General features: G+C 46.0%; 3 protein-coding genes and 1 non-coding gene across 6 annotated transcripts in view; 2 read left to right on the forward strand and 2 right to left on the reverse strand.

Moving 5' to 3' along the window:
- Positions 1-24,232: 24,232 nt before the first annotated feature.
- LOC119448041 (uncharacterized) lies at positions 24,233-35,616 on the reverse strand. Of its 2 annotated transcripts, none has more exons than XM_049665223.1 (5): positions 35,454-35,616; positions 33,631-33,864; positions 30,762-30,906; positions 26,987-27,087; positions 24,233-24,451 (listed from the first exon to the last, which is right to left on the reverse strand). In XM_049665223.1, exons 1-5 carry the CDS (start codon positions 35,488-35,490, stop codon positions 24,357-24,359), a joined length of 612 nt encoding a protein of 203 aa, XP_049521180.1. In that variant the 5' UTR covers positions 35,491-35,616; the 3' UTR covers positions 24,233-24,356. The 2 variants fall into 2 exon arrangements, with proteins under 2 accessions (XP_049521180.1, XP_037567467.2); XM_037711539.2 differs by having other exon boundaries at positions 33,631-33,882.
- A 2,727-nt stretch (positions 35,617-38,343) lies between these two features.
- On the forward strand, positions 38,344-71,214 carry LOC119449464 (cytochrome P450 2A1-like). Of its 2 annotated transcripts, none has more exons than XM_037712640.2 (10): positions 38,344-38,468; positions 42,119-42,216; positions 45,751-45,974; positions 54,489-54,613; positions 54,745-54,851; positions 55,622-55,923; positions 57,982-58,094; positions 58,899-59,157; positions 68,305-68,495; positions 70,627-71,214. In XM_037712640.2, the coding sequence occupies exons 2-10, from the start codon at positions 42,181-42,183 to the stop codon at positions 70,803-70,805; spliced, it is 1,536 nt and encodes a 511-aa protein (XP_037568568.1). In that variant the 5' UTR covers positions 38,344-38,468; positions 42,119-42,180; the 3' UTR covers positions 70,806-71,214. The 2 variants fall into 2 exon arrangements, with proteins under 2 accessions (XP_037568568.1, XP_049521179.1); XM_049665222.1 differs by having other exon boundaries at positions 38,353-38,468; positions 42,124-42,216.
- Positions 71,215-81,762: 10,548 nt separating this feature from the next.
- Trnal-uag (transfer RNA leucine (anticodon UAG)) lies at positions 81,763-81,844 on the reverse strand. The gene has a single exon. It is a non-coding gene; the product is annotated as a tRNA-Leu (tRNA).
- Positions 81,845-101,914: 20,070 nt separating this feature from the next.
- Positions 101,915-144,179, forward strand: part of LOC119449465 (uncharacterized) — a 77,980-nt gene continuing 35,715 nt past the window's right edge. Inside the window, exons 1-9 of the mRNA XM_037712641.2 lie at positions 101,915-102,015; positions 116,607-116,833; positions 123,250-123,374; positions 124,705-124,811; positions 126,277-126,578; positions 128,983-129,092; positions 129,897-130,155; positions 130,938-131,128; positions 133,889-134,057. Coding sequence (XP_037568569.2) covers positions 116,643-116,833; positions 123,250-123,374; positions 124,705-124,811; positions 126,277-126,578; positions 128,983-129,092; positions 129,897-130,155; positions 130,938-131,128; positions 133,889-134,057 — 1,454 coding nt within the window. The 5' untranslated portion in view covers positions 101,915-102,015; positions 116,607-116,642. The remainder of the gene's footprint in view (positions 102,016-116,606; positions 116,834-123,249; positions 123,375-124,704; positions 124,812-126,276; positions 126,579-128,982; positions 129,093-129,896; positions 130,156-130,937; positions 131,129-133,888; positions 134,058-144,179) is intronic.

Below are 144,179 nucleotides of genomic sequence, written 5' to 3' on the forward strand. Positions count from 1 at the left end.
GCCGCTCGTTTCATTTCTCGACATTATGACTACTCCTCAAGCGTAACACAAGTTAAACTTTCTCTTTCCCTGCAGCTGCTAAGTAGCCGCCGTGACAAAACCCTTTTGTCGCTTCGCGGATACGAGCACCCATTTAACCGCCATTTTTTACGTCTGGAAACATCCTCGTACACGTCACGTAGATTACACAATCACACATGTTTCACGCGCATCTACGGCAATAATGACGAATTTAACTCATCAGCGCTTCCACGAGCCATGCGTCTGTGGAATAGTCTCCCCGAAAACATGGTCGTAGAAACTAACCAAGAAACGTTTCGGCAGTCACTGAATGCGCGTGTCATCAGTCAACCCATGCTGTCATATTTTATTTTTTATGTTTATTCTGTTCGCAGTCATTTATGCGTTAGAATACTTCGCATTTATCCAGCTTCTAATATGTTTGTGTTTACTGAATTGTTGTTTTCTACATTTCTTTTGCGTTTCTTTGGTTGCCTGGCGGTAATATGTGCATATATATAGTGATCATGTTGTATTTTCATTGGTGTTGCTTCTGGTTTGTTCCCACGGTTTCAATTTTCGCTTATTTACGTGCATTCTTTGTTATGTTGTTAGTTTTATTTGTATAGCTTATATAAAGCCCCCTTCTCAATTCCACATAAAGGGGCCCTGTAATGTATCTTTAAATAAAAAACAAGATAACTGCGAAGAAGCCTAATTGGTCAACGTACCCCCAGCTGCAAAAGATTTAGGAGCAGGACCACCTAGACGAAGTTTTCTTGCTGCCCATGCATCCTCCTTCGAATAAAAAAAAAAAAGCAGTGGATAATTCATCGTACGACCACCATATCTCTCCTCTAAATTCCACGCTGGCAGTTGAATCAGCAAGAAAACATTTTTTTCTCGGATTCTGTGCTCACAAAACATTGGCGATTAGATGGCGCTATATACTTCTATAGTTGATAGTTCAGTTCCAATATCATCATCATCATCATCACCATCATCATCATCATCACCACCACCACCATCATCATCATCCTATATATATTTATGTCCACTGCAGGACAAGGGCTCTCCCTGCGATCTCCAATTACCCCTGTCTTGCGCTAGCTGATTTCAACTTGCGCTTGCCAATTTCCTTACTTGGTCACCCCACCTAGTTTTCTGCCGTCCTCCACTGCGTTTCCCTTCTCTTGGTATCCATTCTGTAACCCTAATGGTCCACCGGTTATCCATCCTACACATTACATGGCCTGCTCAGCTCCGTTTCTTCTTCTTAATGTCAACTAGAATATCGGCTATCCCCGTTTGTTCTCTGATCCACACCGCTCTCTTCCTGTCTCTTAACATTAGGCCTAAAATTTCTCGTTCCATCGCTCTTTGTGCGGTCCTTAACTTGTTCTCGAGCTTCTTTGTTAACCTTCAAGTTTCTGCATCTTATGTTAGCACCAGTAGAACGCAATGATTGTACACTTTTTTTTTTCAACGACAGTGGTAAGCTCCCAGTCAGGATTTGGCAATGCCTGCCGCCGTATGCACTCCAACCCAATTTTATTTTTCTGTAAATTTCCTTGTTATGATCAGGGCCCCCTGTGACCTAGATAAACGTACTCCTTTACATACTCTAGAGGCTGACTGGCGATATGAATTCTTGTTCCCTCGCCAGGCTATTGAACGTTCCAATCCAGTTCTTTGAATATATTTAACAGTTCAAATTTGAATATGTAACAGTTCGAATATATTGTACTTTGAATAGAACATATTAGCTGCTATGGAAGCGCCTGTCGTGTGTAGTTCTGTCTTCGTCGTTTGTGGTTTCGTTATTGCGCTTCCATTCTGTCATTATGAACTATGATCCGTTTTTCAAAGATATGAAAGTGGAGTGTAGATGAGCTGATGTCAGCCAAGCAGGAGTGAACTTGTGTGAATGATCGCGTCTCTTGGACGCATACCCCGTCGCACATGTGCGCCATTTTATCAGACATTTCAACAATGGCGCCAAAAGACACAGGACCTATACAAGTCGCAAAGAGGGCGCGTCCTGCGTACGCATTGTGCCGGTCCCGTACTCCACGCGGTGGCTCAATGTGCTTGGCGTTGAGACAACGCTGAGACAACGTCGGCAATTCTATGGCGGCGAAATACAAAAACACCCCTGCAGTTACATGCACGTTATGCGTTAAATAGCCACTGCATGTGGTAAACATTCAACGGGAGTCCTCGACTACGGTGTCTTTATACTTCCGCTTTGAGTGGATAAGATCAATCAATCAATCAATCAATCAATCAATCAATCAATCAATCAATCAATCAATCAATCAGGTCCTGCGTCTGTTGGCAATAGCTGCAGTCTTAAAGGGACCGACAATCGCCCGGAATGTGTCTTGTGTCTTGAGATTATTGTGCCGATAGAAAAATAGTGATTCACAATGATAGGAAAACGATATTTTACCCCTCAATTAAATTTTTAAATCGGCACTGAAGCTCCCGCAAAAATGACGGGGGCGAAACATTCTGCGGCGGAATGTGTCATCATGCCTTGGAAACCATGCCCATTTCTAAATAAATATACAGGCCTCAGTTGGTTTTAGATACTATATAAATACAGAAAAATGTTTATTTCCTATTTTGCAAATTATCTCTATTTATCTGTGTATTTGTAGTCTCTAAACAGTTTTATGGAAAGGTTTCACTGCCAGCGCGTAAGCACGCGGAGTCTTTAATTGACGGAGCGCCGCCGTCTCACAAACTTCTCGCAAATAGAAAACCAGCCACTGTACTGCACCGACTGTGCTGACGACTGCTGGCACGCCAGCCGACAGCGAGTTTTCGGGAGGACCACACTAGTGGTTCCCGCCGCCCGCCTCAGTCGACTTGGTCCTTTTATCTACTGGTCGGACACGTAGATAGTGATGGTTGCCTCTGAGATGTCTTTGAGTAACAGGAACAGATCTCGAAGGTTATGACGTCAACGCCGCCATGTTTTATTATGTCGCTAGCAGGAAATTTTGAAAAATAGAAAAGCGTACGTGACATCTCCACGGTAGCAAAACGTTGTTGCAGCTGTTTTTAGGCCGCAATCTCAGCGTTCATACCACATCTATTCCGTCGCCTAATCTGCATGTGTTTCGAAGTGCTCAGTTTCTGTCGCCATCGGTAGCAGTTATCACTGTTGCCGGCGTCTGAACATGGTAAGCACAAGAGACCGCTGAACGAAAAAAGTACGTTGTACAAATTTCCGGACACTTACCGTACGAACTGTTGCGGGTATACATGCTTCGAATAGTAGGCTTCCCATCACGCAAAAAAAAAAAAAAAAAAAAGGAGGGGGGAATGATTCAGAAATTGGTTGTCGGTCCTTTTATGATACCAACCAACCAGACGGACCTCTTCTCTTGTCATCTGGATATTCCCTTTAATTGAGCGTGAGAGCATGACTATGTTGCTTATACTCTAGTGCCCGATTACTGTGAAAGATAGTTGAATCGTTTATTCGCATGCAGTCCCAATTCCATCTCTAACCCCGTATCATCATATATTTTCCTGCATGAAACTCATATATTTTCATGTAAACACCATATGGTAATAATGAATAATGGTACGGGTAATGTAGATCTCTTTTTAATAGAGGACGCATAATTTACAGATGGAGAAACTGCACGAGCGCCTTTCACACAATGAAGGAGGTCCGCTTTAGGTACCGGTGGAAAAACATTTCCTGTTTATTTTTTTTACTGATGGATCAATTCGTAGCCGTCTCCACCCCAAGCAATGCTGTGCTCATCTCTACTGAATTCCTTATAACAGACTATTGTCTACAAATTGATCATACATGCCAGCATGCTCGAGATAGCGTAAACATTTGCTGGATAACTGTCTAGCAAAATCGGCGCCATATAGCGAAGGTGTGACGATTAGAAAAACGCACTTTGTTTAGTCCTGTGTACCAACTGCTATGCTAAGCACGTTCGTACACTCCATGCATGAACAACTGCCCCCCCCCCCCCCCCCCCCGCCAAAAAATACATAATAAATAAGGGGAAAAAAAAAGAAAGGAAGAGAAATGAGAGCTTTGCTTCTCGAACGAGTGCGCACGTTTCGACGAACTGTGTCGTTTAGTGTTATAGATTGAATTTAAGACCTCTGTCGCTCAAAACCCCGCAGCAAGATCACACAGCACGCTTAGGCAGATGTTCGTGGATTGCGTCGAAGCGACAAGGCGTCCTCGAGTTCAAGGCGCGTATACGATATGCTCCGGTGCTGTGCATATTCAATTTCACAATCACCGTTGCGTGATAAATGTGCAGCCTATAGGTTTACTCATGCTGTTCGGGTGTCTTAGGAGCACCACGGAAATTGATTTGACAGCGAATAAAACGAACGCGAGGGATGCAACATGGAAATTCGTAGGAACGCGCGCATCGAAGAAGAAAGCAAATGCCATACGAAGCGGATGCTGCAAGAATATTGTTTGAAATATGCGTGGGCTCTGATAGCTCTGGTAACGACCTGCGGTGCTTCGGAGTTCGTACAAAGCTCAACAACAGGCAAGGCAGAGATTTGCTTCAAAGGTTCGGAAATGTAGTTACGGCCTTCTCGCGGCCGTGCATTAAAAAAAAAAAAAGAGAGAGAGAGAGAGATAAAGAAATGCATAGCGTTGCGAAATTTTACGGTTGGTTGCGCAGCGTAATCACAATTGCGAAACTACAGAATATATAATGAGTTGAAAATCCCACTTATTGATGTTGCTGCGTATACATCTAAAGACTGGGGGTCAAATTCGCAAAGCTTTTCGTTCGTAACTGCTGTCTGCCAATGGCAAGCCACCTTTGATAATAATATGTTTGGCATCACGATTGGTTCGCGTCTGCTCATACGAAAGTTCAGTCGTAAGAACTGCTTTGTGAATACGGACCCAAATAACTATATGGCGAATATTTAGAGCATTGTTGAACTGAGTACGTCTAAATCCAGGGCTGCTATCTTGTAGCGATGCCTTATGCCTTATTCTATACGTCTTATCATCCACCGCTCACGGCCGGCTGATGCCATTGATAACGCGAGTGGACCGTCGGTCTGACCAGTGAACAAGCGCGAAAACCGCGAAAAGGCATTAGCATCGAAAAGGCATCGCTACAAAATACCGGCCCAGATCCCGAACAATTTCAGCATAAACGAAAACAAATAAGAAAAGTACATATAAAGAAAGAAAGAAAGAAGACGAAGAAGAAGCAAAAAAAAAAAAAAAAAAAAACAGCAATGATACTGGAGTGCACTGGGTTATCCTGCCTTCTTATATAGAACAGGAATTATAGACCGAAGAGTACACGTGGACTCAGCTTTTCAGTGCATGTCCAGTATATTTGGCGGTGTAATCTAATTTGAGGGTCTGCCTTTCGGTGTTGGCGCGAAATAATGGATTGTTGACCGAGAACGCTGTCTGTCGAAGTGCGGTGTTTCTCTTTCACAATAAACCCCGGGCTGGTTCCGTGACGTCGAAGTTGACGTCAATGCTGAGAATATGTGCTGAAAGGCGTGGTGCGAAAGCTCTGCCAGTGAGGGCATGCGGCTACTACGGCGGCTGCATTCTGGGAATAAACGGTCAAAAACGAGAACCGAGCCACTATTGTAGCAGTCGTGCTGCTGACCGTGTTATTGTTTGCGCCTGAAATCATGCGCGGACGACACCCGGCTGTCTCCGCGACACGCAGTCAGCCGCGCACTTGTGCCAACAACATGTCTTTCAGCATCCGCGCGCAGCTGCTGTTGCCAGTGTGCGCATTGTAACTCTTCGTGAAACAAGCAATTCCAACTACGCAGCGCCCTGCCAATCCGCTAGCTTTAAGTTACAGTGCGTCACTAACAGCAGCGCGGAAAAGTGCGAACGAGTGGCTGGGCACTGGAGGTTGCTCATAGTGAGCGCCAGAATGTTCCCGTCCCTCAGAGTCTCAGAGCTGTTTATCTGTTTAAAGCGAAGTTTGCTTTGCCTAAGCCCGTATGAGTGTATACGCGCAACTGTGGTACAAGGGGTACATTGCACACATGTGTCGTTCTTCTCTCTGCGTACCTGGCTATATGGTATGGGGCTGCTAAGCACGAGGTCGCGGGTCCGATTCCCGGCCTCGGCGGCAGCGTTTCCATAGAGGCGAATTGCAAGAACGCTCGTGTACTTAGATTTGGGTGCCTTTTAAAGAACCTCGGGTGGTCATCAAAATTAATCCGGAGTCCCCCGCTACAGCGTGCCTCACAATAACATCGTAGTTTAGCATGTAAAACTAGAGATTTTAATTTTTTTTTTACTCTGCATACACCTCTCCACACCATAGCCGGGTGCGCTTTTAAGACTAAGGCCAGAGTAAGGCACAGAAATAAACAAACGAGAGTGCTTCTAAGTTCTTCGTTTATTTCTGTCCCTAGTCTTAAAACCCACCCCGCCACAGTGTGCAATTCCAACTTGCCCAAGAAGCCGCACTCTCTCCACACCATTCTTCCTTCGGCAAGTATCAAACATCGCCTTGGTCCTCGTGACATGAATGCCTCGACGTCTCGCAGTGTGTAACCACCTGCACTGGTGTGCACAGCTTGTGAATGACGTAGTGCGCAAAACGTAAGCAAACAGCAGAGTTGCCATCTGTGTTGCACATTAATATTGAACAAAACTACACATTGCATAAAGTGAAAATAGAGACAGTTCTACACATCGCATTTAGTTGACCATTTAATAACAACCGCTTCACGATAGCTTCACTCCGGAAAACCTTCCCGTTGGGTCTGCATAATTTCATATTTTTATTTATTTTTTTTTGTATCCAAAGACATGCTGCAGAATGAGGCAATGAATAATAATTACTTCGTTCCGAGAGGTGGCTGACATCGAACATCATGCCGCGCAGCCGCAGTGACCAAGCAAAAGTCCATAAAGGCGACCTATCAGGCGATTTGCAATAATTACTTATGGCAGCGACTCAGCGTCGTTTTGCTGCCGAGGACGAAGTCAATGATTCGATTTCCGGCCGCGGTGGTCGCTTTGCGATGGTGGCTTTTGCGATGGTCGCTTTTCGGTGGTCCTCGAATTCGGAAGCACTCGTGTTCTGTGTAATGAGTGCACGTCCCTCTAACAGAGTGTTTCACGTAACTTGAACCATAGGCGTATCTACCGGGCGGGCAGGGGGGGGGGGGGGGGGAGCGCACTTACCCCACATACACACACTTCTGAGGGCTGGGGGGGGGGGGGGGGCAAGGGCCTTTCTGGCCACCCGGTAGATATGCCTATGGTTCAAGTTACGTGAAACACCTTGTATAGAGGGTGCTCATCTTTAAGTTCTATGTAGCTTTTAAAGATCGCCTGTGGGAGACAGCCCAATTCTTGTCCTTGAGTTGGATCATTCGTCGAGGCGGACATTACTAGCACGAGAAATCAAAAGATGTATTGAACCAATTAACAAAAAGTACTAATTACCTTGTTAACCCCTTAACCGCTTTATTATTTTGACAATTTCTGTGCCCAAACTACTTAATTTTTTTAAATTTGATATTGAATATTTTTCTTCTAAGAAGCAAGTTATCGGTATTGAAAAAAAAATCAAGCACATACTAACTCAAATTAGCATATTAAAGTTTATTATTGCTCATGATAAAGGAGGCCAGCTGCCTGCTGCTAATCAACAATAAAAAACAGAGCAAGACCGCTTTTCGGAAAGTTTTATCAAGTCTTCAGGCAATGTTATATTGAATGCCTTACCAGGGACGCCCACAAACGGAAGCCGAGGAGCCTTCATGGGAACGTCCTTCACATCATCGATGCGCCGCCAATGATGCGCACTCGCAATAGTGTCTTCTGAGCAGTCTTCTTCATCCGATGAACTGCTAATTTTGAAGTCATCGCTGTTGATTACTTCCAGAAATGAAGCAAACTTTGGTTTCTGAATCGCTATCGTCCGAAGAGCTGGACGACGGCGAAATGCTTCTTTTCGGCGACGACGGACCAGAAACACATGTGTTGCCTCCACCGGATGCCAATTTTTAAACATGAGTTACCCCCAAAGAAATGTAAAATTGTGGTTGAAAAAACATAAATTACTTGCCCAATGCTGCCACAAGCGAAGCGACACACCAACTGGCCCACAAACGAGCGTGTCTCGTTCAAAACGCTGAAAAGGAGATAATTATCTCGAGCGGACGAGCTACACTCGTCCAAAACGGTTTTAAGACAGCTCGGCAAAGACGAGCTGTGCTCGTCCGATACGATTAAGGGGTTAATTAACTACTTTACGGCACATATTGCAATTTACGAATTCTAGCCGATGAGCTTGCAAGACGTATCCACTTGAAATGGCCTTCCAGGATGACACCAGTTTCGACATATTTCCCAAAGTGTGAAACTATATATATAGGTGTTCCGGTTACCTTCGTGCTTCAATGCAGAAAATAGCGTTTTTTAAAAAGTAATTGGAACAGCGCATTATTACGGTAAGTTTGATGGCGCATGTCTTCAAACTGGCTGGATTCTGGACAGTCATTCCAGGTGGATACATACGCCTTGCAAACTCACCGGCTACAATTAATAAATTGCAATATGTGCCGTAAAGTAATAATTAAAAATATAATTAGTGGATTTCTGTTAATTGGTTAAATACATGTTTCGATTTCACGTGCAAGTAATGTACGCCTCTGAATAATCCAGCTCAAGGACTAGAATTAGGTTATCTGCAACAGGCTATTTTGAAAAATTCTATAAAACTTAAATATGATCAACCTGAATATATACAAAAAAAAATTAAAAATGTCGTGTGAACTGCAGTAGAACGAGAAGTTTTGCGAGTTGGCACGTACTTATTTTCTCGTACACTTCAGTGCACGCAATCCTTTCTTTTGTGCAAGCTGATTTATTGTGCAAGCTGAAATCTATAAGAACATGACCATCTCATATGATCACGTGAGAACACGTATGAAGCACGTGTGCTTATGAGATTATTATACATATATTGTCATATCAGATATTTCGATAGCGATCATCATAATCATCGCCATCATCATCATAATCATGCTTTTTTGCGTTCACTGCTGGACAAAAGCCACTGCCAGAGATCTCCAATCACACCTGCTTTGCACCAGCTGGTACCGTCCTACGCCTGCAAATTTCCCAATTTCATCATAGCTCCTAGTTCTCCGCCGTCCTCGACTGCGCCACCATTCCCATGGAGGTCATTTTGTATTTATGATTGGGATATATACGCTAAATGAACTTACGGTGGCTAAAATTCATTAAAAGCCTTCCACTACAGCATCTCTCGTAGCTCCTAATTGGATGATGTCAGCTGTGTAGCTTCTACTTAAGTTTGACGTTCTTGTTGAATGTAGTATAATTGGCTTTGTATGAACTAAATCGGCCTCAGAAAAGCGCCTGAAGCTTCCTTGGATGTTCCCAGAGAGTTAGAAAAAACACGAGATCTTCGCTGCTGTGACATGACTATCCCGGCGGTTGCACGCCTGTCAACAAGATCTATCCGACGCGGCCTACGCATTAAATACACTCATAACACGACCATGTCCTGACGGTCATCAGGGCCTTGTGTTTTATGTTTCATTTGTCAAGGACCTGACGCTGAATTCACAAAGCTTCTCTTTAGTAGGTTCTCTTTGTCATTGGCCGGTCGCTCTCGCCAATAATATGTCCAGCGTCAGGATTGACTGGAATTTCCTCTTGCGAACGGGCCCTGACATGTCTGAAGAATGTTAAAGGGTAACAGTGGTAGCTAATACACCGCAGGTGCACTCAATATTTTCATTCACGAATTTGGAAGTTAATTAAGACCAGCATTCTAATGATCAGGAGGAACGTTAAGTGCATAGAAAGAAACATGACGGTGAAGTGTTTAAGACTCAGGTGGCAGAGTGGCTCTATAGGTTACATTTGACGCGCTTACGAAAATCAGTACAGCATTCGAGGGAGCCCTCGAAACATTTTAAGCGATGCTTTGCTGGAAGACACGCGTTAGAAAAAAAAATCAATCTTAAAAGGGGAAAGTGTCATAGAAGCGGCATCGCAATATACGGTAGCTATGAACTCAGAGGCTTAAGAGCGTGAAGTATCGCTAATTAAGGGGCCTTATTTACAGGACGCGATCGCGAAAGACCATTGGGCACGGTCCAGCGGAAGGCATCGACCGAAAACAGAGTTCAAGAGGTGAACGAGAGAGTGGGCTGACAAATACGTGATAAATAATTCGTAAAGAAGAAGTGTATAGGAGCGCATTGTCCTTGTATGACCTCACGAACACGTGGGCAAACCCCTTGAAAGGTTTGAAACGTGAAAGCCTCGAGTGTCGAGTCTCGGGAGAAGTGTCGGAGTCTTGCTGCAACGTTTAGGAGAAAAGAGGAAGTGTGGAAGGGGGGAAGGGGGGAAGGGGGAAGAAGCTGCAGCTAGGGCGGGCCTGCTCGAAACGGAGCATCATCGCTTTCCGAGTGTCAGCGTAAAGAAGATTTGTCTTTCCATGGGCGTTTCGAAACGGTATACGGTGGCTGAAAGCACGTCTCCGCCAGCGATGCCGGTGCGGCTTTTCTCTCATCTGATGTTGAGATCGACTTTTCACGTGCGTGCTTGAGATGGCGTGTAAACCGGCTTGTGCTCGCAGAACAGATAGAAATAGCGCTGCGGGAGGCGATGGGATAGGAAGAGAAGAAGAACGTCGACAAACATCGAAGAAATAGGAAGGTGAAACATAACGGGCTGCAGGGAGCTTGTTCGAGATTTTGTTGAGAGGCAATCAATTCTCTCGCTTCTGGAACTGCGCCGCCAAACAGGATTTGCTTAGGGTAAACGGAACAACGCACATTTCGCGTCGGGCATAACAAGGGTAGTGCTCTGAGATGTTCACGTGGGTTGGCGACACGTGTAGTAAGTGCATGTCCATGTTATAGGTACGCACGGGTGATGCTCTCGCGCAAATATTTTGGGGTCATTTTCGAGTTCTGTCATTTTGTGCGCACTTTTATTCGAGAATGGGATTACCTCTTTCAACATTGAGGATTAGCTTACAGTAGCGGCGTTAAAGGCCTTTTAAGAGTAGAATGACACGGCGATGTTTACCAGCGAGAAAAGCTTGTTGTGGGAGAGCCTTCAATATAACACGTACTTTGAAATGCGCTCACTACTCTCATTGTCCTCTGTTCGGTCTTCATTTGCTACCTTCTGCAGGGTGCCCGCAGTTCAAAAAAAGAAAAAAAGAAGGCGCTTGTTGACGCTTGCTGAAGGTCGATATTAGCATCGCGATTCACAGACTGACCCTCAAAGTTAGACATCAAGCAAGCAGAAAGAAACGATTTTGCTTAATATTGCCAAGTTGACAAACAGGTGAGCCTTAGGTTTGTCTGATCGCTCAGTTGCTCTGCTACTTCGTCTTCTATGCGCAGCTTCATATCTTTATTTATAAGGTGCAATGGTCATTGTCAGCTTGAGGGGTCAGAGAGAGAGAGAGAGGAATAACATTTATTAGAACCGAAATATTATTAGCAGGAACTAAAGCCCAAGTCCGGGCCTCGTGGTAGGCTCATGCCTCCTGGCCCAGCACGTTCTTGACGTGCTGCACCAGAAGCGGCCACCATAGTTTTTCAAACCTGCGTGGGGGAGTGGTCCACTCCTCCCAGCTGCCAGGACGCTGGTTGTGTGGTAATTTGGAAAGTATTGCCTTTTTGAAGATGGCGTTTGCAGGGCACTCCCACAAGGTGTGTTCCTTTGATGGATAGGCCCCGCACTGTTTACAAGTGGGGGAGCCTGGGTCCCTGTTAATGTAATGCGTATAGTGTGGTGTGAGTAATGTGTGTGTTTGTGCTTTTCGTATGATTGAGGTGTCCTCTCTCGAATGCGTGTAGGATAGTGTGTTGAGAATTGTTGATGCTTCCCTGCGAGACTTCAAAATATGTATATTTTCTTTCCGCTGCATCTTCTGCTCTTCTCTGGGGTTATAAGTGAGATGAGGTCTTACGTTTGGTTTCGTGTCATCGCATAGCTCACAAGTGGCACGAAAATAGACCAGATTGCCGGGATTTCATAAGCGCGCGGAATGTTGCAAGATGGCGTGTCGCGCTAGGCTGTTCGATATTCATCATTGAATAATTTAGGAAGCGTAACGGTTGATGAACGCAATCAAGAAAAGAGAATGAAAGCGTTGTTATTTCGTTAGTTGAGTCTTCCATATTTTATTTGCGTCGGCTGGAGCAATTTATAAATTTCTCAACAATGCTTTTAATTGCTTGAAGCTTACTGTAAGACGTCAACAGACTCGCACTCGAGGAGCGCATACATGCTGGTGGTGAATTAAGGTTAAACACTTGCAACCCCTGATTACAGTATCAAAAAGGGCTCAACTAAAACTAAAAATATTAGCTAACCTCTGTCAAAGAGGTTAGCTAAATTTTATGTCAAAGAGGTTAGCTAAATATTATGCTAACCTCTTTTAAAGAGTCTATAACGGACATCACACTATGCAGCATTGCGGGACATAGCTAAAAGAACATGACTTCTCTGAGCACGACCTATGGTAAGATACAACTAATCGTGATAAACTCGTCGAAGCTTAATGTTTTTAATTATGGGGTTTTAAGAGCCAAAACCACGATCTGATTATGCGGCACGCCGTAGTGGGGGACTCCGGAATAATTTGGACCACCTGTGGTTCTCTAACGTGGACCTAAATCTAAGTACACGGGTGTTTTCACATTCCACCCTCATTGAAATGCGGCCGATGTGGCCGGGATTCGATCCCGTGACCTCGTGCTTATTAGCCCAACACCATAGCCACTAAGCCACGGCGGGTCTCGACGACGCTGAACTGATCCATAATTTCGCCTGACAGCCTATTCCACAATTTCACATCTGACGGGAAAAAGGAAGAGGTTTGTAAGTATTGCATGTCGAAAGGAATGACTAAATAAATAAATAAGCAGAGGGCAAACGCACAAAGCTTTTCTTTCGTAAGGGATCTTTGCCATTTGATGGCCGCCTTCGCTCATAAGTCAAGAGTCAGGATTGGCTGGAATTCACTTTTATGAGCAATTATAGCGTAAGATCCTTTCTGCGAATACGCACCCATGAAGATGTGCACTTACGTTGATGTCCTGGCTCCGTGCATCACAATTTCTTCAGAAAATCTGTTAAAAGAAGGAGGGCATCCTGACATCACAGACTGATGCAGTTGTTGCAAGCACAAGTGCGGTCCAATATGCGACACTTGGTCACATGCGACGTTACAAGCTTTGCTTCGGGGAGAGGCTGTAGGTGGCAACGCCATTCTATTCACCCAGCAAATGACGTCTATTCACGCCTTGATCGTTTCTGTAATTAAATGAGTCCCTGTATGTACATGATAGCACTAGGACGACATGGCACTCATCTACTGGACAAAGAAAGAAGCTGATGCACGTTTAACATTGGTTAATTTATTTACTCATTGACGCGAATGGCGCAGGATGAAGGTTTTGGTATACAATAGATGGTAATAACGAATTCATCAAATACTAAATCTCTCACTTAAAGAACTGAAAAAACTGCCAGACAGAATAAAGATTTATAAATTAAATACAACAGATCCCATCTTTGAAAGGCACTGCGTTAGGAGCCGTCCACGAGTGAAGGTGCATATCTCCACATCGTGCTTCTATTCATTAGGCTTTAGGCACTGCCTGTTTTTAAGCCTGCTGCTGTTTATGTAAATTCTATAGCATATTATATGACCCTCGATATGTTTCAAGAAATCCGGCCGACAACCATCTATTCCGGGTATAGTTTGAACCGGTAAGATGAACGGAGGCGGGAATTTACAAGAGCTGCAAGAAATAACGGGCCATCACTTCAACGTGACTGTGCGTTTTGTGCTGTCAGTGGATGCGTTATGTTTGCCTAAGATGTTGACACAAATGCGCTTTAAAAACTCGAATCGCTCTTGATGTCACGCAGCTCAGGTGACGCACATAGGAACACTGACTCGTGGTGTACTCGCGGTTGCTATAGCTCCAGACAAACATGAAAATACAAAAAAAAAAAACAAGATACAGAATACCGATGTAAGAAAGAAAAGCGGCACTTGAAAGAAGAGGACAGAGCCATGCTAATAAGAAATTCGATAGGTTTGACAGATGTCTTACGCCAACTTACTCGTACGGGTCTGGTGCATTGGAGGACTCATCAGGGCATTTCGGCGACCTGTGCCGGCGTGAAAACACGTGTGCGTATTTTACTGGAATGTGCCTCCAAATCTTTTTCAACCTTGTGATTTCTCCTTCGTGTTACTGCTGCGACACACTTTATTTCTACAAAGTTTCATATAGACGCGCCCAATTATATTACTGAATCTATGCTCTGTTGTACACCCCTAAAGCTGCGATGTACAACTTATAATATGTACAACTGCTTGTAATTTCACAAAACGAGTCTAATTATTCTACAACACTTCTTTGCTCACGCATCAACAGGCTCCTCTCAGCCATCCGCCGCCTCAGACTCAATTTAGCTTACCCCATGCCATCCGGAGCAACATCACCGTACCTACTCTACCTCGCAACATGCACCCAGTGCACCGCGCACAGCGAAGGGAGGCCCGGGCTCGGGCCATACACAAGTGATACGGGACTTTGCCCTCTACAGCCTACACGGATGCGGGGTCTTACCCCAGACGCGCAGCCACAACAGCCACCGTAATCGTCAACAAAGAACATCGGAGCATCATTTCGCTCACCCCATACAATCCCCTCCAAGCCGAGGAAGCGGCCATAGCCCTCGCGCTCTCCCAAACACAGGTTGAAGTCATAGTGACCGACTCCAAACAGGCGGGCCGCAACTTCACTAGCGGCAGAATTGATGCCACTACGCTCAAGATAATAAATCAAAAGCCGCCAACCAGATCAGTCATGATCATCTGGGCGCCAGCTGATCACGGCATTCCTGGCAACGAGGTCGCCAACCACGTGGCTCGAGATTTGACCCACCGAGCCGACGCCGAGGAATCTGAACCCGAGCGTATGCACCCTCTAGTCTCATACCAAGACATCACACAACACTACAAGATAACCCGCAGAACATATGCACCCCCACACAAGTCACTACCTAGAGAGCAGGAGCGATTCCTCCGAGCTCTACAGGTTAATACTTTCCCCCACCCAACCAGAAACCACCTCATAGCCCCTACACAATTCTCTCCGCAATGCCGCTTCTGCGCAGAGCCTGGGTCCCTCAGGCACATAGTAGGGGGCTGCAGAGAGGCACCACTCGATCCTCCGAACCCTTATACAACACCAACGAGCTTTGGGAGAGAGCCTTGGCCAGCTCTGACCTCGAAGATCGCAACGGCTGATTGCGAGGGCCCAGGACGCGGCCCGAGCTCAAGGCATTCTGGAATGACGACGCCTCTCCAAAGCTGCATTTAAATATTAAAGATGTTTGTTCTCTCTCAACAGGTACGTGCCAAGCGCTTCCTATCGACCCTTTTCACGGTGATTCCGTAGGCGCCGCCATGTTTGATCACGTGGTGTCGCGTCCATTGCTTGCCTTAGCTGCCTCTGTTTTCTGCGCGTTTACAATGGATATGCATGACGCCCCGGTGCGGCTGAGGAAACCTCTGTTTCGGTGGATATCGTAGACGGTGACTGGGTGGACGACACGAAGCTTTGTCCACAGCTTCAAAATAAATATAAGCGTTTTCGGAGCTCATTACGGATAGTCCAAACGGCGTGCGAGCAGCGTATACGGTGCTTGTACTAAAAACGGTGCTACAAATGTATTCCTAGCTGTCCATACTTTCCGCTTATGAATCAAATCAGGATCAGTGGGTTTTGGTTTTCGTTCTTTGTTTGGCACACTTTGGAGCAGGGGCTTGTCATGCTTCTGACTAAGTAAGGTTCCTCGGTGAAGTCACTATCTGATTGTTTAGGTTCTGTATAATCGCCCATGGGTGCGCTCGATTACGATAGATTTGGTCTTGCTGCGCACAAGGCTTGGAACGTAGATGTTCTGTACTTTGTAATAGCTTGTAGGGCAAAGACGTATTATCGTTAGTCACTCGCTTACTTTGTGAACCATCACAAAACGTTCGGCTGGAAACGTTCGTGTGCTGTCGGTGCAGCCGCCGTCATCCATGCTTCGGCGCATTGATTCAAGTGTGGGCTTACTTATCACCCGCTTGTCACTTACTTGTGATACGTAGGTAATATAGTAGGGGTTTGCGTGTGAGTTGGAGTGGATGTGTGTAGATAACGTGCGGGAAACTTACTATGCCAGCAAGCGGCGTTACACTTGTCCCTGTGTAATGAGCGATACTTACTCTTGCCGACGTTTCTGAGCTGGAGTCCGTTCTTCGGAGGTTAGCGATACTACGCTCTTTTTATCCTCTAGAAAAGCCCTGTACCGCGAAGGGCGGCCGGCAACACAGGCTTTCCGTATGTAGCAACGGTCCGTGGACTTGGTCACACAGATTCATTCCATTCCTTGATATGCCAGTCCCTATTTTTTCAGCCAATGACTGCACACGCCTTCCATCTAACGCTCAACATTTTGCAGCATGAATGGAGCACAGTGCGTTAGCGATCGCCCAGTTGCATTTCCGACAGCTGATCGCACAGCAGCAGGGCAGAAGTGGTAATTGTTTCGTATTCGTGCGCTTTTGATGAGGCAACGTGCGGACGGACGGACGGACGGACGGACGGACGGACGGACGGACGGACGGACGGACGGACGGACGGACGGACGGACGGACGGATGGATGGATGGATGGATGGATGGATGGATGGATGGATGCTATGAGCGTCCCCTTTGAAACGGGGTGGGGGGTTGCGCCACCAAGCTCTTGTTATTATTTTGCCTAATGTCCTACCTTTATTTTTGAGAAACACACAAATAGAAAGAATCCCAGGCATCAACCTTTTTGAACCATTACTGCGAACTCTGTTTCTGTATGTCTCCGTTGTTTGTGGTCTCCCTACTTTTCTGCCACCAAACCTCCAACCGCCTCTTACTATTCTCTACAGCTGACATGTTTACTTTGCCCGTGCTATCCCTGAACCCAAGGACTTCAAGGAGGTCAGAGGAGCCTAAACTTGCAGCCATGGGTAGATTTCTTCACATTTCAATAAAACATGTTCCACCGTTTCTTTAGCTTTACCACAGAAATCACATGCGGCTTCGTCCTTGGTGTACTTCGCTTTATAACTGCGCGTTCTAAGGCATCCTGATTTCGCTTCGAAAAGTAAGGAGCTTCCCTTTGAGTTATCATAAATTGTTTCTTTCCTGATTTCCCTTTTCCCTTTGAGGTAGTTAGTCATAGCAGGTTTCTTTTCCATTGCCGCCACCCATAACCTTGTCTCAGCCTCTCTCACTTTGCGTTTGACGTTCTTTGTTGCCATGTTGCTGGCCATACCGGTCGCATATTTGCTGGTAAGCTTCCTAGTTCTTTTCCTCCACTGTGCGGCGCTCCACCGAAAGCGCCATCTCCAAAACTGCTCCGCGAAAAGGGCCATCAAATGTCATTGAGCTAATTACGATGGTTCTTTCGATAATGTTGCGTCGACATTTGAAGCGGATGTTAGAGAGAGAGAGAGATTCTACACTGCATCTAGTGTCTGTAACAGTCTAGGGGCGCTATAACGTAAAATGATTCCAAACTGTTTTGATTCCAATTTCTGCAATCAGCATCCATGATTGGTCAAAACATTTTCGGGCCACTCCCAACTTCGCCTGTCTGTCACGTGACGTCACAAAAACCGCGATAGCTCCCCATCTGATATAACGTGTACACACTGATTATGCGTGATTAAACCGCGCAAAAGAAAAATAATTATTCCTGATTCGACGCCTTTTCACCATTAGCTCTCTGCTATTGGTCAAATGTTTTCCGGCTACGCCCACTTCGCCTGTCTGTCACGCGACCTCACAAAACCGCGAAAACTCACCACATCAAAGTGCCGTGTACGCAAAAAAAAAAAAAGCATTAATATGCCGAACAAAACTGAAGATTTTTCTTAATAGCCACAGACTGCCCCGTTTCGAAAGGAATAGAAGATGGCTGCCCGCCGATCGCTCGGGCCCTCGCTACTCGCACCTGCCGGTGAGCATATATTTATTTGCGTATGATAAACCTTTTTGCGTGGCAGTAAAACGTTATCGAGCCATTTCGGCATGCATACGACATCGCTCTGTCAACTATTCCTTGCTGAGGATCCGTTTTAGCGGCATTCTTATCCTTCCATTGCACGCCGCCGCGATTTTCGACCAGCCACCGCAAGCTAATTAAGTAAGGCGAAGCGGACCAATCGGAGAAGCTGGCACCACCCTCTTCATGCGGTTATCTATTTGCACTGTGCTGGCTCGGCCCCATCAAAACCCTCTCCACTAGAGCGTGCTCCTCGCCTCTTGTCAGCCAATTAGATAAGAAAAACCACTGAGTGTAGACAATGTTATTGGTTTTGAAAGTGAACATATTTGACCTGCTATAAACGAGGAGAGTGTTTGATTGGGTTGTTCAGACAACGCTGCGGGTCACCTCCCGATGATTGCGTCGGTGGTTACGTAACTTTGACGTCAGGAGTTTGGAATCAAAACAGTCTGGAATCATTTTACGTTATGGCGCCCTAGGTTTGAAATATACGACCGCTTATGTGGACACATGAGCGTTCGGTGCTCGAGTGGTTGGTACTCGTGCACATTCTTATTCGGACACAAAGTAGTGCGAAGAACAACGTTACTACACTGCAATGTTAGAGTGGACCAAAATCTCAGCATGATATGAAGTAAAGATAGTTGAACAGGAAATCTCGTAAGACACGCTATATACCTATAAACACTATATCTGAAACTCTCTCTCTCTCTCTCTCTCTCTCTATATATATATATATATATATATATATATATATATATATATATATATATATATATATATCCGCCAAACTCCACATACTCACTGGAAGATGTTGTACTGCGTCCTTTTGTGGCATACTTTGATGCGCGTGTTTTCTGGCAGATCCTGCTTGATATAACTCTGCTCGCTGTCGTATGGGTGAAAGAAAAAAAAAACATTTTCGGTTAGAAGTAAGCGCTTATCTGAAAGCAGAAGAAATAAACACTTACGGGGCAAGTGTCACCATTACAACCGATACAAAAAACCGGCAACACGAAGGGAAGGGGGGGGGGGGGGGGGGGCGTTTTAAAACATGCTTTATGTAAAAAAAAAAAAACGCAAGCAAAACAAAAATAAAGTGGCGCTACGCCGAGTACTATCCATGCATGAATAAACTTTATTGCAAGGCTTTGTACGCTTTTTGTTACACATATAATATATTCGTGCTGCTGCAATTAACTTATTTATACGGCGCGTCATAGCCCACGAACAACGCATCACTACGTGGAAGTCTAGATGACAGCAGCAACAACGATGCTTTAAGGAATTAAGAAAAGTTTAAGGAATTGTGAATGAATTCGTTTGTGACTATTCGGTTGCCTGCTATCCGTGAATGCCCGACAGAGGGCTTGCGATGCAGTTTTTAGGGAGCATTTTTTTATTTGCGATTTGCTGATTTATGTAGAACCGGGAAATCGGCAAATGGCGTGCGGGTGTGGAGGCCGAACCAGCAGCCGGCACCGTGAAGGAAAAACCGGCCAAGTGGCCAGCTTACTCGTCCACAGGTACAAAGGCGCGCTCAGCAAAAGACGCTAGCGTTGGACGGTTACACATTCGAGCTTCTGGCGACCGTGAACGGTGGGATTCAAACGAGGCCGTGATTCTGGAGTGTGGACGTCGTTACTCACTTGGGTCCCTGCAGACTGAGGGATTCGGAGCCGGAGCAGCTGGAGCGGCTTCCTGCCATGGAGCGGCGCCTCCCGGCTGCTCGGCGGCTCCGCCGGAGCACATTCTGTTCCTTCGGGTCTTGTGCAGACTTGGCGGTCGAGGTCATCTTCTTGTTCTTGTTACCCTAAGATGGTGCTTACCCACTACAAAGGATTTTCACCAAACTATAAGTATAAGACTATTAACGCACGAGTGAGCATAGTTACTAGTGAGGCATTAAAGAAAATTGCAGGCAGAAGAATCTTAGGAGGACTAAATCAAATTTAATAAACCGTCTTCTCGAGAACTAGATCTTTTTCTTCATCCTTATTACATCAGTGCGTGACTACAATGACTGTGTCTGTTATCTTTTTAATTGTTTATGTTGCGTTTTTCTTCATATTGGTACTTGTGCAGTTTCCATGGCGAACCTTGGCCAATCACCCCTCGTGGTTACGAGCCATATAAACAACCACAACAATAACAACAATAACACCTGTACCTTTTGCAACAGTGACTTCTGTATGAATGTTAATATGACTATCGAGGTTACACAGTAACACAGCCATGTTTTCTCCTTCATAAACGGAGCTTACCCACCGCGAGCGATTGTCCAAGAAGGTGGTGGTAAGATTCAATGGTTGGGGATATGCAAAAGACGGAAAAGTAAGAATTGTATAAATTATATTAAAAGAGAATGATTCAATTCCTACAGTGACAGCTTGCTTTCGTTCCCAAGCAATGATGCTTATACGTTACAGGAGACTGGCCAAGAAGCAGGCTGTAAGTAGCAAGGATAATTGAAAAGCAAAGAAAAGAAAAAGATCGGCGGATTGCCGTGTTCAGACAACCTGGTTTAAACTTTTCCATTCTCGATATTCTTTGCTTAGGAGCCTCTTCTCTTGAAAACTACCACAGGGATGTTTGCTCAGCCGTGGAGGAATTCATAGTTATTTCAGGGAGATTCTCTTAAATTGTTCATACGTTACTTTTTTCTTTTGCTCCTGATAATTTTACCAATTTTATTATTAACAGCAACTGCCTAATACTATCCAAATCATGGCCAATCCCCCGCAGTGGGTATGTGCCATCGTAGAAGGAAATCCAATCCAATCCACGCATATGTGGGCAATCGGTGTTGCCGACGTCATCTTCACTTCTATGTAGCTCAGTGCTCCTCGCTCAATGCATGCTATGGTCCCATTCTGGTTGGTTGGTTGTTTGGTTTTCCTCTATGAGTGGATTATACCCACTATACGAGATTGGCGAAGAATTGGGCAAGTTAGAAAAATAATTAGAGTCTGAAAAGAAACACAACTGAGAAATGTTGAAAAAAATGAAGAATGAAGTCTTATACAGATTTAAGAATTTATCAAGGAAATCGTCCCGATTCAATTATAAACCTCACAACAGCTGCACCAAAATCCCTATGTTAATGTCCTAGAGAGGAGGCTCCCACCGATTGAATATAGTTTTTTTTTGTTCTCTTTACTTTTCTCACCACTCGGCTGGTTTTCATGCTCACATCTTCCCTTCTGTGTAGCCGACTTCTTTACTTCTTCCTTTTTGTTCTGCTTGCATATCCGGCACGCACCTTTTCCGGGGCCAAGGCGAAGGAGGAGGAGGAGGCGAATATTTCAATGAAGAGAATGGAGGAGAGGTCGGCGTGGAGAGCGCGGCTCTAGCCTGTTACTCCTCTCTGGGGTAAGGGGAAGTGAGAGATACAGGGAAAGAAAGGCCGACGCAGGTGACTATGATATAGAAAAATGAGTTACTATATACACGTTTTCCAATACGTGGATGTGCACTTTAGACGCACCACATGTAGGAGTGCAAACATTTCACACAGTCATCACGTCACACAGGTTCTGAAGACGAGCGTCTAAGCCAGTCTCCCATAGAAAGTTCAGGAGTGGCCTGCAATCTCGTCTCTACGCCCCCTTGATCATCTTGTAAATAAACCCATCTCACCCGCAACAATATTAAGGTGCGTTGTGAACGATCAACGCGTATCTAGGTGCCCAAAATCTTCTCCGAAATAGGGCGGGTGCCCGAACAGTGAACACTTAACTGAAGTGTGCTCCGCTCGACCGCATATTGAGGGCACACCCAAAGTATATGGTCTATTGGCCAAGGATGTTCACAAAGCCATTGCGACATGCCCGGTTGCACGTACGCAGTGGTTTAAGCTGTATATTCGGGAATATATCCAATGGCACACACACCGTGACCCGATTTATTGTACAACCGGAAAGACAGCAGCAGCCAGCACTCGGAAAGTGGAGGGAAGATGAAAAAAAAAAGCATCGCTTTAATATGTGCAGATTCAACGCAATATTGGACTATAAATGACGCGAAGCGTGTTTGAGTTTGCGAGGTAGCAGTAATAGAGGATGACACGAGCACAACCTCGTTGGGCGTAGCTGTCTGCCTGTGACGAGCACGAAGGCAATGTGCAATGTGCAATTATTGACGAGGAAAGAATGTTCATGAGAAGTGTATGGAACATAAATGTACGACACATGTCTAAACACATTTAAGGCTACGTACTCTGTGTCTCGGTGGCACATTCATTCTTGGGAATTGGTCAACAAGAAGCGCACACCCAGTAGAGCAAACCTAATGCCGAAGTTGTCCGTTCTGGCACCCATACCCAGAGATGCCAGTTTTTTACCAGGCCTGGCATCAGCCAGCAGCAAGCTGTCTAGTTCGGGCGCATACCCAGTTTCCCAAGTTGTCTACTCGACAAGACAGCAGCTAGCACAAACCCAGTGGTCCAAATTGTCTATACCCGCCGTGGTGGCTCAGTTAGCTAAGGCGTTGCGCTGCTGAGCACGAGGTCGCGGGCTTGAATGCCGGCCGCGGCGGCCGCGTTTCGATGGAGGCGAAATGCAAAAACGCCCGTGTGATTGCGTTGTAGTGCACGATAAAGAACCCTAGGTGGTCAAAATTATCCGGAGCCCTCCACTACGGCGTGCCTCATAATCAGAACTGGTTTTGGCACGTTAAACCCCAGAAAGAAGAAAGTTGTCTATATATTTCCACAAATGTATCCTTCAGGGAAATGACGACGAACGCCAAACAACTGGGAAGAGTCAAAGGAAGCTTCGTTAAAAACAAAAACATTTGGAAGCTACAAAGTGAAAGGTCTCCAGATTCGGTCCCAGGCTCTGGGACAGAAGTGGTTATGCCATGCGATTCACGAAGGCCCCGCCGTTATCTTTACGCCAGTCAGGTCTTATAGAAATGCTTGAACCTTTGCTAGTCATCTCAGCTTGATTTGTTTATTGCTATTTTTTAAAAGCAAAGCTTTCTTTGCTAGCAAATTGTTACCTGTAACGATTCTTGAACCCGTTGATTGATACCTCTTGTCACTGCTTAATCTGACCACTCTTCTATAATGCAATAGTTGATGTGTCTTTAGCCAGAAAATTACTAGCATCCACAAAAAAAAAAAAAAAAAACCGTTTCTCCTAAGCGAGACAGAGTCATGGTCTGTAGGAGCGAATTTCCCCATCATTAGCAGCCATTATTTCCTTTTCCACGTCAAAGGGGCGGCAAGAATAATTGCAGCTATGTGTCGGTGTTGAGGGAGGGGGAAAGGGTTAAAAAAAAGGTGGCAGTTTCGCCTGAAAGCCGTAGCATCGACTGCGATAGCAAATTAGTAGATAGCTACGCGAAGTAAGGATAGTAGTTTTATGGGTCGAATAAACTCTTAGACATTCGCTTACCGACTAAATTAACAAGCATGGTCCCACGTGCGCACAGGAACGTATCACTCGATCTCTCAGCGAGCAGCAGCTGCGAGTAGCAGCAGCAGCGGCAGCAGCAGCGGCGACGGCAGTGGCGAGTAAATGACCTTCGTGATGCCTCTCGCTTCAACGTTAACCAGGCGGCGAGAACACAGCCCACACGAAGCTGTGAGCCCTCGGCGCACCTAAGACTATCGCCGGCGTCCCCATCGCAGATCGCTTTCAAGATAGCGCCCGCGCGGCCGCGTCATACGCAGCCGCCGCCATTTGTGCGTAGAGAGTGTGTGTGTTGTGTGTTTTCAACCCACGCGGACGATGGAAAAAAAAAAAGAAAACAAACTTTTCTGAAGAAGAGCGCGTCGTGCTCTTGGAGCTCGTTTCGCGCCATCGCAGCGTGGTCGAGAACAAGAAAACGGACGCTGTATCCATCAGTCGAAAACTGGAGTCGTGGGAAAAAATAGAGGACGAGTTCAACTCATCCTCCGTAATATCGTGCACACGTCCGGCGAAATCGACAAAGTCGGCGAGGCTGCGGGATACCAGTCGGTCATCTTGCTTGCTTGGCGAGAGTAGCGAAAGTCGCACTTAAGGTTGCCAATGGCTGTACTTTCCGGCACTCCAGTGTCGAATAAAGTTTACCTTAAGTACAAGATTTGTCTATGAAACGCGTTAAGCATCGACCGACTACTTAAGTCATAAGTTAAGGGTTAGTTCCGTTTCTGAATACGGGCCGATAGCCTAAATAAAAGAAGGCTACAGAGAGAGAAAAAAAAAAGACGAAGTGCCTTTATGGACGTCAGTGATGATGAGTTGCGTTGTAAATTGCTGCTAGCCCGTTACTTAATAGCCGCGCAGCTCCTTGACTTGGTGATGTGGCGTTTAACTCGGACTCTGAAAAAAAGAAAGAAATACATGACGATATTCAGAAAAAAGGAATCGCGGTCCCACGACAAGAAGAGCAGAACCGCGCCATAATTGAACATGTCAAGACTTAAGGCATTAAGCTCTTATAAAAGTGCATGTCTCGGCGTAGTGCACCGAGAGACATATCTGGGTGAAGAAGTACTAGGGACGACATACTGCCACGTTTTCAGTCTCTCTGCGCTGGCAGTGGTTACTGCAAGGGTCACTAGAATCTGCGGCAGTTTGTACACATTTACATAGAACTTGCAGTCGCAATGAGAGAGGGCATCTATATATTCCGGTGCTAAAACCTAAAAACACTCTTTCGATGTCGTTGGCATCCTTGTTTAGGTACCTCGCACAAACAGTAAGCTGTTCGATTCCAGCAATATCCGTCGTTTCAACAGAAAGTATGGAGAAGCAGTCTGCAGCATTTACTTTTGCATCTAGGCTTTCTTTGATAATTTCACCACAAATTTCTATAATTTTGTTCTGTACATCTGGGCTTAAATATGAGGCATTACTGGGGCAACATTGAAAATGGTTCTTCAGATATGTATCTCCACCATCAGCTAGCCTGCGAAGAAGTGCTCTGAAAATACCAGTATTTTCAGCGGAGGCTTTGCTTAAATGCATAGGACCACTGTCCTTATGGCCATGGAGAGTCAGACCTTGTCGCCCGCAAAAAAGAACTGCCTCAATAATAGGCCGTTAACTTTCTTCTGTTTTCTCTTATTTTACTTTGCCTGCACTGGTCCAGCTGATCGATCACATTGTGCGCGCTTCGTGAAAATGCTTGGAAAAAATTATCAGTTGACAGTCACGGATATATTTAGTATTTTCGCATGTGTGGAAGATTGCGAACACGTGGTTCCATTTCTGGAACGGCTTGGACACGAGGGCTTCAGTGCGCGCATATGTTGGCCCAAGAACATTAAACCCATAAAGTTCCAAAATCGAAAATCTAAAGCACACCTTTGGAAATGTCAGCGCACCTTTCGCGTCAAAAGTTTATGAGCGCTTTATACCCATAAAGTTTCGGAATTGAAATCAATGCGCTTTGTAGATTCCGCTGCGAGATGCCGCAACGCGCCCGCTCACTATCGAAAAGCCCTTGAAAGTTTGTGCTCGGATGGGTCTCCTTAGGTTATGTGACTCCAGGTGTAAGGGCGTTGCCGCGAAAGCCAGCCCGAGTTCGCAATGTTCGTGCCGAAATGTCTTTTCGAGCGTGAAAAAGACATTGTAGACAAAATCCGGAATGATTCCCGGCGCCAGTGGTAGTTTTGGCTGACGGTGCATGCCAGCACGAAAAAATTTCGGGGGGGGGGGGGGGGAGGCATGAAGCCCCATCAGCCCCCCCCCCCCCCCCTTTGCTACACCCCTGGCCTATGGTTCAAGTTACGTGAAACACCTTGTATAGCGGGTGCTCATTTTTAAGTTCTATGTAGCTTTTAAAGATCGCCTGTGGCAGACCGCCCAATTCTTGTCCTTGAGCAATGAATGATGTAAGAGGCTTTTATTTTGTCGCATCCGGCCTGGGATACGAAGTGTGAATGATAAGATAGCTTTGACGTTATGTCTGCACCGTAATTTTGAATACTTCTTGAACACCTCTAAGTAGATTAATTAATTAATTATTTGATCAATCAATGAATTACCCAAAATTAAAGGTATGACGCCGGCACACGATAAGCGTCCTGATAAAAACTGCCAGCGTTTCTTGGCCCGTTTAAGCTCTTGTTTCAAAGCTAGTTAATGCCAAGTGAATGCCTTAGGCGGAGACGTTCAATATAGAAAGCAGAGCTACTTGGAAATGTGAAACATTTACAGCCCTTAGGGGTAAAAAAACGAAGCATTTCGGTATGTTGCGCGTGACATTTCGCAGTGTATTTATCATGGCTGTAAAATCAGTTGAGGACTCTTTCCTGCGCGGTCGTTTCTTTCTGTGTTCTTCTATGGTCCTTCTTTCTCTCTAAGTGCTGGGAATCTCGGAAAAACTAACTGAAGTTTTGCTTTATTCAGAAATCGTTAATTCGCTTAATTCTGTTGTCCAACACAAACGCACAAAATATCAAGAGCATCATGAGTTCTTAACAAGTACGACTTATGTAAGTTATAATTGAAAAATTAAATGTTTATTGAGTAGTATTGACTACGTATAGCTTTCATGTAACCACCTCACGTGTGCACTAACGGCAGGTATCTGATGCCTATCATACGCTTTCGGGCGTTTTTCACACGACAGCTGGTTAAGAGCATGAAGTAGTGTATGCAGAAAACGTGTCTAATTATTCAGTGTCTTGATTTCGACAACCACAATATCATTGCCAGGTTAGTTTAGTGACATCCGAGGATCTCATTTTAAATTTAAGGATGTTGTTTTATCAGGCAGACTTTAGATGGCAATCTAGCTAGCGTTTGATCATCGCAGCGGTAAGCCGGTAGCCTTGCACTTTTAAAAATAAAAATTGCAATGACTTTCTAGTTATTAAAATGGTGATGTGATTTCATGATAAAACTCACCAATGAAGTAGTAGGCGCTTGCTCCAGCGACCAGCAACAGCCAGATTATCGTAACGACCACAATTGCGGCTACCTTGCCAGCTGTCTTGCCTCTCTTTATCCTACGAGATAGAGGGGAGCGATAAAGCGTTTCATAAAATGTGATTAGCATAGCATGAAATGCTAACATTTCTTTTGTAAGAGAATAAAGTTTGAAAAAGGTATGGCATGCTGACACGAAATCAAGTAGAGGGAACCGGGCAACACAAATGCCGTTTTCTCACTGCATGTGTCCGTGCTTGCACGCCTGCCTTTTTCTAACCTGAATCCAGACCAACTAGCTCAGCTTTCTCTCCATCTTTCAAAGAGAATAACCCAAACCATCGCTGAGGCGTTAGCCCTGAGTGTTTTCTTGCACAGAGTACGAGCGTTGTCTTAAGTCACAGTATCTTTTGAGTTCCCTGCCCATTTTTGCTGGAACGTAAGTTGGAGAAGACCCTCTCGTAGCTTCTTACGGCTTGAGGCTTGTTCTCTCGCGTTCTGTCTTTCCGAACTTGATTTTTTTGGACTCACTATTTTCCATATGTAGTTCACTCCGTCCGTTAAGCAAGCCAAACGAAGGAAATAAAATTTTGGTTTCTAGTACGCTCCACATCAAAGAACGAGCAACACGACTGATGAAGTGGGCTTCCAAGGAACCTGTGTCCCGAGGGCCTAATTTATCTTTCCAGTTAACGTTTGAGATTGAGCTGCAACGTGAGCTGCGTTTCCTAAGTTTTGGCTTGGTAGAAGGCAGCTTTGTATCTCCAACACGTACGGCACAGGTAATCAAACCAGGCCTGCCCAGAACTGAGCCCTATAGTGAATTCTTTTCTTCAGTCATGTGCGGTTGCTAACAAGAACAGGTGAGCTACTACTCACTTAAGAGTGTTTTGTTTTTTATTGGTACTCTTTTTTTGTTGTTGCCAAAACTGGCAGGAGGAGTGAACCACGTTGACGCCACTCCCATCTCCGCGAGACGCTGAGCGTGTGTTCATTGGGACAGCAAGCCAAAAAGTGGTAACTAGTACTAGGTAGTTTTGGTTACGGCATTTTCTTTCCAAGGAGAAGTTTCGCCTTGCGGGAATCGCTGGAAATGTTCGTGGCAGCAAGAAACCTGCCACAAATAAATTCCGAGTTTGATATTTGAGTGCTGGTGTAATATTTCTCTTGTCGCAGTCTAGGCTATGTATGGCATAAGCGTCTAACGTCCCTGTTTTATTATTTATGCAAAGAACTTATACATAGGAAGCGGTTGTTTGAGGATGGTCCACGTATCGATGCTTCCAAGCCCAATGCGAAAGGATGAGGCGAAACAAGAAACTGCGATTACTTAGCCTTCCAGTTTGTCGTTTTACTTTTGTGGCGCATTTGAAAGCATGAAGGGTCACTTACGCTAAGTATTGCCTGCAACTTGACAGCACATTGATCACAGCGTACCTTCATGATAGCTTTTTTTTCAATGTTGTACTGCGGAGTAGCAGAAAAGATGTTAATTACCCCAGTAGAGATCAAAGATTAGGTAAGGAAATATATCAAGCCTAAAACGTCATATCGCTGCTAACTTCTGACATATTTCCTAAATTACCAGTGCCATGCTTATTTCGCGTTTACAAAGCGATTTAGTGTATTATCACAAACCATGTCAAATGAGAACGGGATAGCTATCTTTGACATTTATTTGCGTCCCGATATTTGAATTACTAGGCATTGATACCGTTGTTAATGCGAATACCTATGCCGAAGCCGAAAATATGTTTTATTCGGTTAATGTACCTTTCTACAAAAGATAGCTAAAGTGCTATTCTTTCGCAACAGATCAATTTCATTTATTGTCATTTCATTTATTTACTCTCAGGGTCAGTGTACGCATTAGAGAGAGAAGTGGCAATAATAATAATAAAAGGCTAATGAGGCAGCACATGGTCAGAGAGAGCCGATTTGAACACGTCATGACCGTCATGGTGACGATGAAGGCGGGAAGGCGATTCCAGTCTTTGCTTGCTTTCGGAATGAAGGCTTCGAAGTATGCGTTGCTCTTGCACTGAGGTACCCCAACTTTCATACGATGATCCACGCGGGATGACAAGCGGATTATCTTATGTTAGCCTCTAAAATCTGTGAGTATACGAAACGAATTATCTTATATGTTAGCCTCTAAAATCCGTGAGTACACTTCTGCATTGTAATATTATGTTGCACAAGGCGTCCGACCAAATTTCTTCCTTTTTTACTGCGAGACCAGGACCAGCTTCCACAAAACTTTTCCTACTTAAGTGCAGGCCGCGATTAGCCATCACCGCGACGATTGTCTTCTTATCACAAACTCACTGAAATGAACAGCAGGTGCCGGTTTATTAGGAAACATCCTAGCGTATACGAGAAGTTTGTTGAATACTGGCTCTGGTCATGGCCACTTATTCAATGTTTGCTTTAAACATTACTTTCAAGAGGCTGGAAAACAGTAGACACATTCTTTCTGTTTTGAGCAGGACATTTATATGAATTATGTTTTTTCGCTGAATGAAGGCATGAGCGGAGCCAGAGGCCGCCACGGTAGCATGGTATCCGTTCTGGCTGCGCTCAACTAGGGTCTTTCTGTACCACGAGGGTGGAGCCTCGGAGGGAGGATAAAACTGGGGAGACGCCTTGACGTCACTATGACGTCACTCTCTTGTGGCGCAGTTCTTGCCCCTATCTACCTGCCCGTTGTCACCTCGAAGCCCAGCGAACCTGCTCCCCCCTTTGTGCCGCCAAGACCATACCAGCCTCAGAGACTAACCAGCTCCATTAAGAACCGGTGCCCCATAAACGAAAATATTACAGCCTAAAAGGACGTGTGACTTCCGCCACGCTTTCCGCCGTGCATATGGAAGTCAGTGGCGTAGCCGGTATTTTCATTTTTTAACCTCCCCCCTCACAAAAAATAAAGAACAATGGGCGGGGGGGGGGGGGGGGTAAGCGGGTGTTGTCGCACGCCGTTTTATTCCAAATATCCTGGTACACACATCCCACGTTGGCTCAATCGTCATACTCATAGCTCGCATAGACACTTGCGCCATAGTTCCCTCTAGGCATTTTTGCAGGAAACTTAAGGCCTGCAGCGGTTATTCGCTTTCGAAAATGGATTTGTCGATTTGCAATGGTGCAACGCAATTTCAAACGTTCTTCTTGGCGCTAAACAATAACAGCGGCGGAAGGTGGCGAGAGCGCTAGGGTAGAGAACAACAAGGAAAGGAGGAATGGCGCTGCAGTTGAACCCGGTTGTAACGAAGAGGCTGGTGCCCGAAATATAGTTTGGTGTATCAGGTAATTCAATATACCGAAAACTTGCCTACAGCGAACTGAAACACATTTTTGCGACGCAAGGAAATAATTCATTTCTTGAGAACGAAACTGCGCCTAGTAGGCCGTAATTTTTTGCCTGCGCCTTGAGCTCTCCCTTAGCGTCGCTAAGAATGGCGTTCTCGTTGCGCGAGTTTGTTTAGAGCTGCTCCAATACACTTCCCCAAAGTGTACCGGCGCAGCCCACCAACAGCAGAAAGTGCTTCCTGAAGCGTCAGTCGAGGCGGTTCCTCACCTGGCAGTGGCTTCCCCGAGTTCCAGATACTCCAAGTTCAATGCGTTATGAGGATGTCATATTACATTAGTACCAGTCAGAAAACTTTCGCGTGTTCGGTGCAGATAATAATTCACATAATCCGGGCTCGTTATATTCGGGTTTGACTTCCAGTGCACACAGGGCCGTTATGCTCACCAGGAGAGCGGCGTTTCTTCGTCGCTTCGTCCTCCTTGTGGCGGCGGAGACTCCTGCATCGAGTCCAGTTCCACTTGCACCATGTCGGCGGGACCCTCGCCCGAGGCCCCGTACACGCGCCGAGGCTGCATGAGGACTACCTCGCCTGCGTGCAAGCATCGTGGCCGCAGCAGATTACAGCGCGAAAGGCGTGAGAGCAACATCCGTACGAACCAAGCAGAGGTCGTATTCAATTTGTACCGCGCGAAAACGATGTATCTAGACGAAGTGTCGTGTTAACAACAGGTCGTGCCAGCAAGCTGTCGTACAACAAACAGGCCGCATTCGTAGAACACTATAAAAAGTGCCGGCAGTCGCGTAATTCACTAGTGGCCATATATGGTGACAATTCTTTTCATTTTTCATTCTTTTTGTCCGCGTGGGGTTCTTTAACGTGTACCCAATGCACGCTACACGAACGTTTTAGCGTTCCCACCTCATCGTAATGCTCCCATTGGGACGCATTTCGGTGGGATCGAACCAGCGACCTCGTGCTCATGAGCGCGACGCCACAGCTACGGAGCTACTAAATGTGGCATGCCTCATAACCAGATCTCGGGTTTGGCGCGTAAAAGCACAAAATTTTATTTTTCAGATTTATATATCTTTGTCCATTGTAGTTTGCTTGCACGAAGTCACGCTGCCAGTATCACCAATTGGCACTACCAATTCGCCCGACGGATGATGGGAGATGAATGGAATCAGCGTGTTAAAAAACACGGCTTCAGTTATCGTGCGATGAAGATGGAACTACGCTGTATAGTACAAACAATAAGTGTGTTTACAAAACATCTCATACGAACAAGGCGCTCTATTCTTAAACAGGCCAAACAACAGACCAACACATACAATGTAGTGTACAAATGAGAGGACGTATCGAAGAAACCTTAGTTGTATTGCATGAACAAGAGGGTGCATTCGCCAATTGTCAAAAGAGCACGAGGCCGTATTTACAAAACATCATCCTAGTAACAGGCTGGATTCTCGAAAGTATTATACAACAAGTGCAGCAAGTTTGGCGAGTTGGTGAAGTTGCATAATGAGAGGTCGTGCAGCGCCCATCACGTCAATTTTTTTCTTAGTCCCATGTCTTTCTTGCGTGGTTCATTATGTAGTAATATACGAACAGCAGGTCATGCCTATCAAAATATTGTGCAAGAAACGCCATATAGAAAATACCGTCGATGTACATTGTATCATACGAACGACCACTGATATTTACGGATAAAGCACGAAGAAAGCGTTGTGCTGAAATACCTTTTCGTTTGCAAGAAATTTTTGTTACACTTGGTGAGCCTTTACTACCACTTTGTAATATCGGTTCATCTAAGTGGGTTCTTCAGAGAGGTACCCACCTCCCTCAAGTGAAGTGAAGAAGTGAACATCCGCCACTTCCTTCGGCTACCTAACACCGCCGCCACATCGTCATGCGAAGACCCACCGATGCCTGTACAGGCTACATCGTCGGAAAATGTAACGCGCATTGTTCGCCGCGAACTCGAAGCAATAGCTCCTATACGGCCGTTCTTCCAGACGTTCAGTCAGCCAACCTGCCCACCGTGTCGCTCATACAAGCAGTCATCCGCCAGGAGTTTGCGAACATGTGAATATCATCGGCCGTCTGTTCCATCCGTGCACCCGAGCGTACCACTGCAAATGTCACCCAGAACCAGGCCTACCCTTCGCTCTACAGGAACGCGGAGGACTGGAGGACGGCAGAAGAACCAACCTATATGTTTCATCTGCTCTCGCATTGGACACATTGCTCGTCACTATACCGCAAGAAGTAAGTGATGAAGAACCCACTTCATGATGATGATATGATGATGATGATGATGAAGTGGGTATCTACGAAGTGTCCTTGCTTGCGAATAGTAAAGAATCTGGGCCAAGATCCAGCAGAGAAAAAAAAAGGTAGAAAAGAAGGCCGATAACATAGTATCTATATTGCGGTTCATTATTTCAACACGTCTGCATGCTGAGAAGACATCGAGGAAACTGTCTGTAGCAACGAAGCGACTCGGCGCACTTCATGAACTGCATTAACGGTATGAAACTTGAGGCCACGTGACAGTAAAAAAAATTTAAAAACTAACAATACGCTTAATTTACAACTAGAGCTAACGTACTGAAGTCTATATAATTAGTGATCAAATGGTAAATACAAGGTACACTAGGAACATGAATCCTCTCTGGTTTTGTCTACTGAAGTCAGCAGACTTGCATGAGACTAACTAGTTGGCTTAGAGTTGATGGGCACAATACAAGTCCTTTCGGTCACTGTTATGTGTGTTAGAAGTGACGAAGGTGCTTCAAATTTGCCCCTTGGTTTCCGCAGTGTTCGTTTTTGGTGGAGGCACCCTTTAAATAAAAAGGTCGCACGGTGAGTACGTTAAAGAGAGTATTTTAGACAATCTCAGTTGTGGACACCAATTGTATTCGAACACAGTCACAGGACTGCACCGTGGCAGCGCACCACAAAACGGGGCAGCTTTTCAGACCTTTCTTTTTTTCTGCCAGCATCTGTGATGACTCACGTGGAAGCTCGTGTACTTAAATTTAGGTCAACACAGCTGGTTCAGCGAGTTGTTAGATCTAGGTGCATGTCAAAGAACCCCCAGGGGGTCGAAGTGAATCTGCAGCCTCCCACTACGGGCGTCCCTCATAGCCCGTGTGTGTCGCTGTGGGGTTAAATGCCATAGTTTGATTTGACCTCAGTGGTAGTGACCTGTAGGTAAAATCAACTGCACACGATGATGAACTCTTTGGGCAAATGTCATTAGTTGTATCTCTGCGTGTGCAACAGCAAAAAAGTTACGAGCGCCCTCACCGATGATGACGTCTCCGCTGCCCGTCCGCCGGAGGCGCGTAGGGCCATCGTCGTGCGCGTCCTGCTTGGGCGAAGCTGCGGGAGACGTTGCCCGTGCCGGGCGGACCTGTCCTGAGGAGGGCAGTATGGAGCCGCCCCGGTGCAGCGGTGAGTGCAGCTGACTGGACAGCGTGCTGCTCTTGCGCACCAACCGAACCATGGGGTACGGCATGCTGCTGACCGGCAGGCTCTGACCTGGGCGCGTCGGAGTATCTGGGTGAAGAGACGAGCGCCGGTATGTCTTGACGTCATGAGCATGACGTCACTCATTCGGGTTCACGCATTTCTGGGGCTGAAGTATCGGGTAGCCATTGCTTCCTTTAGAAACAGTAAGTACATCACGGAAAAAAAAAGAAACCCCGACGAAAACGCATTAACGTACATTTATTCTTGTATTTCTAAGCGTTCAGTTTGCTGTTATTTTCCTCATGGATGCGGGGTTATCATACAGATCCTATCCATTTCTTGCTGCTGCACATGTGATAGAAACAAAGTGGCACTATGAATTAGGCTTAAAGTTTATTCAAGATTAAACGCTCTGTCAGCATAAATCTAAACGGGAACATGTTGCAAAGCACTAGATCGCGTTGTTGAATGCGCTTTCAGGTTCGTCTTTGTTTGTAACGTGGCTTAATACAAGCCCAAATTCGTGCATGTACAACCACACCGCGTTAGGAATCGGCTACAGCAAGATTAGAAGTTGAGCTTCCATGTAATTACGCATAACAAACGTAGTGGTCGGTGCGTTTCCACTCGCCGCGGTTGCTTAGCAGCAATGCTGTTGCGCTGCTAAGCACGAGGTCTCGATATCAAATCTGGGCCGTGGAGGCCGCATTCCGATGGGGGAGAAATGCGAAAACACCCGTGTCCCGTGCACTGGGGGCACGGGACACGGGCACGCCAAGTCAAAACCAAGTCGTGGTTTTGACCCGTAAAACCCCAGAATTCAATTCAATTTTTTTATTTCCATTTCGCGTTTCAACTTACACTGACGGTACGCAAGTATACTGTAAGTGGGTGAGCCAACATAAAAAAGCTAAAAATAGCTTAACTGGCCTTTGACGCAGCATCTTACAAATACGAAGACAGAGGAACGCAATAGCCTTTCTGATGACGAACACATCAGAAAGCTATGCAGGGCGTTTCCCTTAACTTGAGCCAAACTTTAAAAATATCCAAATGCCACGTAGCTGGACCGAAGCAAGGTAATGATGTTTGCCGTCGCTTCAAGATACTCGGATTATTTTTTGCATTATGCAAAATTAGAATATCAGTCTTAATAAATTAATCAACTTCTCAATACTATACTTCCATTAAGTGTGAATGAGCAAATTGTAGAGCAACATGAAAAGCTCCCAATACAGCTTTTCGTTGCTCAATACGTGCTACATAAAAGCGTTCTTCCGAGCGTGAAAGAATCCCGCAAGTGCACTCCAAATTGCCGCGCGACTGGCCGCTCGAAGCACTTTGCGTGCATTCGCGGACTTCTTTCACGCTCGGAAGAACACTTCTATGTAGCACGTACCGAGCAACAAAAACCTGTATTGGGAGTTTTTCATGTTGCTCTACAGTTTTCTCATTGATACTTTTAATCTAATTTTAATATTTGAGAAGTTGATTAATTAATTAAGACTATTAATCTAATTAGGCGGAATGCGAGAAATAATCCGAGCATCTCCAAGTGACGGCAAACATCATTACCTTGCTTCGGTCCAGCTACGTGGCATTTGCATATTTTTAACGTTTGGCTCGGCTATCAGCACAGCTCCGAGGCTCTCGCTTACCGGGGGGCTCTTCAACAAAACCGTCTTCCTCGGCCATATCCAACAGCCGCACGGTCACTGCGCTGTGAACGCTTGTTGAGAGACAGGGAGGTCTTCCCGCGCACTACCCCTACGCGCCCAGACTAAGCCAACATCCGAAGCTTGGGTTGCGTCCTGCGCCACAGGCGAATAACAGGTTCGTCGTCTTCCTCTACTGCTTGCAGCTTAGTTTGTTTAGGCTTGGTGCGTATGGATAGGGCTCAACCCACTACGGGGGATCGGCCATGAATCGGGCGGCAGTTGGTAAAAAGGTAAGATTACTTTAATACAATTTTGTGGTGCAAAGGTTATAAACAGGGATAAGGTGCCTCAGAAAGGCTGACCAGCCTTTCTGAGGCGCCTTATTCCTGTTTATAAACTTTACACCACGTGTGCTACTCCATCTGTCAGCCCCCTTTTTTTGATTTTAAACACAATTTATTAAACGAATACTAATCGTTAATATCAATTTTCAGGCAAAATTTTTTTAAAAATTTGAAGTTAATATTTTTGTTTTTATGTTGAGGAAAATAAGATGATAAAGTTAACATGGCAGTCTCTTTGGTTCACTTAGAAAATTAAATATGGCGTTGCATACGTTCCTATTGCAGTGTCCTAGTACCGACGTCCCAAGAGACAGTTTCACAGGAAGCGTAATGACGAATCGAAGTTGGCGAAGGGGACCTTCTAGAAGTCGTCTTCTGTGCACTTCGAACATACGACACTCTATAAAGAAATGTTCCATAGTTTCAGGTTCATCACAATAAAAACATTGAGGGGAATGTTCCGAACCAGATCTGGGGGAATAAAAATTAAGCATTGGTATACGGCAACGCATTCTCATAAATGAAACTTCAAATTTTCTTGTTGAAGGGAATCTAGGGTGCTGAAAATCGGTGTTATTTAATACACATGATTTGGTAAGCTCTTATTGGAAAGAAATATTTTAAAATCTTGCAGCAAGAAGTGACCTATGTCGGAGGTCAGTACCGGGCCTTTAAGAGATGCCGCCGCTGGTGCGTCGCTGACTCGTTTAAAGTGAGTCCCATGTGCCCTGGTACCCATACCAAATGGATGAGGCGTAATTGTTGGGGAAATAGATGAATAAAATTTTTGGAGAATGGTGGTTGAATTTGGCACCAATAGAGCGGAATAAACGTACAAAGAATCGGTTATGATTACGGCTGAAGAAATAGATGTGGGAAGCTTTAGTAGAGCTAGAATCATCGCCAATAACTCTGCCTGAAATATTGGTGTAAAGTCGGTCAGTCGAAGAGAGAAAGACCAATCTAATGATGGCAAACAAATGCCCACTCCTGTATTATCTTCACTGACATGTGCACTTGTGGCTATTACTGTATTTATTTGCAGGTTCTCAAGGTGGCCATCTAACAAACCTTTTAGGTATCTAATAATATATAATCAAATGCAACGCTCGAACTCGTTTTTTCGTCAGGATGGTGACAAGTGCGTTTAAGCCACCTAGTCGCGGTTATAACCTTTTGTGTCAAGGTTCAATAATTCGAGAAATTCTTATCTGTAAACTCAACGCTCCTTCACCATTTGTTTCACTGAAAATGGCGAAGGAAAGGTTTGCTGGGTTTTGTTTTATCTTGTATTTGCAGCAAATACGAAATCACTGGTTATAGACGCTCTCCAAGCCGACAGCCACTCCCTCTCTTCATTAATCTCTCCTCTTCCCCCAGACATGGCTTATGCACTACCGCTTCTGAGAAATCATTTGGGCAGAATTGTCTGGGCTATTTGAAGTTGACTAGCACTGTAGTCGCACGCAAGCACGCATGCAAGCACGCATGCGTATTTTCTTTCTTGCGTGTACTTTTTTTTAATCATGCAGGTGACTGCAGAAACTGTACTAAGCTAAAGCAGCTTTGCTGTTGTGATAGCTCCAGTGGTGCTGGCTGATTGTATCAACCAACAGAAGCGCGAAAAAAAAAAAAGGCCGTTCTAAACTACAGATCGTCTGCAGACGTCAGGTAAACTGCTTTACTTTGTTTTAGGCTTCCGTAAGAAGTCCACAATGTGCGACCTACACGTTTACTTCATTTTTTCCAATTGTGGTGCATGCAGCGGTTTCCAAACTAGTTGTTTGCAGAAAGTATATAGGCACTGATCAGCTTAAAGTGCAAGGCCTGTTTTTTTAGGAGGTTGTACTTAGACATTTCTGCGCTTCATCAGAGCGACAAACAGGATGTTCACAGTTTTCTTGAGCTACGTGTCCGACGAAAAACCAACACACGAAAAGGGACACATTGCCGCTTTGTGCCTTTTCATTTGTCCATTTTTCGTCGACCATATAGCCGAAGAAAACTACGACCTTCACGGCTGCTAGAAACTGTCGAAATCGATTTTTGCGAGGGTAGGTCAGCATCGCGAAGGGAACCTCCTGATTTCTGACAGAATTAGTTTTACTTCGCGCAGTTGGAGATTGCGCTGAAAGTTCAGAGAGCGCTAATGTCGCGAGGTTAACAAATAACCCATCGTCATACGGTGAGATGTGCATGCTGCGGCATGAGAAATTAGCAGCGCTGCCCTGAGGAAAGGGCCAAACCGATGGCGCGACATGCGTGTTCTTGAACGGTTCTTTATTTCTGTGTTCTTGTTCTGTAACAAACATAGATCAGTTTGTTATCCCAAGATTCACTGAAAGCTGAAAAATAAGAAACATATAGTTGAACTCACGAAGCGGTTGCTTATGAAATGGGCCACGAGTGTAGTCGCCGGATACATTGCAGCTGTTGACATTGAGAAAAGACTGTTAAAAAAAAGCCGGTTATGGTAGCGTGGCGCAGCTGCTTCACCGATGCTGAGGCCAAAACAGAACTAGATGAGTTGCTTACGTGCCCCGGTTCACGTGCCTTTTATGTGTGTCATGGAACCGGTAGTGCCGAACGCAGTAACAAGGCAACTGAAGTGCTTCGTTGCCGACCGACAGCGGCGCAGGGCATCATCTCAAGCGAGACCGCGCACGGGCAGGTGAGATATAGGATGTGCCTACCGCACATAGCGCATTTGAAGAGCACGCACCACACCGGTAAATCAGGCGTCGATGTTCATTTAACATCGCGAAACAATTCCGTAGCGTTATAAGAGATGCCAGTGTGCACTGTCCGCACTGTACCAGAGTCATTTTGGACCACCGAGAGGTATCGTGTACCGGCCGCGTACAAGTTCACTATCGCATTTATTTGGCAAAAGAAGCCATCCGGAAAGAAAATTTGAACCGTGGTTTCTCCGGGGCCGCGGCGTGTGAGCCGTCGTGCCTGTCTTCGGAGTTGTCGTTAGCGTAACGCCCACGTCGGCTGTGATCTTTGTCATGCTATCGTCATCGTTGTGCCTACGTCGGTTGTGATCTTCGTCGTCGTGATCACTGCTGTCGCCATGGTCGCCCCCACGTCGGCTGTGATCTTTGTCATGCTATTATTGTGGCCATCGTTGTCATAGTGCCAGTGTCATCTCTTATCTTGTCGTGCCATCGTCGTCCTTATCATTGATATCGTCATATCGTCGTCATCGTGCCATTATCGACTGTGTTCCTTGCACTCCTATCATCGTCATTATCGTTGCTATCGTCATTGTTGTGCCTACGTCGGCTGTGATCTTCATCGTGCAATCGTCGTCGTTATCATTGCCGTCACTGTGGTCGTCCCTACGTCGGCTGTGATCTTTGTCGTGCTATTATTGGGGCCATCGTTGTCATACAGTAAAGTTTTTCATCCACAATAAAGTTTTTAATCCATCTATCCATCACCATTGTGATAGTGCCCACCACATCATCTCTTATCTTTTTGGTGCCATCCTCGTCGTTATCATTGATATCGCCGTCGTCATGCCATCATCGACTGTGATCTTTGTACTGCTATCATCGCCATTATCGTTGTTATCATCATCGTTGTGCCTACGTCTGCTAGGATCTTCTTCGTGTAATTGTCGTCGTTATCATTGCTGTCACCGTCGTCGTCCTTACGTCGGCTGTGATCTTTTCGTGCTATTTTGTGGCCATTGTTGTCATAGTGCCTATGTCATCTCTTATTTTGGTCGTGTCATCGTCGTTGTTATCATTGACATCGTCATCGTTGTGCCTACGTCTGCTGGAATCTTCTTCATGTAATCGTCGTCGTTATCATTGCTGTCGCCGTCGTCATCTCAACGTCGGCTGTGAGTTTTGTCGTGCTATCGTCGTTCCTAGTTGGCTCTCATCTTTGTCGTGCTATCGTTGTCATTAACATTGCCATAATCGTCATCATGCTGTCGTATCGTTGTTATCGTCATCGCTAGTCATCGTCTTTCCTTTGTTCTTGGAACAAATTTCACTGTTTTGGGGAAGTAAGAGTTTTTCTGTGAATGGGCCTCTATAGTATTTTTATTACAATGCGATACAAATGTGACCGCCCCACCCGCAATTGAACAATCAGTCTTTCGACAAGAAACAAAACGCCACGTCACTGAGCTACGGTTGAGCCCTGGCACTTCAGATAGTTGACACATACCATTTTCATTAGCATTACTATTGTGAGTGAGTGAGTGAGTGAGTGAGTGAGTGAGTGAGTGAGTGAGTGAGTGAGTGAGTGAGTGAGTGAGTGAGTGAGTGAGTGAGTGAGTGAGTGAGTGAGTGAAGTTTATTCGGTCCACAATAGACGCGAGTAAACTCGACGTCACCTGGCTAGGTCCACTCGGGGACCATCAGGTCAAACCTGACGGCCTTCTCGCGGGCCCTCTGGACTGCCAGGATTTGAGAGGTCTGATCCTGGGCCTTAATAAGCGTCATCATTTCCTCTTGGGTGAAAGGGGCACTGGCAGAGGTGCAGCGCCACAGGACATGCTCGAAGTCCGCATAACAACCACACAGGGGGCCGTCCGGGCTTGGGAACCGTTCGGGGTACATTGTGTGCAGTGCCACAGGGCTGGGGTAAGTGCTGGTTTGTAGAAGTCTGAGAGTGACATGCCTGGGCCCTGCACAGCGAGGAGTGCGGCAGAGGCAGGAGTCTTCTTGATAGGCAATTGTGTTTGCAGATCTCGTTGTACTATTGTGAAAAAAAATTATTCAGAAGAATAAGTATTTCTGCTGGTCAACCATCGCAGCGGTGGATATTTGCCACTAAAGAAATTACATAATTTTTTGCTAAGGGAACTTTAATCAGTTATCTAAATTTGCCTATCGCGATTGCGATATTGAAGATAGTCAACGTGCAAGCCATAATCCAGGGTTCCTAATATTATCGCTGTTATTTTCGACATAACTGTCCTCAACCTTGCGGCAAAATGCCGCTGTTGTTCTACATAACTTTTCCCAGGGAGTCTTAGGCAATCTGGGAAAAATCTGCGCGTAAGAAGAAATTACAACTTTATATATATATATATATATATATATATATATATAGAGGGTGTTTCAGTGAACACTTTCAAAAATGCTTATAGGATGCCTGTTGGAGACAGCACAATTAGTTCATGGGCTGGTCTACTCAAAGAGGCGGACATTACTTGCACAAGAAATTGAAATGCACAATGAAATAATTAACATAAATTCACTAATGAAGTTTTTAACTAATTACCTGATGGCCCATCTTGCAAGTTACAAATTGTAGCCGTGGAGTTCGTAAGGCTGATCCACTTGGAACGAATTCTCGGGATGACACCAGTTTCGATATATTAATTTCCAAACTTTGCGGAGAAATGCATTGACGTTCCAGTTAGGTTCATAACAAGACGTCGTTTTATGCATTGAAGCACAAAAGTAACTGGAACGCCAATGCATTTCTCCGCAAAGTTCGGGAATTAATATCTCGAAACTGGTGTCATCCTGGGAATTAATTCCAAGTGGATCCGCCTTGCGAACTCCATGACTACAATTTTTAAATTGCAATATGGGCCATCAGGAAATTAGTTAAAAACTTAATTAGTCAATTTTCGTTGATTAGTCGATTATGCATTTCAATTTTTTGTGCAAGTAATGTCCACCTAATTCGAGTAGACCAGCTCATTAACTAGAATTGGGCTATCTGCCACAGGCAACCTTAAATAAATTTTGAAAGTGTTCGCTGAAACACCCTGTATATATCACTGTTTTGAGAAGTTGGTGAGAAAGCGACATAGCAAGGATTGTTCGCACATTCCTAGTTCCGCCAACCTCTATACTCAAGGTACAGCTGTGAAGGTACGTTTATGTGTAAGATGAAATGGTAGTAGTAGGAGCAGTAGTAGCAATAATAATAATAATAATAATAATAATAATAATAATAATAATAATAATAATAATAATAATAATAATAATAATAATAATAATAATAATAATAATAATAATAATAATAATAAAAGATCCGTGCACACAGTGCATTTGCTTTGAGCAGGTAGACTCATATGGATGGCATATTTTTTTTACAGCTGCGGCGATTAGTCCAGCATTTTTTTTGTAATTTCCATGTTCTACTACGTTCCGACATCTGGATCGCATTGCAGGACGTCGTATTTTTTACTACCGGTGGAAGCTTGCAGGTCGCTGTGCAAACAGTGTCGCGTGTTTTGACAGCAAAATAAAAAAATAAAAGACATCGTTTATAGTTTTAGAAGGATAGCTTATCTAGATAAGCACGTGTGCAAATTCGAACTCGCTCACTTCGTCGTTTCAGCACAGAATAAACCGGAACGTTGCTGTTGTGAGCTCGAGCCAATTCAGCGAAACGAAGCTGACATGTCGTTATCTTCGATGCAAGGGTTCTTTTGCAACGTGAGTACTTTCAACAAAGCAATACATGCTTGGAATGTTTTCTACTGCTGCGGTTTGATGGAGAGGGATATATTGTAATGAAATGGAGGCGAATGTCAACAATTCGGGCTTAGAGATTAGCACCCCATAGCAAATTCAGATTCAGCTACGCGTTGCCACTTATCTGTTTCTATCTTACCTGCCCACGACAGTCAGCCTGAAGGAACGCTCGATAATTTTGAAGTTTGCAACCTAAAGCAAATCTGCTGCACTTCAGTGCGACGTAAAAGGTTTCCCCGCTCTCGATGCTCAGCCAAATCTTCTTCTTTCTGGGGGTTTAAGTGGCAAAACCAGTACTGATTGTGAGGCACGCCGTAGTGGAGGGTTCCGGATTAATTTTGACCACCTGGGATTCTTTAACGTGCACTACAACGCAAGCACACGGGCGTTTTTGCATCTCGCCTCCATCGAAATGCGGCCGCCATGGCCGGGATTCGATCCCGCGACCTCGTGTTCAGCAGCGCGACGCCTTAGCTGACTGAGCCACCCCGGCGGGTATCAGCCAAATCATGCGCTTGTTCAGTAAACCGCGGCAGGTACGATCAGCACAACTTCAAAAGCGAACAAGTTGAAAACGACTGGAGTAGGCCCCTTGCGTTTGCAGGTTCTCCCTATCTTGTAATAGTGGCCTAGTTCAGGCTCCAAAACGCGCATTCTGGACTGTATCGGCTACAAGGTGCTTGCGCGTCGCACTCCGATGTAATCGTGCGATAGAGGTGTTCTGATCAGCGTTTTCTGTTCGCGTTTAAGTTTATGATGAAGGCACAGTCACCGGCTTTATGAAAGTGTTTACTTTAGTTCTGTGTATGGACTGGCATGAAGGGTCCCAAGACTGCTAATTTTTGCTGTGAGATGAAGGAAATTAACTGGTTGAGCTAGCACTTCATGTAGTCTATACTTTCGTGGGAAAGCAATAGGTCTTTTTTCCAGGAAAGAGCTATTAGTACGAAGACTTTACATGCAGCCTTTACATCACCCCTGAATTGTTGGTGACTCTACAGGCTCCAACATTTTTGTCTAGAGCACGGAAGAGGCATGCAGACTGCAGCACGCGTACAGATACATATACCGGGTGTTTCAGCGAACACTTTCAAAAAATTTAAAGGTTGCCTAGCTGTGGAAGATAGCACAATTCTAGGTCATGAGATGGTCGAAGTGGCGGACATTACTTGCACAGAAAATTGAAATCCATAATCGACTAATTAAGAAAAATTCACTAATTAAGTTTTTGAATAATTACCTTATGACCCATATTGCAATTTACCAATTGTAACCTTGGAGTTCCCAAGGCGGATCGACTTGGAACGAATTCTCAGGATGACACCAGTTTCGAGATATTAATTCTCGAACTTTGCCAAGAAATGTATTGGCGTTCCAGTTACGTTCTTAACAAAACGTCGTTCTTTGCATTGAAGCACAAAAGTAACTGGAACGCCAATGCATTTCTTCGCATGAACTAGAATTGTACTATCTGCCACAGGCAACCTGTAAAAAAATTTTGAAAGTGTTCACTGAAACACACGGTACATGAAAGAAAAGCACAGAGAAGCGTTGCTCGACACACTGGATTTGTGAGGGTAAGGGGCGACGCACAAGGAAATTATAATTCTAGAAGGATACTGCAAATTTTAAAGAAATTCCCAAGTAGATATCATCTTCGAGGTCAAATCTTGTCTGGTGTCTCTCGTATGTTCCAAATTTACAAAGGTAGAAATATACAATAAAACACCTGCATTGGAAACTGCAATACAGCAACTTGGAAAAGCAAATACAGAAGGATTACTTAAAAACAGCATGAGAAAAAAAAGTAAGCAAGGCATGATGTCAGCTAGAAGATTACATGCCATTTCACAGGGCTGGTAACAATCCGGAACATTTTTGTGCTTATGTTAGTGGTCTTGTGATCAGCGAAAGAAATTGGTTCAGTGCTTCTGAAAATTGATCTCCATTGACTACGTCAGCTTGATCTCTGCAACTGATTCCACTCGTGAATTGCGAAGTGGAGGAACGAAAGACAGAGTAGGTAAGTGCGGGAGAAAGTTCGGCCAACATTGAAAAAGGGGTCCAAGCGCGGAAAAGCTGCAGCTGCTGCTTTTACCATTGTTGCACTGTGATGGGTCGGGTTGCGATATATCTTTTAAAAGAATCTTATTCCAGAAGCTTTCCGCCTCCTTTCTAGTAATGCAAGGTCAACTCTGTTTTTAAACGTAGATATACTTGAATAGGAAGAGTAATCTGATACGATGAACCCAACGGAATTGTATTGTAGTTTTTCTAATCTCTTGATGAAGCATGCGGGATAAGGGCTCCAAATAAATGATAAATATTTCAAGTTTTTATCGGACGATTGAGTTGTAGGCTCGAAGTTTTGCATCCTTGTCAGCTTGGCGAAGTGTGCGTCGGAGAAAATTTGGAGTTTTATTTGCTTTCCCCTAAAGACAATCATTATGTGTGTTCCACGACAGATTAGTAGTCAAATAAAGAAATTAATATTTAAACGACTCGACTGGTTAATTTTAACATTATTTATTGCATAAGTGTGCGACAAGAAGTTATTTCGGGTAGTAAATCGCATTAGCTTTGTTTTCTTCATATTAATACTCATCTGTCAATCAAAACACCACAGGTTTATTTTCAGCAAGTCCTTTTATAGCTCTCTGCAATCATTATGGGTAGTAACAGCTCGATAAATAACAAAGTCATCGGTAAACAGAGAAATTTTTGAATTTATACTGACGTGAATATCGTTTATGTAGATTAGAAACAACTTTGGCCCCAAAATTGAGTGCAGGGGCACGCCAGACATGACGTGCTCGAAGTTAGACACGTCGTTGTCAACAAATACCGCTTGACACGTTTGGCAAAATTACTCTGAAACCTAATCGATGACTGCATTTTCTATTTTATGGCAACATGATTGTTTAATACTGGAAGTTCCGGCTACTATTTTTTCTTTTTCTTTACTTGTCCCTTGAAATGTGTGCTGAAAAGGCTCTGCTATGACTTTATCTTACATGTTCTTTATTAGAAAATTAAATTCTGGGGTATTATGTGCCAGAACCAGTATGCGATTATGAGGCACGCCGTAGTGGTAGGCTTCGGATTAATTTTGACAACCTGGTGCTCCCAACGTACACCCAAGGCACGGTACAAGGTAATTTTTACACTTCGCCTCCACCGATTCCCGATGGAGGCTGATGCACACCGCGGCTTAGCAGCGCAACGCCAAAGCTACTAAGCAACCCCGGCGGATGTATGTCCTTGATTCGAAATGTGCCCCGTGTCTTTCATGCGTAGTGTTGCTTAATCAAAGCTTACACTACAGCAAATATCTGATGACTAAATAAAGGGTAGTGAATGAAGGTTATCGTCTCCTGACAAAATATTGAAGCTATCACGATTCACGACACTTCAGCAAAACCCCTGTGGTGTCCGATGTATTAACACGCATTTTTCTTATATGCGCATTAACGGATTTGTTTTGTTTCCCTTCAGGTTCTCAGATGGCAAGTCAGCTGGTCAGCGATTACAGCGTGGTTGACCATAGCCAGTGGACTATTGGCACTTAAATACCTTGTGAGCAGGAAAAGAGACAAAAAAAGCAAGCGTTTTCCGCCCGGTCCGAGTGGTGTGCCGTTGCTCGGCTATCTCCCATTCGTGAGGAAACCGTATCACATTGCCTTTCAAGAGCTCAGTGACTGTTACGGGCCAATTTTCAGGTAGGCGTTCTTGAATGGCTGAGTAAACGTTTGCGAACCGATGACCAGTGTTACGCTTCATGTCGCTGTCTTTCATGAAGGGGCATAAAAGGACCTGTCGAGTAACTAATTTCAGCAATCAGAATATTTGGGAAATGAATATAACGTGTGGTTTACAAGTCGCAAGACTGATATTTACCAAACTTTCACCTTATAGTATCGCATCAGTTTGATTCGAAAAGGAAAATATGCCCTTCATTTATTTATTTATTTTAGCGACATACATAATGACATAACATTATTGATACTCAAGCTCTAGAAAACCCTAATTATGTAGAGCACAGGGACTAGTAGGGAGTGTTTCTCTTAGTTGAAATAGATCCCCCATATTTGCAAGAGAACACTTGCAATCTTTATTTATGCCGAAGCAAAAAAAAAAAAAAAAAGACATTTTCGCGAGCGCTGCGAATAGAAGTTGTAAATACAGAGTGAGCAACTATGTAACGTAGAAAATAATTAACACAATTAATAAACTCGCGTGTAATGTAAAAACTACCAAGGATTCGCCTGCCACCACTATCGCCGTTTTTAAGTAAAAATAAAGACATCATATATAAAAATAGATTCCACTTCCGTCATTAATACTGTTTTCATTATTCCTGAATACACTACCTGGGGTTTTCTTCAGAGAGGCCGACGAAAGAAAATTACTTTTAGCTTGCCTTGCATTAATTTTATGCCATACAGTGAGAATAGATGTTTTAAAATAGATGTTTCAAAATAAATAGTTGTTTTAGAGATTATATGACGTAGCTTGGTTTGGCGTGATGCATTCGCTTCGGGGTAGGCAAATTCTCATAAGTGCGTATCATTTCGTACACATCTGCGCTTTCTTTTCTGCAAAGGCTACGTGACTCAGTTTCCCAACATATACAGAATGCGCAGCTGCTGATACAACTGAGTCAAACTGAAAACTTAAAACTGAAAACTTCGTGACTGCGGCGAAGCTCAGGTACTTCGTGGCCTACTAATCCTTCAGCAGTCTGCAGTAAGGAATCGCATTGCGTAAGCGTTATGATGTAGTGCCGACTGCAACACTTCATTGCAGGCTGTTCATTGACACGAGTACTTTGTTTTACATTGACCATTTTTCACACGATAACTCCTGTTACAAAGTTATAGCTCGGCGCGAAACACTCCTGCATGTATCGGAACTTTCTTCAATGTTCCATCTTAACAAAACACAGCGCAAAAAACATGTAGACTAGCGAAGAAACGACAAACAAACACAGCGCAAAAAAGACGTAGACTAGCGAAGAAACGACAAACACGGGCGCTGTATGTTTGTCGTTTCTTCGCTAGTCTACGTATTTCTCGCACTGTTTTTTGTTAAGATGGAACCACACTAACTCGCCCAGCTCTCAGTTCTGATGAAGTACATTCCTGAACGCTGTCGCAGCTTCTCAAGCGAAAGAAGCTTGGGCGGAATACACTAAGTGAACTTACGAACGAAATTTGGCGTAAGAAAAATCTTACGAAATAAGCGCATTCACAAAGCTAAAATTGTTCGTAAGATCAGCAAGCTTGCGATGTCCGCCGCTGCAAGGTCGAGCGCTGTAGTCGAAAAGAAATAAAAAAATTATCGGCAACTTCACACTAAGTGATGCGAAGACTGGGCAAACAGCGAAGCTGGTGGCCCTTCCCTAGCTTTTACTTTGCTTTCCTTTGCTTAACTTGGTTTGACTTGGCTGGTTCTAAGCTTTACCTTCGCTTAACTTGGTTTGGCTTGGCTGGTTCTAAGCTTTACCTTCGCTTAACTTGGTTTGGCTTGGCTGGTTCTTAGCGAAACTTAGCCGACCCCGAGTATCAGGAGTATTGGGACGATACTGGGGGTCGGCGCGCAGTCTTCTAAAGGCCACTTTATAGTCCGACGTGTGTTCTTATGAAGTTGGTAAATTTATGGAAACGTTGGCGCTGATCACTGTGGTAATGTTGGCTGATTAGCCTTGACTTCTCTGAAGTGCCACTTTGGTTATGACAGACAGTACTGACGTCCGCAGTCTATGATTTATTACCGGTCTCCAGTATTGAAGTGTACATGCCATTGTGCCTTTCGCCTCCGTCGGAATACAGCCACCTAAACCTGCAAAACAAACTCTTGTCCTGGTGCGAGGCATCATTGTTTTTATTATCTGAGGAGAAGCCAAGAAGAAGCGATGAATGCTGATACGACGTCAAAGTGTGATAGGCTGCAAAACTTGCACGTGTGGATGTTACGTAGGGAAGTTTTCTGTGATAATTTTGGGAGTGTCGGGAGCCACGGCTTCTTTCTGCATTTCTATTTCAGGGCTAATTTAATAGCTCTGTGTGCCCTCGACAGGGACCCTACGCAAAGGGAGCGCGCGTTTGGTCGCCAGTTGGCGCTTGACGACATCGTCGACCAGCACCTTAGACGGTACCGGCTGCCGTGGGAGCTGATAATGAGCCTATGCGCGGCACTGGAACCGCACTGGCTACCGTGTGCAGCGCGATCACATCATATACCGATGAACATACGCGAGCTAGTGGCCTTGCCTTGAGGACATATAAACTATTTATTATGCAACTTGCTTTTTTTAACTTTCCGTAATTAAGGTCGATATAAAGGCATTTAGTCGGTTTGTTATTACAAACATGGGGGTGGAGGAGGTGATGTTGCTGCAGGTGGGGTTAGCCTTGCAGGCCTAGCCGGCAATGGCTCCGCCTGAGCGTCTCTTTTTGTGCCAAATATGTCCTCATGGGCCTATAAGTACTGCCTCTCGCAGATATGTGAAAAGAATGCGTGACACTTTTACTGCCATTCTTTTGACAGCTGAGCGGTGAACGGGCGAGCGCGATTGCGCTTGTCGGCGATGTAGCAGAAGTAGCAGATAGGGGTGCGTAATGATTTGCCGTAAGAATATAGCCTCAGCTGCTGGATGCTGATGTGCGGTCGTGTCATCAGTTGACCGCTTCTTTCATCTCCTGTCGTTTTAAATCCGAGTTCTGCTTCCTACTCGCTCCCAGACGACGGCGTAAGTTAAATGCGCTGCCACTTCGGTTGCACCCTTATCTTAGCGTAAGAACGTTTTCACTGAGAAATTGCGTACGAACAGCGCAGCTTAGTGAATTCCGCCCCCTGTCTAATGAGATTGCGTGCTTGAAGCGAATAGTGGTGTACATTTTCTAACGATTGTGAGCACTAGCGATTGCGCTGGAATGTAACCCCAGGTGGTCAAAGTTAATCCGGAGCCCTCCACTACGGCGTGCTTCATAATCAGAACTGGTTTTGGCACGTAAAACTCAAAAAAAAAAAAAAACGATGCCTCATGCATACATAACCGACGCTCCTGAGCCGGAGATCAAATTTCGATGACCGACGACTGTGCTCGACGCTACCAATGTCCTTTGAATGTTGTTTGTCTTGCTGCCAAGCTGACCCAGTATACGTAGAACTCAATTTTGCACTAGAGAACTCGAATAAGTAAGAGAGGTTCTCTTGCTTACTCTCTCTTTCTGTTCAAAACATGGATGCAAGTGGCATTCCTAGATCTAACGCAGGCAACAGCGTCTTGGTGGCTGTCTCACGACATCAGACTATTCACACGAGGGAACGCTAAGGCCGTAAAAACTTAGTTATTTTATACAAAGCACTTCTCCCCCTAACCTATGTGACCTGGTGCTTATCAGCTCTTGACAGGTGGCCATGGCCGGGCGGATGTATAAAACGACGCTAACAAAACAAACGAGCAATGAACCTTTTGCTCGCCGGTCACCGCCGAATTCGTTTTTTCACATTTGTTATACCAAGGTCCTTTTTTTTTTTTACTTGTTTGATAACAGTCTCAGTTTCCTGCGTACAGGAAAGTGAAGGGCAAGAGAAAACATAGATGATATTAAAAATTACTACGTCCTTGACTCCGTGCATCTGCCCGCAAAAGTTCTTGTAATGTGCCGAACAGCGAAATAGCACATTCACTTTATGACCTAAGCATATTCGCGTTGTAGAGACGGTGAACCATGGAACTGCCGAAAAGCTTATTGCACTAGGTACTACTGCAAATCATACAGCACGTGGCTGGGAGTCGAGAGCGGTGGCTGCGACGTGAGAGATGGAAAGGCATGAAAGAGCCCGCACAGAGAAAAAGATAAAAAGAAGAAATAGCAGGAGCGAAAGGAGGGGGTAGGAGGGGAGGACAAGTCACAATTGTAGAGGCTACAAACCTTAGATCGCACGCTTCGTCGACAGGCTCTGAACAACAAGGGAAACAAACTCGCATTATAACATCCACAGACAAAGTCGAACATATATGCGGTGATATGCGATGCTATGCTATGCCCCCAACACCTGTTTTTTTAGCTTTCTTTCATTAATTCTTTCTTTCTTTTACAATGTCACTATAGTGCATCATTAATTGGCGGCATTACTTGTTGTTCTGAAATGCAATTGATTCACAGCAAGCCAGCAATGCTTTCGTTGTTTGCTAAGGCAGACGGCGACAATGAATATTGCCACGGACAGCGTCAACCATTTTTAGAGAACCCCCAACGGATTTTACTTCATTTACTCTTTCTGATACGAAACTTTTTTTTTGCGTCACAAATTTATATCTCGTGCATCCGAGTGCAAAAAACCAGTTAGGACTTATTTATAAAAATTACTAGGGGTCCCTTATGCTACAACTAAGACGGCTTGAAGGCGAACGCCCGAGCGCCGCTAACTCAATGACACAACGATCACTTTTTTGCTGAGTCATCGTCACTCTGAACCCATATTATTCAGTCATTTTTGCAATTCTAGCTTTATTCAGTAAACTCGAACCGTTATCAGTACTTTTTTTGCTCAGACATCATCACTATGAAACCACAATTTACAGACATTTTTGCAAGTCATGTTTTTTTGCAAGTCACCCTTCCTATGACCAACCAAACTCGAACCGTGACTCAGCACTTTCTTTTTCTGAGTCACTCTCACTTGGACCCTCAAATCTCGCACATATTTTTTGCAAGTCACTCTCCCCTCCATAACCCCTTGATTCACTCTTAATTCACACTTGAGTTACTCTTGATTTACACTTGGTTTGCTCCATTACTCCCAATTCCCAATTTGCATCACTCTTGATTCACCATATCACCACTTGATTCACCTTCATTCACTCTTAATTCACTTTCATTTACGCTTCAATATCTTCATTATCATCATCATCATCATCAGCAGCAGCAGCAGCAGCAGCAGCAGCAGCAGCAGCAGCAGCAACAGCAGCAGCCTATATTTATGTCAACTGCAGGACGAAGGCCTCTCCCCAACTTGCGCCTGCAAATTTCCTAACTTCATCACCCCACCTAGTTTTCTGCCGACCTCGACTGCGCTTCCCTTCTCTTGGTATACATTCTGTAACTCTAATGGTCCACCGGTTATCCATTCTACGCAATACATGCCCTGCCCAGCTCCATTTTTTATGCTTAATATCAACCACCCGTATATCGGCTATCCCCGTTTGTTATCTGATCCACACCGCTCTCTTCCTGTCTCTTAACCCTTTCAGCCCTGAATTTTTTTTAACGTGCAGAAAATTTTTTCTTCGTTTTGTATTGATTTACTACGGCCTAAGAAGCACAAAAATATTAATTTTATTCGGAGTACCCCATCAGCATAAGATATGGCGTCATGTCCTATATATAGGACACCAGGGCTTAGTGGTTGTAAAGAGCAATATGAAGTATTTCGAAGTTGCATATTATTCTCGGCTGTATCACACATTTAAATGTATAAAAACTTGCATGATGGTCATTTGACAGTGGTTCTATTGCATCACAGGCATCAAAATTATTCTTCGTGCTGGTTATACACGGTTCATCATTGCACTTCAATGGCCTCTATCTTTGATAGTCGCTTTGTCGGATGTGTTTTCGTCATAGATAGTCAATTCTTCTACTGTACGGAAATTACTGCTCCCCAAGCCTGCAAAAGCAAACTATATCCCACTTTTCATCGTCATCGTCTGCTAGCTTCAACACGCAGACGTCCTTCATCATTGCACTTGAAAGGCCTCCATCTACTTGATAGTCGCCTTATCAGATGTATTTTCGTCATAGATGGCCAAATCTTCGCGTATTGTGCAGAAATTACTGCTCCCCAAGCCTGCAAAAGCAAACTGTGTGTAGCGCCCACCGACGCCGCAACGCGGCGACGCTAAGGTCGGCGCTCTCGGCCGGCGCCTTGGTGCCGGCTGCAAAAGACGACGAAAATAAAGTTGGGCGGCGCGTGCTCGATGCGTAAGCATGACACGCGCTAGTCTGTTGTAAAAGCATGCTGCGCTGGTCCTCTTGTTCGGGCGCTCCGCTGCGACCCCTCAGTGCCGGACATGTGTATCCTGGTTTTCATCGTCATCTACCTCCAACACGCCCACTTCCTTCATTATTGCACTTGAATGGCCTCCATTTACTTGATAGTCACTTTGTCAGATGTATTTTCGCCATATATGGCAAATTCTTCGTCTACTGTGCAGCAATTACTGCTCTCCTAGCCTGCAAAGGCAAACTGTATATCCTGATTTTCATCGTCATCGTCTTCTACCTCCAACACGCACACTTCCTATAGTGCAGCAAACATATTTGTGTCCTTGATACACATACTTATTACTATAGGAGTCCCCTTTCCACTGAATGCAGAAGTTCAGGCTGACTTACCGCCTTGGGAATAATAACACAAGAAATCGGAAGCTGTTACAAGCAACAGCGTCCTCACTGTACATTCAGCTTATTCCGGGCCCTTGACAACCATTGAGCCCTGGTGTCCTATATTTAGGACACGCAGATCATGGCGTGCTGCGGGCTATGCACAAATAATAGGCAAAAGTTCCCGATATAAATACACTCCTAACCATATCAGAAACAACACACAAAATTATGATTGCTACCGAGCCAATAGGTGTTGAGTAAAATATTATCAAAAGACGCGGAAACTGCTGCAGTCGTGTTTCTTGCCTTCCGCCATTTTGATTTCACCTCTAGGGCTTTCTGAGAAAGACAAGGATGAAGAAACTGTCGCCTATGCTGGCGGAGGTGTATGGAGAATAGCTTAAATACTTTTTTGAGTTTGCTAACCATTTGCGTAACGATTAAGAACAATTTCTTTTCGTGTCCTTTATATAGGACGCCAGGGCCTAAAGGGTTAACGTTAGGCCTAACATTTTTCGTTCCATCGCTCTTTGTGCGGTCCTTAACTTGTTCTAGAGCTTTTTTGTTAACCACCAAGTTTCTGCCCCATATGTTAGCACCGGTAGAATGCAATAATTGTACACTTTTCATTTCAACGACAGTGGTAAGCTCCCAGTCAGGATTTGACAATGTCTGCCGTATGCATTCCAACCAAATTTATTTCTTCTGTATATTTCCTTCTCATGGTCAGGGTACCTTGTGAGTTATTTACCTAGATAAACGTACTCCTTTACAGACTCTAGAGGCTGACTGGCGATTCTGAATTCTTGTTCCCTTTCCAGGCTATCGAACATTATCTTTGTCTCCTGCATATTTATCTTCAACCTCACTCTTACACTCTATCTCATCATTACCTTTCGTTTGACTCCTATCACCTGACAAAACCTCTTTATTCACCATCAATTCACGCATAATTAATCATCAATTCACTCTTAATTCACCCCATTCACCTCTCTGTATACCCATTTTTTATTATCGTTGCCATCATCACCCATTACTGTCATTAATTCTCAATTTTTCGCCACTTTTCGAGGTTTCCGACCCATTTTTACGCCTTGTCATGCTAAATATCATAATTATTTTAATGACTATCGTGACCATTTATGGATATTCATATTGCTCATGTGGGTACTTATCGATTGATATATAATGTTGTGGGATTTGTAATGATATTATTTAGTTATCGATGTTTTGTACATATTCCTTACCAATTTTTTGTCCGAATTTTGGTTCCACTTTTTCAAGGTCACCTCAAAATGAGTAATATAAGGCTTTCACCTTAATATATTGGTGCCTTCTGTTACGAACTCAGCATATTGCAGACAACTCGTGACGTCTCAAGTTTTTAATTTCATAGTTGTAAGGGTGTGAATTATCACAAATTATTTGATGCCTGTTTGCCGCCCCCTCAGTCGTGTTGTCGGCCTTAAAGTGATGGACTCCAGAGGTGCGGCAAAGCGGCCTAGTAGCAGTGTGCTGCGAAGTATGGACACGGAAAAGCCAATGGTCTATGACAGGAAGTTTACGTAAATTATGTAATCTGAATTGATCGTGAGCTGTCACGTTAGTTGTCACTTCGGCTTTTTTTCGTCAAAGTAAACCTCGTGACGAAACGTAATTCCTACAGGAATTATTAGAACAGAAAGGATTAAAGAGACCCGCATTGCCCTTTTAAGAGCACTAACAGAAGTTGCGCATAAAAACCTTACTTGGATTACCAAATGAAATCCTAAGCATACAATTTCCACGTTGAAAGTTATTAATTTTACTGCCACAATAACATTATGACGCTTACAGGCTCCGCCTTGGCTGCAAGGATGTGGTTGTGTTGAATGACGTCGCCTCTGCCCGGGAAGGACTCAACAATCCCGACGTTTTCTACAGGCCCGAAGACTTTGTATTTCGTTTTCTGGACACAAAAGGTTCGGTCCTCTACGACATTTTCGCTCGCTTTTCTCTTAACGTTTTAGTGGCTTTCATCGTGAGCAGCAGACACTGCTAGTAAGTGCTTCGCCAATTAGGAGTATTCCTGATTGTGTCCTTTTGCCGCCAGGAGTCGGAGCTTTGAACGGAGAAGCATGGCAAGCGAACAGAAGGTACTGCTTCCAGGTGCTCAGAAACTTGGGCTTTGCCAAGAAATCCATGGAGAAGCACATTCAAGTAAGAGCGAATGCACGGGAATTAAATGTGTTCACGTACGAGCCGAGAAGCCTGCAAGTACAGGATGAAGTAAAGAGCAGCGAAGTGCGTTCCTGCGCAGTCTTATAGTGAAAACTACAAAGTTTTGCTTCGAAAGGTGATGCAATTCTAGAATGAAACCTTGACTCCTAATCAACACACAGCTGCGCTGCCTGTCAAGTTTATGGTCATGGTAAAAGTTGTTTTGGCAGCATCACTAAAATGTTGCTCGGATACTGGCCTTTATAAACCACGGCAAACGAACTGCGACAATGACAAGCGAGACGGGGACGGCTTCTAACTTTCAGCAAAATATTAATTTGAAACCAACACATGTAATGTTGTCCTCAGAAATAAAATTTATTCGATGGAGCGTGCAATAAATAAATAAATAAATAAATAAATAAATAATAAATAAATAAATAAATAATAAATAAATAAATAAATAAATAAATAAATAAATAAATAAATAAATAAATAAATAAATAAATAAATCCCACCGCGATTGACGAGTGGCTATGGCGTCACACTGCTGAGCTCGAGATCGCTGTTTCAATCCCAGCTCAATCCTGTTTCAATCCCAACAATGTTCGATTGTTGGTCACAAGCAAAATTATACCTACTACTGTGCAAGGTATATGCCGGCAATCGGGTGGCTATATTAAGAAAATAAAATTGTAGGAAGCATTACTTAAAAGAGTTGACGCCGACGCGGTGGATCTCGTCTCTTCTCTCGCTCTTTCTCGAACTAGGAGGAGATTCAGGGCTTCACCAACCTATTGGAGTTCAGCAAGGGAGAGCCCGTGAAGGTGGCGCAGCAGCTCACTGCCAGCGTGGCCAATAACATGACGGCCCTGGTGTTCGGCGAACGCTACGATCCCCACGAGCCACGGGGTCGCTTGGTCGCGGAACTGCTGACCATGTTCCTGCTGAACGCCAACTTCTTCACGTTCTACGATTTCCTGCCCGTAGTGCGTTTCTTCGCTGCGTACATACCGAACACAAGGATCCGCATCATCAACTACGTTTTCAAAGAGTTCAAGAAAATTGCCAGGTTAGTATATACGCCGGCGCTGAAACCTGCGTGCAGCAACTATACCCGCTAGTCGGCACTAGGACTTTGAAAGGGCAGTGATCTTCCTAATTTGGACTGTCAGAAGCCTTCATGGGTATTTATACTATGCACGCATTAAAAACGTGGTCGTGCCGTTGCCTCTTTTCTGAGAGCTTAACAGTGTATGCACACTTACTTTGTATGTTGCGGGCGCTGTCGCCATTATTTGCAAAAAAAAAAAAAAAAAAGCTTCGCGCGTTTTGTCATTGAGTTCAAGTTACTTGAAAACTGAGTTTGTGCAGTGCGAATCGTAAACCGGAACCTCTAGGGACCGGAGAAATACATATACTCCGATTAAGAGACATTCCGTTTACAGCGAAATATATGCAGAGGGGCAGCACTCATACAGCCTCTTAACGCTTCTAGATATTTTAATCTCTAGCACGAATCTAGCATCTCATTTGTCCCGTAGTTTGGGCGCATTCGACGGCTGCTGCATTTACTAGGTGTCGCTAGTTACGGTCTTGAGGACGCGCCGTCGACGTATAAAAAAGAAAAAAAAAAGATATTACTGCTCCAGTCGGTGGCTAAATAACACGCAGTCGTGCAGGGGGAGTCCAAATTGTCGAACGGCCTGCTGTGAGGCATCCGAAGTTATGGTTGTCCTTATTTTGGTCACCTATCGGGTGACGGGCCGCGCCGCGTAGCTGTCCAGCTCTGGACATGGTATGGATTAAAAATCTATCAGCTTATTGCCTGCTTGAGTACTTCTCACCAATTTTCAAAGGTGAGTTTCTGCATTAAAGGCAGGTCTCGCGCGATATATAGTTCAGATCTTTCCTCAGTATTTAAAATTTCTTCAAAGCTGGCTTCTGTGATTTCGTTTGAAGTGAGTCACGAAAATTTTGTTTCCGATTAACGACATCCTTTTTTTTTTCGTCACCCAAGTACAGAACTAACCGATTTAGAGGCTTTCTCTCCGTTTAAGCGGCAATTCCGTTTAAGCGATTTCCGTTTACCGAGGTTCTATTTGAAGGAACACAAACGACATACCGAGGCACTGGCTTCCCACTTTTTGCATTGGAATCTTCAAACCAACTTTTTTAGACATGTGATCAAACATGAAACGCACATCAGAGATGGCCATTATGAAACGGCAACAGCAATTTTTTATGACTAAAATTTACGCTAGAGGCGCTCTCGCCGAGATCGCCAGTTTTCCTAGGCCATGAGAAGTCCTAGCGTAAATATTAGTGCTAAAGAATTGCCGTTTCTCAATGGTCATCTCTGTCGTGTAGTTCTTGCTTGATCACATGCTGCGTCTAAAAAGTTGGTTTGATGATTTGAAAATAAAAAGAAGTTGGAAGCCAGCTGCTGTGTTTGTCGTTTGTGCTGGCATATGTACTGTTTATTCGAGCTGTAAGAAACTCAGTTTTCAAGAAGAAACTACAAACTAGCCCGTGTACGAATTCTTTCGGAGTTGAATTTAGTTTTTCGTAAGTAACAAGAACTGTATGTGTACGTTGCACGTGGTGCCACTTAACGAATGTTTTGTTCACTTCGAAACTATCTGTGTCACCGGAGACACTAGTAATTAAGCACCCACCATATAAAAAATAATTCCACCTGCCTATCATCTGCCGGTCCCATCGTGGGCAGAGCCAATGACTTACGTAATCTGGGGGAGCCGAGCCATAGATCTCAGTTCCTCAGAATTCAAATAAAGTTCTTGTCATGTCGTGTCATGCCTCCCCCCCCCCCCCCCCCCCCCCCCCCCCTTCTTTTAAGTTAGCGCTGGGTTTTGATGGTGGAATCGCTTTTAGTGGGGAATACCGATTTCTTTCTGTGAAATATCATTTATGAGGATAACATCAAGCTAAACTTAAGCTGAGCTTGATTCACGTATATAAGTTAAACTTAACTCATGACGTTAAACCTAACTAGAAGCGCGCAAACTTCCTAAATCCACATGAATAAGTGTATTACGCAAATAAGAGCGGCTCTTCATTCTAGAACTTCTGTACACATCTTATCCTGTATTTGTGTATTGTGTTACAGAACCGAAGTGAAGAACCGGGAAACAATCATGGATCAATATAAGGACAGAGACTTTATAGATGGCTATTTGAGAAAGATCCAAGAAAACAAAGGCATTAATTCTCACTACACCAGTAAGTACTTGAAACCATCCTAGAGGTAGTGGAGATGGCTTTAAACACTTTGTTGTGCTCCTCGGGATAAAGAAAAGAAAAAAAAAAACGAGAAGAAAGAAACACGAAGGCGTAAGTGTACTTGAATGTCTATAACTCGTATTCTGAATTTCTATCTACTATAATTAATCAAACATGCATTTCTGGCAATCAAATGCCTGCATTCGCTGCCGGCTTTCTTAAAAGTACTTTTTTCTTCTTTCTTTTTCAGGGAAAGCAAGCTATGGCCAACATATGGCGCATCGCATGAAAACATTAACCTAAGTTTCCTCACTCGACAAGCTTTTAAATTTGGTTACCTTTAAGTAATTTCAGCGCAAGTTGATTTCAAAACTGAAATGAGTTTCGAGAAATTCTCGTATATGAACGAAATTGCACAGTCTGCAGATGGCTACCCATAAACTTATCATATACTTATTTGCTTTCCTTTAGGGATTGTTACTTTCATTCATGTAAGATATAGATACTTTATAGACAAACGTTGCTGTACCAAAGCTTGTATACAAAGTTTCAGACTGGTTCGCTCTCAAATAATGTGCATACAATGGTCGAAATAAAGTGAAGTGCCTATAAGATCATGGGCCATAAAGAGACTGTAGAACTTCAAATAAAAGCGTCTATAGACTTTGTACAGACTGGTTAAATTATATTTAAGAGAATTCACCTTTGAACGGCAAGTGTCCTTCTTTATATTGCGACATTACACGACAATACAAACTTGTGCTGTGCCATCGAGCAGTGTTCTTCGCAAAATGTTTATCGCAGTGCCAACTCTGGAAGCGAACACGATCAACTTCTACAGCGCTTCGACCAACACCGTGAGGACTGCCATCTTGTGGAACCTGTACATCGCGGCCAGTGACCCAGATTATCACCAGGCGCGCATACAAAGGGAGATAGATGCCGCCGTGGGCAAACTGCGGGCGCCTCAGTGGGATGACCGGCTGCACATGCCATTCACCATGGCGTCAATACTGGAGACGCTGCGTTGGAGGACACTATCACCCATCGGCATAAGCAGGGAGTAAGTGATGAACCTAACCGTAGAAACACACACACACACACACACACACACACACACACACACACACACACACACCACACACACACACACACACACACACACACACACACACACACACACACACACACACACACACACACACACACACACACAACACACACACACGCACACGCACACGCACACACGCACACAGCACACACACACACACCCACACACACACACACACACCACACACACACACACACACACACACACACACACACACACACACACACACACACACACACACACACACACACACACACACACACACACACACACACACACACACACACACACACACACACACACACACACACACACACACACACACACACCACACACACACACACACACACACACACACACAACACACACACACACACACACACACACACACACACACACACACACACACACACAACACAAATGTATATGTAGAATTATTTATATACAGGGGGGCATTTTTTATTTTACGGAATTTTTAAAAATCGCCTGGGGCAGAGAGCATACTTGTCCTTGAGCTGTATTATTCGAAGAGGCGCGACATGCTAGCATGAGCAATCGCAACACATATTCCCCTAATTACCGACAATTCAAAAATTAACTTCCCGATTAAATAATGCTACGGCGCATATTGCAATGTACTCTCAAGGCGTATCCACTTGAAGTGAATTTCCATAATTACACCAGTTTAAGGTTTATTTCCCAAAATGTGGGACGAAATACATGGGCGTTCCAGTTACTTTTGTGCTTCAATGCATAAAAGAGAATTTTGTTAACAGTGCATTTTTACGGCGAGTTTTATTGGGCACATCTCAAAACTGGTGTCATTCTGTAAGTTCGTTCCAAGTGGATAAGCCTTGTAAACTTAGCGGCTACGATGTTTAAGTTGCAATATTTGTCGTAAAGTAACTAATTAAGAAGTTAATTAGTGATTTTTGTTAATTAGTTGAATATACCCGCCGGGGTGGCTCAGTCAGCTAAGGCGTTGCGCTGCTGAGCACGAGGTCGCGGGATCGAATCCCGGCCCCGGCGGCCGCATTTCGATGGAGGCGAAATGCAAAAACGCCCGTGTGCTTGCGTTGTAGTGCACGTTAAAGAACCCCAGGTGGTCAAAATTAATCCGGAGCCCTCCACTACGGCGTGCCTCATAATCAGAACTGGTTTTGGCACGTAAAACCCCATAAAGAAGAATTAGTTGAATATGTGCTTCGATTTCACGTGCAAGTAATTTCCAACTCTCGGAATATTACAGCTCAAGGACTAGAATTATGTTATCTGCAACACGTGATGTTTAAATATTCCGTAAAACGTAAGAAAAGTAGCAGTTTCGCCCGCAAGGCAAACCATCAATTGCGATAGCAAATTTACTAGTAGAGTATACGGAGTAAGAATAGTAATTTTATGGGCTGCATAAACTTGGACACATTCGCTTACTAACTGAATTAACAAGCATGGTGTCAGCGCGCTCAAGCAAACATGAATAGATCACACTCGATGACCGCCGACAAGCACTGTCAAAACGCTGGCGTGTGCAAGCGCGGCGGAGCAGTGACCGAAGGTTCGTGTGGTGTGTCGCTTCAACGGAAACTGAGCGGCGAGAGCACAGCGCATACAAAGGTCAGAACCGTGTGGAGATCGCTTTCAAGATAGGGTGCGCGCGACCGCCCTTAGCCGCGCAAAGTACGCAGTTCCTGGCAGAGTAGAAGCCGCGCACACTCCCTCCCGCGCTGCCTTCCCGCTTTCCTCCGTGCGCGTGGGAGATTAAATCGCCAGTTCCCCTTGCGCCCGGTCGCAAGATACGCATTCACTGCCGCAGCTAAACGTCGCCTCCCCTCCGTCCCTCCCATCTCCCCACGGCCTTTCGCGCGACCGGAGACGTCGTGTTTGCTCTCCGCCGTGCGTTCTCTCTCCGTGAAAGCGCGCGTATCTCGCGCGCTTTTCACTAGCATATGCAGTATACGGCACGCGGCGACGAGTTCATCGCCGTTGGACTTTATACGGAACCTCACGGCGACGGCGATGGCAGGAATGCGCTTGGAGTGTCCATATAGTTGCTATCACAATAAAATGTTCAACCCGTACATAGATACGTATATGTGTTAGCGTAGAGGAGGAGGAAAGAGAAAAGCAGAAGGTAGGGAGGTTAACCAGAATAACGACTGGTTGGCTACCCTACACCGGGGGAATGGGGAAGGGGAACACAAGGTGATCAGGAAAGCCTAGGCGCACGTAGGAAAGAGAAAAATATAATTATGGTTTAATATATTCTGAGAAGAACAATGCCAAACAGGGCCAAATCAGAGCCAAATCACAATAAGTTTTCAGAATAAACTTCTTGCGAAATTCACAAAACAGGCACTCACACATTCAATAGGGTTTATAGCTGGGCTAGTTGGCATCAGTACACTGGTACAAACTGTGCGACAAGACGGTATACAAGGTAAGCAAGGGAAAATACAAAAATATGGGGTGAGAACAGTGTTTTCCGCTCCAACCAAGATTTTAAACGTTTTCGCACTCACAAGGAAAATGAAATAGCGCGCGCATACGTCTCATCGAAGCGAGTGCAGTGCCCAGCATAGAAAGCAGTACGTACCATGCGGAGTGGGAATCGTGCATCAGTTGCTCATAACACGTGGAAAATCATGCATTAGGGTGAGTGATAGATGTAGTAACCTCAGATTAAAAATGTCACAGTTTCGCCCTAAGGGCGAAGCAATGAATGCGATAGCAACACAGCAATGCCATACGAAGTAAGGTGAGCGGCTTTGGTAGCAATATGAATTGTAGTAAACATGAGCTGATTAAGTAAGCAGGTGTGCTGCGCCGTAAGTAGACCGACATGAAGAGAGACTCGATGACCTCGAGAAGGCGCCTGTGAAACGGTGGTGTTCATGAGAAGCGCTTCCCGTGGGCAGAGCGTGCGAAGGGACACACCTGTAGCGCTGCACTGCCGATCCGGGCAGCATTGCATGTGTAGCGTGCGTTGGAAAATGTGGCCCGACTATTACTAACTGAATGAACAAGCGTGGTGTGAGCGCGCACAAACAAACATGAATAGATCACACTGAATGACTGCAGACAACGACTGTCAAAACGCTGGCAGCAAGCAGCGGGCGAAGGTACGTGCGGTCTATCGCTTCAACGGAAGCTGAGCGGCGAATGCACGGCGCATAAAGGTCAGAGCCGCGTGGAGATAAGCGACGGTGCGAGCGAGCGACGAGCGCGGTTGCTGGCAGAGTAGAAGTGCGCCCCCCCCCCAATCCCCTCCCCCCCCCCCCCCCCCCCAGCTCCCTCCGGCGCTGGCTTCCCGCCTCCTTGCTTGCGCGTGGGAGACTGAGTGCGTTCGCTCTGCGTGATAGCCCGCGTCCCCGCACGCTTCCGCTCGGGCATACGGCGCGCGGCGAAGATATTATCTATAGGGAACCTGACGGCGACGGCGACGACGACGCCGACGGCAGAAATCCGGTTGAAGTGTCCATATAATTGCTATCGCAATAAAAGAGCACGAGCGGTCTCTTTCGGCGACGTCGAGATTACACTTGCCAGCGTGTTGCCGGCGCTGTGGGTGTGCGCCGGATTTCATGAACGCAGTAATTCTGTCAAGGCAGCGCACATTCATAGGACGTAACATCTTCGAGGCATTCCATACCAGGATGAGGATGCGCATTAGCCACCCTGCATTTGATCTTTACGCCTTGCACGTGTAATGCGATAATGTTACCCATGCTGTTGGTCACCTACACTTGTATCTTTGTAGCCCGGATAACGCGTGCCTCATAATCAGAACTGGTTTTGGCACGTAAAACCCCAGAAAGAAGAAGAAGAAGCAGCCCGGATAACATGACACTAGTGGTACACTACAGCGTTGTTTTTTTCTTTTTTTTGCTTCGAACAGTTTCATAAAAGAAAGACCAAAAAGATTACTCAAATCACGTCACTACATGTCAGCTATCTGCCCAAACGGACATAATTGGCAAGAACAACCAAATAACGAATTACAATAATTAACTTGTTTCTTACGAACTTTACGGGCGCATGTTTACATTGAAAAGTTGAGGGGAATAGTCAAAGAAGTCTAGCTCCGTGTTTCAACATTTCAAAACGGTCATGTAAGCCAAAATAATTGGCCTCGAGAGAGAGAGCGAGAAAAGACAGAGAGAAAGAGGAAAGGCAGATAGGTTAAACAGATGCGAGTTTCTGGTTTGCTTTCCGGCACTGGGGTGTGGAAATCAAATTATTCGTTGAAGTTATCGGATTACTCACGCAGCAATGCGAAGTGCGGCTCGCGGTGCAACCTTCCTGTGACGTAGCAAGGCGGCGTAAAATGAAGGTATGACTATACGGTGCGGTAAAGTGGTCTGCCAGCCCCTGATCCTGAAGTCTAAATAGATCCAATCGTGAGTTGCGCGCAGCGGCAATCAGAATAAGAACGCGGAAAGAGCGAAGTGCGATGGCAGCTTCATTTTACGCCGCCCTGCTACATCGCAAAAGGGTTGCACCGCGAGCCGCGCTTCGCAGTGGCACGTGCCGTAAACATGTAATTTTCACGATTAAAATGAGGCCATTTTTTTTTCGGTATACATGAGCGCTTTTCAATCTTGAAACACGGAACTAGAATTTTGAGTCTATTGTCTTCAACTTTCTAATATAAACATGCTCCACAACGTTTGTAACTGAAATGTAAATTAATGTAATTAGTATAATTAGTGAATGGATATTCGATTCGCTCCTGGCACCATTCGATTCGTATTGAATTCGGTCTCAAAAATCACTATTCACCCAGCCATAAAAGCATGCGTGATGAAAGCTGAAATCCTGCTTTGAGCTTCAGATTTTGAGGTTACAAATAAAGCATGGTTCAAGAGCCACCTGATTTTCCTAGCACAAGTATGCACTTGGTCCACATTATGCGAGCGACATTTCTAGTTGTCGGCGCTCGTGAAAGGTGAATTGAATTATGCGCTACTATCTTGATCATGTGGTGAATGTGGCATAGACTACATGACCTTTGTACAGATCAAATACTACGTCGCCACTCCTTGATCTACCGGAAAGCTATACATGTGCTGCATTGATTTTTCCGAGAGCCGTCATAAACAGAGGCGTAACGCACATATTCACGTTAGCGAGCCCAGCCGCTTTGATATCTACGTTTTTTTTTTTTTTACAGTTGATCTGTCCAATTCACCTGCGAGGCTCTAAATCTTACCAGAAAATTTATTGCAATAAGTTTTGGTAAGATGCATTCTAACAGGTTTTCTAAAGAATGAAAAAAAAAAAATATGCATTATGTGAGCAAAATGTGAAGCCTGCTTCACTCGGCGCCATTGACCCCAGCGTGTGGCGTCCATGAGTGCAGACCATCGTTGTGTTCTCATTGTCACAGAGCTCGGATGCCATACCGTGAATTTCGGGCGCCTTTTTTGTAGCTTTTTAACAATAATGCGTGCTCTAGAAAGCCATTTCTGCAGCAACTCTGTTATCTTCGAAATAGCTGAAATTTCGCCAATTCTTCTGTTACGTTACTAAAAAAAGTTGCCGGTCATTCAATGCAAATATTTGTGGCCAAACCGACCAAAGAGTGGATAGATATAGCGAAAAAAATTGACAACATTGGTTATGACAACTAAAATGACAACATTGGTGATGTTTTTTTTTTTCGAATTTTCCAGTAAACTCAATTGTAAGTCAAAGCTCATCTGTTCGCCTTCTTATCTTGTGTCCCGTCTTGTCGCGCACCTTGTATCAATACACTTCCTGTGTCAAACGAAACTAGATGGCTGCGTGTCCCCGCTTTTGTGACCCATTAAAATTGATGCGCTATTGGCGCGTTCAATGAGGATTAACAGGCCCCTTGTAATCCCTTAGCTTGTCGCATTAAAACTGATGTGCTACTGTCACGTTTGTATTAATGCCGCTAGATGTAAAACTAGCACAGATATTTACATGTTAGAGCGACTCGCCCGCCAAGCCGCCTTGGTTGCCCGCCTCGGTGGAGTATCAGTGACAGGGATACAAATTTGGCAGTTATTATTCACAACAAACACACCTGACTGGCACTGGGAATATTGATAGAAGAGTCTAGCATTAATTGTTTCAACCTTGTTTTTGGTAGCATCTCACTTTAGCAACGTGCAAGGACTAGCAGAGTGCTGCGCCGGCTCGGACAGCTGTCAAACAGCTCACTACGGCCACATCACTGTCGGTGTATATTGTGACAGTCGTCCTATGGAACCTTACAGTGTTCCATAACACAAATACTTCAATTTTCCCCTTTGAAAAGTTGGTTTTAGGCAAGGTATTGTTGATAATTTTCTAAGTGCATGCCAATTTTTAAACTGTGCTTGTGGAGTGATTTATCTGCATTCTTCTTCTGCCTCTGTAGTACATTGGAACTATTCCGTCAAGCGTCTTGGTTCTCTTGAAGAAGCTGTACGTGGTGCGTGTCCGCATTGTTTCGCGATAATTCGACACCAATGAACATATTGGGCGTCTCCACCCGGCGGTCAATTTCAGGTGTCATTTTTTGCTGTCAGAAACTGAAGATAGTCAATAACATACATAACTTCAAGTATTTGAGCCTTGCGACAGCTCTTGAACGAAATATTTCCGTGACGGAAAGTTCAGGATAAGAGCCACAACAATCAATGCCAAAGGAAGCAAAATTATGCGATAACGCGTTTCAGTACCCGGGCTCGGCAATGACACTAGTCCTTGCTTTCTGGTTCTTTCATACAAGACATATTACTTATCAGTAATTTCTGATGATTGGTCAAAGATGCTGTTGAAGGTCTCTTGCACTTGCCTGTCATGCTAGAGAAAGGGCTGTGCTTCGGTTGCATTAAACTCCCAGGTTCCAGCAGTGTGACGTAATAACTGAGCTCTTCGTCAATCAATCAATCTCATTAGGCAACATGTTTTCGCTAAATAATTGGCGACAGCATCATTCTTTCAAAATCCTCCGCTTGCGCCATATTCGATATATACAGTGGGTAAATTTTGTGTGGCTCGACTCCACTTCTGAGTAAAAACTATCGCCATGCACGAGTACAACTTAATCAATCTTTCAAACGTTATCTTAACCATTCAGTGCTTGCTGTATAGCATTTTCTCAGGTGATCTCCTTAGATAAAAGGCCCAAGTTCGTTTTTCGTGCCCTCTCGTTTCACAATGAGAAACTGCATTAACTAGTTCAGGCAGCTTTGGCTTGGCAATTACACGTTGAGCACCACACCGCCATCAGCTCTTACATAAGGACACAAGCAGCATCTCTGCACTAGAGTAACGCCTCCCAAGGCAGAAAAGTGTGATTTGTCAGTTACTTATTTTTTCAGAAGCAGCTCTTTCCTGTTGTCGTTCGACACCCTAGTGCTAAGAGTTCTTTATTATTTATAAATATGACTCATTTTGAGTCATCCACCGCGGTGGCTCAGGGGCTGTGGCGCTGATCACGAGCAGCAGGTGCGATGTCCTGCCGTGGCCAGCGCATTCCGATGGGTCAGAACGCTTGAATACCCGCGCACTCAGATTAAGGTGCACGCTAAAGAATCCTACGTGGTAAACATTTAAACCGGAGTCTTCGACTGCGGTGCTTCTGATAGCCACAGCCTTGCTTCAGGATTGTTTAACCACGTGGACAAGTGAATTGCGGTTATAGTGCGAGTGACGTATAAAACTGCCCACCTGTGCATATTCCGGTCTGAGCAGCCTCATTTAGAGCACTGCACGGGCCGATTTTTTCAGCCCGGGCTCGGCCCGGGCCCGTTTTTACGTTGGGCGGCCCGCCCGAGCCCGATCAAAACATTTATGGCGAGACCCGGGCCCGGCCCGGGCCCGAAAATAATCTACGTTACCCGCCCGGCCCGGCCCGCCACCCCTTTACCTTAGGCCCGAGCCGGGCCCGAGCCCGACTCGAAACCGGCCCGAACCCGGCCCGAGACCGAAAAATAATGTTTTTCAGAGTTGAGACGCCCGAGAATAACTCGCTGCACGACACATGCACACCACCAGAAAGCCCGAGCCCGGCCCGGGCCCGCGTCAAAAAACCCGAGCCCGGCCCGGGCCCGGATCAAAAAGCACACGCCGTGCCCGAGCCCGGCCCGAGCCCGTGAAAAAACTGTTCTACCCGGCCCGGCCCGGCCCACGGGCCGGGCCGGGCCCGGGCTTTCGGGTAAGCCCGAGCCCGTGCAGTGCTCTAGTCTCATTAGACCCAAATTCATTTTTTTTTCAAATTCCTATGCATATGTTGCGTGATCTTTTGTTTTGATATTTCGGTGGAATTTACTCTTTAAAACAAACTTTGATTTGCTCCTACAGCGACACACCCTCTAGAACAGTAGTTAAGACTTTTTATAGGCCACGGCCTCAAAATTATGTAAACAGGTACGTGTCCTGTGCATTATTGGAATTAGTTACAATTACTTGTAAAGCATATTGCGACTACCGATTGCTATACCCGGTACTATGGAGTATCGTATTCCGACGTTAGCATGCTTTTTATAGCGCTATTTACGAGTTATTGATATTTTTGCTTTAGCTGTCTCTATTTCATTGTCTTAGCGGGATAAATTTTTAGTCATCCATGAAAAACGCTTTTTGAGGGAAGATTGCCTTAAAGGCGTGTAAAAAGAATCTCATAAAAATGAATTTAATTCCGCATCGTGCAGGAATTCCAATAAGGCTCTGTAATGACCATCATCTTTAATACACGTGCTGAAATTAGCATGGCGGTCACTGCGGAGGCCATACAGTCTGAGCAAGGGTTACCGAATATGTCGTGTGCCTGGGCAAGCCCACAGCAAATTTTTGGATTATACCTTGACGTAGTTAGCCCTCTATCTACTGCCTTTGAGCGCAAGCCAAGTCGCTGACCCCTTTTAATAAATGCACTATCTCTTTTCCTACATACAACGAATCAGTTCTGTGATTGTGGGTTCTTGTTGAACATAAACCAATTCGCTTTCATTCGCAAGCCATGTTGACAATTTTTTCAGCTCGCATCTCTTGAAGGAGTGCGCATTGATTCGTTTTCTTACTTTAGATATTGTTACGTGTAGTATCAATATTACATACTGTTTCTTTTAATTTTTTTTGCTACAGGGCTGCAAGAAATACAGTAATTTGTGGTTACGATGTGGCAGCTGGTACTGTGGTGGTAGCAAACTTCTGGGGCCTTCACAATGACCCAGTCAACTGGCCCTGTCCATCCAAGTATGACCCGGCTCGATTTCTCAATACCGACGGCACAGAAGTAAAAGAGAAACCAGCAGCATTTCTACCGTTTAGCACGGGTAAGTTTGGAACACCTTGCTAAAAGAACTCTTGGCCAGTACTAAAAATATTGAAGCGCTTGTATTAGCATAGACTTAGTATCGTCCAAGTATATCCGAATACCGGAAAATGTAAACGAGTACATCAGGGCAGTTGGTGACACCTTGTGACGATGAGTTGCACCATAAAGCTTAGGACAGGTCGTTGTCGCTTATTGGCAAAGAAAACTGCTCCGTACAACTCCGTGCTCGAAAACTAACGTTACACCTCCCGCGAATCTATCCTGGTATTCAACACTTGTATTCAACAATACCAGTGTCGGGGTCATGGCTATCATTTCCATAGTCTAAGTACCTCAAGCGCAAGTTACCTCCCCTTTATGACTACGAAATGTCCTCTCCCCATCGACACTTATAAACGTCTGTGGTACTCGGCAGTGTTTCCCTTTCAATTGTATCTACAGGGGCGTGCATATTTCGCTTAAAATGTTAGAAAATATGTTTTGCGCTTACTGCTACACTGTTCTTGCTTATTAAATTTCGCAGATATATAGCATTTTGGAGTCTACGTCATTCAATGTAACACTTGGCACAGTTAACTGCGTCGTTTGTATGTAAAACAGAATGTAAAAGTCCAGAAAGACCGAAGTCGCCTCAAACCAAAGGATGCCATTGTATTCCTTACCTAAATTAATGTAATTAATGCTTTCAGCATGGTGGAAGCGCGTTCGCGATTTGCTGATTCTTCAAAGGCGAATTGGTAAAACGATGACTGGTAAGATAAGATAAGTCGTCACGCGGCTGAAATATGGCACTGCGTCCATCCACGATTGTATGCATGTTCTCAACCGGCCGCCTAGCAGCAGCGTATTACGGTGCACCATGGAGGAACGAGAAGCTTTCTTTCTCCATTTATTCCATCCATGCGCTGCACTCACGACGGGTCGTGGTTGCGCTTCGGCTATAGTGTACTAGAATACGGTTGAGTGGGACAGGCGGCTGCTGCGGCGCATGCTTCGCAGTGAGGCGCCCGACATGGAAAAATACTGTGGCGGCGCTGCGATAGAAGTGGATTGGGCCGTATCAAGCTCGCGCCGTTGGAAAGTGTTGGCGATACTGCTCGGCAGGGTCATTCGTACTACTTCGCGCGCTGGTATTTGCGGTCAGACCGCTTAAATGGTGTTCATAATTGCAAATGACATGTTCTTTAAGCCTTAAGAATAAATTCCTTTCATTCTCTTCTTTATTTTTTTTTTAATGCCGCTCGGTGATCTTTTTCGGTCTCGGGCCGGGCTCGGGCCAAAGGTAAAGGGGTGGCGGGCCGGGCCGGGTGGGTAACGTAGATTATTTCCGGGCCGGGCCCGCGTAAAAACGGGCCCGGGCGGGGCCCGCGCCCGTTTTTACGTTGGGCTGCCCGCCCGAGCCCGACCAAAAGTTTTATGACGAGACCCGCACTCCTTCACAAGACGACCGTATACATTTCAAGTCAAGTAAATTCAAGTCCATTTATTTTAGCATTTCTTTTGTACAAAATCAATGTGGCCAGCAAAATACGTATGGACAAGTGTTTTTTGCTACCGGCAGCTTAACGTCTAAATAAGTAGACGAACAAATATCTAACAATTTATATTGTTAGATATTTGTTCTTTCATGTTTACTCGCTAACAATGTATAATTTCTTTGTACTCCTTTTTCCTTTTTGCTAATTTCCTGTACCCTCCCCTCACGCAATACTCCTTCGGGAGCCTGTGAGGTAACTGAATAAATAAATAAATAAATAAATAAATAAATAAATAAATAAATAAATAAATAAATAAATAAATAAATAAATAAATAAATAAAATCAATGCTACAAGGGGATTCAACCTCCAAGACCCAGGACAGTTCTGGCAAACGTCTGCCCCAACTTCACAGTCATAGGCCCTATGGGCACTATAGACTGTTTAGCGTCGATATTCATCTAGACGAGTTTGTGAATGATGTAAAAGCTGTGAGCGTAAGTGCGACAACCAGGATATTGTCCAGGCAGATAGATGTAGGAGCTAACCGCTAAATATGGAGCTCGAGTATTACGTGACCAATTACCTACTTCAATCAGTCTTTTCGTTAACGTAACCAGCTGACTTGTTTTTTTTATCACTTGCTCCTACAGGAAAACGAGGGTGCCCTGGCGAGACTCTTGCTTTGATGGAAATCTTTCTCTACATGACCACTGTGCTTCAGAAATTTAGGGTACTTCCCGAAGAAGGCAAAAGTATTTCGCTGGACGAATTTGACGCTCTCTTAACCGTACTCGATGATACTCAAGGACTGCGGTTCATATTACGATGAAAACCATGACGTAACGTTCTGCGTGCCACCAAAGCTATAGCCCTGACAAATCTCGACATTTTGACTAACCAAGATGAGCGTGAACGAGTAGTACGATCGGATGCGTTTTTTAAATGTGTAAATTAATAAGTACTACACATCGTCAGCAGATATGAAGACATGTGTCTGTGTACGTGGTACGCTGCAGCAAGAACCTACGACTTCTGCATTTTGCTTTTGTTGAAACGTGCTTCAAACGATTTCAGGAATAAAAGAAATGTATTCTACATAAGCTCGTAGAGAATTAGCCACTTTTCCGGCAAGCCTCGTGGGACTGTGAACAAGCTCGCATATAGATGTGCCTGCCTGGATAGATGACGTTCTAGAATGTGTTCGGTAATTCAGCCAAATAAGTGGGTTGGTGCCATCCTTAACTGAACATGAACGTGGTTTAGGTAAACAACACGGCAACATGGCCGCGATCGCGGTTGCCACTGTTCAAACTGAATTTGGCATTGCTGGTGCAGAATTCACCTCTTTACTACCTAATCGGTGTCTAAAATGGCTTTCGCTTAGTCTCAGGCCGCTTCATAGACAGAGTTATGGATAACATCGCGGAGTTTTCAAATGCTTCGAGGCCCAACAAGAGAAATGATAATTTATAGGCATCCTTTCGAAACGATGCGGTGACAAATAGTTACCTAAGCCTGCTTGAGCTAATCAAGTAATGCATAGATATTGTTACGTGTAGCTGATGTATAAGCTTATTTACAATATTGTCACGTTCTAAGAGAACAGGCGACATGAAGCGTTAGGTTCGAGTCTTTGACCGCCAGCTGATCAAACGCAAAAACTCAAGCACCGGCGCGTGGATCGGAGGATCTTCGTCTGCTTCTTCGCTGGCGCCCGTCAAAGCAGGTGCCGGCGCATGGCGCGTGGACTAGCGCGCGTCTTCGCCTTTACAATTATGTAGCACATGTTGCAGGGTGTGGCATTATTCTCCCTCCTCGGAAGAGCACCGAGTCGATGCTAAAAGAAGCGCACACACTACAGGGCGAACGTAAGTACACGCGTGGAAGATAAATGCACACACAAACGCTTGCTGACGCGCAGTCATAGAACGCAGGGCAATGTCACTGAGGCCATGATTCTCTAAGACAAAAATAAATAAAACAAAAGTAATGGCATGGTCCACAAACTATGGTGGTTATGGAGTGCGGTATGATTTCAGCCGCACAACGTGCACAATCTCAGGTAGTGTCTTTCGACGTCGTGTTGGTTGGCTGCCGTCAGGAAGAACCTCGTAGTTGACGTCACTAACTCGCCGCAGCACTTTGTAAGGTCCGAAGTACCGGCTGAGAAGTTTCTCGGATAGGCCTTTGCAGCGGACTAGGAGTCCAGACCAGAACCCGATCTCCTGGTTGGTACTCAACTTGTCGATGGCGGAGGTTGTAGTGGCGTGTGTCGATGCACTGCTGTTTATTGATGTTCGTGCAAGCCAGTTGGCGTGTTTCCTCGGCGCGCTGCACGAAGAGCTCGGCGTCTTGGTCAAGATCATCAAGGCTGTCACATGGAAGCATCGCTTCGAGCATGGTCTGGACTTCACGACCGTAAACAAGGTAGAACGGCGTGAAGCGTGTGGTCTCTTGCGTCGCGGTGTTATACGCAAACGTTACGTACGGAAGTACTTCATCCCACGTTTTGTGCTGTACGTCTACGTACATAGAGAGCATGTCAGTCATCGTTTTGTTGAGCCTTTCGGTCAGGCCATTTGACAGCAGGTGATAGGCAGTCGTCTTTCGATGCGTCGTGTAACTTAATAGGAAAACGTCTTCAATGAGCCCTGCCATAAATGCCGTTCATCGGTCGGTAATGAGGCACGATGGGGCGCCATGACGCAGTACAATGTTGTTTACAAAAAAATGCGCAACCTCGGAAGCAGTGCCTCGAGGCAGAGCCTTTGCTTCAGCATAGCGCGTTAAATATTCTGTGGCGATGATTATCCACTTGTTTCTCGAAGATGACCGAGGAAACGGGCCCAAGAGGTCCATGCTGACTTGGTCAAAAGGTCGTCGAGGTGGATCAATGGGTTTCAGTAATCCTGCAGGCTTCACAGCTGGCGACTTCCGGCGCTTGCACTCACGACAGGCTTGGACATACCGTTTAACGCAAGTGGCGAGTTTCGGCCAATAGTACGATTTGCGCACTCTAGCAAGGGTTGTGTAGCTTAGGTGGCCAGACGGAGGTTCGTCGTGGCAGGCGAACAGAATTTCGTCACGAAGCTCTGCTGGCATGACCAAAAGGTAGGTTTTGTTGCTGGCAGCAGAGTTGTTCTTATACAGTACGCCTGTAGTAAACAAAAGGACGACAGTCCGCGAGCTATTTGTTGGGGCAGAGTGGCGTTGCGGCCTTCCAGATGTTCGATAATAGGTCGTAATTCCTCATCTGCGTGCTGCAGTTGGGACAAATGCTTATGTCATGCTTACATGTCATGCTTAATGTCATGCCCTCAGCCCCAAGGAAAGCGCTATCGTCCTCAATGTCTTTATCAGGAGATTCGACAGGCGCGCGCGACAACGTGTCGACGTCTTCGTGTGTGCGCCCGGTCTTGTATGCGATGGTCACATCGTATTCCTGCAGGCGTAGGCTCCACCGTGCCAGTTGTCTAGAAGGATCCCTGAAGTTTGCCAGCCAGCACAACGAGTGGTGATCTGTCACGACCTTGAATGGGCGGCCGAAACTTTGCAAGAGCCCATACGACTTCAAGGCACTCTTTCTCCGTAGTATTGTAGTTGGACTCCGGGCGCGATAGAGGGCGAGTTGCGAAAGCGATAACTCTTTCAACGCCCTCCTGCCGTTGTACGGGTACCGCACCCAGGCCAATGTTGCTGGCCTCTGTACGAATTTCAGTCTCGGCCTGTTCGTCAAAGTGTCCAAGAACGGGCGGTGAAGCCAAGCGATGTCGGAGCTCGGTGAAAGCGGCTTCTTGTTCAGCGCTCCAAATGAACGGCATATCGTTTCTTGTGAGACGTGTAAGCGGTTCCGCTATCTTTGAAAAATTACTGATAAAGCGCCGATAGTACGCACACAGACCCAGGAAGCGTCGGACACTTTTCTTATCGGTAAGAGTTAGAAAAGCGGCCACAGCAGCAGTTTTGTCGGGATCGGGACGGACGCCTTCCGCGCTGACGACATGACCGAGAAACTTCAGCTCTTGGTAGCCAGAGTGGCATTTCTGAGGCTTTAGTGTAAAGTAAGCCGATCGGATTGCCTCGAGTACCTGACATAGTCGGATAAGATGCTCAGAAAAACTGGCTGAAAAAACGACCACATTATCTAGATAGACGAGGCAGCTTTGCCACTTCAGGTCGGCCAGCACAGTGTCCATCATCCGTTGGAATGTTGCTGGAGCAGAGCAAAGACTGAACGGAAGCACCCGGAACTCGTAAAGACCGTCCGGAGTGACAAAGGCAGTTTTTTCACGGTCCCGCTCGTCGACCTCAATCTGCCAATAGCCGCTCTTTAAATCATGAGATGAGAAGTACTTAGCTCGCTGTAGTCGGTCCAGAGAATCATCGATGCGCGGCAAGGGGTACACGTCTTTTTTTTTTTTTTTTGTAACGTTGAGCTTTCGGTAGTCAACCCAAAAGCGAAGCGTGCCATCCTTCTTGACGAGTACGACCGGTGAAGACCAAGGACTGCTTGAAGGCTGGATAACGCCCTCGTCAATCATTTCCTTTACTTGTGCTTTCATTGCCTCGCGTTCTTTCAGCGAGACACGATACGGCTGCTGGTGGATAGGACGCGCATCGTCGTAGGTGATTATTCTGTGTTGCGCGATTGGCGTTTGACTAACTTTTGACGAAGACGCAAAGCACGCCTTGAATTTTGATAATAGTTGCCGCAGTGCCTTCTTTTTTCTCCTGCAGCAGCTCGTTATTCATGTCAATGCCTGCGAGCGAGGCTTCATCGGCGTCGGTTTCTTCAGAAGCGAAGCACTCAATCACGTCCTCCAAGGCTTCAGCGTAGGCGATGGCAGTGCCGCGAAAAAGGTGTCGATGCTCATTGGTAAAATTTGTGAGCAATATTTCAGCCCGGCCATCTCGAAGGTCAATGATGCCTCGTGCCGCGCAAATTCCGAGGTTCAGCAAAAGGGACATGTTGCCTTCTGCTAGGACTTGACCGTTGCGCGCCCCTTCAGATATCACCTGAACCATAACGCTGGAACGAGGCGGTATAGTTAAGCTGTCGTCGGAAACGCGAAGTCTGGCTCTATGGCGGCAGGCATCATCTTGTGTCCGTAGCGTTCCTCGCAGAGAAAGTGATGTAACGCTTCCTGAGGTCGATGATGGCACCATATTCCCGGAGAAAATTTATTCCAAGAATTAAATCACGGGAACATTCACGCAGGACAATGCAGCTAGCGAGAAACGTGGCAATTTCGGATTCGTATCCTAGCGCTGCTCACAGCCAAGCGGTGCGATAACGTGTCCGACAGCTGTACGAACTTGTGTCCCAGTCCAAGGCATAATAACTTTCTTGAGAAGGCTCGCCAATTTTCCGCTAATAATTGAGTAATTGGCGCCGGTGTCGACTAGCGCACTGACATTTCTCCCGTCGACGAGCACAGGTATGTTCATCGCGAACTTGTCTGCAGGCTGAGGTACAGGCGTCGTTAAATCTCCGTCAGGTCGCGGTCGCGTCGCTTGGAGGTCCAAATCTCTGGGTACAGGCGTCGTCGAATCTCCGTCGGGTCGAGGTCGCGTCGCTGGGAGGTCTTCAGCACGTCGCGCATCAGCGGCCTCGCCTCGGAAGGTCGCTGACGTACAGTTTTCCAGGCGAGAGCTCGGAGACCGTCCCTGCGTCATCCTCGACGTACCTTCGCGACTTGGATCGGATCGCCGCGGTGATGGCGATCGCGACTGGTGTCTTGGTGACTGAGGCGCGCGCTGCTGGGCGATGAACGCTTCGATTTCAGGCGGCCTCTGTCCGAACCGGGGTCGAGGTGAATTGGCAGTGTAACCCTGCAGTCCAAGTTGGCGGTAGTGGCACTCTCGGTATACGTGACCCGCCTCACCACAATGATAACAGAGCGGTCGCCGGTCGGGCGTGCGCCAAATGTCCGATTTACGTGTGATAGGGCGGTTGTCGGGAACGTAAGGTACCGACTGTGCCGAGTGGAGCGCAACGGGACCTAGCGGAGCTGATGCAGGGATGGAGCGGCTCAATGTGTCTCCATACGTCACACGCTGGAAATCGCTCACCGTGGGTGGGGATGTTGCCGATGTAGGGAGACTGCGCCTCAACACGTCAGCGTATGTCGTGCGCCGAAATCCACTCACCTGGGGTGTTCTTTCGGGGCGAGGTTGAGGTACCCCGAGTGCCTGCTGCACTTCGTCACGCACGATGTCGGCGATGCAGTTCACCGTAGGCTGCTGCGCCCGGTGCAGCTCTTGCAACTCGTCGCGGACTACCGATCGTGTTAGCTGGCGGAGCACTTCAAAGTCAGTCGCGAAAGATCCCAGACCAACGGTTGTCGAAGCAGCATTTACTCGCCGGTCATACTGGTTCGACCGCTGCTGCAGCGCCTTTTCCATATCAACGGCTTCTGTGAGGAACTCGGTAACCGTCCTTGGCGGGTTACGAACAAGCCCACCGAAGAGCTGTTCTTTGACACCCCGCATCAAATGACAGAGCTTCTTGTCTTCCGGCATGCTAGGGTCAGGCGACGCGTTGAAAAGCGCGAGGGCGTAAGCACCACCACTTCCGCGCAAATTAGAAGGAAAAATAACCCAAAGAGTAGTACCTTGGATCTGCTGCTATTTAAGGTTCGAGCCGGTTGCTAAGCTCAAAAACATACCGGAGCAAATATTCGGAACTAGATGAGGCATGTGTATGCTGCAGCAACAATCCAGAGACCACTCAGCACATCCTTATGGACTGCGAAGGGATTCACCCAGTGACACCCGTAGGTGACGTATACCTTCCAGGAGCGCTGGGATTTTAAATGGACGGGAGCATCAACCGGTCAGCAGTCGAGATAAGCAAGGGACCTTTAGAGTATTGGTGGAAAGCAGGGAAGATATCGATACGACCGGATCTGTTACAGGCATAGGCAGCGGTACAAGGCATATAGAGAAGTTTTGAAGGAAAAAAAAAGATTGAGGAGATGTATACAAAAATGATCGAATAAAAAATTGGCTGAGGCTTAACTCTTGTAAACCTAGTTATCACGAGCGCAAGGTCTGTTTGGCTTGGCTTTGCAAACACTATGCACACAGTGTTTCATTAATGTACGCTTCCGCGCTTGGTAAGATTCGCTACAACGTACTGATCTGGCCTCCCTTTGATCTGGTGTTTCAGCAGCCAACTTTGCCTTTGCTTGAGATTTCGCAGCCTGGCGTCTAGCTATATCTATATTGGATAATTGCATTCAGCCTGTCGCTTGCGCTGAAGCGCACGCACAGATGGCGCAGCCGGCGCGCCATCCATGGCGACACTGAGCCACCAAGCGCCGGCGAAGCAGCCATTAAACTCTCACCTACTCACGTGGTACCGCAGCGGCGAGACTCCGAGCAAGCGCAGCTGCGACGGCCCTCCTCAGCGGATCACGTGCCGTGACGTCACACCTACCACACTTGCGCTCCGGTGGCTCAAGGTCACTACGACGCGATGAATGACCTTGCGAGATATGGCGTAGTAGAGCTTTCGCTCTAAAACATGTATATCATACCTGATTAAATCAACCAGGCTAGGTGACTATTTGTCACCGCCCCGTTTCAAAGGAGATGCCAATAAATGATCATCATCAATCATCACCACGGCAACGGTGGCGCCGCCTGTGCAGGGGAAAGACAAAATAAAAAAGAACCAGAAAGTTTGTCTTCGTGCCTCCGTTGCTGCATGGTAATGAGGAAGTAGACGCTTCTTGCGGACAGAATGGATTAGACTTGCGCTACGTGCGTATGCGCATGCTGCCTCTGAAACGATGATGCGTTCAAGACGTCCGTCGTACTCGCTAGTAGTCAGCAACACAGCTTAACAAAAGGCTCGGTACAATTTGTATGCGCCCACGCTTTTGTGTTAAATTTGTGTGTGTGTGTGTGTGTGTGTGTGTGTGTGTGTGTGTGTGTGTGTGTGTGTGTGTGTGTGTGTGTGTGTGCGTGTGCGTGTGCGTGTGTGTGTGTGTGTGTGTGTGTGTGTGTGTGTGTGCGTGTGCGTGCGTGTGTGTGTATGCGCGCGCGCGCGCGTGCCTGGATGCGTGCGTCCGTGTACTCGTGTGTTGAGTCTTTATGCCCTTACACAAAGCTTCGCTGTATTAGACTCGAACTCGTTGGATCTGCTGCATTTTAACAGCGGAGCTTTCGCAAAAACTCGCCAAGCGATGACGTCACTGCGCACAGCTGCGTCATGCTTCGCCTAGCTCCTCTACCGCCGCGGTAGCGATGACGTCACTGCGCAATGCTGCGCCTTGCTTCACCTCGCGATAGACAATCGATAGCAATTCAATAGCGAATCGATAATCTATCAATAATCAATAAATTTCGGAAAATGCTGGGGATGACTTGGTAGCGCTTAGCCTAGCCAAATACGTAGCCAATCACCCGTAAGGCCAGGACCAGCTAGGTGCCGATTAGCTCCGCTGTTTCTTTAGCCTTGCGCCACTAGTGCAAGCTACGCAATTTTTTTTTTCGCAGCTTCGAATCTGATGAAGTGCAGACCATCAACTCCTTTCAGCGTTTCCTAAAATACATCACTCGTTAGTGAGTGCTTGAGCGGTACAGTTTTGTGCTCTTTTAATTGTATTCCGTAACGAGGTGGATCTCGCAATGGCATTACTTATTTTTGCAAATATACTGTGCTTTTCCCAGCTGTAATAAACTGGTGGACGTATGAGCGAGAACGCCTCGCAAGATCAGTTCTCCCTACCTTGCCTTGCTGCCGCTATCAGTTGCTCTTAACAAATGTGTTCAGAATACGGTGGCTTGGTTTCGGCACGCTCTAGCTCTCCTACCGCAAAAGGACACCGCTTGAGCGTACACAATATCATGACGAACAGAACTGAGCAGTTTATGCAATGAACAGCACGGACCAGCCTTGCTCGCCTTCAGAAGGTTGTGCTTTCGAAATCTCGCTGCAGCGTTTGCCATCGCCGTAAGACGTTGTGGATTGTGAAATACAATAAACTTCAGGGCCTAGATGCGTGTCTATCGCCCCGGAAAAAATGCTGGCCAGCTGCAAAATGCGCCGACAAGAACACTCTTTGCAGTGTGGGGCGAATCGACAAAATGAAAATGGCATATATGCATAAGCGAAATAATCTGAAGTACGAATAAGGGAGAGGCGGTCATGTTATGAATATGAATGAAAACGTCCAGAAGTCACACGTAATATATATAACAAAGAGACAAAGAAAATTTCAGTAAGCTGCGCTGGATAAGAGAGTAAGCAAGATATATCTTTTTTGTTCCTTTTTTTTGCATAAGTGTCCTTTTGCGGTTTAAGTTCTGTCGACAAAGTTCAGTACTCATTGCCAAACTAGGTTTCTAAATTTACTCCCGGCGATATACGCAATCGATTCGATCTGCTCCCTAAAATATCGTTTGCAAAACGACCAGCTCGACAATGCTGGACTTCCCACGCGTGCTTGCATGAGTTGTCGATTGTGACGTCATATGCGGGCTGTGCACCAATTAAGCAGTTTTGGTACTTTAGTTTATTCGTATCGCTGCTTTGACAGTGCGCCGTATTCGACGACCGAATGATTCTGGTTCGCGCGTCTCGTGGCGCCGACTGCCGGGCGTTTGCCGCGTGGTTTGCTTAAGTGTCCACTTTTATTGCGATAGCAATTATATGGACACTTCAACGGGATTTCTGCCGTCGCCGTCGCCATGAAGTTCCGTATAAAGTCCAAGGGTGATAAAATCGTCACCGCGCGCCGTATTCCCCCGCACGCTATCACGGAGAGCGAACGCACAGCGGAAAGCAAACGCGACCGTCGCGCGAAAAGACGTGGGGGTATGGGAGGGAGGGAGGGAGGCGGGGCGACGCTGTGCTCCGGCACGAAATGCGTATTTTGCAACCGGGCGCAATTGGAACTTGCCACTCAATGTCACACGCGAAAGCAAGAAAGCGGGAAGGCAACGCGGGGGGGGGAAGGGGGGGGGGCGCAGCTACTACTTTGCCAACAACTTCGCTCGTACTTTGCCCGGCTGTGGCAGTCGATCGCACGCACCGTCTCTTATCTCCACATGGCTCTGACCTTTGTATGCGCTGTGCATTCGCCACTCAGTTTCCGTTGAAGCGATAGACCGCACGAACCTACGCCCGCTGCGGCGGCTGCGCTTGCTGCCAGCGTTTTGACAGTCGTTGTCTGCGGTCATTCAGTGTGATCTATTCATGTTTGCTTGTGCGCGCTGACACCACGCTTGTTAATTCAGTTAGTAAGCGAATGTGTCCAAGTTTATGCAGCCGATAAAACTACTATCCCTACTCCGAATAGCTCTCTACTAATTTGCTATCGCAATTGATGCTTCGCCTTTCGGGCGAAACTGCGACATTTGTTTCTGATATTGCTATAATGCAATATACCCACTAGGAATGAGTGAATATTATGAAGCCGATGCTAGTTAAGAACCTAACGGAATGTTGGTGTCATTTTTTATTGTCAACGGAAGAAAGAATCTTTTAAAATAATTTCGCGTCATATGAAGTAAGAAAGTGGGCATGATGATGTCCCGTTATTCACGCTCCCAGCAGTTTCAGGTAAGTGTTAGGGTTTATGACCAGCTTAATATTAAAAAAAAACACCGCCCAAGCACTCCGTACAGATGGTTAACCAGCGAAGCTGAAACGTGGGGCCCCGGTGTTTAGCAGTGGGTTAATCCCGACGCTGTATTGAAGCGTTTCTCAATTATTGGTTACATGCTTGTGTATCTAGTGGAACGCAAGCGCCAATGGCGGGCGGACGCTGCTAACCACGACACCGAGCTAATTCGACATATAGAACGCATGCGACAACGGCGAGCCGAGGAGCCGGCGTTGCGGGCAGAGCAGGTACGACGCAGAGAACGACGTCACTAACGGCGCTGCCAATAGCGCGCGCGCTTGGGTGCGACATAGAGAACGACGTAACTGATAGCGCAGTCAATGGAGATGTTTACGAAACATGGGACGAACGGTTTTTCGTTTCACCTAGCCATATACAGCTTTCGCTGTAAAATCCCTCCACATGAATTACCACAATTCAGTGGAACTCATGCATTTAGGCACAAATGATTTTTCCACAACAGCTTTTCATGACTTGATAAAATTCTATATCGGCTAAGCTTAGTTAACTGTCCAAATGAAAGATGGATTTATTGTATACGATAAGTGTACGCGCGATGTATGAAGATGAACCACGATACTTCTGCAAAGTAATGTGAGAAAGTGGACGTAATGTCCGAAATAGCAGATATATCAGCAGCAGAACACCACAGCCATTGAGGTACCACGACGAGTTATACAGCAATGTCTAGCATTGTTCCTCCACGGAAATAAATGCGGGTTATTTAAATACAGTCCAATGACTCTACAACAAACGTCTCGACAACAAAATGACCGGTATAACGAAGCCGTTCATGTGCCGGCTGAATTCCTATTTTTTATGTGTTCCCACGCTCCATCGCCACGGGTGAACGATGGAGCGTGGGAACAAACGTTAAAAAAATTAAATTATGGGGTTTTACGTGCCAAAACCACGATATGATTATGAGGCACGCCGTAGTGGGGGACTCCGGAAATTTCGACCACCTGGGGTTCTTTAACGTGCACCTAAATCTAAGTACACGGGTGTTATCGCATTTCGAACGAACGTTGGGATGAGATAAAGGTCAAATAGGAAAAAGAAAAATCTATGTTCATGGTTTAGAAAAAAAAAAGTCACTACACACCTGACAGAAGGAAGAACACAGGACGACCGCTGTTTAAAAGATTCTGGCAGCGGTGGGATTCGAACCCACGCCTCCGAGGAGACTGGTGCCTAAAACCAGCGCCTTAGACCGCTCGGCCACGCTACCGTGCTTCGCCTGCAGCACTAATATCGCGTCCACCTTTTCCCAAAAAGCGCACGTAAAGAAGCAAAACATTCCGGCAGCGGTGGGATTCGCAACCACGCCTCCGAAGAGACTGGCGCCTAAAACCAACGCCTAAGACCACTCGGCCACGCTACCACCACTTCTTTACTGACAAGTGGATACAATTGGGCGAATAGGGGAGAAGCTGGACTCGGAAACATTTTCGTTCGTATATACGATCTGTTTATTGTTGGTCATTGCCTTCTACACCACATTGCCCGATATCGCGGTTGCTACTCACGAAGTTTTCGTGGTAATGAGCCGCTTCATGAGACAGAAGAAAACGCACCGAGCAGTGGAAACATCGCACAATGCCATTCACATACGCAATTTTTTTGCAAAGTCGATAAAAGTCAATGGTGCCCCCGAAGCAACAGCAGCTGGTAAAGACATAACACAGCCTTACCACGCTTATACGAACTGCCAGTCTGCCAGTTTCGCTCGAAGAAAGCTTTCGTCTTGTGGATATAATATTTGCACACGTCTGCACATACAGGCGTGCTTCGAAAGTTATGAAGAAACCATCGAATAAGATTGCAACGTAGGTGGTGCTGGGAGTGATGCTGCATCAGGCGGGGTTAGCCAGGCATACATAGCTGGCAATTGTTCCGCCTGAGCCTCCTATGAATTGAGATCAGGGGTACGTAACCATGGTGTCGATGAGTCCCATGTCTCGCAAGAAGGCAATCAGGAATCGTTGCACTCTCTTCCCGATTGCCGCGGGCCCTCCGGGAAAAACGACGTCTTCAAAGGTCCTGTGCGTAAGACCACTTTGTTGCAGGCTGTCGGCCATCGTTCTTATTTCTGGTTCTAACTGCGGGCATAGCCAAATGAAATGTTCAATGTCGCCGATATCCCCTAGAAGGCACAGAGCGGGGAAGCGCAATGTCTAGTCTTGAATAACCAATCGGGGGTGTACGCGGAGTCAGTTCTGATGCGGTGCAACCACGTCGCTTCCTCGCGAATAAGTCCATGGATCACACAGGCTTGGTGTGGAGTCTTGTGGATCACCCTAAAACGATTGCAACGTATACTGTTTTGTACCATACTGCTCTTGTCTCTGACATATTTATCTTTTATTCCCTGATTGAAATGTCGTTCTTTTGTGCGGATTTCGCACAGCTGCGCGTGGCATTACAGCGCTAGCATAGCAACTAGAGAGACGCGCAGCTGTGCGTGAAATTCATCGCAAACGGGTGCCTCGCTTTTGTCATGTATTGTACATTGTTACACAACACGCAGGGCCTAGCGCATCCTTTCTGTCACCGACCATGGGCCGATCACGAAGGTGGTGTAGTGTCACATAGCGTCTAAAACTCCTAGCTGCCACGCGGGAAGAATGAGGGAAACTTGCACGCCATCACTTTTATAAGTTAATTGCTGTTGTTAGACGCGACGCACGCGCCAGGAGTCTCAAAGCATTAGCTTGCACGAGCGAGGAGTGGTAAGGTTGTCTTTTCTCGCGCTATGCATGGGCATTTGTGGCTCAAAGAGGGGAGCATCGGGCGGTCTTATTTGGGTCTCTGGTTCAAGTCCCACAATGGAACACGCAATGTTTTTATTGAACGGCAGCTGGTGTTAACACGCAGCTGCTTTGGCCCAAAACTACGTTACTACAAACCACAATATTTTAGTCTCGCGTACCCGTTTAGACCAAGCTCACCTAATCTTGAGCCCCGTCGCCAGCTGTCGGCGCAGCCTGTGCTGGCCTGCCAGTTTGATGATGCGGCAGCTGACGACAAAGCCGTGGGGAATGAACACTGGCGGCAAGCATGTGATTAAAACAAGCTGAGTGTTGTCATGGTTTTTATTTAGTTCTTTATGCCAGTTCCGACAGCCCCCGGTGAAAGATGGCGGCCCCCTAAAGGCGCTGCAAATTCTGATCTGTATTGTGAGCCTCATAGAGTTCCACACTATAAAACCTAGAGGGAAATGTGGCGCTGCTGCGCTGTGGTATGCATGGGAATGCCGGTATATTGTGGATTCGGATTGGCATCGTTCTTGGAGAGCCAGAACGCCTTGCAGACGCGCCTGGCTAGCACCGTTCCGTCTGTCACAATGATTCATTTCCTGCTAAAACAGCACGCAAAAAACTGCTTTAGCTTTATTATTACAGAAAAATATGTTTTGTTTAATTTTGAGGATATACTATTGGATGCACAATTCTATGAAACGTAAAAAGTATCAGCTGGCCGCTAAAGTTGGAGGGCAGACGACAAGATTATTGCTCGCCTTGGAACAACTTGTCGTCTGTTCTTGATTTTATTAGCCTGATTCTGCATTGTAGGTGAGTAAACTTTATTGACAGATGTAATATGGGTGAATGAAAGCCTTTTATGTAGATTTTATTTTAAGAACGCGTTATTTGTGTAGCCATATCCACGTTTTAGACGAAGCCTCGTACAACACCAGCCAACACAAGCCTCGCAGACACATATCCCGTCATTCCCATGAAGGCACGGCAGCCCTTTAAGAAACTCGCATAGAGGGTGGCGCCAGTTTACCCTCTAGGTGTTATAGTGAGAAACTCTATGGTGAGCCTTGCGACTCCCTTCCCCCCCCCCCCCCTCTCTGCCATCAAGCCGAGAAGGCCAGCGATCAACCGACCAGCATCAAATCCCGGCCAGGTATTGAAAAGAAGCTTCGCGTAAAAAAAAGTCACAGGCCTGCGCGGCATACGCAGCACAGTCACAGCGTAAGCTCTGGTGAGCGGCTTAAGAGTAGCAATTTCGGCACTACGCACAACAGGGTCTTCGCGGCAAAGTCTCTTCGCCTCGTTCTGACGAGAGCGATCTAAACTGTCCGCCCGGCGTCGACGGCGAGCTGCGGTTTGTAATGCTCTCTGCACAGCAGTCTGCTGAGCTCGATGATGCTTGGTTGTAGCCGCGCACGTAGTTCTACGATTCGCTTCTTCAGCAGCGGTTCGTACCTTGCCAGGAGACGCCGTAACGTGTACCGAAGAGGTACCGAGAATACGTGGCGCACATCTCATATCGGGATCGCGTTTATTGCGCGCCTCGTCTGAATCGCATCTCGTTGTCTGCGCCTGTGTATGCGGCTTTTGCAGACGCGTTAACTAGATGGCGCCACCATACTGGCGGAGGCTCAGGTCATCTGCGCCTGAGCACCTGCCTAGGGCACGCTTTAGGGCCTTTTTCTGACGCTGATAGCAAGCGCTTACGTGGTTCAGTAAAAATGTGGTTGATCCCTCTTATATAGGAATCGGTATAGAACACGAAAGTGAAACGTGTCTTCAATGACATGCGGAGGCACCACATGCTACTTGCTCGAAAGCTACAACGCGCCGCAACCGACTGCGCTTACGAACGCGCATCCAAAGTGCATCCGAAGCGCAAGCGACGCGCGATGCGCCGCTCGGTTAGCACGGTCCCAAACAGTGTCGCCGTCTGGTGGCCTCCGGCGGAAGGCATCACCGGCGGTGCCAGCGTCTCCCATTAGAAACGCCCGGCGGTCGGCACACTAGTAAGTATATTCTAGGCACTATAGTCGCACTGCTGAGACCACCGAAGCGTTCACTGTCGGTGCGCGTTAGTGTCATAATGCAGTACTTCTCTTTTCTGCTCGTAGGCGGCGGCACCGCCCCGAGCAAGAGCGCGGGTACACGGAGGAGTGTTAGATATATAAGGCGCGTCTGTGTAGCTCTCTGCAATTGCGTTTGTGGCGCAATGGGTTAAACGCTCGGCGATCTATCGTCGCGGACCGAGAGGTCGTGGGTCCGATTTCCAAATTTTGCATGTTTGTGGAACTTTTTCTTCTGGTTTCTTTCTTTGTATTATGTTCGTGTACATTGTAAGCTGACGTATTTCCGTGACGGAAAAAAAGCTTACGTGGTTCAGTGGTAAAGTATCCGACGCCCACGCAGCGGGCCTGGGTTCGATCCCGGCAGAGACCGGGTACTTTTTTTTCTGCATTTCGGGCGATAGCAAAAAGGTAGACTTCTCAACACTAGCCCTGAAGCAATTGTCTCTGCTTTTCATCGACGAGTATTATTTTGACCGCATACACATTTATACGGACGGTTCCACGATTTCCAACAGCTCTACCGGAGCAGTAGTTGTTCCATCGGACGCCGTCACTTTGCAATTTAAATACTCGCACAATACCACGTCTACAACAGCAGAACATGCGGCTCTTCAAGGTGCACTCAATTAAATGCTCCAGCAGCCGCCAAATCGTTGGGTCATTTTCAGTGATTTCAAAGCAGCCCTACAAACTCTGCAGTTTTCCCTACGACAAGCGTTACACGAGCAGCTAGTGCACGACATTAGGCACGCTCATCATCATGCGCTCTAAGAAGGACACGACATTGTATTTCAATGGTTGCCGAGCGATTGCGGAATTGTCGGCAACGACAGCGCAGATGAAGCAGCACGTCACGGCAGATCAAAAACGTCAGCTGGTTCCTGTACCACTCTCAAGAACGGTTGCTGCGCGGCAACTTCAATCGATTGCTCGCCACATCACACTTCTGCGATGGAATTCACCGGGTTTCACCCACTCAGGTATGCACTCTCTTGAGCCTAACTTGTGTCTTTGCCTACCACCTGGACTTTCCCGTCGTGAAACAACTTTATTGTGTCGCATGTGGTTGGGTGTCGCATTTACTAACGCCTATTCGTTCCTAATAGGGATGACCTACAGCGCGGCGTGCAATTTGTGCGGGTGCGACAAGACTCTCGAGAACCTTCTGTGTCACTGTCCACTCAACGACGTATTCTCCAAGCTAAACTCAACCAGTTAGATAACAGAACGCTCTCGGAAGAAAAGATTCTTGGGCCATGGCCTATGCATTCTTGCATGCAAAAGGCCACAAAAGCCCTACTGCAGTTCGTGAAGAGTACTGGATTGTACGAACGCTTGTGACAGCGGAGATTCTTCTGAGACTGTCTCTGCGAATGACGGACTCCAATTTTCTTCTTTTCTCTCCTTATCTATTCTTCCCCTTTCCCCCTACCCAAGTGTAGGGTAGCCAACCGGACACGTCCTTGGTTAACCTCCCTAACTTTCCCTCTTCGCTTCTCTCTCTCTCTCTCTCGGGCGATAGCGGTTACGCGGCGGCGGCGGCGGCGGCGGCGGCAGACAATAACGCGAACCAAAACGGCTATTACAATGAGCCCATAACAGCTTAAGCTGTAAAAAAACAGCGCTAGCTTTTCAAACTTCTTGAAAGCATACAGGAGCCAGACCGACAAGCGACGAAGAGGGGATATCCGCTAATCACCATACGTAGAGCGCTCACAGCCAAGTGCAGAACACTGAGCCTTGCCCTTTAAAGAGAAATGTTTGCTGCGAGGGTCATCGTGCAAGGAAGGCCGACAACACCTGCAGTTTTGGCCAAAAATTATCAAAAGACAGCAAGCGGAGGCTGCAAGCGTGCAACTTCAAAGTCGACGCTGAACGTCGTTGGCCTAAAAGTTTGCTTCGGTTAACACGCAGCCGCCTTTGGGCACCGCCGCGAAACCTTTCTAGTTATTGCCTTTAGAAGTGTTCGAACGCGCCAGCACTTTTCACCGCCCATGGGCCAATGACAACGAATGACAGCAAGGCCTCAACACAAGACCGAACGGCAAGAGTGAGTGCTCTCTTCTCAAAGCAGGTCGTCACAAGGCGGAAGCCTACTTACCGCCACTTTGGTCGTAGAACCATAAAATCCAGCGCCATCGCCACTGCACCGAGGTTGATATACGGCCACTCGATCTCGTGTGCTTTGATCGAGCAGCTATGACTAAAGGTGACTTAACCAGTGCTAGACGCCGTCTTTCATCGGTGGAGGAGAAATAAACAACATACAGTGGAAGCAGGCGTCATAAGGGCCGCGACACTTTCTCAGTTCTCTGTCGCTAGCAAGATAAAAACATACACTTGGCTCCTTCCGGCGCTGCGCAACTGGTATAGTCGACCACTTTGTCATGTTACTGCTGCCTCTGTTCCACTTCTTGAAGGCGGGAACATTTGCCAAAGAAGTTTTGAAGAGCCTTAAGTGGCTCTTCAGTTCAACTTTCTGCGAAAGGGAAATGAAATGTTTCGCACAGTCCTGCTAAGCCTTCTTTTGCACCAGCATTTTTTTGTTAATGTGGAGCATTTCTTTGCCCAGTCGGAGCCAAGGGCAGAGCAAGGTCACGTACGTGCAAGGATGCCTCAATTTTGTATCGGAGAAATGTGGGCCGATCTCGCAGAAGGCGCAGCTCGAAAAGCCGCCGGACATAGTGCAAACAAACACCGGATATAGCGCGAATTAGGGTGACTCGATTGTCCCGTATCGGAGCTATATAGTGAAACCAGACAATGGATATAGTGCAAAATAGGGGGGGGGGGGGGGCTGATTGGCAGGTATTGTACATAGAGTAATAAACATCGGTTATAGTGCGAATTAAGGCGGCTCGCGGCGGCAGGTGATGCACGTGAGCATTGACGTGAGCTTCAACACCAACATGCTGTCGTTGCCATTTGATTGCCTTTGTGACAGTGTGATCATTCTTTCGTTGTCCGCTGATCGTAATCTATCGTCCGTTTTTATTCTATTGCCGTCACTGCGTCGTCATATTGTCGTCATCCCACCGCCGTCGTCATTCCGTCATCATTCCATCGTCGACATGCCACTGTCGACATCGCGTGATGATTACAAAGTCGCCGTCATGCCGTCATGGTCGTTTCATCGTCGCCACTTTGTCGTAGCGATTGCACTCCCCTTCAGCCCATTGTCGTCATGCAGTCGTCGTGATTCCACATTCGTCATTCCTTCGCCGTCATGCCACCGTCGACACGCCGTCGTCGACACACCATTGCAACCATATTAAGATTGTCATCCCATCGGCATCACGCTGTCGTCACGCCGTCGTGGTGACGTCATCGTGGTCGCACCATCGTCCCCCCCACTCTTTGCACACATTTGCGTCGTTTATACCTTTCATAACTGCTTCGCATGACATAGATAATCATCAAGGATGGTTTCTGCCAGTAATTTATTTCTACCTTTTGTACCGTAACGTTCTTGATGCACTTATTTCGTGCATTCTAGTAAAACATTCAGAATTGTGCTCGAAAGCTAGCAAAATTGAACGATGCTGTCCATCTGCACTGGAACGTGCCGTAATGGTTGCTGTTCTTTATTTAACCGAATGAATAGGAGAATATGTGCTAAAAGGAAGCTTAAACTCAACGGCGAGCTCCTATACATCTATACATGGAAACGGAAAAATGTTTTTGTTTTTCCGGTAACCACTGTACAGAATTTGATTAGGTTTGTTGCATTAAATTATTAAGTTAAAATCTAGTGACTCTAATAAGCGTTTTTTTATGCTGTCAATGTTTATTAAATATTGTTATGAATTCCAAAACTTCGGAAAACAAACCAAGAAGAAATCTCTAACTCAGCATTAAAGAACTTGATCACAATTCTGTAAACTGCTCCTAATAATTCATCTAAATCGAACAAAGTTAATATAATATACACCACTCTGAAATATACCAATAATCTGATACTTTCGCAAAACCTTCGTTAACTTTGTAAAATCCTTACGGGAGCTGTAAATTCATGTATCAAATCCGTCCGCTTCAGATGATCTAGCGAATGCAGTTAACAGAACTGTCATATCTGTTTTTGATGCTGAGGCACTGATTTGTAAACTTCGTGCTCTGAGTATTTAAACCTTTCCGTCCAATTGACGACATTACAGAAAACATCCTACACAATTCACGAAATGAAGTAAATAAAGAAAGGTAAGCCTTCGACGTAAAGCCAGCATAGTTTTGCGGCAATTGTCAGAAATTTAGGTCGAATGGGACAAGACAAACATTGTTATGCGGAAAAATCATACTAAGGAAATCAACAGTAGCACCAACACTCTTCGTTTTACTTTAGGACGTCGTCAGTGCCAAACAACTTCGGCATGGGGCTTGATAATTTTATTGTACAATGAACATATGTTGAATAAAAGCTCAAAAAATATCGGCATGGTGCTCTTCCCGGCTCATATACTGGCTCATTTTGCGGTGTACAAATTTGACACCAGGTCTCAGAGGTTTTAAAAGAGAGATTTGCTTGCTTGCTTGCCTGCCTGCCTCAGAGATTGGCTCATACCCAGTATAGGGGACGGGAACAAACGGTACTAGAACGGGACGACGTGAGTACGACAGACAAGGCACTGATGTCAGCGCCTTGTCTGTCGTACTGACTTCGTCCTGTCCTAGCGCTGTTTGATCCCGTCCTAATGATGTACCGACCAGCCAAGACCAGCACACGCCTCAACTATAGGGGATTGGTCAAGAATCGTGTGGTTTAAGAGAAAAGATTACACGAATCTAAAAAGAAGCACTATTTAGAAATTTTGAATAGCTAAAAGATTTGGATTAGTCACTTTGTTTCCTTCCATATGATTCCCAAAGCGTTTTCTACAAGCATAGTGCACATTTTTGTTGTTTTTCGGCATAATTACTCGTTCGGGACTTTTTCTTTTCTTTTTCTAGCTGAAAATGTAATATAACAAAATAGAACATTCATGTGCATGTAGATTATTCATCGATAAGAACAGAGAAGGCTCCTCGAACTCGAGTGCACAACCTGTTCACTAGATAAAAATGTAGCTGAAGATCGCTTCGACAGGGCTTGGCCTACACATTAAGGAAAATTGCAACCCTAAGGGTGTTTTCTCGTGTCTATAGAGCTCTACCTCTTACACCCATAAAAAAGATGTTTAAGCCAACTAATACACCCATTTGAAAGGTTGATTTTTTTTAAATTGAGCTCTTTCTCTCATTGCGTGTTCTGCTGAAATGCTCACTACGTTTTATTTTTACAGCGATATTATTCATTCTATCACCACCCTAGTCGTTCGGACGTCCGCCGATGTAACGCCGAAGTGTTTTCGGAGACGTTCTCAACAAAATATAGGGAAGAAAAGAAATCATCAGTCATAACAAAAAGACACTTTGAATGTTCAGGCACCATTCAGAACAGCTGGTGCCAGTTTTCAGCACTAACTTTTATTCGGGCAAGTAATCTACGTGGCAAGGGACAGTAAACAGTTTGCACACGTATAACAGGAGCCGGATGATTCACAGAATGCTGTAATGGTAGCAAACATGATAATGAACCTACTTATTCTCCGTAGGCGTCTGCTGCCAAGCTGACGTTTCGAGTCTATATCACACCCTTCAAGCTTGCATTATGGGACAGAAAAAAATAAGTGACCGCTTGGAGTAAGAGGTGGTCAGCACTAAGACATAATGGCGCGTCATATTGACCCCCCGAGATAAAATACCAACAAACATGACACTCGCCCCTCTGAGAAGCATCATTCTCAATGTAAGTGCCGCTTATGATGTACTGCAAGCCACTTAATAGGGCGAAATTCATTACTTGCTGTCTGCATGCAACTTATTGAGACGTAATACTTACGTAGGAAACACTGTGATCGCGTTAGTACGAAGCCACGGCTACACGCAACGCAAGACCGACGGAAGGACAGGAAGGACCGATACAACAGAAAGGAACAGAAGGCATGAGCTCAAACTTCCAACTGATTTTAACGGGAAAAACACTCGCACATACACACCCGCAAAACAACAGCACAGTGCTATTGTGTGCACTTTTAAGAAATCTTTTTCTGTGAGCTATACCGAAAGTGCACTTGCACTGACAACATCGTCACGATGCATTTGGGTGGCCTGTATAATGAAGAGACCATACTGCTCGAGATCACGGTAAACAATAGCGCGGTTATCAGCACATGGTCCGTCCCCGCATTCATTGCATGCAGTGCACCGCTAAGTGCTCCTCAACGTCGTTGCGCACTTTTTTCTCGTGTTCGCTTAGACAATAATTCACACAACGCTTGGTCTGACCCGACCACGAGAGAGGGACCCTGTACACCACAGGAAGCAGATTTTTGGTTTACGTCATAAAGCTCTATAATTTTTTTGAAAACGGTAAAGTAAGAAAAAGAAAAGCAATGAAAAAAATTGGTTGATGACTCATCTTTCATAGGAATCGGTCATAACACGAAAGTGAGACGTGTTTTCGTAGAAGCACTTGCAGCTTTCTTGGGCGTTAATAGGCATAGTGGAGAGGCGAAAGATGGGTAGGGCGCTCGGGCTATGTGAAGCCGTTGCCACTATACATCACGGGCACCCTAACACGGCACAGGAATCCGCGACAATTGACACTCAGGCGAAAGTTGTCGAACGACTCGGAAATATCCCTCGGAGACACTGCATTGCACGCACAGGAGCACTGTGCAAATCCGCCAGAAACCACAGGCGTTCGAGAACTGTACAAGCAAAACCGAAAGGCCTGTCCGTAAGTCGCTTCACGAACTCGCAGTCCGCATGCCGCGACAGGCGCACTATTTGCGAGTCGAGCTTTCTTGCGACTCCGCTTGGCGCGCGGCTACCTGTTGCCGAGTGGCCTCGTCGAAGGTAGGAGCATTTTGGTCCGGCTCGGAAGTGCCTTTAAGGCAGCGCGGTAAATGGCGACGCGCTCAGCCCCACGAATGCGAGAGGCACAGCAGGCACAGTTCGTAGTGCGCGCCCGGTACGCGCGAATGCGTTGTGCTTCCCGCTGGCGTGTCTCTCCCTGGTCCAACGCGGTCAGCTTCATGACATTCCCCCGTCGCTGCCTTTCTGTGGCGCTTAACGCAGCAGCATTGTCATTTGCTGTCATTGCAAGTGAAGCAGTGAAGCAACAGCGCTGCTGTGCGTTTAAACTGCACTCCCGAGACAACCAGGAATCGTAAGCTAATCCGACGCGGAAGAGAATCCATTGGGTGAAACTGCGTCGTTACCGCAAACAAAGCTTAGATGATGATGATGATTTATTGGCATCCTCTTTAAAATGGGGCTGTGACAAATACTCAAATAACCTAATTGAGTTAATCCGATATGCCAGACATGCTTTTCATTCCAGCATTTTTGCATACAACTCCTTAATCTTTTCCATCTTCATCAAAAATCTCGAACTACCTCGTTCCGCTATCTATGCCTGTAACGGATTCGGTCCTATCGATCTCTTCCCTGCACTTTTTCTACCAATACTCTAAACGTCTCTTGCTTATCTCGACTTCTGACCAGTTGATGCTTCCGCCCACTTTAAATCCAAGCGCTTTTGGAAGGGGTACTTGCTTATCTCGACTTATGACCAATCGTTGCTTCCGCCCACTTAAAATCCAAGCGCTTTTGTTACCTACGGGTCTGACAGGGTGAATCCTTTCCCATTCTATTAGGATGTGCTGAGTGGTCTCCGGAGTTTTGCTGCAGCATACACATGCCTCATCTAGTTCCGAATATTTGCTCCGGTATGTTTTTTGTGCTTAGCAACCGGCTCGAACCTCAAATAGCAGCAGATCCAAGGTACTACTCTTTGGGTTATCGCACAGATTTTCCCTTCTAATTTCTTTCTTCTAATTCTTGTAATTCCCCACGGATTTTTTTCTTCATTCCATTCATTGCATTCAATTCGCTGTCTCGGTTTCTCTCCCTTTACTTCCGATGATAACTGGTTGTCTAAATATGTCGAAATACTTTCGCGCTAGTGGCGCCATCTGCCGCAGATGCTAGTAAACTAGCGTGATCTTTTAGTGACGTCATTTCTACGACGTAAGTACCCGAGATAATTCTTGGTGGAGCTCGGTATAAAACACTTGCAGAGTTAAAAAATATCCTCCAAGTATCAAGTTGACAACTTTAACTCGAGAATAAAAACGATATCTCAATTTTGTAAACTGTAGTTGTTAAGCCATATAATGCATGCAAAATTACTGCATTTTACGCCACTCTGCAGTAACATATAATTCATCTGTGAGCAGGATATTTGCAAAACTCACGTAACGATTATGAAACCTTTACGTAAGCTGTAACTTGTACTTAAAGTTCTGTCGCTTTAGATACTCTACCAAGATACAATTTATAGAGCCGCGACATCTGTTTTAGGGTCGAAATCTTTACGGTCGAGCCTTGTCCGCCGTCACGCCGTTGTAGCCACGCTAGTACTCGCCGCTCCCGCTAGAGGTGCAGCTGTGCTCTCTTTCTCTTTCACTCTCGTTCCCGACGCTCTCTCTCTCATCCGTAGCTAGGGGCGCTGCGGTGCACAAGAGCGTTCGTTCCCGACGTGCGCTCTCTTTCTTTCTAGTCCGTAGCTCTGGTTTACCCGAATGATCCCCCGGTGCTTCGCCCACTCATCATCATTCACGTCGTGGATATGCGGTGATTTTTTTTGGTACTGCTATATAGATTTGTCTTACTTTGTGCTTCAGTCTTTTTTTATTTTAAGTTGGTGATTTTCAGTTATATATGTAACAAGGCTGAGGCCGAAAATTGAAATTCTGATTCCTGCAGTAAGTAGAAGTAATTCATTCAAATCGGCCGCTTGTCTAAAAAGAGCATTTCTGCGTTTTGCATGTATTTAACACGAAAATCAAGGTTGCTCCTAGGAAAGACTCGCACATCCGGTTTGTGACCCCTGCACTGGGGGAAAGAAAATAAAGGCACGAAAAGAGAGCGAACACGTTTGCGCACATGTGCTAAAGGGGCACACCTCCAAGTCGACAGGCCTCTGCGAGCGTGCATAGTCGATATACCTATCACAGTGATAAATGCAGCACGCTTTCTTAACCCTCGCTACAGAGGTTGTCTTGAAGCACACATTTTCAGGCGCCTGCAAGACAACTTTGGCGTCAGTTTTGTTGCCTATCTTCTTGAGGCTTTGGGCCATTCCGTGAATGTAAAGGTCCACGGCTGTTTTCTTTTTGCTGCCGTGTAGACGTATCCTCGTGCTGGGAGCGCCTGCCCACTTTCCCGGCTTAATACATAGTTTATGAAACAGCTGGTAACACAAGGGAATACTAATGGCGAGGATATATTTCAACCGCAGTGCTACAGGCTGTGCGCTATCGTCTGCAGCAAGTCTGCAGCACGTCTGCAGCAAGCAACACTCCTCCTTCTCTGCGACAGTTATGATTACTCTCAGAGGATAACCTGCTACTGCAATTCGTAATTTCTAATCAAAACTGTACTGCACAAGCTAAATGTGCGATTTTCGCAGTGAATTAGGGAGGCCAATGAAACTTATGTGAGCGAGTTCAGTGGCACGTCCGAAAACTTGGATCTCGCCGAGTGTGTTTATCGGTAAAGTCTGTCAGTTATAGAATTGCGCTTTGTAACGTCACAAGTTACACGCATTACGTTGTGCTACTTCCAGCAATACTACATTAAAACTTCGAAGCGTTATATGAGAACATACACGCCCGTTCGGCTGTCCCTTTCCACGCGAGGCGCACGCAAACACCCTTCCCTCGGCGAGAACATTGAAATCACTTTGGAAATACAAAACCACTCGCAGAAACTGCACCGCTTCTATAGTTTCCCGAGTTTCCGATATGTAACTCCAAAGGACGTTTTGCTTTTGTTTTCTACATGACCTGCGCACAAGCCGCCTCTTATGCTTTCTTTGCAAGGAAAGGATCTATGCACACAACTAGGATGAGAATGGACGTACTTTAAATTCTGATACCTCTCACCCTTGTGTATTGCTCGCTCGAAGCGTATATACGTAAACAAAACGCTTCATACAAATGCATGCGGCCCTATTGCAAATAAGTGGTCGCAGTCAAGCGAGCGCGATCAAATCCCAAAATCGCGAAGCCACTAGAGAGAGAGAGAGAGAGAGAGAGAGGCGGGGAAGTTAACCAGATGAATGCGTCCAGTTCGCTATCATGCACAAAGGCGGGTGAAAAGCCGCTATAGCTTCTTTCGGTGTTTTGGGGATGCCAGATCGCTTGCTTTCGACATGCTTTGGTTTCCTTCCCAGGTAAAAAATAAGGAAAAAACGCGTTTCAAAAAATATTCACAATACAAATACAGTGTCTTTTCTCTCTCTTTCCGCCTGCGTCCATTTAATTAGGCGTACCGACGCTTCTTTGTCGGCAAAGGGGGTTGAGAAAAAATAAATGATACATGATACACAAGAATGAACCCAGGCTATATGCACACAGGCCTTCGCTTCTTTCAAAGCACTGTTTTTTTTAAATCACTCTGCAGCATTTACCGTCACCGAGAGACTTTCCGGGATTGAGAAATCAAATTTATTACGAAACCTGTCCCGCCCCTGCTCAACCGAAAAAAAAAAGAAAGAAAAAGAATGCTGGCGAGCTGCAAAAGGGCGAGGATGACAGAGCCCTGTGCGATCTGAAAATGTGCGACGAAAACAAGAGAGAGGCGAATATATTTTAAATATGAATGTCGAAAGCTAGACACGGAGTCAAAGAGGACTCTTTAAACAGGAATACGTATGACAGATTTCTCGGTAAGTATTGTTTGCGAGTCGGGCTAAATATATTCTGGAACCAGGCTGATAAATTTACGCCCGAGGAAGTACGCAATCGATTTCTTTAAGTGAAATAAATACTGTTTGCGAAATATACTCCCCGCATCGCCGAAGATTATCAAAACTTCTGGAGCTTTATAGTTTTGCTTTCTTGTATGAGCTGGATAATATTAAGAAATTGTCGTGGCTTCCTCGATTATATTAGCCATATGCTGACTTCATGCTGTTTCTATTAATGTTAACGCTAGATACGAACACACCACAATGTCATTTAGCTTTTAGTTAGACATAAATGCTAGGCTGACGCACATGAGCGATTGGGTGTGCCAATGGACCTTAAGCTTTATTTTCTTTCTTTCGTTTTCTTAACTTTTTTTGTCATTGTGCCTTTTGCCGAATCAGCCGTTCTGGGAACATTAACCCGGAAATCCACGCGCGCTTTTCGACAGTACCCAAAAGCGACTGAATTGAGTGCCCGTCTAGTGCTTTGTCTAGTGAGCTTGACTGAACAAAGCTTATGTTTTCTATCTCTTTCCATCCCCCGTTCCTCACCCCAACTTGTAGGGTGGCAAACGGGACAAGCTCTAGTTAACCTGCCAGCCTTTTTTTCTTCCTGGCGTTATTTTGCCATTAGGCTGACTTGACTATTTTCTTATTGCGGCCGTTCTTTGTCACTTAATTACGCATTATCATTATTAGCACTTCTTGAACAACTTCTCTGACATAAATTTAAATACGGACATAAAAGCGATCTCTGGTATGTAAGGGCCTTACTACAACCTCCAGTTATTATTTCTGACGAGAACTAGACCCAGCATTTAAAGAGAAAGAACAAACAATTTAATAAGCTACTTCAATCACTGAGAAGAAGAATATATGCGCATTATCCGAACAAAACGTCAGAAAAAGAAAGCAAAGCTGCGTTGAAAGCTTCTTCACTTTCGGCAGCGCAGATACTTTCTAGTGACAAAGTTAGGCCTGGTAGGCTGTTGAACAATAGTCTGGATTCTTGTAGCTTATGCATGCTTTCCAGGACGACTTGTCTAGCGTAAGTACTGATGAAGCCAATGCCCTTAGGACATGTTAGATTAGAGTGCTTTGAAGTGCGCGATTTAATTGAATCTGTTGCGCATGGTAAAAGTACAGGAGGGGCAATTGCTTACGGCGGAAATAATCTAAGGTTGATGAATGTGAGCTGTTGTTAAACAACTACGTTGTCCATTTGTTGCAGGTCACGAGGTGGCAATTGCGGTAGCTGTTAGATAGATGGTCAAGCGTGATGCAAATGTCCCTGTGTTTTTATGATGTCACTTTGAACAAATGTTCCTGTGAACGTTATGAGCACAACTATCATGTCAGTGAACAGGGATAGCCGGCGCTCGATGTAGGTATTAAACTCTCCTTAAATACAGTTACTAATAATAATTGAAAAAAAAAATAAGCGCGATGGCAGATTCAAGGGGCGATATTTTCATCTCAGAATCAACCTTGCAATACGACACTTCGCGTTCGTACTAAGACGCTGTGTACCTCTTCAGTTTCAATGAGAAGAATCAGGGGCAGAATTAACTAAGCGAACTTACGAACAAATTTTGGCGTGAGAAAAATCTTACGAAAAAGGCGTATTCACAAAGCTAAAACTGTTCGTAAGATTAGCAAGCTTGCGATGTCCACCGCTGCAAAGACGAGCGCTGTAGTCGAAAAAAGGCGTGTATGTAATGGTAGCACAGGCGCGAACTTCAGTACGTACTTGCGCCAACAGTCAGCGTAAGTCTATTCACAAAACCTAAACAGCCATCGCAGCTGTCGACGTAAGAAGAAATTTCTGGGATAGGGAGGGCTTAGAAAAAAAATTGGGAGGACGCTTAATGTTCGCTTTTAAGAGTGGAACGCGATAACATTAAAAGATTCCTGACTGCTTCTCACGCTTCCCGACAACTGCAGCTTAAGCAACCGTAATGTTTACCGGGGAACACTGGCGGTGAACGCTATGCACGAAGGCGAGCTTTCTGGTTGAAACGCGGCCTCTTGCGCGGGCCGATCTCGGAGATATTGCACAGCCGCGCAAAAAAAAACTGCATAATTTTCAGGTTTCCATTTTGGTTTCGTACTTTTAATATTTCAGTCTGAGAAGATTTAACATAAAAGGCATGCGCTGTGGGTGTTTTGTTTCATGACATTTTTTTTTTTTGTGTGGATTGTTATTCTCCAAATTCCGAGGAATAGGTTTGCCAAGAATACAAGACAAGGTATGAGCAACACTAATGATATAATGGTGTGGCATACCTAAATATATTTGGAGGCCCTGCGTGGTTGGGGATGATTTTCTCAGCCGCGGGCGCCAAAGCCGACGCCGACACCAACACCGACGCCGAATTTTCTGCGACACGGGGCCCTTAACGCTGTTGCATTAAAACATAATTATGTCTATCTGCGCCGCTCGAGCTGACGCGGGTAAGCGTCGCAAGGCGCTGTTGCGACTGATGGGCCAGAAAAAATAATTAAATTATGGGGTTTTACGTGGCAAAACCACGATATGATTATGAGGCACGCCGTAGTGGGGGACTGCAGAAATTTGGACCACCTGGGGTTCTTTATCATGCACCTAAATTCAAGTACACGGGTGTTTTCGCATTTCGCCCCCATCGAAATGCGGCCGCCGTGGCCGGGATTCGATCCCGCGACCTCGTGCTTAGCAGCCCAACACCACAGCCCCGCCGATGGGCCAGAGGCCTCAACTGATAGCCGAGGATGGCGCGTGCTTATGTATTTGTGGCGCGCTCTGATCTGTCCTCTCAAAGTGCACTGAGCAGTTTTAGTGCATAATTGTATTGGGTCCGAAGTCTGCGCCTCGTTCGCGGGGTCTGTGACTTGCACTATTAGCCAAAGACGTTCACACAAGTCCGTCGTCCTCAAGAAGCACAAAGGTGCCTTCACCGCTTTGTGGGCCGACGAGCAATGGGAGCGATGTTCCAGCGGCATCTGCCCGGAAAGTGGCCGATTATCCAGGTTTTGCAGCACATTAGCAAGTTTTTGTCTTTCTGAGGCATATCGTGGACACAGCAGGTGGTCGATATTTTCTTCGGTGCAACAGACCTTGCATGCTGCACTGTCGGTCTCTAGAATAACGTAGAGTATGCCTTTGTGAAGGCATACTCTACGTTACATTACTCTACAGGCATACTGTAACTTGACCTAACCTAACCTAACCTAACCTAACCAAAGGCGACAGAGAAGCGAAGATTCACGTCAAGGAAGTCCGAATGGAGGTCGGAGTTGCAGTGAGGGGTTTAATCGATGCACTTTGGCAAATATCTTACTACGGACTATATAGGTGATTCTTTTTGTTTCGTATTATGTTAATCATTCATTACAATAAACAGGTCTCCGCACCTTGCAAGGGCGGCGGTGCCCATTACGCAGCACTATATTCTGCTATTCTTCCTGCGCTCATTCTGCGTTCACTTCTGCACAAATTCTTGAGTAATCCAGGATATGCAGAATACATGTTGACTAGTACTCGTAGTTCCCATAGCCAACTTTCATGCTGGACTTCAACGGGCTTCTGCCGTAGTTTAAAGCTGAAATGCAGGCCTATATTTGGTTAAAGGAATGTCTTTCCTGTCTGTCCTATTTTATTATTTGCTTTTCCGTATTGATGTTGTTATATATATAGGAACCTTGGAACCTTCTTACAGAAGCACATTTGCTAAGTTTAAACTTTAACCACGAAAGCGACAATACACTCTTTCAAGCTTAGAAAAACGAAAAAACGCAACATTCACAGATCGATCATTTGCAACACAGTACAAATGTTATAAATAATGACTTTTATAAATAATGACCGCCGCTGTATCGCTGACCCTAATTGTGATGACTCCTGGTTGCCTATTTACGCTTTCAATTATCCTGTACTTAGTTGCCAACTTTCTTGACCTCTTTCTCCATTCTGTGACCACGTTTTTCAGGTACAGATACTTGTTCACTTTCACCGCCCTTTAGCTGCCAGGCATAACGCCCGTGACCTATGGCGGGTGTCACGTGTGTTATGCCTGGCAGATAAAGGGCGGTTAAAGTGAACAAGTATCTGCACCTGAAAAGCTCGCTACTTCATACTTGGTATATCCGAGCGTTCCAAAGCTTGACTCCTAACAGTCGCGTTCTATCTAATCTCTGTAAACATGTATGCAATATGAAACGTTGTTGATATTATTGAGGAACACGACCTCACTGACCTACGATGCAAGCGTAGGACACGTGAATGTACGTGCGTTTAAAAAGTAAAGGTGCGAGCTGAGGTAATCTGAGCGTCTTAAAGACAGGGTTTAGAAATTGTCGTGCGACTGCAAATTTAATGATTGTGAAGTTACGTTCATAACTCTTTATGAAATCACGTGTTTAAGACACAATAATCGCTGTATGCACTTGTTTTCATTCGAACTGCATGTTTTATCTACGCTGGAGTGAAGTGGCTCGTATGAGCTAACTCAAATGATCGGGCCATCTTTAAGCCTCTTTGCGGGCGTGGAATCATTGCTTAGAATAAAGCTAAGTCATAAGAAATAAAATAACGTTATTCTCAAGCGAGAAAAAAAAAGGAAATATACTTCAGGCTTCCTGATCACCTTAAACTGGAAACCAACAGCCAAGACCGCTTAAAGCTCTAAAAACAACGTCACTAGCTGCTCAGTAAAACGCCCAATTGATGGCTCCCTGTATGAGGTCTCCGCACTGCAACAAAACCACGCTGGAAATCATAACGCCCATAACACGCATAGGGTACATGACCTTTTCAATTGGATTATGCTTTCGGATGAATGCATGGAGATCTGCATGAGAAACATTGCGATTAACCCGACGACACTACTGCCTATCGGTAAAGAGACTCGAAGTGGCGGTGAATGGCGTATGGCGTTGTGAGGTTGCCGTGGTGGCGTACGGTGCAATGCCGTATGGCGTAGTGCTACTAAGCACGAGGTCGGGGGATTGAATCCCGGCCACGGCGGCCACATTAAGATGGGGGCGAAATGCGAAAACACTCGTATGCTTAGATTTAGCTGCACGTTAAAGAACCTCAGGTGGTCTAAGTTATTACGGTGTCCCCACTACAGCGTGCTCATAATCAGATCGTGGCATTGGCTCATAAGAGCCCAAATCTTTTTTTTTATCGAGATCGCGGCCACATATTAAGGCAGACAAAACGCACTGAAACAGCATTCTTGCTGAATGTATCCGGAATGGTCACAGCAGAGGAGATTGCAAATGATACAGGGCGGTTGCTTACTGAAGTACAGCTACTATCAATCACGCTGAAAGCAATGAGTAGAAAAGTGTAGCGCAGAAACGAAATAAATCTTATTTCCTTCTGCATGGACAAAGGAACCCGAAAACCCGACCAACGTGTACAACGTGAAGCTTAAGCACATGAATGTAACCACAAGGTCGGGGTTGTAAAAGTTCTACATTTTTATAGAGCAACAATGACAACAGCCTCTTCTTATTTTTACGACAGGGGTAGACGACCAGGTTTACTTTAAATTTTGTTTGTAGATGTGGCACCAACTTTTGAAATGCGAAGCGTGCACATAGCTCTTCCCGCCAAAGTCAGAGAATGTGGAGTCAGCGGCCCTCGCTTCGCATAGTGCGTTTTTTCATTCTTATTTTCCATAATCGCCGGCTGCTTCCTTTCTGAGCACGTTGAACCGACAGTTAGGATTTAGCCACATCTGGAGGCAAGCCATAGAGTCAGGCTTTGCAACGCTCGGATATACCAGGTGTGGAGTAGCGAGCTTTTATTTTAGAGGAGAATTTGTTGTTGGGCTAGTTGGAGCTTACTTAGCAATATGTTGCAGCGAGTAGGCACAATCCCAAAGAAGACACATGGACACACGGTTATATGCTCTACTAACAACTTTGGCAGTTTATCTTAATTAGAGCTGCACAGTATGCGGGGACACGGGCCAGCCTGTTGGTAACGAAGAACATGACAGGCCTATTCGCCCTACCTATTCGCCCTTTTTTTTTTTCAATTGTGGCTCATCGTGTGCACATACGGCGAGATTTCTGGCATTTGGCCACTCCGCTCACCAACTCTTGCCTCATTCATTGGTGAGCTCGCTATTAGCTTCTGTTGCAGGAATTCGGTCACTGACGTCAGGGTCGAACGAGAGTAGCCGGCTTTAGAAAACTTAATTAACTGCTCAGTGTCAAAACTGACCAGCCTCTTGTGTTCACAAGACCTCTTAAGTGCTGACCTCAAGCAGAACGTAGCTGGACGTGGCGCCTGTGACCTGTGTCTGTGTTTCTTCTTTGTGATTGTGCCTTCGCGCTACAATATGTCGTTGAGCTTTTATTTGTTTGTTTTATGTTTGCCTTCTTAAACAGCCACTAAAATAGGAACTCACGTTTACATGCCATGCAACCTGTATCAGAGAAAAATAGTGGACGCACTGTTTTGGAAGTGACACTGGAGATTACTCATTGCGGCCGTAGATGGAGCAAGTCGTTGCATTGCTAACGTAACCACACGGATGATGATGCCTGGCGTGTGATACGGCATGAGCCAATGGCTTGCGAAAAGTAATGATTGTAGCGAAGTCCATCGAAAGCCTTTGGCGTAATTTGGCAGGTAATGTGCATGCACTGCGGGACGTTCGCAGCTAAATTTGGGGCTAGTATTCATAAAACTTAAAAGAAAGAGAAAAAATAATGCATTCCGTTGTGATTACCCATCCACCCGATGTTCGTCTCGCTCTCAGGCTGATTGTTATCATTCTTTTGCGTGCGGCCGAACTTCGGAATATAAGAGAGAGAGAGAGAGAGAGAGAAAACATTTATTTGGACCATCGAGGTCGTTGATATTGAGGTCGAGTGGGTGGTGTTCTCATTCCAGGACTCCACTGGCCATGGCTGCTCGAGAGAGAGAGAGAGAGAGAGAAATAACATTTATTAGCCCCGAAGGAACTAAAGCCCAAGTCCGGGCCTCCTGGTAGGCTCATGCCTCCTGGCCCAGAACGTTCTTGACGTGCTGCACCAGAAGCGGCCACCATAGTTTTTCAAATGGCTGCTCGACGTACTTGCTGGACGAAGGACAGTGCCCACAGAAACGGTTCTGTTTTGTGTGTGTGTGTGATTTTGTTTTCTTTGTTTCTTTTGTTTTTACTTTTACTTATTTTTTTCTCTCTCTCCTTTCGCATCCTTTTACCCCTCCCCCGGTACAGGGTAGCCAACCAGAGATAACCTCTGGTTAACCTCCCTGTCTTTACCTTTTTTTCTCTCTCTTGGCCCGCCAGGGTATCGCCGGCCAGCTGTACCTCCCACCGCTCAAATTACGTGCTAGGCGTCTTTGAGATGTGAAAGTGTGTAGAACGTGTGTCACCGCACCAGGGGCAGATGCCGGAATATGTTTGTGGGTACATTTTGCTGCATCTGTGTAGGTTTGGGAATGTGTTAGTCTGAATAAGGCATATGAGGAAACGCTGCTTGGGGGAAGGCCCTGGCCACCCTTCTAGACGTTGCTGTACCCAATGCGTAACCAATACCTGATATTAAATACTATAAAAAATGTAGTAGCACTTCAGCGATAGCAATGAGCGTAATTTAAGCAGTTCAATTACGTTGTTACCATGTTGTTCTCGTTGGGTGGATGCTGAGAGAGAGCGAGAAAGGAAAGGCAGGGAGGTTAACCAGAGGCGAGCTTCCGGTTTGCTACCATGCACTGGGACGGGGGATTAGGGGTTGCAAAGAGGGCAAAGAGAGAGAGAGAGAGAGAGAGAGCTAAAAAAACAGGAATAGGTAACATAAGAGGTGTTCCAATCACACGCGTTCACACAGGCCGGTCGATTTCAAGAAGCGCAGTAGTGCTTGCACGGCCATGGTGTGTAATCCAAGGTGTATAATCGGGCGTGCATAAAATGTGGTTTATTACACTCTGATGTAGTGCACTGGCATGCAAGTAGGCGGAGCATCCTTGCAGCATCTTCTTCTTGCAGTTGTCTTCTTCATGAGCTGAATGAGCAGCTTGATCGGCACGTTCATTGCCAATGATTCCATAGTGACTTGGTAGCCACGGAAAAATGATTTCATGTCCTTTCTCAGTCAGGTGGTGTATGACCTCTGTGATTTCGAAAACAAACTGTTCATGTGGACCGCTCCGTAAGGCTGACAGTAAACTCTGCAGTGCCGTCTTCGAGTCACAGAAAACGGACCATTTATGTGTTGGTTCATCATCAATAAAGTGTAGTGTGACTTGAAGCACTATGAGTTCTGCTGCCGTCGAGGTTGTCAAGTGAGATTGATACATTATGTACATACGGTGGTCTAAAGTGTGCTCGTAGATAACATATAACCTCACCACGGGAAAAGGAGGAGCCGTCAAACCAATACGATGACCACACCTTCTTTTCTTACCGTTAAAACTTATTTTGCAGTTCATATGAGTCCGCTGACTGAACTTAGTTTTTTAAGGTTGTTGAAATATCCCATTACTGGTGCACATTTTCTGAAAGATCATTTGACTGAAGAATTTGCTCGTGGCCGCCATGACCGGATAACATCTTCAAAACACTTGACATGTCATAGTTGAAGGAGTTCATTCCAAAATGGATTCGAAGGGAGACAACTATCGATGAACGCAACATTGACGAACTGCGAAGCTGGATACGGTTTGCAGCAGGCAAAGCACGAAAGGAGAATTAAAATTGGGTGGAGTTTTGCCAAATTGACAGGCAGTCCTACCGATAGCTATCGAAAGTCTGGAGAACTGTTGATGTTGATGTCAATTCCTTTTCAGTTTGCAGTTTTATTTGTTTTCCCAGGCTTCAACTGGCACACCGAGTGGTGCACGTTGAAATGGTGGGCTGAGTTGCCACTCTATTCGTCGTTTCAAAAAACAACAACAAAAGACAAACAGATTCAGCGCAATTTTGGAACCTAAACGACGCGAAGCTTGTTGGAGTTAGGTAGTAGCAGTAGCGGATGAAGCGAGCGCAGGCTGTATTTAGCTGTTAGCTGCCTGTGTCCAGAAGGTGCAGGCTATGCAGCGTGCTTTTCGTGGAAGCATAGGCGTATCTACCGGGGGGGGGGGGGGGGGGGTCGGTACGCACTTGCCGTACCCCCCTCCCCACGCGCGCACAAACTTATGAAAGCGGGCACTGTCGGCTGCACACTGGCAAGTCCAACAAAACAACGGCTGAGGCCAAATTTTCTTGCAGAATTGCGCCACAACAACTATGCCTTTTTTATTACGTATATCCTACGTGGGCAGCTAGGATTATATTTCGGGCCTCGCCGCCCCGCGCTGTAGCAGATGACACCCGCGTGGCCGCACTCGGCAGTTAAGGGTTACGGTTCTTGGCGGTGCCAGCCGCCTGTGGTTCTGTGCTATATATATATATATATATATATATATATATATATATATATATATTTACGACACAAGGCAATTCATTCGAAGTGGATGCGCCTGACAAGCTCACCGACTGCAATTCGTAAATTGCAATATGTGTCGTAAAGTAATTAACTAGGAAATTAATTAGTGATTTTCTACTAATTAGTGGAATATGTGTTTCGATTTCTCGTGCTACTAATGCTACGTAACTTTATGCCAAGTTGCTGCCGACTCCATCAAGAGCAAGTCAAGGTGGTGATATGACTGTTTCTGCATTTTATGAGTCACCATAATTGCAGAGTGATTAGGTACCTAAGTATTGTGCACTCAGTAATAATACGTTTCTTCATCAAAATGAATTGAATCACCAGCGCGAGTTACTTGCACCACTTAATTATTGGTTGCAAGCATTACTAGAAAGATGATGCTGATGATGGCAATAAAATGTATTTATTGAGGGATGGATCGAAGGCCTATTATGTGGAATAGGAAGGGGAAAAGAAAAAAAATATTTCGCAATTGCTACTGAAACGTGCCACGTCACAGCTCCCGTCAAACACTGTAGTGCCTTCTCCAACACGATCTTCGGTAGTGATACATTTCCCTCAGATGTAAAATGAAGGTACGTGAGGTAAGCAGAACGTTCAATTTAGCCTAAGCCTAATTTGTGTGGTCTATTCCTCGCCACAACTGCACTGAAATGGCAAAAATAAGTCGCGTCCACAAATGTGTACACCATGACTCAAAGGGATATGTATTTCATTCAAAGAGTTTATGTTTGTGGCCGGAGCTAAGTCGGTGGCATGGGCTGGTGGTTATGACATATCAGTGACATTGCCACGGGCCACGGGCCAGGACTTTGGCAGCAGCGGCGGAGCGCATCGCGCGCAGCCCGCTGAATCCTTGTTTTTCTACTGTCACAGGCTATACCCGTGTCTCGGAATTGTAAGCTGTGAACTGCAAGCTTCCAAGGTGCTGTAAACTTGTTTGCCGGGTCCTTTTCCTCGGCCTCGCGGTCTGAACTTTTGAATCCGTGCCGCATCACTGCCGACCACATCGCCGCAAAGATTCTGCGCAAGCGCTGCTGTTATCACCTGCAAGCCACGGCCACAGCTGGGGCGGTTACCCTTCACTTTGACAACAGCGGCGGAGCACATCGCACGCAGCCCGCTGAATCGTTGTTTTCTCTACTGTCACAGGTTGGTGAATATTCTTCGGTGTTATCCTCACTCTTTATAGACGCTCCGCCGTTTGCTGTTTGCTGCCATTGTGATGGGTTACTGACGATGTAAACTCGACATGCACGCTTGAAAGTGTTCTAGGCCGAAACAATATTCCTATCGTCGTTTGGTTTCTTGTTTTCATGGAGCAGTGTAACTTATGTCAATGTGTGCTGAGTGATGATGATCTTGCAGTGACCTGTACGGAGTGTGAATTCTTATTTCACGTAGGAACATGCTCTGACGTCACTGAGCAACAATATAAGGCAAAAAAGTTCGCAAAGAAGCACTGGAAGTGTGAAAAGTGTAGGGCAGGAAACGGCAGGAACACAGTTACAAGAACATCCAATAATGAAGTGGTCACTAGGCTTGTAGATATCAACCGCAAGTTAAACACGCTGCTCGAATTGCCGACTAAGGTAAACGGCATTGAAAAATCCATCCAGCTACTCTCACATCGATTTGATGTCATACAGCAGCGCCTAGACCACCAAGAAAAAGAGCTCAGATATTTGGCGCAAAGCGGAAAATATTGAGAAATGCGGCCCTACAAAAGAGCTAGAACAGCTTCAGGCTGATATCGAGGCTCTTGGGCGTAGTATATAGAAGCCTCAACGTCGAAATTCACGGTATTGTTGAAACGAAGAGGAAAGATCTTCTTGAGAAAGTGAATGACTTGGCGAGAGAGCTAGAGCTAAAAGTGTTAACTAGAGAAGACATAGTAGCACTTCACAGACTGCCTTCAAAGCCAAGAAAGACACCAGGGATTATCATGCGCTGTGCTTGCCATGAACTTAAGAATGCTTTCATGGCTAAAAGAAAGGCTCTAAACGCCCCTAACGACAAGCGGTACATCTGTGAAAATATGACGTCTCGGTCTGGGAAACTGCTTACATTCGCCAAAGAATGGGCGAAGGGATCAGGCTACCAGTTCCTATGGCACACAGGCGGCAAGATTCTCGTGCGTAGAGCACCAGGTGAAACCGCCGCAGGGATTAAATGCGAAGATGACTTGAAGGCTCTACATTTGTAGACATGCTGTTCGTTTGGTTGCTTTCTGAAACTCCTTTTCCTCATGGACAGTTTGGACGTGCACACACAACTAATTTTCCTGCTTCATTTTTATCGCGAACAGCAAAAGACTGGAATGGCCTTCCTTATACAATGTAACAACAATCACATTTTCGTCTGACGTTGTTGAAGAAGTTGCTGGTCATACGTTGTTTTTAAACACATATGTATTCGAATTGTCCTTCATGCAGCCCATCACTTACGTAATAAGCCTAAACGAGGTCTTGAAGGTATTATAGTGATATTATGTGAGGCGATCAAGAAATTCTAGGCTTAGCGCTGTTCTGATAGGTAAGGCCACAAACACATGCATCCGTTTCAGAGTTAAGAAGCCTTGCTCGAACTCTTTCATGTTCGTCGGATATCCGTTTAGGCTGTCTCTCTAAGCTGTGCACTGAAGGATACACAGTGCCGCACATAACACTAGGGAGTGACACGGTTTCTGCAGCCTGTAAGCGCACCGGATAGCCCCCAAGCTTAGCGCTTCATATCACGAGTGGTATAGCCACCTGCGAGAACTATAGCGCGATACATGCGCAAAGCAGATGCGAGGTCTACATCGTACGCTGTGCGCGTGGGGAAAAAAGAGAAAAAAAAAAGTAGTGAGAAAAAAAAAAAAACCGAGCTGCGTCCTGTGCCTCAGTACAAGAAACGGAATGACACACATGCGTTTATCACACACGTGAATGTATATTTCTCTCGTCCTTTCCGAAGAGTAGGCAAGCGTTGTGCCCCTTCTGGTAGCAGTTGCCACCCTTGCTTCTCGCTTACTCTTTCCTGTGTATATGGTTACAAATCAAATAATAATAATGTATATATCCTGCTCAATGCTATCTGAAATCAGCACAGGAAGCCGTCCTTAATTTATGGAACACGTTTCGCGTTGAGGTGTATAACTCTGCTGAAACTCGACCGGTTGCGTCATTTTTACTGCGAAAGGACGCTCCGACGCTTTTATCTCCCATCAGAACCAACAAATGAAGCCGCCATGCTTCATGAGCCCCGTATTCATAAATAATCTAGACAGCAAATATGCCGAGGCACTCAAAACATGCACGCTTCGACATTGTCGGGTATCGGACACTCCTGCCTCGTGAGAAGCTATTGGTTGCGTCACGGAGAATGGGCATTGAGTGCCTCCCATTTTTCTTCCATCGCTCGCTAGACTCTGCGTAATGGCGTTGCTGTCACCGTGGAAAGCTTCACTGCAGGGTGCTACTGATTTAACAGTCTGCTTCCACTCGACTACCACAGACCGCATCCACCATAGTCATCATAGTATCCCCATAGTCACCATAGACATCATAGTCATTTTAGAGTGGTTTTGCTTTTTACGCACTAGTTCGCCCAATACGTAAAGAGTTCGGTTCTTCCATTTACTTTTCCGTATAGTGTTTCTGCCACAGCACCGTCACTGTATTTCGCGTTGCTCAATCGGTGGTCCGTGCGGCCACGGACACTTGAGGGCTGGTGCCATGCCAGGTGCCACGCGAGAAGGGAAGTCCTGAGGGACGAGAAAATTATCTTTATGCACAGTAATCTACATGGCGAAGATAAGAACAGAAAAGCCAGCGAGAGCGTCGTGCTCCTCGATTAAATAACAACTCGGTTCCCTAGGTTCTCTAGGATTTACCAAGTGTTCCTTAACCGCATCGCTCACCAGCAGCAGGACCGCAGACCTTCCGTTGACCCGCTCGTCGTTGTCGAGGTGGGGTGCTTGACCTTTGGGAGGTATAAAGTAGCGGGAGTGCGTACAAGCAGCCGCCATAGGCAGAGCTGACCTGTGGGGCCGTTGATTCTGGTGCCCCACCCTTCAGGAATAATCCTGATTGTTGCGTTTGCATCTTTGCAAGCTCTCAGGCTTCGAACAAGCGTTGAGGCGAGAATGCCATTCAAGGCAGCGCTCTCGCCGGAGAAGCTCCTTTGCTTAGAGGGGAGTGCTGCTGTTGCTGCTTATAATGATTTAATGACATCCCCTTTGAAGCCGGGTGGTGACAAATAGTCCCCTAGCCTGCTTGAGTAACTCAGGTATGCTATACATGCTTTTCATTCTAGCATTTGTGCATACATCTCTTTAAGATTTTTTCTCTTCCTCAAAACTTTCCTATCTACCTCGTATCGCTACCTATGCCTGTAACGGATCCCGTCGTATCAATCTCTTCCTTGCTTTTTTTAACAGCGGAGCTGTTTAAACTGGGCGTTAGTCCGTAACGTGCGAACAGAAAATGTGGGCCGATCCTGGCGGTAGTGCCGAAAGGGTAGAAGCGCAATGGAACATACTAGCGAAGCTGAGCCTGATTAAGTCTAGCTAAGCATGGTTGGGACTACTTAAGCTTGTCAGTTATCGATAGCCAATCAATAGCTAATCGATAATCGATCAATAATCAATAAATTCCGGAAAATGCTCGATATGACTTGGTAGTGCTTAGCCTAGCCCAAAAGCCAGGACTAGCTAGGTGCCCATCAGCTCCACTGTCTCTTTAGCGTTGCGCCTCCAGTGCAAGCTAGGGTAATTTTCTTTCTACCAATACTCTCGTGACGTGCAATATCAGTGATGACGACGAGCCACAATTAACAGGAGTATATTTTTGCTCAACAGAAGGCTCTAGCTGACGGGCATTCGCCTTGGCGTCAGGAATCTCTAAGGAGCCTCACACTGGCCGCTCGTGATACGAGCCACGCGCCCGCTTCACTTTTAAGGCAATGGCCTGTCCCTAGCCAGCCGCCGTGCTCCTCATCCTCTTCGACGTCTATGCTGCTACATTCTAAACGTCTCTGGCTTATCTCGACTGTTGACCGGTTGATGCTTCCTTCCACTTTAAATCCAAGCACTTGTGGAAGGTGTAGGTTACCTACAGGTCTTACGGGGGGAATCCCTTCACATTTCATTAGGATATACTCAGTGGTCTCCGAATTTTTGCTACAGCATACACATGCCTCATTTGCCGGACCAGGACGACTTTTGCTCAACTGCGAGGCGTTTTTTTTTTCTGAGACACCAGTTTCCTTTGTAGCTTCGTGCTACATTCGGGTGGATGGTCCCTTTCATAATACTTCCTACACCTTGCGGGATTGCGCAGAAATGATTCGTCATGTGCCTCATCTAGTTGCATGTATTTGCTCCGGTATGTTTTACAGCGTAAGCTGTTATGGGCTCATTCCAATAGCCGTTTCTGGTCACGATGATGCCGCCGCCGCCCCGTAACCGCAATCGCTGGAAATGCGAAAAAAAAGTACCCCCTCTCCGCCGGGATCGAACCCAGGCCCGCTGCGTGGGAGTCGGATACTTTACCAGTGAGCCACGCAAGCGCGGAACACGTGCGTGAAATGCTCGACGCGGGCATCATTCGGCCCTCTTCAAGCCCGTGAGCAGCACTAGTCGTGCTTGTCCGGAAAAAGAATGGTTTTTAAGTTTTTGTGTAGATTACAGGCAGCTGAACAAGTGTACGACGCCCTACGCGTACCCCCTACTTCGAATTGTAGACGCTAGTGATACGGTCCGTCATTCCAAGTTCATTTCATCGTTTGATTTGCGCGCCGGATACTGGCACATCAACGTCGCGGAAGAAGATAAGTGCAAGACTGCCTTTCCGACTTCTTCAGGCTTGTACGGATTTAACCGCATGCCGTTTGGGTTGAGCACGGCTCCTAGTACCTTTCAGCGTGCCATGAATCGTGTGCTAGGACCTCTCAAGAACCAAGCTTGTGTCGTATATCTGGACGACATCTTGGTCGATCGTTAGTGCAACGGAAGAACAACATCTGCGCAATTAAGACGAAGTACTACACAGGCTCTACGAGGCGGGGTTTTGGTTGAACCACGACAAGTGCCAGTTTGGTCTCTCCAAGATCTCATACCTAGTGCATACTATCTCTCCAAACGGCATCCAGCCGCTCCTGAAGCGCATTGCTGCTATGGTGGAATATCCTACACCAACTTGCCTAAAACAAGTTCAGTCGTTTGTGGGTATGGGTTCGTATTTGCGCAGATTTATTCCCCACTTCGCATCGGCTGCCGCTCCCCTGACCAATTCACTTAAAAAGGGAGCCGGTTTTGAATGGGGCACCCCACAAGAAATCGCTTTTCTAACTTCGAAGCAGCAGTTAACTCACTGCCCCGTACTAAATCACTTCAATGACGACTGGACTACGGAAGTGTACGCAGATGCCAGCCAGATGGGCCTTGGAGCAGTATAGTGCAACGTGACCCTGATGGTATCGAACGTATTGTCACGTATGCGAGCCGCAAACTTTCAGATACAGAGCGCCACTACCACTCTAATGAGCTGGAATGTCTAGCAGTGGTATGGAGTGTGGATGATAATTTCCGACACTATCTTTTTGACTGCAAGTTCACAGTCATGATCGATAATGCTGCATTATTAACATGGATGTTTTCCAAGCACCAGCTGAAGCATAAGTTTGCCCTATGGATTATCACGCTGCAAGAGTACGATTTTGGCGTGCGCCACCGTGCTGGGGGGCTAAACAGCATCGCCGATGCCCTCTCACGGAAACCCCCTTGACAGCATGCCGCAAAACAAGGAGAGTCACATTTTCTTCTCGCAACGAGGCTTCTCCAAAGCCCAACAGGAGAATTAAGACTTAGCTTCAATTACTGCCTCAATCGCTGCTACAGGAAATAATTCCACATGTATAGGTATTTCGCGATGACACGCTTTATCGGCGGCAGTGGATCAAGGACCACTCAGAAGAAAGTCACCTTCGAGTGATCCCCAGTTGCTTTAGATCGGAAATATTGCAAGCCATTTATGACACTCAGGAAGGAGGGCATATCGGCCAGCGAACCACGCTCCGCAAAATACAAGAACGCTTCTGGTGGCCGAAGATGGAAAGCAATGTCCGCTCATACGTCGCCAGTTGTGAAGTGTGTTAGCAATATAAGCGACTGCCAGGATACCAGCGTGGATTACTGACACCTATTCCGCTGCCAGAAACGATTTTTCACACTGTTGGCATCGACTACACCGGACCTATACTGATCTTTACAGCAGGAAACCACTACATCATTGTGGCCGTGGACTATTTGTCGAAGTACGTCGAACTGGCCGCTGTGTCATCTATCGCGGCCGACCACCTAATAGATTTCCTGAAGCTACGATTTGAATGGAGGCATATATGGCCTGCGTAAAACATTAATATCAGACCGTGCCACGACATTCCGCAGTCGCGAACTAAGAAATTACCTTAGTACGGCAGGAGTGCCGCACCATTACCCGTCCGCATTTCATCCCCAGGCAAACGGCCTTACGGAGCGAACTAACCAAAGCATCGAGGCACGACTCGCTCCGTATACGAAAATAGGAAAAAAAAAGGAAACGCCGACTGGGACGTTCAGCTTCAGTCAGCTGCTTACGCCATTAACATGGCGCTGCAGACGTCTACCGGGACAACGCCAAATGATACCGTCTACGGGAAAGTGCCCCAGCTGAAAGCGGTCCTTAGCCTAGACACTCCAGTTACAATCGCCTGCTCCACCGAGCGTCCGCCTTTAAATAGGTTAGAACACCAACGAACAGAAGAGCTTCACAAGCGTAAGAAACGCAGGAACGCCACTATGACCGCCGACATCGACCTGCTCCGGTGTATAACGTCGGTGACGAGGTGTGGGTACAAAGGAAAGTCAGTGCACTAGTTCAGAAGTTACTACCGAGGTTTGAAGGGTCCTTCACAATTACTGAACGCATAGGAGAGAACACCTGGAGCGTGAGCACTTCAATTCCACGTGCCAGTCTCGACAGGCGTAAAAAAAAAAAGTTGTCGCAGTTTCACCTAAAAGGCGAAGCATCAATTGCGATAGTCAATTTGTAGAGAGCTATACAGAGTAATGATATTAGCTTTATCAGCTGTATAAACTTGGACATGCAGCAGCACCGGCAACACGCAGAACTGCTGTCGACGCCGTCGGCGTTTTGCCCGCGTTCGCTCAAAATGCGTGCGGCGTTGGTGACTGTTGGCGGAGCATCTTATATAAACAGGCACTTGGTGCCGCAATTAAACGTCGCCTCCCTTCCCTCCCCCTCCCCCACGGCCTCTCGCGCGTCGGAAGAAGGCGCGCTTGCTCTACATATATGGTGATTGCAAAGAAGGAAAGAAACTCTTAATTCTGCAGCCCTTAAGGGAGCACGGCGCAGAACGCGCGTTTGTTCTCCGCCGTGCGTTCACTCCCCGTGAAAGCGCGCGCCCCTCGCGCCCTTTCACTCGCACATACAGCGTTCGGCGCGCGGCGACGCTTTCATCTCCATTGACGTCATACGGAACCTCACGGCGACGGCGACGGCAACGGCAACGGCGACGCCGACGGCAGAAATCTGCTTTTGAGTGTCCATATAATTGCTATCGCAATAAAAAAAAATAACCTCGTCGTGCACGTGTCACGCCTAAAGAAAAGGTTCCGGCGCTTGAACTGAACTGTCAATTTGAAAATGAACTGTCGATCCTTTACTTTTCAGGTCCGCAGCGTGGCCAAGTGCGAAGACAAAGATGCGCACTGGGGCTTGAGCGCTTGGACCACGAGAGAGGAAAAGGAGGCAGAAGTAAACCAGGCGCTCTGGCGGAAGACCGATTGTCTGTCTGCTTCTCCGCATTACAACACACACACACACACACACACACACACACACACACACACACACACACACACACACACACACACACATATATATATATATATATATATATATATATATATATATATACACCATTCTTACCCCGCCGAGAATTGTATCCACAGAAAAGTACGAGAGACATGCGCGTCGTCAATCCACGCGTATTTGGAGACTTTAGCGCTATATTTGTTGCGCTCTTCTTCGTCTTTTCATTTGGTGTCTAGAAATAGCCTTTCCGCAAACAGCGACGACAATTCAATAAAATGCTATTGCGCTTCGTTGGAACAGTCGTTAGAGTTGATGAGGCAATGCCGCTGGTGCGGATATGTATTTCATTCAAGGACTTTGTGTTTGTGGCCGGAGCTAACTCGGTGGCGTGGGCTGGTGGTTATGACACTATCACTGACATTGCCACGGGCCAGGACGTTATCACTGACGCAGGTTTCGGGTTAGAAGCCCGTTGGTGCTATTGCAATTTCGATCTTTTCTTCGGACGGTTCTGGTGCGTGACTCTAAAAGCAACAAAAGCGAACTAACTTAAGCGAATGTCCGGTAAGGTGCTTCTTTGTTTGAGCGGCAAAAAATAAAATAATATTAAAACCGGTAAACCAGAGCCTGATGACACTGAATTGCTCGGCGTCTACACAACACATAGATATTTATGGTGGAGCGGCATCATTTATCTAGCCACCAATATAGAGTGACACAAGATACTTCAGTTGCTGCCATTAACATTTTTTTTTGAGGGGATGCCACATATGAGAATATAAAAGCTGCGCCAAAAGGCAGTCTCTAATGGTGTTTTGATAATCGTAGTCGGCAAATGCTGTGTTTAGAAGGTATGTCATTTCATAAAGATGGTTCGGCTTAATAGCTGTAAAGCACTGCTGTCAACTAGAAAATGGTTTACACACCCACAGCTGAGATATTGTATCATGAATGTAGTTCCTCATAGATTTTAATCACTCTTTTCTTTTACTTCCTTTCTATTTTACTACTTTTGCCTTTTATGCGTACAGTCAAAAAAGAAACACTAAGGCAAGTCTCGAAGACTTCATCGTAGCGTAAGCAGCGCAAAATAAAAGTGCTTGTTTCTGAACATTAATTCAAATGTTCATCGGCTATTATGGTGCAAGTATTAGGTGCCAATATTTTGCTTTGATTTTCATTCATTATTGTAGCCTTTATAAGTTGCTAATCTTTTCAGTGTGATGATTGATCGCTCTGCTGACACGAAGTTCGTGATTTTAAGCCTCCAAACATAGTAAAGCTATATCCCATTGATAATTCGGCGGAAAATGTCTTCTTGTCATTGATATATCCCGGCAGCGCTGCGGAAAGCTTGCCAGGATATATCTTATAATCCTATAAATCCTATAAAGCCGATAAAGCCTAATAATCCTAGAAAGCCTGCGATCAAGATAATTTTGTTTAGCAGGTCCAGTGATATGCCACCCTCTGCTATGCGTCGAACTATTTATATCCTTCAAGCTCCAATAAATTTTCATTGATTATAGCATCAACCTGGGACGCCTTCTTAGAACTGTGTGTGCATGGATCAGAAAGGCGAAATGCAGAGTATAGCGCGTGTCAACCTTGGGCAAATAACGTGAAATCCTAAATTTTCGGGCCTTCGCCTTGTTGATAAAAAAAAAAAAAATACGACTTGATGAAGTTCACCCTTTCTGCTCTATTTACCAGGTTGTGAGGCCATGTAGGTGTTGGTAGAAGATGGGGTATTTGGGATCTGCGGAAAATACTACCATTTTCAGGTATTTGTTCAGCTGTGAAAGCGGCAGACACAGTGCGTTTGCTCCGAGGGCGAAGATAAATATACAACTATCTAGAGTGTTGTCATATATCGCGCTGCACTTTGATTTACGGCATCTCGCAACATTTAAAACGTCATATTTCATGCGTATCACACCTGGTCGTTGGCAATAAAACGGTGTGACAAGTACTTTTCCGCCATTTTTTGACGAAGTTCGTGGTGCGTGTTTGACAATGGCGCGTGTTTCTAGTTGGAACACGAATTCACGCACACGATCCTTTCTTACAGATCGCCACTAGAGTAAAGACCTCTGCATCGGCTACGATGTGGTTCTGGATTATAACTGCAGTACTCATTATTGTCACTTTGCTCACCACCTTGAGGAAATGCTACAAAGACAAGCGTTTGCCGCCTGGTCCGACTGGCCTGCCGATACTTGGCTATCTTCCGTTCATCAAGGAACCGTATCATGTTGCTTTCAAAGAACTGAGTGAACAATATGGGCCGATTGTAAGGTGAGCGTCGTCAACTGGACAAAACAGAGTAACAATGACAGAATGTAACGCTGTGTTTGACAACGATACGTCGAATTTTTTCAGTTATCGGCACTGTTATTATTCTAGGATGCAAATGTAGCGCTTGCCTAAAGCTAATTTCTGCTTGAATAAATTTATTCAGAGCGTATTCGTAAACCCCAAATCATCAAAACATGTAGAGTTTTTTTTTTTTTTTGGTCTCGGTTGCGTGAGCAGTTTGCAGTGTCACTGTCGTGTGCAAGTTAATATTTTGATATTTTTACAGCGAAGCTGTTAAGGGGTCATTCTTCGATGGTCGCGTCCGGATGTAGAAAAAAAACTCTCATTGGCCGTATGCTGTATATGCGAGTGAAAGCGCGCGAGGGCGAGGGACGCGCGCTTTCACAAGGAGCGAACGCACGGCGGAGAGCAAACGCGACTTCCCAGTGGAAGGGGAGCGGTAGGCGAGGAGAGCATCGAGGAACCCTAGATTGTGCGTGTGCGTGCCCGCTCTCCCACTGCTGCCTCTGCCGCCTGTGCCGCGGATATGGTGGCTAGAATTGGCAATTCTAGCCACCATACCGCGGACTCTCGCTGGGCTCTCGCCCGCCTCTCCCCTAGCAGTGGGCCTCTTAGATTTTCGGAGTTCTGGCAGCCCGCTGGCAGCCAGATGGCAGCCAGCTACTTCCGGTTCTGATAGGAAGTCACGTGGGCTGGGATCCCAAGGCACCCGAAGTTGCCCGAAGTTTGCAAAATCAAACACCCGGACCGCTGACTGCGGGATAAACGTAAACATGCTACCAGCATGGCTGCGACCGGCATGAGCGCCACGCGCTCGGAGTAGTCGCCCCATTTCTGCGTTGCCAGCTTAAAAAAATGTTGTCGCAGTTTCACCCGAAAGGCGAAGCACCAATTGCGATAGCAAATTAGTAGAGAGCTATATGGAGTAAGGATAGTAGTTTTATCAGCTGTATAAACTTAGACATGCAGCAGCACCAGCAATGCGCAGAACTGTTGTCGACGCCGTCGGCATTTAAACCGCGTTCGCACCGAACGCGCGCGGCGTTTTTATATGAATACGTATTTAATGCCGCAGCTAAACGTCGCCTGCCCACCTTCCCTCCCGTCCCCCCACACGCTTTCGCGCGACGGAAAAAGTTGCGTTTGCTCTCCATATATGAAAAGGAGAAAAGAGACGCTTAATTCTGCCGCCCTTCAGGCAGCACGGTGCAGAACGCGCGTTTGCTCTCCGACGTGCGTTCGCTCCCCGTGAAAGCGCGCGTCCTTCGCGCCCTTCCACTCGCACATACAGCGTCCGGAGCGCGGCGACGATTTCATCGCCGTTGACGTCATGCGGAACCTCACGGCGACGGCGATGGCAGACATCTGCTTTGGAGTGTTCATATAATTGCTATCGCAATAAAATTGGGAGGTTAAGCTTCGCTTTTAAGAGTGGAACGTGATAGCATTCAAAGATCCCTGACTGCTACTCATGGCTCCCGACGACTGCAGCTTATGCAACCGTAATGATTACTGGCAAACACTGGCGGCGAACGTTATGCACGTAGGCGACCTTTCTGGTGGAAACGCGGCCTCTTGCGTGGGCCGATCCTGGAGGTAGTGTAAAACCGCGCCAAAGAAATTACATAATTTTCAGGTTTTCCTATTTGTTTCGCACTTTTAATATTTCAGTCTGAGAAGATTTAACATAAAAGGCATGTGCTGTGGGTAGTTTTATTGCGATAGCAATTATATGGACACTCAAAAGCAGATTTCTGCCGTCGGCGTCGCCGTCGCCGTCGCCGTGAGGTTCCGTATGACGTCAATGGAGATGAAATCGTCGCCGCGCGCCGAACGCTGTATGTGCGAGTGAAAGGGCGCGAGGGGCGCGCGCTTTCACGGGGAGTGAACGCACGGCGGAGAACAAACGCGCGTTCTGCGCCGTGCTCCCTTAAGAGCTGCAGAAGTAGGCGTCTCTTTCCTCCTTTACAATCACCATATATGTAGAGCAAACACGCCTTCTTCCGACGCGCGAGAGGCCGTGGGGGAGGGAAGGGAGGCGACGTTTAGCTGCGGCACCAAGTGCCTATTTATATCAGAGGCTCCGGCAACAGTCACCAACGCCGCACGCATTTTGAGCGAACGCGGGCATAACGCCGACGGCGTCGACAACAGTTCTGCGTGTTGCCGGTGCTGCTGCATGTCCAAGTTTATACAGCTGATAAAGCTAATATCATTACTCCGTATAGCTCTCTACAAATTTGCTATCGCAATTGATGTTTCGCCTTTTAGGTGAAACTGCGACAACTTTTTGTTTCACGAAATTTGTTTGTGGATTGTCATTCCAAAATTCCCAGGAATAGCTTTGCCAAGAATGAAAGACAAGGTATGAGCAACATTAATGATAGAATGGTGTGGCATACCTAAACGTGGTTGGGGATGATTTTCTAGGTCGCGGGCGCCAATGCCGACGCCGGATTTTCCGCGACACGGGGCCCTAAATGCTATCGCGTTAAAATATACAGTTGCATTCGGGAATACAGTCACAATTGCAAGATTTCGCGCGACTCGGCACAGGACGCGCACTGGCACCTTACTTTGCACAGAGCAACAAACGGCGTGCGACGCGTCCGGTGCCAAGACGCGAAATCACACAATCACACGTGATAGCGAAAACGATCGCTCGAGGATGTCTGGTCGCGATGATCACGTCGGCCACCGTCGACATTTGAAAACATTTGACAAGAGACGAAAAAGCAGGATATCGGGTACGTCTTCATTCATTCAAATAACTTTATTATTGCGATAGCAATTATATGGACACTCCAAAGCGGATTTCTGCCGTCGGTGTCGTCGTCGCCGTCGCCGTGAGGTTCCGTATGACGTCAACGGTGATGAAATCGTCGCCGCGCTCGGGACGCTGTATGTGCGAGTGAAAGGGCGCGAGGGGCGCGCGCTTTCACGGGGAGCAAACGCATGTCGGATGGCAAACGCGCGTTCTGCGCCGTGCTCCCTCAAGGGTTGCAGAATTAAGTCACTTTCTTCCTTTCCATATATAGAGAGCAAACGCGACTTTTCCATTCGCGCGAAAGGCTGTGGGGGGGACGGGAAAGAGGGCGGGGAGGCGACGTTTAGCTGCGGCATCAAATGCGTATTTATATAAAAACGCCGCGCGCGTTCGGTGCGAACGCAGGCAAAACGACGACGCCGTCAACAACAGTTCTGCGCGTTGCTGGTGCTGCTGCATTTCCAAGTTTATACAGCTGATAAAACTACTATCCTTTACTTCGTATAGCTCTCTACTAATTTGCTATCGCAATTGATGCTTCGCCTATCCGGTGAAACTGCGAAATTTTTGAGTGCCTTGCGATTTGGTGGATCTTGTATGCATAAAATTTCGTGCTAACATGCTTGGCTTAGATTTCAGAATGTTCGTTTTCGCTTGGGCAGTGACTGGCGCATGAAAATGCACGCCGCTTGTGACCAGCGAAAAGCTTCACACTAAAGATAGTATTGGTCGATCATGAGAACATTAATAAAGGCAATGAACGCGTGGCCATTACTCACCTCAACCAGTGCGTTCCTTTAACATCGACGGCCTATATATATATATAGTTCCAACGCATTGGTTTCGAGCTACCACCCAAGCATACGACGGAGAGACAGAGCGAACACGGGCTAGCTGCGATGCCTTCGCTAACTGCAGAAAAAAGAGATATCGCCGCATATACGCGGGCGATGGGAAAAGGGATAACACCACAGAAAGGCGAACTAAAAAGGCCTTGCAATACGTGGAAATGAGCGTCTACAACTTTGCGGACAACTTGCGCGGAACACGATGAGGATACCATGCAAGTATGATCGAGAGCGCAGCGCGCTGTTCACGACCGGGAAGAAGCATTCACGGGACACACACACGCACAAAAGAAAGCTTCAAATGGTTCGCCGCTGCACCGCCTCGCAAGGCGGAGCGGTACGTGAGAACCCTAGTAAGATAACGCTTGAAGTAATGCAATCAGCGATCCATGCACCACGCCGATGTCGGGAATCGCGCCGACGAGTACGCGAGCTCTCACTGAGACCAAGTACAAAACCACGTCAGCCGAGGCGGCGCGCGCTAGCGTTCGACGCAAGCCAGTAGCGAGGTAAAAGTCTCAAGCGCCTGCGTTGCAATCCGTCATGTCCCCACAAAGGTGGCGGCGAGCGCTCATCGCCGCTTTTTGCCGTCTGGTAGCCAGAGAACTTCCAGAGAGCTGCCAGACCAAAATCGTCCTGGCTGGTTATGGCAGCCCGCGGGTGAAGCGTCCATCCCGAGTAAAACTAACGCACGACGGAAGTGCGTCACGCGGTGGGCGGAGCAACCCGAGAAAAACGAAGGCACTCTGGCTGGCTCTGGCAGCTCGCGGGTAGCCAGAAATGGAAAATTGAAGAAGCCCAGTGTCGACAACGGCGTTGAGCCGTTTAGACGGGGAACTGGCGACTCAATCTCCCACGCGAAAGGAGGACAGAGGGAAGGCAGCGCGGGAGGGAGGGGTTGCGGCTTCTGCTCTGGCAGCAACTTGTACTTGCGCCGCGCCGGGCGGTGGCGCGCACCGTATCTAAAAAGCAATCTGCAACACGGCTCCTGCCTTTGTATGCGCTGTGCTTTCGCCGCTCAGTTTACATTGAAGCGATAGACTGCATGAACTTTCGCCCGCTGCTGCTGGCGCGCTTGCTCACGCCAGCGTTTTGACAGCGGTTGTGTGCGGTCACACAAACAATGTGCAGAACTGTGGTCGACGGCGGCGGCGTTTTGCCCGCGTTCGCACCGAACGCGCGCGGCGTTGGTGACGTGTTTATGAAGAACGTGCCAACCTTTGCCGGAAATACACAATTGGAAATACACAATTCCCACCATAGTACAGCTTCGCTGGTCTTCCATCTCCCGATGGGGGCGAAATGCGAAAACACCCGTGTACTTAGATTTAGGTGGACGTTAAAGAACACCAGGTGGCCCAAATTTTCCGGAGTCCCCCACTAAGGCGTGCCTCGTAATGAGATCGTGGTTTTGGCACGTAAAACCCCATTATTTTATTTATTTTCTTCAATCTCCACCCCAGTAGAAGGGCTGACAGTTTTTTATACTGGTTTGCATTACAGATATAAAGCAACAAGCTACATAAGCTCTGAAATTCACTAGAAATTTCTTAAATTATATGAGAAACTATATGCTCCTATTGTGGATGAAGGACAGTAAACGTTCGTTAGCAATAGCATTTATTTTGTTTTTACTTCTGAATAAAGATAATATTTAAAAATACAAGCCTAAATTTTTCGACAAGGATGCCATAATTTAACGAACGGTAAACCTATGACATAAGAACCATCTTGAAATGCAGCGCAACGGGACGGCACAACAGAGAGGGAGACGAACACAGGCGCTAACTAACAACTGATTTATTGAAGCCAGATCCACAGGTATATATGTCCACAAGCTGCGCAGGCGCACCGTTACAACGTATATGGAAACCATCAAAAAAAAAAGGAAGTGATTACACCAGGAGCGAAAGGAATGTCATTTCTGCATTGTACAGTGCAATCGACGTATCGCTTACACACTCTTGACCTCCTTTCCTGATAAAGAAAGCCTCTAACGTTTCACGAGCGGTTTTCTGCTTGCTCTTGCCTATGATTTTCACGCTATGGAAAAGTGGTTCGCAAGTTGGACAGCTACTACAATGGTCAGCAAGATGAGTTTTCTCCTTATTAGCTAGATTGCTTGCATGCTCCTCGAGTCGGTCATTGATGCAACGCCCCGTCTGGCCGATGTGTATTTTACGAGATCCCCCTATCCTGCGGTAAAGTACACATCGGCCAGACAGGGCGATGCATCAATGACCGACTCGGGGAGCATGCAAGAAATCTAGCTAATAAGGAGAAAACGCATCTTGCTGACCATTGTAGTAGCTGTCCAACTTGCGAACCACTTTTACATAGCGTGAAAATCCTAGGCAAGAGCAAGCAGAAAACCGCTCGTGAAACGTTAGAGGCTTTCTTTATCAGAAAAGCAGGTCAAGAGTGTGTAAGCGATACGTCGATTGCACTGTACAATGCAGAAATGACATTCATTTCGCGCCTGGTGTAATCACTTCCTTTTTTTGATGGTTTCCATATACGTTGTAACGGTGCGCCTGCGCAGCTTGTGGACATATATACCTGTGGATCTGGCTTCAATAAATCAGTTGTTAGTTAGCGCCTGTGTTCGTCTCCCTCTCTGTTATGCCGTTCCATTACGCTGCATTTCAAGATGGTTCTTATGTCAAAATACCAACTAGCCCAACATTCAACTCTTTAAAAGGTAAACCTATCATGCAGCCTGGTTTCACTACACAAGGGGCTGTATTTGATTGACAACGCTTTCAATTCGGTGTTCGCAGGCTCAAGCTCGGATTCAAGAACGTGGTTGTGCTCAACGACCTTTCCTCGATACGGGAGGCGCTCGCAAGTACTGACGTGCTCTATCGCCCCGACAATTTCATCTTCAGAGAACTTGGATACATTGGTCAGATGTTCCATAACTTTCATGTAATTTAGACCGCAATTACCCGTACACTAGCGGAGCTTCTAGTTAAAAAGTGACTCGTGTGTCTGAAGCCAGTAATCGTATTTTGATAACATTGCATTTGATCACGCAGTGGCGTCTTATGGGGTGCTTGTTTATCCAAAATCATGATAGCCAATCTTAGCAGACAACTTTGCATTAACTTTAAAATAAGGACTAAGAAACTAAGGACCTAGTTTAATGGTCGATTGGGAACTATTTCCCTCCGGACTCCGGTTGATAATGCATGTTTGTTTGGCGGATTCGGTGCAAGGCAGCAAGTCTTGTTGACTAATATTATAAGAGGTTTAGTCTGAATCTGTCAATAAAGCACTGCGCCTTATGTTCACTTGGCCAATACGATATGCTTTCCACCAGTTGAGCGCAGAAAAGCCGTTCTAAGGAGGATCGAAGGAGTTCATGCTAAAGCTTCACCTCTGTGCAGCACTACTCTAAAGCTATCATCGGAGCGTGGTTAGCTTGCATGCGAAATGATCGAAATGGCCAGGGAACAGCCCTTCTATCTCCAACTCGAGAAATAGGGGATTTTCGAGCCGATTCACGATGCTTCATGCGGTGTTCGATGCTTTAGCATGCACGCATTCACATCCAGCGCAGTCACCGTTAAAAACGAGGAGACAGCGAGAGAGAGAAAAACGAAGAGGGAGGGAAATGTCGGAACGTTAATCAAGAACATGCCCATTTGGCTACCCTACACTTGTGGAGGGTGAAGGGGGAAGAACAGATCAGAATGAGTGATAACAACAGAAAAATAATAAGGAAAGCATAGCAAAATGCATTTATTTAGAAAGTACCACTGTGAAACTAAGTTGGTACGTGCCGTTTGATGAGTAAAAGAATGCAGATGGCATACTAATGTAAGTATAATGACCTCATGGGAATATAACCTCCGAGTGCGGTGGTCCCCTTGTAAGGCCTTGATCAGATTATTTAAAAATAAGTTCTTTTGATCTCATATATCATAACTCTGCGGGTGATCAATTGGAACAAAAGAGGGGGCGAGATAAAGCAACCTTATAAAGGGGCGACAGCAAGGACACGCTGTCCGAACTATAAGCAAACAACATATGAACGAAACACAAAAGAACTGGTTTGGAAATTGTCATAAAACAAAGGCGGCCTTCCAGGATGGTGCTTTGAAGAGCCGGCAATGGCGGAAGTGAACATTTTATTTGTGGTTCGGTTGTTCCTGGTTTTGGCAATGGATATTTTCTCGCCGTGCGCATGGTGATCTGACGGTGGAGTTGTTTTTGAATTTTTCTTGATACAGGCATCTTAGCAATGAACGGAGAGCAATGGCAAGTGAATCGGAGATACAGCTTTCATGCATTGCGCAACCTGGGCTTTGCGAGGAGACCTATGGAGAAATATATTCAGGTAAGTCTATGTCGAAGACAGCAGAAAAATGTCTCGACATTGCGGCTAAGGCAAGAAATATATTCGTTAATGGATGTTAGAGATATTTTTTTGGCCATACGCCTAGCATGCTGCTCCTGATGACAAAGGTGATGCATGAAATGATCCAGTCACGCACAATGCACATGAACACAACATGCCCCAAAAAACAACAACAACCACAAGCGAACACGGTAACAAGCAACTAAAGCGTCTGGTTCAGTCCCGTCTCTGACAGGAGGACTAACAACGCTTTTGTTGCGCGCAAAACATTGGCAAAGCTCCTCCAAAGTCTAAGAATATGTTGCAGGTCGAAGGAGGTGCCACGTAAATTTAAAGCAAGTTTGAGGACTGCTCTTTTGGGGTCGCACAGTACGTGCAGGCGCACAAAACATGATGGAAGTCAGCGCACACATTACGCCCACTAGACTGCGTCGATCGCGTCATTTGTAGTCAGTAGATTGTAGATGGTAAAACGTAGATTAGATAGGCGACGTATAAACGAATACATTGTAGACGTGGGGTTAAGCTTTCTCTAGGACACACATCGTGTCGATAATCTGAGCGCATACAGAACTTTAAACAGTGGAAACATCACTAGGCTAAAGCACAGTTAGCGCTACGGCTAGATGGGTACTAAGGAATTATGTGTTTGACTTCCGCCTGGTTCCGTACGGTCCCGAAACAGCGTAACCTTCGTTGTAGTGAAATTCAACCAAGCGAGATAGACATGACATTTAGGGGACAGGGCATGCGAGTGCGAATAAGGTAAAGAAAGGAAGAAAGAAAGAAAGAAAGAAAGAAGAAAAAAGGAGAGGAAGAAAAGCTAAGCAGAATGAGGAGGAGATTCTTTTATTTTTTTGAAGTACCACTTGTCATTCTGGTAATTGTAACGCGCGGCACTCAAAATGACTACTTGCGAGAGCTAAATGCTGAAACACTTATTCACTTAGTTGAATAGATTGTAAGTATGCTTAGCATGGGCGTGGGTTCTGGCTTGTTTAGTTTTTGCGCAAGATAGCATTTCCCTATTCTCAATGGGATTTTCAATATTCGCTTTCTGAACAAAATAAATTACGTTACATTTCAGAGGAGTGCTTTCTTCCTGTCAATACACGGAACTCATCGCAAGCGCCTCCTTTTTTATTTATTGGGCTCTTTACGGTGAAAACTTGTGAATGGAAACGTAATCTGGCACATATATTATGGTGCCCCATTTTTCCAGAGCAGCTGCGATCACTCTCATTTCCCACGCACTGGGGAGCCAGTCGATAATGAGCTTTGTATACATTGTCTAAGCAAAGGGTACAAAAAAAAAAGACGCGTAGACAGACGGAGAACAATTCAAACGGCTGCCAATTAGGCGAGGGAAAGAATGCATAAAGGGCACTTTAAGTTTCGAAATCAAACAAATTTCTGACTTTTTTCTCTTTTGACGTGGTTATAGGCGGAAGTGCTACACCTGGTAGATCTTCTCGCCTCCCAAAAGGGAAAGCCTACTATGGTGGCCCAACACCTTGGGTCAAGCTTGGCCAACGTGATTTCGGCGCTGGTGTTCGGACAACGCTTTCGCCCTGAGGAACCCGGGGGTCGCTTCATCGAGCGGCTATCGACCAAACTCATGCGTAGCGAAAGCTTCTTCTCATTCATGGACTTCTTTCCAGGGATTCGGGCTTTGCTGGCTACAATCCCCAAAACAAGAGTTCACACTATGAAGTGCATAATGAAGGAAATGGCACAGCTTGTGACGTGAGTGTTTTGTAGCGATACATTTAGTCAAACTGTGTGTTTATAGGGGAGAGAGAGAGAGAGAGAGAGAATGCATAGAAAGGAAGGGAGGTTAACCAGAGGTAGTTCCGGATGCAACCCTGCACAGTGTTTACTAATCATGGATGGCTGAGACATGGAAAATATGAAACAACTCGTACTTTGGACCAAAAAGACAATAGATGTAGAGGCCAAAACTAAGAACGGTACAGATATGTACAATAAGATTTTGCTTCGGGATAGCTGGTTCGTTTTGTAAGTATATACACAGGGCTACGCGTAAAAACGCGTACTAATGAAGATCACGTAAAACAGTAAGATATAGCTACCATATCGCGAAGAACAAGATGTGAAGATGATCATTCGGGGATGTCAGCAAGGAACAAAAGGCACTTGAATTTTATCTGATCAAGTGTCCTTGCAAAGCTAAGTCGTGGCACGCCTTTCAAGCGAAGCTCTATAGGCTCACAAGTGTCGGCGGCGGTGGCGGTGGCGGCGGTGTCACGCTGAAAAGTGGGCCGATCCTGGCGATATTGCAGAAAGGGTCCAAGCTCAATGGCACATACCAGGGACAAAAAATAAAGAGAAAGAGAGAGAAAGGAAGACAGAAAGAGAGAAAGCAAGGAAGAAAAAAAGGAGAAAAGAAAGAGAAAGAGAGAGAGAAACAAAGAGAGCTATAAATAGAAAGAGAGAGAAACAAACAAAGTAAAAAAGAAAGAAAGGGAGAGAGAAAGAAATACAAAGAAAGAGAGAGAAAGAGAAGGAAAGAGAGAGAGACAAAGAGATAGAGGAACACAGAAAGAAAATCATCACGAAGGTCAGATACACACACGGCAAGCTTCGCTTACCCCCATTTTCTCGACAAGTGAAGGGCTGGTGAATTTTTTTTATTTATGAGCTCGTTTCTATTTACTTCATTTATATATATACAGGGTGTCCCAACTACCATGCATCAAAATTTAAAATATGCAAATGCCTCGTAGCTGGACAGAACCAAGGTAATGTGATTGCGATCGCTTGGAGATACTCGGATTTAGCTTTGGTTAAACCTGGTTGATAGCGAAAGCCTCACTGCCCTGGCTAGGTCCACAATCGAGCTGTGGCCGAGGTGTGGTTTTGCAATAATATACAGACATGTTTGCAATGAATACAGTGTTTATTCATCATTTTCTTATGGCTATGAAGACACTGCGGTGATCAGGAAAGTAGTGAGACTTGGTTGCAACTCGCAGAGGTGCCCAACTGTACTCGAGCAACGGCGGCAATGTCTTCTTTCAGGGCTCCGTAAAGGCCTAATTATAGTCCGACGTAGCGTAAACGCGCGCACACGTTATGTCACGTTGGCGAGAACAACAGCGGCTATAGTTCTACCGATGGTTCGACGTACTGGCGCCGCCAACGTGACCGGACGCGCGGCCAATGCGCTCCGACACGCCCGGCGTCTGATGACGCTCGCCCGCACGCGCACGCGCACGCGCACGCACACACACACACACACACACGCACACCACACACACACACACACCACACACACACACACACACACACACACACACACACCACACACACACACACACACACACACACACACACACACACACCACACACACACACACACACACACACACACACACACACCACACACACACACACACGCACACACACACGCACACACACACGCACACACACACACACACGCACACACCGATAATGTCTCTATAAATGCGCCTTAATGCTCTCTTGTGGTTTGACCTCTAGCTCTCAAGGTGATAACTGTTGAGTCGCCGACGGCTGCCTGAGGTAGCGTTTCGCTTGAAAACTCCCGATACAGCCTTCTGTGGCTCAGTAAGTTCTATATAAAAGTGTTTTCCCGAGTGTTAAAGAAGCCCGCGCATACACGCTGGATTCCCGCGCGATTGGCCGCTCGAGACACTTTCTGTGTATTCGCGGGCTTCTTTCATGCTCAGAAAAACACATTTATGTAGCACGTATTGAGCAACAGAAAGCTGTATGGGTAGTTTTTCATGTTGCTCTACAATTTTATCACTGACACTTTTAATCAAATTATAATACTTGAGAAGTTGAGTAAATAATTAAGACTAATTATGTAATTAGACGGAATGCAGACAATAATCTGAGTATCTCCAAGCGGTGGCGAACAACATTACCTTGGTTCTGTTCAGCTACCTGACATTTGCATATTTTACATCTTGGTGCATGATAGTTGGGACACCCTGTATATATGCCTCCCTAATACAATATATTGTTGCTTAAATATAGCCCGCGTTACACGGCGTCAGCCTTCACGTATTAACATCGATTTCGCATGCCGTTTTAAGTATATGTTACGGCCGAGTCTGCATGTGCGCCCTATTTCTTTTTACAGGGAGGAAGTAACAAAGCGGGAGGGAAAAATAAACAAGCACGCCGACGTGGACTTCATTGACGGATACTTAAAGAAGATTCAAGGAGAAGGCACTGATTGTCATTACACTTGTGAGGAACATTATTGTTGCCCCTGTTAAGCGCAAGAAAGGACTCATTATTCATCTGTCACTGTTCATTGACACGCTTTCAGTGTACTTCCAGCAATCACTGAAATCACCATTGGTCCTCCAAAAGTGATTTACTTAAGAATTTCACGGAAGCTGCATTAGTCCATCGCTAAACGAGTTATATACGTTATCTAGAAGGTTCAAGTAAAATACGGTAATGCACCCAGGGCTGGATTGAGAAACTAAAGAATTCCGATGTAGTCATTTCGTTATATAACATTCGGAAAGAATCGTTAACTCGGTAATTTCCTGCGCATCATATCAGGTACGCCGAGCTTGATAACTCGAAATTTTGATTTAAGCCCGGGAAACTTAACGCGTAGTCTATAGTGCCGTTTCTGATGACACTTGAAGTTTCTAGTTGTGAAAAGTTCAGAAACCTATTAGTTAGGAATTAATTGCTCTAATAACGAGGTTTTAATTCAAATAAACTTTCGTTGTAGTTTTTGTACAAACACAAATCGCAAGACCTGGAATAAAGGTGATCAAGTTGTAATTTTCTTGATATTGAACAGTGGGCATTACAGCGATATTGAAGAATCTGCCACCGCCCCTTTCCTGATACCGTGCTAGTGGCGCAGCATGTGAATCGAGGTGGGGAAGGAGGGTGGTTCGGGGAGGGGAAGTGCATTCTCTACATTCAGAGATGCGATTCGGAGCCGCTGCTCTCTAGAAAGATAATCAGGATAGATAGTTTGTAACGTACCAGTCTACTTTGCGAGTAATCCGAAGTACTCCTTTGCAGTACGAAACCTTCAAGGGAATGTGGTCAACATCTATGGAGCATCGACAAACCCGGTGCGCAGAGCCATTTTGTGGTGCCTGTACATCGCAGCCACAGATCCGGATGGTCACCAGGCCACTCTTCAACGTGAAATCGACGTCGTTGTGGGCCGCGAGGGGACGCCGCAATGGGAATACCGGCACCGCATGCCACTGACAATGGCTTTCATACAGGAGACGCTGCGCTGGAGGACGATCTCGCCTATCAGCGTGCACAGAGTGTAAGTTCACCTGCAGCTGCACAAGGGGAATGAAGAACAGAACATCTCTAAATCTATTTTAAAGGGCCATTAGCTTTAGTTTTGGTTAAAGGTAGGAATGAAGGCGCAAGGGCAGGTACGCCTCGAACTGCGGCGCCTAAGTAAGAGAATGTAAAGTGCTTCACGTTGCAGACAAATAACTGCCGGTAGTGGGACTATATGACTACGGCTAAATGTCCCTCCGCAATTAACTGACTACTTTCTTTCAACAAGTCGGGTGCAAGTAAGACGTCGTAGGAATTATAGCATAAACCCCCACAGAACTGATCTACGATGATTATCGAAGTGTGCGAATAGCTGAAGTGCGTCACCTATGAGGCGTGTGCTGCAGCTTGGCTCCTGTCGCGCGCTTTCCTCCGGTTACGCAGTGCCTTCTGTTGGGACCGCCGTGAAGTCAGCGCATACCCAGCGGCATATACGCAGTGATGGCGTCGAATAGTTTCAACGAAGATCGGCACATGCCAAGTGGTACATGACCAGTGGCACATAACCACGCAACTATTCCACATATTTAGACTGCACTATCTCCGGGATCGACCCTTATTTTTGGTGGGACAGTTGGATATTTAGATTGCTAAATAGCCAGAAGCAAAACTGGTCTGACAATGCCAAGGATGATATACATATAAATGTATACGAGAGGCAGCCATTAAGCTGCTGACCCATGGTGTTCTGTCTCAAGCTTTTTCATCTGTTATTGCTGGAGCGTTCCTATTTCTTTTTGCTTCTCTTATACATCACAGCGCAGGTAGGGACACCATACTGAGTGGGTACCACATTCCAGCTGGTACTTTTGTGGTGCCCAACTTGTGGAGCCTTCACAACGACTCTGCTCATTGGCGAACGCCACACATGTTTGATCCGGCTCGATTCCTGAATGTTGACGGCACTGAGATAGATCAGAAGGCACAGGCATTCCTACCTTTCAGCCTTGGTAAGATGACGTTGAGTACTTATGAAGATGAAAATGGATTTCGTGTTCAGATAACAGTGCAGGTCATAAAACTGTGCGCTCTCACGGTGCAAAAGAACGATAGGAGAAGAAAGAGAGAGAAAACAAATAGCAAATCTACAGGAAAATTTAGCGCTTACTCATCAAAATAAGTTTCAGGGCATACGAGGTTGGAGGGTGTGGTTTTTGTACGGACGGTCGCTTTATAGAAGGGCGATCTGCATTCTCTGCGCTAGTACAGAAATTTTTCCTACCAAATAAATGCCATATGAACTTTTGAAAGAATACACCTTCACCCTACACTGACTGTGTTGCTGATTTGTGCCCATAAAGCAGCAGGAAACATATACGATTCATTACATTTTTTTTTGCACTATGAGAACAGAGAGTACAATGCAGTGCACTGTTGTTTAAATACTGTAACTAGCTTCGGCGATCATTAGAATTTCAGTTCTATCTGCAAGCTCCAGTGTATTACATTCATACCGAAAGCCCGAAGTATTTCAGTCTTGGCCACTGTTTTGGTTAGCTCACTGTTACCTTTGTGCGCCCATACATTATAAATGCATGTCTTCTCCAGCAGGCGGTAGAAAGGAGTTGGAATAAAGAGCTAACATCACGTTCTACAAACCTTTCTGAATACTATGCTAAGATGAACCTGTGCGTTCGGTAATTGTACGGCGCCTTATTGGGGCATTACGGCCAATTTTAAAACAAATTATGCAACCAACAGTCCATTCTGTAACTCTAGTGGCACCAATGTTACTCCGCACGTACTCGGAACTTCTTTGTCACTTATGCACTTATTCTTGTTGTGTGTGTCTTTCTTTCGCTTTTGCAACGCCTTTTTTTTCGTTGCAACTTTAGTTGGAAAAACGTAAGTTGGAAGCCAGCGTCCGTTTTTCCCGTTCCCTTAATCTCTTGTCCCTTTTTTGTGTTGTTAGCCGTATTACGTCATCCTACCAAAAAGCCCGGCTATTGTTCATTTTGCAGTATGGCTAGAAGTTATGGTCTGACATTATATTTCGAATGATTTGTTCATTAACAACAATTTATCTATGCGAAGGGAATGCTGGTTTCCAGTGAAATTGTTCTTGGATTTCCTAAGCTCTTTCTTGAACTGCACGATCCCAACATTGAGCACGCAAAACTCCTAGGCGGCGCCAGTGAGGTTTCGGCAAAGCTGTTGTGAGTCTAGATCAATTTAAGAGGCCTTGTGATGTCCGTCAAACACCGTTCATCACTTGCTTGTCATTCAACTACAGAGAAAAAAAAGAAAAAGCCCTGAGCTGTGTAAACCCTTGGCAGTCGCCACAATGTCACAGTGGTAGCTGTGATGGTGCTTTGTAAAGTCTTATACTTTAAAATGTTTAGCAAAGCGTATACAGAGCGTCTACGCACGCCATCTTTTTGAAACAACAACAACAAAAAGTTCTCTTTCTAATTTTCAAACTTGTAGGGGCGCCACTTGGACCAGTGTTCCCCATGAGTACGACGTTTAAATAAAGATTTTTAAAGCAGGATGTCTTCCGCAGTGCCCCACCCGTCGCATAGACATGGTACGCGAAGAGAAATGAAGGTCTCACTGGCTTGGTCGAGTTTTATGAAGTTTGCGGGCATTCAGCAGAACCGACATTGGAAATTCCGTGCGGGCAGGGGTTGTTTCCCTTCAATGCTGGTCTGTACATATACTGTATATTCAGAGGGAAGCCATATCTTCGTCGAGAAAAGCATAGCATTCAGAATTTACAATACGGACTCCGTCATCGGAAGAATGTAATTTTCGAACCACACGCGATTGCAAGTATTGCAAACTGTACAAAACAGGGTCAACAACGCTCGCCTCCCGAAGTGCATTCATAGTTTGCCAGCGGTGGCATGCACGAATTGCGGGAACTCAGAGGCATCGAGCTTTCTTTTGACAGAAGCGGAACACGAAAGCTTTTCTTTAGCATTCTGTTTCCGCATGCCAGGCTTTCCTTTTTGCTTCACGCGAACACTCCTCAGCAGCGCGTTTGGGGCCCTATGCAAAGCGATTGCTATAGGAGGACCGCCAATGCCGGGTGACCACGGGTCACACACGCTCGGCCCTATCCAATGCTCCACTCTACATATTCTGCTGTTAGTGGAGAAATAAAATGGAGAAAATTGTGCACAACTCATTGGCCTGGGATTCGAACCCAGCACCTGTGTACATTGAGAATACCGTTCCCCTTGCTACAGCACGCGAACCCATCAGCATTCGCTCGGAACAGCTTCTTAAACTTCAGAGAAGCGCGATGGTCTCTGAGAACGAATTAGCTGCGAATTCAATGAGTGTGCATTGATTACAGGTGTATTGCAATAAGCAGTAACGAAAATGGCCAAACGAGAGCAGGGAGAGGGAGATAAAGATGATGATTTGACGCGTTGAAGTGGTATTTCGGCATTTAGAGCGATGCCGACGACGGGCATAGGCCCCGGCCGTCAAAGCACACAGATCATCCAAGTTAAAGAGCAGCGCACGCATACGCCAACTTTCGCTTACATGTCGGAGCGTGGTTATATTAAACTCTTAAATAAAATTCCGGTGCCAGTGTAACAAACTTAAGCGTATATAGTTATATAGCTTATATATAACAACACTGCAGGCATTTCGTACGTTTACATTCCTCTGAAATAGCCTCTTCCTTTTTCACACAAAACAATTAAAGAACAATTACCGCAAGCTCCATTTACAAAAGCAACATTCTTCTTTTCTAGGCAGGCGTGCGTGCCCTGGTGAGACTCTTGCCTTGACGGAAATATTTCTGTACGTGACAACTTTGCTTCAGAAGTTCAGAGTGCTTCCGCAAGAAAACAAGCCCTTGTCTTTCGCGTCTGGCATGGCGCCTAGGGCTGTTATCGATCAGACACTGCACTTCGTAGCGCGGTGATACGCAGCAGTGTCTGCGTACGTCTAGACACGGAATACCACTATGAAGCTGCCGTATTTATCTAGGCAATAAATAACACGAACCAGGTTATTTAAATCATCAATCTGAATAAAACATTACAAAGCAAAATATCGACCACAGAAGTAAGGTAGCTAGAGGCTTGTTGGAAACTAAAGACAAATATAACAATTTGGCTGATTGCGAGATAGAAAGCAAAATTCCAGCATAACCCATCTCACGATGACTGTCGACATGGATGCAATTAGCCTCCAAGCAATTGTAGCGACACGCCATATTGCTGAGGACACAAGACTCTGCAGTGGTTATTCTGAGATTTTCTTTTCGGCTATATATACGACTGCCTGTGGGATCGGCCCACTTTGCTATGACACTCGCTCGCCAAGGTCGGCCATAAGCATGGCGGCATGGCGACGACTGTGCGATGATGACGCAGTGACGACGATGGAATGATAAAGAAGAAATTACGCTGATGGAACGACGAAGGCGATATGACGTTGACGACACGATGATTCTGCAATGAAGGCTTCATGACGACAGCGTGATGTGATGGCATGAGGACAATGACGACTGCATCACGGCATTGCGTGACAACGACGGCATGACGGCACTAAGATGACGAAGCAGGAATGACGACGGTGAAACAACCACGAGGCAATACGACGATGGTATGACAACAAGTGCATGGCGATGACTGTGTGCCGAAGATGGCATGACAATGGCGGCACAATCAGGACTAAATAACGACACGTGATTACGATGAAACGACGAAGGAATGACGTTGATGGACCGACGAAGGCGGTGTGACGACAATGGGATGGCGCTTCTGAAATGGTGACGATGGTACGACGGCAGCGTGACAACTAAGGCACGAATGACGACGAGTGTAAGATGACCATGCCATGGTAATTACGGCATGACGTGGGTCGTATGACGAAATCGGAATGATGCCGACGGAACGACCATGACGGTGTCATGAGCACAAGCACATACCTAGTGAGCTAAGCTAGCAGACAACTTGGTCACTGGGTAGGATTAAGAGGATAGATAGATAGATAGATAGATAGATAGATAGATAGATAGATAGATAGATAGATAGATAGATTATTAGGTCATCCAGGAGCAGTGTGCTCTCGATAACTATTCAACGGTGCTGTAATTGGAGAGCGGAAGAACAGAAGAAGCAATTATGGTGATTAACGGAAAGAAGCTGATCCAAACGAAGAAGGAAAAACAAGATGATGTTAAAAACTGGAAGCGCTCCCTAAAGTCGGACAAGTTTTTTTTTTTTTTTGGAGAACCAGAATGACCATCGTTGCTTGAAAAGCAGATTATTTCGGCCCCCCTACCCAAAAAGAACTCTTTCAGAAAAGGGCTGGTTGTCTACACGCACCAAAGATGCAGTTATCGGCTGTTTCTCTTGCGAATACAGAGGGGACCCTCAAAGTACACACGCTGTACAGCTTACAATCCGCAATGTCCTCGCGGCCACTAAGACGAAGATGTAGTAGCGAGTAAAGATCACGCCAAGTCACAGTCTTTGTATATGGGTTGAATAGCTTTTGTGTATGTTGTGTGGTACCCAGAATCTAAGCTGTTTGTCAAGCAGATACAGCCAGCTCGACGATGATTAGGCTGAGTCCTGCAACATTGCGTAGCGCAGCATGCGATCATCGCATTGCTGGACTCGTAGATATATGCGCGGCCATCGATCAGTCAAGGCATGATTCTAGTTCTGTGAAATTGCAGCCTGGCTTTCTACGTCCAAAAGACTGGCGTTCGTTGTAAGAATGAACCAGAAAGTTGTGGTGGGGATGAAAAATTATTTACGAAAAGGGTCCTGCAAACACCCGACTATTCGTCAAGGTGTGGAGGGCACCTCCCACGTCGGGACGGGGAGCCCTAGGCTCTCCGTCGCTTCGCAGGCCTTCTGGACAGCCAAGAGTTGGTCTTGTAGTTCGCTGCTCCTAAGAGTGTCGTCCCACTTGTTCTGGTCCTCCAGATAGGAGGCCTGCGTCCCGCATCCTCACAACATGTGTCCCAAGTTCTATGTGGAAGTGTGAAGACTTGGAATCTAGGCAAGTAGTATCGCAACCCGTAGAATTGAAAGAAATTGGTGGTTTTGCGTGCCAAACCACGATATGATTATGAGGCACTAGTGGAGGACTCCGTAATTATTTTGGCCTCCTGGCGTTCCTGAACGTGCGCCTAAATCTCAGTACACGAGCCTTTTTGCTCCCCCCCCCCCTCCCCCCCATTCAAAATTCGGCCGCCGTGGCCGCGGGATCTAATCAGTGACCTCGAGCTCAGCGGTGCAACGCCATACCCGCTGGTCTACCGTGGAATTGAACGGAGGAGCCTTTTTCGTGGCAAAGTTATCTACCTTTAGTGGAAGAATTGCAGCGCAGGTCAGGCACTTCAAAATGTTGGCAAATAGGGAAATAGGCGAAACTAAATCCGGCAATTAGTTAATCTGCCTGTTTAAAGTCTTTAACTACTGAACGTACAAAAGGCAACGCGGTATTTCAACTAAGGTTTCTGAGGCAGCGCTGAACCGGTATATAAACGTACCGGCAGCTGTGCATAGCGTTGTAGCCCTCTATGTCGCGGCCCGGGCTTTTTATGACTGAATGTTTCACTACTCTGCTGTAGAGAGCCAGATATTATGACAAGAAAAACAACATCTGCGCTGAACCCGAATTAAAAAATAAAAGATTCCTGATCGCACGTGTAACTAGGGTCGACGTCTCCATCACCAGCGACATTCACTTTTTTTTTCTTCTGCGGTGCTTTCATTACCTAGCAGCAGGGAAGGAACTGATTCATTGCTCGCCAAACGAAGAGACTTCTGTTTCTGCATACGAGGTAAGTAACCACGTTTGTGATAGTCCTTTATGAAGCGGCGAGCCGTGCTTTCAAGAACATCGTCTTTTACACCTAGCTGTAAGCGCTTTCTGGTGAGAAAAGGTCTGATAGGGCACCGTAGTTGGAGGCGCCTCTACAGTTTTTCTGTCATGCTTCTGACAGACGGGAGCAAGAAGAGATGTGAAGTAAACCTAGATATATAAGAAAACCTTGGCGGCCTATAATTGGTGCTTTTCTGTTAGCATGAGTATCTAAAAAGAATAAATAAGTAATAGAAAACACCCACTCACACAACAAATACAGTTTTTACGCTTTCCAAAACAATGATCGAATTATAAGGCACGCCATAGTGGGGGACTCCAAGTGAATTTTGACTACCTGAGGTTCTTGAACGTGCACCCAATGCATGTCACACGAGTGTATTTGCATTCCACTCCCATCAGAATGTGGCTCAATTCCGCCACCTCGGGCTCAGCAGCGCAACACCATAGCAATAGAGATATTACGGTGGATAAACCACACAGAGACACAATGACCAGCCAAGCACAAATTACCAACTGCATCTACGATCTGCTTCACATCAGACATAGCAGTGTGCTTGCGCATACAGAAGGCGAAGAGACACCTTATGCGCGCCGATGTATTTATGGCGTGGACAGATTACGAAGTGCGCCGATGTACCTATGCGAGGCAGATGCGAGGCAGACATTGAACTCAGTTGCCTATTTCCGTTCGTCGTGTCAGTGCGTCCTGGTCTAGTCTTACTTCGTTGCAAGTTCTCGAGCAGGCAATTACGCTAGCTTAAACGAAGATTCACTTGTGGTACAAAGAATACATAATTGCGGTGATCATGAGGAAAGTGCAACGAAACAGGCTCGTGTCGGCAGAGCACTCCAACACCATTGCGTGAAGCATGATCGAGAACAAAACGCAACACACCGATTCAGTCAGAAACAGTGAGGTTAGTATCCCTTGCACGAACAGCGTACAGTTGCTGGCTCAACACTTGGATGCACGCAACCACAGAATCTTGATCCCATTTTTAGCTATATGTGAGACCGGGCTAGCTGTTAACCCATTTTAAGGACTATTAGATATACACACGCAATCTGAGAAGCCAAAAGCAGCACTATTTTAAATATGTCGCGAACACAACCTAACGAGAAAATTTGAACCCGCTATTAGAGCACTGCACGGGCCGATTTTATCAGCCTGGGCCCGGCCCGGGCCCGTTTTTACGTTGGGCTGCCCACCCGAGCCCCATCAAAACATTTATGGTGAGACACGGGCCCGGCCCGGGCCTGGAAATCATCTACGTTACCCGCCCGGCCAGGCCCACCACCCCTTTACCTTAGGCCCGAGCCCGGCCCGAACCCGTCCCGAACCCGGCTCGAAACCGGCCCGAACCCGGCCCGAGACCGGAAGATACATGTTTTTCAGAGTTGAGAGGCCCGAGAATAACCGCTGCACGTTACATGCACACCACCAGAAAGCACGAGCCCGGCCCGGGCCCACGTCAAAACACCCGAGCCCGGCCCGGGCCCGGGTCGAAAAGCACACGCCGTGCCCGCACGGCCCGAGCCCGTGAAAGAACTGCTCTACCCGGCCCGGCCCGGGCCGGGCCGGGCCGGGCCGGGCCGGGCCGGGCCCGGGCTTTCGGGTAAACCCGAGCCCGTGCAGTGCTCTACCCGCTATTTGTTCAGTTCGTCATTCTGGCAAGAAACTCGAAGAGAAGTAGGATTAAATTGGCTTCCAAGATGAAGACATGATGGAACTGGAGGATAACACGAGGCATGGATGGGTTCAGTGCGGAGCCATTGTTTTGACAAAATCAATTTTAATCGTCAGGTCAAGGGCCTGTCGTCACCTTTACGAATACATGTTATCTATTCGAAACGTTGACTGCTGAGCCTCGCTTTTCTTGCTTGAGTTCCTTTATTTTAGAGTGTCGGTCACGCTATTAATCGTTCATGTTACGCAAGTGCGTTGCGAAGCAGGAAACAAGCTCATCAAAAACTTATGCAGAATTAACGCACATTTTTCAATCTATGTGAAGCGAAGTGGTTGATCAAAGTCTATAGGTTTGTCCATTTCATTCCTGCGTCTTTGCCGTAAGGGAAAACTGGCGTGCGCACGTGTGCTGCTCTCGTGCATCCGTGCTACGCGATGTGACACACTTGGCGTTCATCTCAGAGAGCTCGTTGGCCTTTGTACCCTTGAGTTTATACGTGCGATTGTGGGGCTAGAGCATCGGGCTGATCCGCTGGGTGATCGAGGTTCGATCACACCATCGGGCACGTAATTCAATTGTTTGTAAGTATAAGCTATTCGGCAAGACAGGAACCCTCAGCAGCTATGGTCAGGAAAATACGGGACGGTTCGTAAAGAAAGCTTCGCTTTAATAAACAGGACATGATGGTCATAAGTTAAGGTGACTCCGAATATTTTAATCGTAAAATAATGGTTCATACTCAACTTCAAGCCCAAATGAGTTAGGTTTGTTGTAATAATTATAGGGGGTAAAGTATTTCTGTCATGCAGATTGCGTTGTGTAAGAACATAACTGACAACTGGGTTAGCCCAAAACAAGGCGAGAACAAGGTAGAGCACAGTGAGTAGAACAGGGAACAAAACAGCACGGACACTGCATTTATTATTGTGGAATTTCGAACTTTGGGGTAAACATTGCTGACATAGAGGTGATATCATTATTTTCATCATAAAGGTGCGGAAAGCTTCCTGCATCCGGCCGCAGTGACTGCCAGACGTGATTACTGATGTATGAAGACAATATTGGGCAGGAAACCTGCCGGGGGCAATTTCTTTTTTCGATGCGAAATCTAATGTGAGTTCGTCACCTTTGACAAGGCTCATTTTGGCGAAAGCTTCAGATTGTTGTGTTCTTCAAACCCCCATTCCACAGTTGAACACGTAAATTTGTAATGTGTAGCTGGCACTTAGAACATGACGTTTCTGTTTTCTGTGGTATAAACATGTTGTACTCCTTTATTGCACGCTAATAGCTGTAGTTAAACGAGCAGGAACACAACACAGAATCTAATTTGCGCCTGAGATGAAGCAGTTTAGGGCACACACACACGCAAAAAAATAATTTTTAGCATTAGCAACCAGCGCCTCTGCTGGTCGCGGTGTTGAGGAAAGCGCTGTTTCTACGGAAAGACGCAATTTTTAGCGAATATTTAATCACAGAGAGTACGCAGGAGAAATTGCCAGGAAATTCGTATTTTACAGACTCCTAGCAGCATATTTTACATCACGCTAATATTTCTTCAAGACCAATTCGTTTACAAACGGTTTGGGAAGTTCTTAATATGAAAGCATGAGAAAGTCACTAAATTTTCGGGTAACCTTTGCACATAAGAGAATTACCTCTGGAAAATTTCTGCACACATCGTAGTTGATTACTGATTGCACAATGTTTTGGGATTGACATCCAACTGGTAAAGGTAGCGCATCTTCAAGGTGTACTTAACAGTCTATCGAATACTGCAGCATGTAAAACAGCGTACGGAAACCTTGCCCAGAAATGTTGACACAGAACTGCGCATACAAGCGTTAGCTAAGCTGTTATATGTGCTCCCGGTGAAATACATTAGGGTTAATTTGAGGCTGCGCTGTTTGTAGGATGGCTCTTGCTTGATTCTTTTTCTCGTCACGTCACTCAACCGTTTGCCGCTCATCATTATCATTGCGGGAATTCCGAAATTTTACTGCGATAACAATTATAATGGAGACTACAGGCTCATTTCTGCCATCGCCGTACGCTGAATGCGCGAGTGAAAGCGTGCGAGGGTGTGCCGGCGATCGCGGCTCAATCTCACGCACGCAAGGGACGAAAGCGGGGAGGAAGCGCGCCGGTTCCCGTCGCGCGCGAGGCTCCGGGGGAAGAAAAGCGGGGAGGGTGGGCGGGCACGTCCTAGCCGGGCACGGGCGTCCGCCCAGGCCGCTGTATATTGAAGGCCATCTGCGCCGGGGACACAATCCGCCGCGCGCTGTGTTTTCGTGGCTTAGTTCGCGTTGATGCGAGAAGCAACACGAAGGTCAGTTCGTTTGCTGCTGCTGTCACATTTCCTCACTCCAGCGTTTTGACAGCGAGATTCCGCGGTCATCGAGTGAGATGTGTTCATGTTTGCTTGTGCACGCGTGACACCATGCTTGTTACTTTAGTTATTATGCGCATGTGTAAAAGTTTATACGGCCAATGAAAGTAATATCGATACTTTCTTTCTTTTTTTCTCTTTTATTTGCTACAATTTCATACAAATTGGCTCAGGAGGCACAAGGCCCGGAGAGAGCCTGACTAGGTTGTGCCACCCTGACCTCGTAGGCAGCAAATCTTATTTTGATTACGCATCATAGGCCGACCCAGATACAATAACATCAATGCAAATACAGTGACATGTGCAGTTCCTCTTTCGGAACGAGAATCAAAACCTAATACATATGCACACACATACTGAAATAAATCTACATAATACACAATGAAATACAACATAATACATGTCACTCCCCTATTGCCACCCACTAATTTTATTTCGCAATCGATGCTTCGTGTTTCGGATGAAACTGCGACTTTTTTTAGGGTCACCGACTATGCCTGCATGGTGATCGTAGAAGAGAATGTAATTTACATGCATAAAATTCGTTTTTGATTTATTTAGTCTACGTCGATTTTGATTTTAATTATATTTGCGTAATATTGCACATATAATGTCCAAGCAGGAGAAGGCTACAAAATGAGTACAAGTAAAAAAAAAACCCAGGCAACATACTAAACACAAATACAACAAAGAGGCGGTTGCAAACCGTGAGAATTCCATTTGTCGAGCTCTAGGCCTCATGTGGTGCATCATCTACTGCATTAGCCCAATAGCTGCGGAATTGCACTGCTGAGCTCGAGGGCGCGGGTTCCACCACGGCCGCGGCGGTCTCATTTAGAGGGGGGTGAAATGCAAACAAACTCGTGTACTTAAATTAAGGTGCCCGTTAAAGAAGCCTAGGTCGTCTAAATTAGCCCGGAATCCCCCCAATACATCAGGCCTCATAATCAGATTGTGGTTTTGGCGCGTAAAAAACACGTAATTTAATTTTTAGTTTAATATTTGACGCATTGACTAACTTACGATCCAAGCTACTACAAAAAATGTCGCAGTTTCGCCCGAAAGGCGAAGCATCAATTGCGATAGCATATTAGTAGAGAGCTATAAGAAGTAGGGATAGTAGTTTTATCGGCTGCATAAACTTGACACATACGCTTACTAACTGAATTAACAAGCGTGGTGTCAGCGCGCTCAAGCAAACATGAATAGACACGATGACCGCAGACAACCACTGTCCAAACGGGGGCGTGGGGAAGCGCAGCCGCCGCAGCCAGCGAAGGTTCGTGCCGTCTATCGCTTCAACGGGAACTGAGCGGCGTACGCACATCGCATACAAAGGTCAGATCCGTGTGGAGATCGCTTTCAAGATACGGTGCGCGCGACAACAGGACAGCCGGCACAGGTGCAAAGTACAAGAACGCTTTGTTGGCAAAGTAGAAGCCGCTTTCACTCGCACATACGGCACGCGGCGACGATTTTATCGCCCTTGGGTTTTATACGGAACCTCACGGTGACGGCGACGACAACGGCGACCACGACGGCAACGCTGACGGCAGAAATCTGCTTGAAGTGTCCATATAATTGCTATCGCAATAAAATTATAGATTCACTCCAAGGAGCAAAAGACCTCTCCGAGGTATTGAACGGTACAAAGCGAAGTGTCGACGTTCCCAAGTGTGGTGTCAGTTGTATGGATACCTTGTTTGTCTTCACCGGGACATATTTAGGCAGATGCGCCTAGTGACAAACCCAGTGTCTTGCGAGGCTAGATTCGCCTCAGCCAACAACATCGTCCTCTGCTAGTTTCCTGCTACACTTCATCGACCATAACAAACTAAGTGCACATGCAACATGCATGCTTCACATGTTTTATGCCGTAGAACAAATTTTCGAATGACAAAAAAAAAAAAAACACTGAGAAGCTTTGGGCAATTAATCCTAATAAGGGACCGCTATTTAAAAACAGTCTACTTGAAAACGATAGTTCGTACAACTGGTTTTTATAAAATAAACTTCCTTTTGTCTAGGAACTCTAGCTATTTCAACAGAAAAATGCTCATTAGTCGCCTTCACGCGAAAATCGATGGCTGAATACCCTGTGTATGTTAATGGCGAGCCTATCTTGTACAAAAGAACCCATCGATCTTTAGGGATCACTGTGGACCGCGACCTCTCCTGGAGCCCCCATGTATCCTACCTAAGGAAGAGACTCCTCTCAATCAGTCACCTCTTCAATGCCATCGCCGGAAAAGCACGGGGACCGTCGGTGCGTTCTATGCTGCAACCATACAAAGCGCTCTTCAAGGGTTTCGTGCGTTACAGCACCCCGGTGTTGTCAAGCGCCCGGAGGACAAACCTCAGAGTGCTTGAGAGCATGCAAGCTCAAGCACTTGGTACTTGTCTTGGCCTACCGCGATGCGCGTCAACAGCCGCAACAATTGCCATCTTCAGAGAACATCCCATCAGAACGTATGTCGCTATAGACGGACACCCTTCGAAATCATCTTCACCTTTCTCGACTACTGTCTCAACGCCTTGCTTCTCTCTCGGAAAGTAGACCAGATGCAACTTTTTCGGGCATTGTAACCTCCTACCGATCTTCTCTTCCATCAGACTTCACGCCTGCAGCAAGACCACGTTGTCCTTTGTGGTGTCTCCGGCAGCCACAAGTGCGGCTCTCCATTCCAGGAGTTACAAAGAAGTGCGACTTGCCTACTTGTGCCCTGAATCAAGCTGCTCTACATCTGCTGCATGATTCCTACTCTGATCGAATTCACATTTACACAGATGGCTCTTCGACTCGACCAGCTCTACTGGTGTGGTAGTTATTCCGTCGGCATTATTCTGTAAGAAGTTCAACATCAGCCATGCCACAACATCGACAGAGTCTGAACTTGCCGTCCTCCGCAGCGCAGTGCTTTATGTGCACGAACAATCACCAAATCAATTAGCTATATTCTGTGACTCAAAGGCAGCCCTACAGTCACTCTTATCAGCTCTGCGCCGCAGCCCCTATGAACAATTGGTAGCAGAGATACGATTACGCTACCATCAAGCGGTGGTCGGAGGTCACGACATTGTATTTCAGTGGCTACATGGGCACTGCCACATCAC

This window comes from Dermacentor silvarum, chromosome 4, assembly GCF_013339745.2.
Source record: "Dermacentor silvarum isolate Dsil-2018 chromosome 4, BIME_Dsil_1.4, whole genome shotgun sequence".
Classification (NCBI taxonomy): Eukaryota; Metazoa; Arthropoda; class Arachnida; order Ixodida; family Ixodidae; genus Dermacentor; species Dermacentor silvarum.

Excerpts from the sequence above, each read along its gene's own strand:
- LOC119448041 (XM_037711539.2), bottom strand. The coding sequence starts at position 35,490 with ATGGCCGAGGAAGACGGTTTTGTTGAAGAGCCCCCCG. Across the intron at positions 27,088-30,761 it reads GAAGAAACGCCGCTCTCCTG|GATAAAGAGAGGCAAGACAG; the intron begins GTGAGCATAACG and ends TCTATCTCGTAG. Across the intron at positions 24,452-26,986 it reads AAGCGCCTACTACTTCATTG|AGTCCGAGTTAAACGCCACA; the intron begins GTGAGTTTTATC and ends TCTTTTTTTCAG.
- LOC119449464 (XM_037712640.2), top strand. The coding sequence starts at position 42,181 with ATGTCGTTATCTTCGATGCAAGGGTTCTTTTGCAAC. Across the intron at positions 42,217-45,750 it reads TGCAAGGGTTCTTTTGCAAC|GTTCTCAGATGGCAAGTCAG; the intron begins GTGAGTACTTTC and ends GTTTCCCTTCAG. Across the intron at positions 58,095-58,898 it reads CATTAATTCTCACTACACCA|TGCCAACTCTGGAAGCGAAC; the intron begins GTAAGTACTTGA and ends TGTTTATCGCAG.